Below are 144,179 nucleotides of genomic sequence, written 5' to 3' on the forward strand. Positions count from 1 at the left end.
TATGGTGCTGTCTCCTCTTGAATGATTAGTATTTTATTTTGAGTTATTTTACATAATCATAACCTGAGCAGTGTTGGTTTGGTATCAATCTAGTCTCACAAAATAATTTAGCGACTGTTACAGGTATTTGCGTGAGTAAAGCAGGTATCATGTTCTGTAGATTTTGTACCTGGCAACAACTGACGCACTAATCTGAGCTAAAGCTTTGATCCAACACAAAAGAGAGCACAATAGAGTGAAACCAACCCAACCCTTTTGTAGGTATCAGACCGACCTGATCTGATCTGATCACATGTTACCTAAGAGGAAATCTGAGGCGTTGGAGGATCTGCCTCACCTGTGTCCACAGAATGACATGTTGAGGAAAGTAAGGCAATAGTGACTTCAATTATTTTGGACAAACCAAAAAATATGAATTTATATTGTGGGATTGTTAGAAAAGGCCACACTGGAGTCATTATAGTGAAGAATCCCGAAGCAGAAGGTTATAAATATAAAACCAAAGCAAAAGACAACAGCTGTTTCCTTTTAATCTTTTTTTATTTTTAAATTATACTGCTATAAAGCATTGAAAGTATGGGGCTTTTTTCCCTATCTTTATTCAAGAGTGTGGTCTTTCAATTTGAGACCATGGTTTTTTTGATTTCACGTTCAGATTTTGTAATTCTTTCCCTCAAACTGCACAGGATGCTCTTAAGAAGTAAAGCGGCGTATGTGCCCGCAAGGAGGAGGGGATCGTTTCATTGGTCAACTCTACACCTGGCATTTTATTGGTCGGGGCATTTTGACAGGGTTATTGCACAAAAAAAATCCAAGAGCAGAGCAGAAATCTGTGAGCAGACATTTCACAAGCACACAGAAGCAGCCTGAGGAGGTGCGAGGAGAAGGGCTGAAGCTTGAGCGCAGGAAATCAAGTAACAATGTGTCTGAGTACAAGCGTACAGATTGAGCAGAAGCAGAGCAAATCTAAGCGTAAACGGGGACTATTTGAGTGGGTTTTGAGGGGGAAGAATGACAAAATCTGAAAGTGAAATCAGTAAATTATGCTCTCAAATCGAAAGCCCACGCTCTTGAGTAAAGATATGGGGGAAAAAAAGCCCCATAAGAAAAGGTGTTGTTTGTCTTTTCTTCCCTCCGCTGTTGCTGATAGTGGGATAAAACCTACTGTGAATCACACCAGAGCAGAGCATTATTCAGTTTAAGAATGACTTAGCTCCCCCTGGGACGCCTCCAGCATGCCAGTCAGACTTCTAATCTGGACAAGAAGTGAGTTTTCCGCCATATGGCAACACATTACAAAACCACTTGCAGATTCTATCAGTTTTAAGGAAAAGATATTCTGTTGCCAGTTCTGAAGAAATGTGTGTGCCAAATGCCCCCTTGATCTCGCATTGCAACTTAAAGTTTTGGGATTTTGCCTGCATGCACACATGAATGTCTATTTATGTTTTGTCTATTTAGTTCTCTGTATTGTTTCGTTTTTCAAAGTGCTGACCAGGAGCATATGGCGTGTTTATATGGTCTCACAAACATGTTACGGATTAACATTCCATACGCTGGTTGTAACACACAAGAAAATACCACATTGTCAGCAGGTAGACAAAACCTCAATCCGTGGAACCAGGCTTCGGTTTCAGAGGCGTGCAGTGGCCCAGTTAAGGCACCTTTTGAATGTTGATTGTATGTTATTTTGTTGGCTACAGTCCCCTTAGCTGACTGTGGTGACTATGGAGAGCAAATGTTTTCTCTCTCTCCTGTTTGCGTACTCATAAATCTCGACAAAGGCTAGGCCCTCGTCTTCACTGTCTATCCACATGCTTCTACATTCCTGTCTATGTTGGCCCAGTGCACTGCTGTTTCACACTAAAGGAGATTACAGATGTCTCCAAGAACTCACTGCCACCGCCTCCTCCTCCTCTCAAAGAACCACAGATTTTGTGGCATTAGAAAAAAGGTGGTAAGAGAGGAGGCAGCTGATATCACAAAGACTAGCACCATGACTGTCCTATGTCATTTTTATATTCTGTTCCGTTCACGTAACTTACTTTAAGTGAACATTCCCAGATAGCGAAATTGCTGTTGCCCACACCCGACACTTTTGGCACCTTCGTACAGCCCACATACCGCGTGGAATGATGGCACTTGGGCGGTCCGCTCCTGTTTCCCAGATCTGAGCCACAAGCAAGCCATAGCAATGCCGTATGTCAACCAAGAAAAACCAGATAGACCAAAACTGGTCCACATCCAGAATACACATAGCCAAGAGCACAGTATCTTTGCCAAAAAAGGCCCACATTCTATTTGGGATATTTTGGCCATATTTGCTATTTTTCAGGCTCACATCCATTTTGTCTGGGACAGAAGAAGGCCAGCAGTGCCACATCATTGCCTGGCGCAGCCCACTTCCGTATGCTATCTGGGTTAGAGGCACCTTTCAGTGCAGTCTGCCACAACACCACCATCGAGTGTGACCTCATTTAAAGTAGAGTTTGGTTATGGCTGGTGATTTTCTGTATTTTTCCTGTTGTCAAAGAATCTCATACGCAGAGCAAACCAACAATTATGATTATTATAATTATTGTTATTAGTCTTTGTTGCCATTTCTAAAAAAAACTACCATCTTTGTCGTGAAGGAACTTGTCACCCAATGCAACGGTGTAGCTCATTGACATGTTTTTAATTGTTTTTGGACAACAACGGAGGTCTATGGCACAGAGGAATAAGATATATCAGGCTCTGCACATGAGATTTGTTGACAATATAGCCATATCCATAACGTCTCTCTGCCAATGTATCAACAGAAACTGGACATTATGCTTTACAAGGGTTCTGTAAGTCAGTATATCATGGATAGCTACCTAGCCTAGCAGACCTCCTATGTTTAAACTAGTCATAATTCAGCCTCCTCACCTATATCAATGAAAACACTTCATTGGCACCGGCTCTGGCCAAAAAGAGAGGGGTTGTCATCATGTACGCACTGTGTTAGCCAATCAAACCTTTGATTGACTGTTTGATTTTACTGTTTGCCTCGCAATCGTTGAGACAGGAGATAAAACAATCGTCACTAGGAGAACATGAGACTTGTAAAATTCTATCTCCTAATTTGATAATTTGAAGGTGACGTGAAGTGTTTTCACATCTGATAAGCCTTCAACTTCTTTACTCAAGCTTGATTTCCTGGATTGTCTCACAGATAGCAACACTAATGCAGCCCTTTGCATTTTTTTAAAAAGCTACTCTAATGAATGTTTTATACTAAAAATGAATGTCTGCTCGTAGGATCCAGCATTTTTTCTTGGTCTATAAAAGTAAGAATATCTTCGCTTCTGCTGTCACAGTGTTGACCATTTTCTAAAAATATGCCTCTTGCAATGTTCCCAACTTCGTGGAAGTGCAATGCTAAATGGCTGGAGTGCCCCATTAATTGGAAAACTTGGAAAGTACAATGCATTTGTCTGTATATTTGTTACTATAACCCTGTGATACACTGGCAACCTGTCCAGTATTTACATACCTCTCACTCAAGCTGAGTATCACAACCCTGAAAAGGATAAGCTTTTTTAGAAAATGGGTAGATGGATTGCTAGTAAGTTAGCCTGTTGATGCTCCAAGTGCTGGCATGGAAAATAGAAGTTATTGCCATCTGCATTTGTTTATGTTTGGTTCTATTCATTCTTTGGCATCGGGTTCACCAGTTAGCTCACAGATAAATTGTTTTCTTGGCTCTTTCTATTGGGAAAATGAGATTTTTACCTCCAGTGCAGCTAAAATAAAGCTAAGCTAGCCCATACTTATTCTGTCTCTGTCTTGCTAGTAAGATGAAAGATTGTAATTGTCTCATTAGTTTCTTAATCTTTTCACTCCCACAACAAGAATTAAGCTTTAACTGTTAGAAAGACTCTGGGTGACTGCCAACTGTAGCTGCAAGTCTTGGTAACGCTAACATGATGCTTGGGGTTGGCATGGAGACATCATCCCTCTCTGGTCTTTTTATTGTGTCATGATGTTGTTGTGTGTGCATTGCCAAGCAATCTTTAAGGTTGAGACAATGGAAAATCCTAAGTAAAATTCTGATCATCCAAACCTCTTTTTTTTTTTCTCAAAGGAACATCTGTTGCATAACCCCCCCCCAAAAAAAGTCTGATGTTGCAAAATGATTTACCATCACACTCACAACCAGAGTCAGATTTCAGGACATCCCAGCTTATAAAAGAAATTAAGAGAAATTAAATTTGACTACACAAAGGAATTATGATGTCACAGTGAATGTTGACACAGGTCATTTGTTTTATGTGATTTTTGATGACAACTGATTATTATTATTATTTTTTTTCAACGTTTGAACTTTGTGAGGTCGTTGGCTGACTTTGAAAAGCCTATGTTAAAACTTGTAATAAAGCCAGTCATTTTGTTCCAAATGGCAGCTGAAAATCCCAAATATTTTTTCTCAATGGGGAGTTCAGCTCATGATTTCAAACTGACAAAAAAACCTTTGTTTTCATTCAAATGTAGGAAACCTGAGCGGAAAAGTGGATGATGTAAATCCTTCTGCAGATGAATATTGTGAGATAAACATGAGGCTGTTATCAGTGGTAATGAATTACACTTCCCTTCAAGTTCAGTGCTCAGCATATCCTACAAAAAAACAGACATGTCTTGATAGCAGCATGTCTGACACAAGCGTTGATATATAACACCATCTGCGGAAACGTGAAATATAAAACAGTTTTAGATCAGATTCTCCCTACATGTAAAATAAAGAACATCTGCCCAACATCTCTTCGCATAGCTTCAGTTAAGAGCTTCGATGTGAGCTTTGGAGCAGGCAGTTATTGTAAGCGTCATGTCTTATTTCTGTGCATAATAGTTCATTAAAGTCATGGCAAAGTAGTGGATGTGTGCAAAGTAGGATAGAGAGTGCAGAGGAAGTTGCTGGGTCACAGGTTAAGTATTTTTGGTAACTAGTTCTCCGTGCATGCTAGAGAGGGTGGTTCTGTTTTGAATATTCTTCATTTCTTAAGTAATGAAAAAACAAAAAAAATGGAAATATTTGGTTTAGTTTACAATAATCAATCTTCAGAGTAAAAATATTGCCAGAAAATAAATGGACAAAGGATATTTGAGATGTCTAAAATTGGTTGTGAGCACATTCCAGCTCAGGACAGTTCTCTTTTTATCTGTATATCTGATTGGCTGCTGTAAACACTATTACTGTTAGCTTACTCAGCAGTGGGGTTTTTTTCATGTTTGTGTATCCTCAAGGCTTTTAGACCCACTTTAAACACTGGCAGAGTCCTCTTGACCCTGTCATGCATTCTTGAAGCCATGTCTCAGTTCCTCTTCTCTTCTCTTCTCTCCTCTCCTCTCCTGTCCTCTCCTCTAGCTTTCCTTTCTTCTACTGTCAGCTCTTTTGCACACTGTTGTTTATGTCTTTCCCTTCCTTTTCTTTTCCTTTCCTCCACTCCATCAAGCTTGACCCGTCAAACCAACATTTAAAAAGGGGAAATTTTGTAAAATGAATCACTTTCAAAGAAATCGCAGCCGTCAGCTGATTCATTTTGATACATGAGCTCGCCTTTGAGAGAACGGAGAACCAGAGAGTCCGAAAGCAAGGATGTTATCGAAGCTAATTAGCTGTGTTGCTCCATCCACTTATATTTAACCCCTTCCTTGTCAGAGTATAAACTGCTTCATACACGAGGAATGGTTTGCAGAGTAATTAGACATGAGTCAATGGTACAAGTACATCTTTTTAATAAAATGTGTGAGCTTATTATAGAGACCGAGCTAACTAGTGATGATATTCAGTTAGCAAGCCAGCTAGCTCAGAGAGGATGAATGATTGTACAGTCGCTGCCAGCGGGGAGTAAATAGCACAGTAGAGTGAAAATAGAAAGAAGCTTGGAAAGCTACTGTGACTGACTAGCGCTAGCATGTTCCTGGCTTGTTTGTGTGGTAGCTGTTAGCTCACTAGCTACAGTGGTTCAACTAACCCAGCAGGTAGTTCCCATGGATGTATTATAGGAGATGGATACTGGACTCTGCTTATTCACTTGAATGAATATTGCTCGCTCAGTGCATAAGCCAAAAAACTTTTCTAGCTTTTGGGTTTGCTTCATGTTGTGTGGCTCACTGCACACGCGTATTATAGTGTTTCTCCTGCTGGTCCCATTGACTTTACATAGGGATGTCATCACACAATTCAAAACCACTATCCTAGGCATAAATATATATATATATGGCTCCTGGGATAAATAGGCAACAAGGCTGAATGGTGCCCATAGACTGTATATAAAGATGGGCATAGTGAAGTGTGACATCACCCATTGTTTGCACTGGAGCCGGTTTGAAGCCCAGAGTTGCTGCTTATAGTCAGTGCCATACTACCTCAGACCAAAGCGAATGATAGCCTCCTGGATTGCACACTTGGGCTAATGTTAGCTACTTTAGCTCAATTGTGCTAACAGATGCAGGTATCATGATTAACTAATGGCAGAAGTGGGCATGTAAAAAAAAAATGATTTAGTACTTCTAGAGAGTAGTTGAGCCTTTTTGAATGGGAGTCAAATGGAGCCAGCATCTAGCAGCCGTCGGTAGCATTTCACTTCAAGGTACTTCCGCATTGGCTTCAAGCTGTGGTAGTTGTATCCAGCCGTCTTAATATTCCCTGTGTTCCCACACTTCTAGGCATGCACATATTTATTTTGCTGTTACACTTTCTGGCATGACAGGGGGACTCGCCTAAGAGAGTACACATCTTCTAATGAGCCTTTTCCTTTGCTATTTAAAATCACATTTTTTTTACAGATCACCAGAGAACAAATATCTCTTCAGTTCACTGTGGTGCTTGATACAGACGTCAGCCCCTCTGCAAGCACACTCACGCACAAACACACACATCAGAGCCTTCTACTAATGGCCACTGTTTTGTGGTGACAATCCTCATTTGTCCTCAGTTGAAAAATGTTACTGTTTACTCGTCTGCAGATCTAATGTAGGATCTACTAATCCGTCATGTTAGTTCTTTGTGCGTTTTAAGTCTTTGAAGCAAATTAAGAGATTTGCTTATTTTACAGTTCACTCAGGAATCTTTTTCGTGTTTTTCAAATTTGAAATTGAACACTACACCACCTTTTCTAATCTGTTTTTTGACATGAAAACAGTTTTTTTAGACTTACAGTATCTTAACATCTTCTTCTTCTTCTATACATGAGTAATGGCTGTTTTTGTCAGTTAGTTTACCAAACCACGGCACATTATCTTGGATTTGAACTTGTAATGCCATCATCTGCCAAATATTTTCCTTTTTACTTATGAAAGAGAGAAATTTTGCCAAGTCTTAAAGGAAAAATGGGTGGTGTTGTGTGTTTTGTGGTTTGCACTGAAGCAGTGAAGTCATTACATACTAGTGGCTCTGCTTTCACATATTAGCCCTGTACTGTTTCACTCCCACACACATGCACTCATTGACAGGATTGTGAAGCAATAAACGATTTTCTTTCTTAATTGGAGATTTCATTCAATTTAACCTCAAAAGAGGAAGCGAAAAGTATAACTTTTTGAAGAAAGCATATCTTGATTTTGTGCTGGTCATCTCAGTCCATCCCTAATAGTTTCTTCATGTCTGTGTTTTGGAAATATAAATATGATAGCAAGTATGAATTGAAAGGGCTTATTTTTTTGTAAGAAAAATGAACTGTAAAACGGTGTGATTTGTCATATAAAAAGACATTTTGACTATTTTTTCAGCTTATTAGTAGTCCTGATGAATTGAGTGATTCTACATATGTCTTCCTATAGACAGTCCTTACAGTGCATGCCAAACTGTTGAGTGTCAACCCATGTTACGTTATTTTGATAGACTGTACACAGATTGTAGTGGTCAGCAGATTTACATAAATTGGCCTCGACAGAAGAGGCTCCACTCCACTTTAACCACACTTACACTTAAAGAGAAGGTGAAGCATCATTAAACGGGAAGATAAATTTAAAGAGCTGCCACTGGAACCATGGTCCCCGATGAAAAATAAAATTCGACATATTTGTCCTCAAAAATGCTGTGTGCTAATGTATGTATGTGTGGATCTTGCATGGTCATTGCAAGCCATAAGGAATAGAGAAAGGCCATTAACACTATTACATAAATATAACATTATGACATACATAAGCACCCAAGCAACCCATACTGTAAACACATCCTACTATCTTAAAGAGGCACTTCAAATGTAATGTTTGCTTCAGATGGCCAGAAGATATAGAGAAGAATTTCAACACTTCCTGATTTAGTCCTGCAGTGACCTCAGGACCCCCCTACCCGGGGGGGGGGGGGGGGGGGGGGGGGGGGGGGGGGCTGTGGGAATAGGGAATTTAGCAGATGCCTGAGTTCAGTCGCCCAGAGGATTGTGGTCATAGTTAATCTCGACCGTCCTCATTCTTTTACCGTCTGTCTCATACTCACACATACTGGACTGTAAAGCCTTCACTTTCTCTTTGTTGTTAGCTCTCCTGCACACTGTTGTCCTTTTTTTTTCCCTTTCCTTTCCTCTCCTCTCCTCCCACTATCACCGCCCACGCCTTCTTAATCCCCCACGGAGTACTAATATCCACCCAGCACAGACCCATGAAGCTGTCACATGTGAAATAGTTAAATTCTTTCTTTGGCCCCAGCCATGAAACATGCGGTAGCCAGTCTGGTTGGGTAAGATAAACAAATCTGGTAACTTTCCAGACCACTGGCTATGTATCATAGAGCATTTGTTAACCAGGGAAAAAGAGGCAGAAAGCCTATAGTGAGAAGGAGGGAGGTGGTTTGTTGAATAATGGTTAAACTACACATCTTTGCTTTTTATTCTGTCACAACTGTTCTTTTTGTTGCTTGTATTTTGCAGCTTTAATGGTATAGTTTTGTGTCAAGTTAGAGGGGAGATGTCGCTGCAAGAAAGAGCACATCAACCTTTCTGCTGATTGGAAAATGTTGAGAGAGGAGTTGGATTTTAGAATAGAAGGAAACCTAAGCAGCTTTGGTTTTTTATTCTGTCACATTTTTACTTTGTGTAACTTGTATTTTGCAGCTTTAATAGTGTAGTTTTGCATCAAGTCAGATAGCAGATTTCACTGCAAGGAAGAGGACATCATGCTTTCTTTATGATGAGATTTTGTGTCGGTTCATCCAAAAAAATGTGGAATCCGCCCCCATTCTTCCCCCTCTCAAAGTACACACACACACACACACACACACAACCACAACCCTCTTTCCTTTATGTCCTACAGACATGCTATCTGGTGATGCACATTCTCCTCTCATGTGGAAAACAGAATACATGAATGTAGGTCAGAGCCACAGACTTCGGTCTACACGCCTCTTCACTGGAACAGACTGGAAGTGCTGTTCATGCTTTCCCAGACTTCTGCCAGGAATTCCATACGAAATCCAGGACGGCATGAACTCACAGATACATTTAACGGATAAGACCTGTACACTGCAGCAGCAACATTAAAAGGCAGGGCAACTAGCTTGTCCGAACTAGTCTGGTGAGATAGATTATCTACACAATGTCCGACTAAAATCTGTCTGCAGACTGGTTTCAGGTTTTATGTGATTGAGACAGACTTACTAATCTGATGGGAAATGCAGTGTGGCGACATGCCATTGGGCTGCTACAGTATGTTCTGCCGATTGGAAAGTGACGTCATGGCAGTCTGGGTAAATGTGGTTACAACTTGTCCTCATCACACTGAAACTAGACGTTTGGTATGCAATGAAACAAAAAGTAATTGTGTGGTGTGTTCCCTGCTAAGGCGTACAGCTTTACAGTAGTTAACTCCTGGGAGGAAAATTACGATGTTGGCCTTTACTGCTTAGCTGTTTTTTCATATAGCACAACATACAGTAATATAGACCCACACAAAGAGCTATAAAGATGTATCTGACTACAATTACCTTAAGTTTTGGGGTTTTATTATGAACTTTTTTATCACAAGCACATATTACAGCTTTCCAATTACTCTATACATCAACTTGTTGTCATTAACATCAAATTGGGAGGTACTTTGCGAGTTTTTACATTGGTTTAAAATAGTATATGTTGAGCTGATGTAGTAAAATTAAAGGGTTAGTTCACCCAAATTCCAAAAAAAACCTCATTTTCTCACTTATCTCTAGATAGTTTTGATGCTTAAAATATTCAACATCCAGTATGAGTGTCGCCCATTACTCATGATAATCCCCAGAACACACTCTCAATGTTTTTCATAGGGACTATTTTTTGGTAGAGAGTAGTTCCAATGGAAGCAATTAATGGTGAGTTCTGCGGACACTGTTTTAGGGAAGACATGTTGCTGTTCAATTTTTTTAATGTAATTTTTTAATGTATTGACCACAAATAAAAATTCCCTCCTGTTTTATCTACTGGGGTGGACGCAAAAATCTGAAGATACGGACAAGGAAATAAAACCGAAACTATGCACTCTGGATTGTTTTGAGACAAAGGTGGACAAGGTTGGAGAACGTGCTAGTGCAGTGTATACGGTCTGTGTGTGCACCTTTGGAGTGTCAAATCATGATTTGACAGATAAAAGTGCCCATAGGGATTTAAATTTTATACCAGGATGGAACAAAAAGATGAAAAATAAAGGTTGACGGTGATGGTGATTGTGATGGTGTTGATAATATAGGCCTGGGGCAATATGCTTATCTCCCAGTTCGATACTATCACGATTCTTTGGTGCCGATTCCATTCAGAATTAATTCTCGATTGAATAAATAGAAAAGGGAGCACTATTTTCAGTCTCTTGCTCCAGTATACTGTGTGCCAAACCATTCACTGGTGTCCTTAGTCCACTGAAATACAATATGAAACAGAGCTGACAGATAAGATAAATGGTGCGCAGCCTCTTTATTTTAAAACAGTTAATTTGTTTGAAAGCATTTTACAGTCTCCTGCCTGTATGACAATAACAAAATGAGGGAGAGGCGGAGTGCTCCGCTGTGTTCTTATTAACGTCATGTCTCCAGCAGTGGAGATCAGCCTCTCTGCTGTGCTGTTAGCTCCAGGGAAAGCCATTGCAGTCCAACATGCTTTCTTCACCTCAGAGTTGGTTTGTTTAATGCTGCAGCGTGTGTTGGTCTCATCTGTTACTGCTGGAGTTTGCTACTCCGCTCTGCTAACAATAGTCTCTGAGTGACAGCGTAGAAATTTCGTCTCGCAAAGGTTATTATTTAGTCATTAAATCAAAGCATGCTCACAATTGCTGCATTTTTTGAGCATGAACTACAAGATAACTCTTGCATGTGCGCGCTGTATACTGTCCGGATGCTGCGCTGCCCTCGCAGTTCAGTTCCGCCTTTTTCGTTCCGTCAACACCACGTTTTGTTTGCATTGTACAGCACCTTGTAACTGGTTTTGAAAGGTGCTTTATAAATAAAGTTTGCTTACTTACTTACTTACTTGCATGCCGGAATTTTCCACAAAGGCGGTGGCCAGTCATACAAAGGCAGCTCACCTTTGAGTGACATAGACAGGTAAAACCCTGGCAAGGCTACATTCCAAGTGGTACGTGTTACGCCCTGCTCTAGGGGAGTGAGGGTGCAACTTAAGGACAAGAAGCAGAGAGCAAGATGCAAAAAGTGAGCAATTTATTGCTACATACAGTGAGTAGTATTTACATTCAGTGGGAAAGACCATGATTTCTCAGTAACTCATTTAACCCTTGGTCAATGACGCTGGATTTCAGGGTAAACCAGAGGCCAAAACATTTAACAAAACCAAACTATCTTACCAAAGCAAGGTCTGACTAATCCCTAAACAAATACAAGGGAATAAACAAACGACATTTACTAAACCTAACGCCCTAAACTATACAAAAAGATGAACAAGGAGGGACGGGGCTCCGCTGCCAACACCAACCCCTGGCGTCACCTCAAACCCGGACGTTAAATAGACCGGCATCTTGAACCAGCCAATCCACAGTGGTTGCGGCACTGGAGTACAGCCAATCCGTGCTGGAACCGGCACCTGTCAATAAGCACACAGATCCTCACAAGAAAAGAGAGCTCTCACTCTCTTAAAAACAATATTACTCAATACTCAGGGTTACACAATACACAGAAACAACATAACTAAGGCTGGGGCCATACGTACAGAAAATACTGTATGTTTTTGTTGTATTTGGGTGGAGGCAGAAACCACATTAGAGCCCAACCAATACTGGATTTTTGGTGCCAATGCCGATATTAGCTAGCAAATAAAAATTCCAATATTGATATATTGGCCAATCTTATATATATATACAGAATATATACATAAGCACACATTTTTTGCAATGATTCCTCAAATTTGGTTATCAAACACTTGTGACAATATGTGACATTTGTATGTATATATGTGACATACGTTTGTATATATTAAACTTGAATCAAGAAAAAGGATAAAATATTATTATGATATTTATTATACATATTATAAATATTATAATTATTATTATATAAAAAAAACATTGGCACATGTCAGACAACATATACGTCGATACTGATATATCTGTGATAGGCCAAGATCAGCCTTTAATGGCTGACTGACGATATATCGGTCGGGCTGTAAACCACATACTGCACCACAGAGGTAAATGTTTTAGGTCATTTGAGTGAACTGACCTCTAAACTGTCAGTGTAGCTTCCAACCTGATTACTGTTGCAATAAATTGTGCAATGACACAATTTACCAAAAGAGTGGCATTTTGTGTTTAGAATATCACTTTGTTTTTAGAGTAATTACACTTTTTTTTTCTGAACCCAGGTGCCTTTGCCAAGGTGAAGGAGAGCCAGCGGATGACTGACGAAGGGAAGATGGACCAGGACGAGGCTGACGGCATTAGGAAACGCTGCAGGACGGTCGGGTTTGCCCTCCAGGCAGAGATGAGCCACTTCCATCAGCAGCGAGAGGTGGACTTCAGAGACATGATGCAGGCCTACCTCAGGGAGCAGATAGCCTTTTACCAGCGTGTTGTCCAGCAACTGGAGCGCACCCTGCGCATGTACGACTGTCTGTAAAGACATCAAACCGCTACCTGGTGCAAGATGCCAAAAAACACACACACAAGACAAAGGAAGGAAGGTCAACGGCTTGACTCTTTTTATCAAGGCCTTTTGTATTGGTCCTGTTGGGTTCAGTTTGAAAAGACTTGCATAGAAATGAAGCAGTAGTTACTGGAAAGACATTCAAAGCCAGTCATTCTTTCACTTTGATGGATTCAAAGACACGTTTCTTGTTATTTTAAAGACCTACTGTACCTTTTTATTTCTAAAATACACATCACGTCATAGGCAGTGTCACAGCATATTGTTTATTTTACATAATTTAAGGCGTTTGTAACGTTAAAATAAGAGTATAGGTTTCAAATTCATAGCGGTTTCTATAGTTGATTGTTCTATAGTGTAACACATTAAAGCCATGAAACGGGTTCTGTTTTGAAATTGTCCCCTTCTCTCCAACATCATGCACTTTGGCTCCTCCAGGGACTGATTCAACTTACTTCCAAAATGTAAAAACAAATCAGAATATTCTGGTTTATTTAACAACGTCAAAGAAACATTCCATAACTTTTTTAAAGATTTTTTTTTTAATTAAAGTCACTGATTTTTTTTGTGAAACGTGAAAAGGTTGTGTCCAAAAAAAAGTGCAGCATATACAGCATAGTAAAGAGAACCGTCACCATCGCCTCTTCTGGTTCATGTCGAGGGCTCGATCTGCTCAGGTGAAACACTGACTTAACTTTGCACCATGTGGAGGACTCACTGATACTGAATGTCATTCAGTTTCATTTCCTTACTTTTTGTCATGAAGTAAGTGCCTTAAAGGATCCGAGGCATTCTGAAGATTGAAATGGACCGTTTGTCTGTAGCGTGGCTTGTTTTACCGAGCGAATTGTTGGAATGAGTTGTGTTTAAGAGACAAGTTTGCACACGTTTTTATATACTAGTGGGTCATAGAGTGTATGTGGTTGTGTTGATGTGTGGGTGAGCGAGTGAAATGAGTCAACTACTGTGCTGATCAATTCCCTTTCCTATGGTGGAAAAACAAAAAAATTTGCATCTTTATATGTAGCAGCAGATTCATCTATTATGAAAAGTAGGGTTTGTGTGAGGCAGAACATCGACTTGGCATTTCGTTGTTTATATTACATCACTTATTTGACTTCCTAATACCAGAGTTTTTGTTTTCATGTAGTCTGGGTCAAAAAGAACAGAATGTTTTGATGTTAATTATCAAGTATTTTTAAACCACATAGTCATGCACAAAGAAAACTACTTTATATCAATCAGATTGTTTCTACTCTGTAGCTGTAATAACTTCATAATCCGTAATCCATACTCCTTTCTTTGTGTACTCATTTCTCCACACTGAATGAGATTGAATTGAGGATTCAAATCACTCTTGTCAGCGTTTATTACCAAATGAGTTGTTCCAGTAACATTACTCATCCTGTTTAACAAGAGAACAATTTCATGGCAGCGGTTTGACGAGACTATCTTTAGCGTCGTGTCGACCTTAGAGATTTATGTGGAGCCTGCGCTGCGTTTATAAGCATTACCTCAAGAAGTGTAGGGAATGTTTTTTTGTGAGTTCGACACGCTTTTTTTTTTTTCTTCAAGCCATTCCTAGGTGCGAGACACTGATTCTTCACTGGGATGGAAGAGGGTTTGATCTCTCAGTGGTGTATCTGGGTGTGGATGAAAATTGACAAGAAAATTAGTTTTTGTGAAATCTCTGCCTGGTCCTGTGAATTTCAGTCTGTTTTAAGTCAGAGCCTTATTATGGTTCTCTCATAACAAAGGAGTGCTGATTCAGAGTCCACGTTTCTCAGTAAACAAATGGTCTGTGTGTGTGTGACTCAGATGAGTGTTGTCTCAGTTACTGGTACTGTTCATTCCACATCTGCAGCCTTTTAACTCTTTGCTGTCTATATGTGGTGGTGTTTTTTGTTTGTTTACTTTTGAACAAACCTTTGCTTTTCATACGTAAGCTTTTTTTTTTTTTCTGTCAGCATTTGCACTTGCAGTTTCTCCAAGACCAAAGAAGTCAGACATTTTCTACTGGGCTTCCTATTTTTTTTTTTTTTTTTTACTCGGTTCGGTTGTAGTGAATTAAATTTGCTCTCTGGTTTTGTAATTGAATCTGTTCTACTCTGAGGAAAATGTGCAGACAGCATTTGGAAAGACTTAAAAAAAAAAACATTCCACAAAGAAACTATAAAGGACACCAAAGGCAAAGGCAGATTCTGGGCAAAATGAAAAGTGCAAAAGGAAGAGTAAAAATCCATTCAAAGTGCTTGCTGCTCCAAACAGGTTTCGTAATGACACTTTACTCTCATGTTCCAAAGCTGCATGATGAGTTAAATGTAAGGCATTTCACACAGGTGACTGTTTTTAACATGGATGTGTGACCTGGAGAGTTGCAGGGACTTTATAATTTAGTTTCAGTCTCTGAAATAACAGATGGTGATTGTCAGTGAGTAATTTGTCACTTGATTTAAGGGAAGGGGACATAAAAAATTGAATAAAAATGATGGTGATCGCTGTCTGACTTTGTCATCTTTGTGGATTCATGTGTCTGAAATATCAACCAGCAATCAAGTTTTCACACACACATAATATCTGAACTATTTAGGTATTCTGTTTCATAGTTGGAACATGTGTTATTTTATTTACAATAACCCACATCTCAGATTTCGGAAAACACAAACACTCACGTAAATCCGGGACGCCGAATGAACATTTATTCATCACGTCAGGATATTTGTGAACAGGATGTGATGACACATACAAACAGTTTGTGTTGAATATATCCAATACAAGGATAGCTGGGAGCTGTTTAACAAATTCCTGTGTGCATGTAAACACATTGACTCGGTGACACCAACAAAATAAATTAATCACAAAGAAATACGTGCACATCTGATCGGAAGCCTGAATAAAGACAGCAGTTTTCGACAGACACTCACAAGATGAATCATACTTACATGTTTCCTCCAGCACAGCCATTTTCGATTTGAATTGTTTTTCCATGAAATTTGCTTCAGATATTCAAGGATAAAGTAATCATTCTGTGTACCCTTAATTTTTTGTCTAACACCATCATCAGGTCAAAAACTACCAAATACCTGCAAAATTAATGATATTCCCACCATCCTCCTCTTTACTTTGTGTTTAGTGCTAAATACCGAATGTTAGCATGCTAACAGGCTAAACTAAGATGGAAACCATAGTAAACATTACACCTGCTAAACTTAAGCATGCTAAATTTGTTATTGCAATCATGTTAGCATGCTAAAGTTAGCATTTAGCTCAAAGCACCGCTGTGCGTAAGTACAGCCTCACAGCGCCAGTAGCATGGCTGTAAAACTCTACTCTTAAAATATTTGTTCTCTTTCCAGTATGCCAATAAGCAAAAATTAGACTTGACACTGATTTTGGTGGATGCAGAGAAAGCCTTCGACCGACTAGAATGGACTTATCTTTTTAAGGTATTAGAAATGTTGAATTCCCAGAAGTGTTATTACCATAATTAAGATGATTTTTAAGTCATCAACAGCACAGGTTTATGTAAACGGAACATTATCTGAATTATTAAGACTAAAATGAGGCACTAGCTAAAGTTGCCCGACATCTCCCTCTTTATTTGTGTTAGTAATCAAACCTTTGATTCAGAAAATTAGACAGTCGAAGTGAGTTGCATAAATGTAGATAAAGAAGAACTCTTTAAACCTAGGAGACATTATATGTTTGTCACTTTTGTCTAAAAGCCACGACACATGTTCTTTAGCTGTAAGGATCTGGAGGAAAACCCTCCAGTTGACGATCACTACACAGAGAGCTTTTTGATTAAGTTTACACTCATACTTATAGAACATTTTATTGAAAGTTTCCCAATGTGAATGAGGCTCTATTGCAGCAGGTTTGATTCTTGGAGACAACTGATGAATACCAAACTGGAGCCTAGTGCAATATGCTGAGGTGAAATCCAGGCTTTTCCCTTAAATTGGTTCCAGATGTTTCGGAAGCAAACATTTCGTTTGGACAGCCCAGATCAGCAGCTCTGTTAAAGTGAATGAGGTGTTGGCATAGACCTTAATATATGGAGTTCCCTCTTCTGTTTCACCTTGACAACAGGTGACTTAAGGATACTATTTAGCACCTATATACTAATAATTCCTTTGTGGTGACACATTGTGATTAAATGCTAAAGAAGAATCACTATTGCTCATTGGTCTGACAAGGACTAAACATATCAGTGTACGTTACAGATACATTCAATGACTTGCAATCTTTTTAACTTAAAAGCCAGATGTTTCTATTTGAGCCCAGTGCCTGGGTCTGATGTTAATGTTTCAGACTCGCAGGTTTTGGAATGCAACTCGAGCGGTGGCATGATGTCATTTTTGTGATATGTGCCAGGAGGAGATGTCATCAAGTTTATTTAGAAACCCAAGATTGACAGAAGAATGAAAATCTAAATTGGAAGTATAAAACACTGAACTAATTAAAGTGGTGAAAGCTAATTCACAGAAAGTATTTTCACCAATTAAGTTTGTCTGCCACACGCTCCTAGTATTAGTGAAGCAAAAAGACCTCAATGGCTGTAAAATGACACCTTGGAAAAGTTCTAAAACCTTGAGGTATTGCCAAAGTAATGCTAACAGTGCAGTTCTCCAAAGCAACCCACTTTGTATGAGCAAGGAAGTGGGGGAGATGAAAACCAGTCAACTTTGCCTTCTTTTAGAATTTTTCCATCAGACACAGCTGAAGCCTGGATGAGCTAACTACCTCTTTTCCAGGATAAGGGAACAGTTGTTGAAACGGCTCCAGTGTGGTGCAAAAATGGAAGTTGTATAATAAAAACAAAAAAAAAAATATCTTGAAGCAGATCAACCTCAGTTATCACTGGATAACAGACCTGTTGCTACTGGTCTCGTCATGCCTGGGTGTCATGTTGCAAACCAATCACATTTACATTACTTAGCACATTCTTAACGTCTCTGATTTCTCTTAACTCACAAAGAAAATCACTTGGCTCATCTAATGGGAAAAGTGTGGATTTCTTTCAGGTCTGCAGTGCTGCTGCAGGGGCACATGGTAAAAGCGTTATGGCCCAAAGTGCCAGCAGATGTCTATTAAAAAAAAAAACACACACACAAAAAAAAACAAGATGCTGAGTGAAGGAAAGGAGCAGTTTCATGTCTGCATAGTCTGGGGAGGAAAAGTGCACCTCCAGCCCCTCTACAGGATACCTCAGAGGACACGACGTACCCAGAGTCCTCATTTGTTTCCCTTAATGAAAAATCAGTCTGACCTCCAAAGTACTGCAACAAATGTGTTTTGATCCCGGCAGCAGTACAGCTGTCTGCATCAACTGGTAGACTGCAGACATGAATCACACATGACTTCTTCAAACATGTCACGATTCCAAGTTTTTAATCTCAAATTTCCCACTCATTTGTGAGTAACTTCTCTTTGATGTATATGGGCTGCATGTACTGTACAGTGTACTGCAGAGTGCTACTGTAATCAAATTAAGATTTTGTTCTTGCTATCACTTGTGTGGGTGACCAGACAGGATTGTTGTCTCGCTCCTAAACTAACTGGAGTGACATGGACTTGACCTCCACGGTGCAGAGGATTACAGCGTCGTCCTCGTCGAGCATCTGAAGGAAACAAAGGCAACAGATGGTCAAATCAACACACACACACATGGTAGGTCTGGTAATCCCTCCTCCTGCTCCTCCTTCTTGCTGCTGGGGCCAACATCACAGCAGAGCCAAAAGCCAACATTCAAACCAGATTTGTGGCTTCATTGAGTAAGTTTGGGAGGGGAATCATGGCACTGGATGTCATTGGGGGCTAGTTATTGTCTCTTCACTGAACTACCAAGAAGAAGAAGAAGAATCTATAAGGTCAAGACTTTTTGCACATGCGGTTTATGCGGAAATAGGAATAGAAATGTGGTTCCTGACTTTTCTGGCTTGTGGCCTTTTCAAATGAAAAAATATTTACTTGTGACCTTGTGACTTGTTAAACACAAATCAAAATAGATCAAAGGTCAGAAAAACACAATTTTGTGCAAAAGAAAAGTTTTATTTCCTGTTTTATCCCTCATGTTGTGCCCTCTTAGATCTATCCTGGGACCTCTTGGTGGATACTGACCCCCAAGTTGGGAGCTACTGCCCAACAGCTACTTTGGATTTAAGTATACATGTGAAGTGCCTCTAATAATCTAATCTGTCACTTTGAGAAGCCAATTTTAATCTGCTTGAGAAAATGTAAACATTTATTTATAAACTGCTCTAAAATGGTGCATGTGTGCAGGAACCGAATCTCGCAACAGACGACTGAGTCATTTTTTTTTTAGCATGAACATTTATTCTTCATCCCGGATCAAATCCCTGAAAAACAAAGAGTACACAGTGTACAGAAGTAGACAATATAACTCCTAAACAACCTAAATTTAGCCAGTGTTTGACATGACAGCTACTAGTTTAATTTATAGATGACAACAAGAAGTATACAGGGGCAAAATGGATCTGAAGCTGATGAAAACACAGCCACTGTAGAGCTGAGATGTGTTTTTAAGACATAGTTTATTTTTGAAACTCTGTGCAGCCTTGATACACACAGTAGGAATCATACCAATTACCCATATGCTGTATCCTAAATGTAAACACTAACCATAACTAACACTAATGTAAACTATTCTGTCTCTCTCTGTCTGATTTCCTTCACATCCCGGTCTCATTGCCCTCCACTCACACTTTGATAAGGAGGGGTGACCCAGACTTGAGCCCGACTGGTTCCAGATGTTTCTTACTGGCCAGATGCACCAGAAAAGTACATTTTAGATGGCTAACTATACAATGAGGTAGACACTTTCATCTGAACTGTACTATGGTAAATGTTAAAACATGCTTGGTCATGGTGAAACGTTAGACTGTATATGAAGATGGACATAGTGAGGTGTGATGTCACCCATTGGTTTGCGTTGGAGCTGGTTTGACGCCCAGAGTTGCAGCTTATGGTCTGTGCTGTCTTTTCTGTTTGGAGCCAGGACCTCCCAAATAAGTAGTGCGGGGTGTTGCCTTTCACGCTCTGGAAACACACCCTGCTACCGAAGCAAATGATAGCTTACTGGGAACACCGGGCGGTGCACTCCTGGGCTACCATTAGCTACTTTAGCTACTTTAGGTATCTTAATCAGGTAACATTAAACTTACTGAAATATAATATCAACGCCCACATTGCAAACATCAAAGCCTACTATAAGTCTTCAAATCTTATAATAATGACTTGTTGAAAAAAACGTTTGACTTAGTATTTTTAGAGAGAAATTTACACTTTTTGAATGGGAGTCAATAGGAGCCAGGAATTTTTTGGAGCCTGATCTAGCAGCCGCCGGTAGCATTGCACTTGAAAGAACTTCCGCATTGGCTTCAGCTTCAAGCTGTGGTAGTTGCTGCTTGGGTGAAACCAAATGGGACTTTAACCTTGGCAATGTCAGTGTAATTTAGCTGCAAAGAACTGTGACTGTTTGATTCTGCTTTAGATAAATGTTTGTATGATTAAAACTCCAGTCCACGTACACTTCACTTCCATTTGTTCTGCGTAGATCAAAGGCGCCAACATTCTGAGGTTAAAGGTCACATCTCCACTGGATACACAATCAGAATGTTTTCTCTGATGCTCCTGAAAGTCAGTTTTGATAAAAGCATCCATCAGCGGACATGTGTTACCATTTCTTATCTTATACAGAACCAGCGCATGCAATTTATGCCATATTCCAACCCTGAACCAGGCTGGTCTAACACTTTGCCTGGCTATGAGAAAGGACATTCCAGTGGGTTGGACCCAAAAAGCTTCTACATTTTTCCAGAAAGTCCTAACAAAATGATTTTGCTGGTGGAATTTTTGCTAATAGGCCTTCTGACAACTTAATCAGGTCTCAACTACCTCAATATGGTTGTCCCAGCTGGATGACATCAGTAGTGTCCAGAGGGAACAGGATGTATTGTGAATATCTATTTTCTGTTCTCTCTGCCGCACGCTAGACCCAGGCATTTGAACACTGACTCATCAATTTGTTCGGTAGACCACACAGCATTTCACAACATGAACAATTCTTTGGCAAAATGAAAAACCAGAGAGCAAAGACAACCTGGAGTGGTTCCACAGACAACAGATAGGAAACGTATTTCATGGACTTATCTATCAAATACATGAGCCATTATCAGGTTTTATTTGTGCTAATGGTCAAAGATCAAACCCTTTGAAGCAGTATGTCAATGTGACATCAGAATACAGGGTGTGACAAACTCCTCCAACTGGTTTTTGGTTTTGGAAGACAAATAATCATTACATCAGGTGTCCTGGTCTTGACAAATTAGAGTACATTTCAAGTGCTGAGAACATACTTTGTACATAATGTAATCCTTGTGCTTTTGTTTAACTCTTATGACACATTAATCCTGGTAATTTTACACATTTCTAATTTAGCTGTGAATGCATACATGTGTCTGTACTGGTGCTTTAAAATGATCAAATCTTTTCCTTGCCACAGGTCTAGACAGGCAATACAAGTGTTGCGTGTGAATAGTTTCTCTGCTGAGTGTTTTCAGGACGTCACATGGCAAAGACTTGTTTATCCAGAAGTGAAGCGATTGTGAAAATCCTTGTGAAATCCATTATATAGGGAGCGAGTCAGACATGAGGTAGCAGTGGAAATTTCAGGGGCTGCTAGAAAAATAAAGAGGACAGCTCAGGGTTATATCAGAGAAAATACGAGGCCTGTAAACAATTCTGCTGGGACACAAAATGCTGCTGTTACGTCCGGACCACATTCTCTAACAGAGACTGCTGTGTCATCACATTCAAGCTGCAGTGGTGGTAATACATCTGAGCACATCTGTATCTTTATAAACCTTTCATCTGTGTTGCTTCACATTACCCAGTTTCAAGTTCAGCTGCTTTTTTCCAGACGTGTGTGTAGCTGTAGTTGAAAATGAAATTGATATTGAAAATTCATGTATGTTAACTGTTTCTGATGTAGTTCATCTAATGAAGTGTTGAAGTAACAAAGCATTGCAACAACTGCCAACTTGAGTTTAACATGATGTTCCATCCAAAATCCATTCTTTTAATGTAAACCGACCCCCCTCCACCCCCCACTAAACCAAACACAAAGTACATCTGAGCCTGCCAAGAGTATTGTTAAGCAGATCTTGGGTTCTAAATGAAAGTATTAGACAAATTAAACTTTTGACTCGATGATGGTGCTAAGGGACATGAATGTCTGTATCAAATTATATCACATCCATCCAGCAGTTGTTGAGACATTTCACTCCCAGTAAAACCCCAAATGTCAACATCATAGAGACACTAGAGGAAAAGTCAGAGGATCAACAAAGTAATTAGGAGTCATGGTCGGGAAACCATAAATATCTGTGACAAATTTCATAGCAAACCATCCAATAGTTGTTGAGATATTTCAGTCTGGACCAAATTAAGTGGTGGACCGACCGGCAGAGAGAATGACATTGCCATCCCCAGAGACATGCCACTAGTTTCATAAAAACTTCTCAAACCAGTCATAATTCACCCCTCTACTGTCCATTCATACGTTTTCTATGTTCCAAACACAATTTTTACTAATATGTGGTTGACGTCCTCAGTATTTGGTCCAGAGTCATCACAATATTCTTTTGTTCTTGCTTGATCAAGTATGAACTAAATGGTGGAAAAATGAGCATGAAAAAACAAAAGATATATGAGTGTTTTGTCTAGAGCAAAGTAGGGTGAGTACAAGAGGGAAATTTGGGATAAAGGATGATGAGATGTTATTGGGAGTGACTGTCATGTTCAGACTGGAGATGAGGGGTCACTTCGCTAAGAGGTATCTTAATGATATCCTGTCTTTTAACTTGTACTTTTGGAATGATATTTGTCTATGCTTGAAAAGATCATGTCAAGATTGCTAAAAGTATATTTCAGTGGGAACTGAGATATAAAAGGCACAATAAAACCACCCAAACATTAAATCTGGAATAAATGAAAGCTTGTTTAAAATAGACCTCAATGAAGGGCCTGAAACCATAAAGAGTTTGGAGTTTTGGGCAGTGTTTGTACTTTTCTGTGCCCACTGAGTTAAATTCAGATCAGAAGAAAATGAAGCATCCTCATAGTCTCTCAAGTCGTTAACTACCCATTAGCTTTGATTTTCTGACCACCTGTTCGTCTCTGCACTCCAACGAGAATGATATGAACGACCAAGCCAGTTAACCAGCATCAATCACAACCATCCATCCTTGAGGATCCGCAGCAGGAGGTTGACGACTGTTGAAATGAGAACCACTTGTTTCCATCACAGAAGCTGGCAAAGCCATCCCACAGTTGGTCATGGGTGGATCTAAGTAGGCTGGACAACAAATGATTGACAGTTCTCTTCTTCACTAACACATCAACGTGAACCCATCCTTAACCTCACTGGATGATTGGACCACTCACTGGGCTGTCATTGTGCATTGTTTACGATTTTCAAGCTGGTAAAAACATGTGGATGCTAACAATAAATTTCTCTTCAGCTATCCACCAAATCGTTTTCTCAATAAATCTGAGGCAAGATGTCAGTAATAAAGTGACAGACTTATTCCCATTTTATTCTAACTCTTGTTAGTGATTTTTGCAAGATCCCAAAGGCAAGTCATGTTATCATTTAAACACTCACTATTGTTAGGTAATTGGTCTGGTTTTCATCAGACTGTGCTCAAATAATTCTCAGAGGATGTTTCTCAGACATAAATATTGTAATGAAAACTGAACTTGTATTCTGGGTGTGTGAGACTATAAACATGTATATTATCATCACATCACCTTTCACACTGAAAAAAATATTTTACTCATCCTACACATAAGGTTCGTCCCTGTCAACCTTTCTCCTCTGTGACTGCAGCCAGGCTGTAGAAGTTCCCTCTGGAGACAACCATTTCCTCTGAACACAGTCTGCATTCCTGAGACGCTGTCCAATCTCTGTAAACAACATTCCTGCTTTGGGAAACAAAAGCCACAGAAAACCATTATCTCACTTTCCGATCCAAAAGCTACCTCTCTGCCATCTTTCTCTGTGCACATAATATCTTTTTCTCTCTCTTATGCTATTTTATTGGAAACTGTCAGGAAACTTTCAAACTGAGTCTGACCGAAGATCATATATAAGAACACATAGCTTTATCTTCTTCAGTGCATGTTGACCTAGAAAGACCCCAACTCTCAGGCCCTTGACCTTCCCAGAGGCTGTAATTTGTACAACAATGAATTACATTTTCACAGTAAAGACAATTTAAATTCCAATATAATTCAATTGAGGTGTTAATCTAAGATTTTTGTCCATTATGACTGATGGTCATGAAAACATTGTTTTTGTTGGAGAGATTTGGGAAAAACTGGCGAGATTCCCGTTGATCAGGGCAAGAAATGTGACCATCTATAGCTTTCTGAAAAACTTAAATCCTACATAAACTGGAGTATCTTATAATGGCAGTCCACTGAATTTTTACAATTCAAAAAACTTGACAGACATGAACAGTCCACTTGCATTTATGCATGAAAGTTAAATGGAAAGTGAGCCAGAGTCTCACATTAACAGTGGTTGGATGCAAACAGAGGTGAATTTGTGTCACAAATTGAGATTAGTTTAAAAAAAAAAGCTGCAGCTTTATGACTCTTCATAAGGTGCTGAGGTACTAGCAGAGAGAACTGGAGCTGGAGTCCCTGGTAAGTTTTCATATCACATGCAGTCAGTGCGCATGTTGCTAGCTAGCCACGGCTAACGTTTGTACAGCTGGTAAATTTTGTGGTGAATAAAATGGACTGCACAACCTTTATGCAAATAAAGCCAGCTGAAAATGTGCTTCCTCTTAACTCTGAACATACCTTACAGAAACAAACATGTGCTCATAAATAATTCAGGTAAGTCAGGCAGCAAGTTGACCAGGAAATGGACCTGTTATGCAGTGCAGTTAACTACGCTACAATATGCAGAGCTACAAAAGCTTCAGTGACCTGAAATGATCTTAAACATCAGTGCAAAGATTCAACAGAAAATTGTTCTCAGGAGGTCTCATATCGCAACTCAAAATAATGTGCAACTAACATATTTGCTTTTTTGCTCATACCTTCATAACTTTAATGTTTTGCATCAGATTTCTTGCTCGTAACATTGTGTTCAGTCAGTGGTGTTAAAAATGCGAGCAGCACAAGTGAGAAGAATGTTTTGTTTTTAAACAGGGTACAAGCCAAATAAAACAGAAGAAGAGTTTTCAAATCCAAAAATCCAAGCAACTGGCCAAAAATAAGTAAATAAATAATAATAGTAATAAAAAAATCAGGTCACTGATACTGATCAACAAACCCCCGCTGATATGTTATGGTTACACAGGCCAATAGAAATCCTGACATTCACTTTCAATTTACTGTAAGAGGAGGGGACAAATGCCTGTGTGTTACATTAAACAGACACAAGAATGACTGATGATTTTGAAAGTCTCAACCTTCCACACAATGTGGTCAGACTGTATCATACCAAACTGCTCCCACCATCATCTCCCCCGGGACAGTATAATCTGTCCGTGAAATGTTCAAAGCAAACAACAATATTGGAAAACTAACATCAGACACTAGAAAGTATACAGCCAAGTGTGATTAAAACATTTTTATTCCAACAGCACTTACATCCATGCATAATGATTCCCTGCTCCCTGATGTACAGTATGCATTGCTTCCTATTTCCAAAGAATAGATGAGTTCATACAGTATCACTCATGTTCAGTTAATTGATTTTACTCTCACGTTCACAATGTTTTGGTAAGAGTGTGACTCAGTTTTCAAATGTGGATATCTAATGTTCTGACGGAATTCTGGAATTCCCTCATTGTCAAAACATCCATCAATAAACAAAAAGTCTGGGAAAAACAGTGCCAGTCAGCTGACTTCAGGCTGCTTCAAGACTTTGGCATTAACATTGCACAAGAAATTTCTCCTGTTGCATTATTATTGATGATGAAAGAAAGCCCTGATTGATCTGAGAGGGATTTTTTTTCAGGCAATGCATTGATTTTGAGGTCAACTTCTTATAAGATCTTGACATCAAATATTCCATTAGTAAAATTACTTCACCAGATAGGATTTACACCCAGACACCAATTTTGGAAACACTACTTGATGAGAGGAAAATCAAAAGAGCTAAAGCCAAACCAAAAAAACCCCAAGGGTTACACAATAAATTATCCAGCAACCCAGCCTGAAACTGTAATGCCTCTTTATCATTTCAGTGAAGCGAACAGAGTTTAATACGTTGGAAAATAAAACTTCAAATGTGAAATTTAAGGTCATAAAAAAAAACGTCCCACATAGTGTTATCAATGCACAAATAAGAATGTGACATACAATGCAGGCGTGTACGCCCTGACACGCTTTATCTGCTCACATCACACCCTGTGCAAATGTCAGAGCTCAAACACAGAGCAAGGGGAAAAAGATAAGAAAAGTAGTATGCCTGTGGAGGCATACTAAGATTTTTCCCCTCTCGTCTGCAGCTCTGTGATTTCTCTGTGGTTCCAAGCATTCTTGGATGGCTGGAAGTCTAAACTGTGAACAGATATTAACAGTAATTATTCAGATCCCAGTGAATCTTTCACACAAATAGAGAAAATATCTGTAAACACTTTGTGTTCTGCTCTGCTCTGATGGAATACTGTATATTCCAATGAATAGGGTTTCTCTGGAAATATTAATGAGGTGAAACAGCTGCAGCAGTTACATCATATTAGAAATGAAGATGGCTGTTTGATAGACACCACAGAAGTTGAATGTGAGTACTTTCTGGATCTGAAGAACATATGATAACACTTAGCTAGTGACCTTGTTCCAGTAAATCAACCTACAGAAGATAATTCTCACCAATCAGTGAAAAACTTTAAACATTAGTGACACTTTTACTCCATTATTTTGGCGTGCTGTCCACCTACCTTTTGTGCAGTTTTTAGAATAGCTAATGTTCTTGACATTTTGCAATATTAACATCTTTTCCTCTCAATAAAGTGAAAAAACACGTGACAACTGCAACATGACTCAAAGGACTGGGTAGATGAGATCATTCACATGTTTTTTGTCACTTTAAAATGGATATTTGTACACATTTCATTTCACTTATACAGTGTTATATGCATACTGTTTATACTGTAGTATCTAAAGCTACACTCGTTGCTGCACTACTTCTCATTAACCTTATTTCCAGCTGCAGCGGGCAATGAGCTATTGAACATAGTGGAGCATTTAGCACCAGCTAAAGAGCCAAATATTTCACACAGGTGTTGGTGGAAACCAAAAACAGAGTGAGAAGGGAGTGCGATTGTTGTACATTGCCAATACAAGTTTATAAGTTAGTACTTAGAGTGCTTAGTAAAGTAATCCAGTGATTAAAAAAACAATTAAAATAGTCAAACTCATTGTAAATTGCCATAATTCAAACTGGTAGTCTTTCATCAGCCCCTCCCCTCCTGGTTTACACCTACAGCATGTCTACCATTCCAGATGTTTAATAATATTTGTTTAAAATGTGTAGTTTCCAAGCCCAAGCCAAGAGTAATTATCTCAGACTTGATGTTATACAACTGTTTTTCACAGTACTACTTAATAAATTCAATCAATCAAACAAACTTTATTTACATAGCACAAGCCATACATCAACTGCAACTCCAAGTGCTGAACATAAAAAGGGTTAAAAAAGGACATTTTTGATAGTTTTGTGAGGAAGCCTGACCAGAGTGGCTAGGAAGGTGGTAAGAGGCAGATTCAGACTCTTGTTGAATGAGTAAAAACTGATTTATTCAGTCCAGTGTAACAAAAAAAAGGTGTCCCAAAAACTGAAATGAATACAAGCAAATCAAATTTAATTGGCTCAACTCATAATCATGTGCATTCAGCTAAACTGTCATCCTCTAATTTCTGCTCCCCCCTAAACTTACATCTCTCCCCTTAAACAGGCCCACGAATCTACTAGGCAGAACCAAATTTACTGCAAGGGTGTCCTTTCCCTTATACCAACTGGCATATAACAATGCTACTTGTATCAGTCAACATTGTTAACACAAAACACATCCACAGCATAAACCTCAACATGAGTCAAAACAAGCACAAATCATATAGATGCTAAACCAAACATTTAACTAAGTAAAATAAATCTCCCTATACTTGGTCTAACCCAGTGACATCACTGATGATGTCACCCAGTGTATAAATACAGGAAGTGGTTTGGTGCCTCCTCTTTTTGTCTCTGGTAAGTAAGAAAGAAAGAAAATGATTAACTTATGGAACGAAGAACTAAACCAATAAACAATCACTGAACTTAATACTTGTCTGTGTTTTACTTTAACTAAACATCTTGCTGATATGTAAACTGTAGCCAAACATTAAGTTTTCTTTTAAAGATATCCAACTTGACTTTGACTTGTAATTTTGGTGGAGCATCTCTACACAGTTCTTACATTAAGTACTTGCATATTACTTGTCAACCCACAGTGAACTTTAATTGGTAAACTGAGGTTGTACACATAGTAAAGTATAATTAAACATCTTCTGAAGAACCCAGTGTTTTTCCGTCCACTGTATGACTTCACATTGTTATGTGATGGCCTGCAGAGCAACGACAGTGATGAAAAGCAGTGGAGGCAGACAGCTCTGAGTGAATTTCCAGAAGGGCTCTCCCTTAAAATAACTTCCCAGCCGGGTCCTGCATACCACGTCTCTGTGTGTGCCGAACCCTCAGCCCGCCCCGATCTGACCACCACCTCACCCTAGCTCCTATACCTTCAGGACCACCTCTGACACTTCCTCTGGTCATATTACAGTTTTGTGCCTTCATTTTGCCAACATCAACATGGAGAACTTGCACAACCTTTTGCCTTAATGACAAACCGGCCTTTGAAAAATGATGAGGAATTAAACTTTGGTGAGTTGTATAAACAAATGCCTGTCAGTGTACGGAACTTCATCAGTGTGTGGAACATTTTTCATAGTCTCCAATGAGGAAAAGAAACCAAAACTTGTTTTGCATTTTTCATTCATGTGTGCATTCAGACTGATGCAATTTGTTTCCCTGCTTCATGTAATGACACAATAAACCTTGGAGGGAAGGATCCACCCAATCAGCTGGACAGAGCAACGACACTGCACAGATCTGAAGTCATGACCCCACAGTTTTTAGGGAGGGGTGATGGGGTTCCACCCTGGTGATTTCCTGCCTAATCCAGACTCTTGGCCTCTCTTCATGCTTTTGGAGGGCATAAGGATAGATGGAGAAGGGGTGTAGCGAAGAGGGGATTGTGACGGAGGAGAGAGAGATGAGGTGCAACCGAGGAAGGGATGAAAGGAGGGTGGGAGGCAATATTAGACCAGTGCTGTGTTGTTCTTGGCTCTCTCTGTAGTCTATCCCACCCCACTGCAGGGTATTAAACACACGCACATACACATGCAAAACAAAATAGAGATTTCCATGACAATAGTGTTCCAGCCTGTGGGAGTAACAAAGCAGGGCGACCACAGTGCATTCTCACAGAGGAGGAGAGGGTGAAAGTCTCACTCAGAGCTGTACCCGGGTTATCATCTGCTCCGCTGGCCAGGCCACAAAACCAAATAAGCTGTGCGATGACTTCAGAGGCAAGCTGGCGTCTAGGCAGCCCTCAGGGGAAATTGCTCACTAGTGGGGGTCTGTGGAGGAGCCGAGGAATGGATTGTGTTCGTTTAATTAACTTTCATTCATTAGAAATAACTAGGAATCAGCTGCTGTAGTGTTGGGTGTTGGCAAAAGCTCTGTTGATAGTTACATAATCGTGTTGTTAACAACAGAAAGCTTCCTGAAAGAAGATGACTGAAACTGCAGTTAATGATTGTCCCTTTCTGACATGGTATCGTTAATGTCAGAAAGTTTAGGAGCTACTATTTAAACCCATATGTAACATTAAGGGAGTATTCCAGTTTATTACCACTTGATTCTTATTTTGTAGTTTTGTCTATTGTTTCTATTGGCAATTATAATAGATATATATATATGTATATACCATACTCGCCAAGTTATTTGCTGTGAACTGCTGCATCAGCTACATCACTAAAAAGTCAAATGGGGCAAGAAACATGAGCAACCAAACTTAAATGGAGGAGAAAATGAAGGCAAATGGTAAAATGATTACCTAAACTGTCCATTGTACACATCCACCACAGTTAACAGGTAAATCTTGATGACTTACAGTAGGAGACGTAGTTGTTTGTGCAGTTTTCCTGTAAAATGAGGGTGCAATAGAGACAGATTTCCTGTCTGTCCAGTCTTGAAATCACTGTGTCTGCCTAAGAAGTACTTCCAGCATGTAAACTCCCTGTAAAACCGCAACTTGTTATTTTTACCTTTCTGCTTGTGTACAGAATAAACAAAGAAGACACAGCATGTTAATTTATGAGATTTATGGTGCTAGTTACAGGATTTGTTTGGACAGAGTCAAGCTTTGCTAAGTGCTAATCGCCTGCTGGCTGTAGCTGCATGTTTAGCATTCAGACATGAAAGTGGCCTTTATCTTTTTATGTAACTCTCAGCAAGAACGCAAACAACTGTATATTTTTCAAAAATGTCTAACTATTCCTTTAATGAATCCAAAATAAATAGTTTTCCAGCAGAAAACAGTTGAGGGAAGTAGAAAGACTAATTAGTACACATTTAAGGAAGTCAAGATAACCCTGAATTACGACAGAAATGATCTTTAGTTGAGATGTGACATCATTAGGCGCTGCCCTGCCAATGTTTTCTCCAACAACAGCTAGTAAACATGTTTCCTAGATGGTCAGGTTGGTGTGTAAGAGCCTTCCTGCGCAGATTTAATGTAAATCTAATTACATGGTGTAAGTAGCCCACTGTGAATGGAATGTAGCTTGGAGATGTTGTGGGGAATAGTTAAAGGGGAAGCACACATTACAGTGTTTACAGTTGTCATAGCACCAAATAACATGTTGCCTTCAAGGGCGCATTAGCTTTGTCATAGTCTATATTATCCTCTCTTTCCCTCCTTTCTTCTTTCTCTACATGCTGTGTTATTAAAGTTGATGAACTTAAAAGATGACAACATCCTGGCAAACTAGAATTAAAAAACAAATGATCAATGGCTGAGGGGTTAAGGAGCCACAAAGTTCCCAGTTCTAATTCGGCCAGGAACCTTTAACGCATGTCATTCCCTATCCTCATCAACTGACATGATTCAGATCTTCCAGTTCCACGATGCAACACTGACCTTTTCTGTTTGTAGTATCAAATACTCACTTCCTGCAGGCTTGAGAGGCTTTAAGTTTAAGGTCATAATTTTGTTTCTTACACAGAACAACAGCTGTGCTCAGCTTGAATGCATGTCAGACATATGGATTGCAATGGTGACAAGTTTTCACAGCTGAAAAAAAAAAGAAGGAAAACATCCACAGAAACTTCTCAAATGACTCCAGAAGCATAAACCACTTCTCTGCTGTCCATCTGTATGTATCACTGTCCTGTCATGACCAGCTCATAGGCCATGGCAAAAAAAAAAAATGTGGGCGACACAAACGATACAATGCTTAAATGAATTTAAAAAAAACAAACAAACAGACTGAAATGTAAAAAGAGATGGGATGTGGAATCAATCAGGTGTTATGTAGATGAGTGAGCATGTGTATTTTGGCGAGCACAAATAATAAAGAAGCCAAACACAACACATGGACAAAGCCTCTCTGAGGGGACTGAGGTGGCAGCACTTATTGTGCACAAAGGGATTTGGACCCAGGTGCACCCCATTGCACTAATTAACATCCTCACTTAGCAATTGCCTTCAAGACAACATGAATAAACTGGCAAATGTAGCCCAGCAGTTTCCAAATCATGTTTGTTGATCATTTTAATATTTATATATAATTTTAATACTTCCATGAGCTCAAATCATTACTGCAGAAGCTGTGGTTTGATAGATTTAGATTGGTCTTAGTTTTTCTGCCTTTAAGTCATCTTTAAACCTGCAATAATATTTTTTGGCCACTTGCATGCACCAGAAACAAGCTGTAAAAACAACATTTACATATTATCACCTTATAAAGTTGATATGGTGAATGTTTCAGCAAACAGTTGCCTGTTCATACATATAATAACATAATAACAACATTAGCATTCATTTGGAGTCATATCTCTGATGAATGTTAGTGCAGTCGTCTTGAAACGATGCCGATGAGAGTGGTGAGAGGTAAAGTAGCGGGTTGAAAAACCAAAACAGTGAGCTGAAAGATGCTAAAACACTTTATAGAGCTGAGAGGAACTGCAGAGTCAGGTGATAATTCTCTGTGGATTCATTACAACAAGCGAGCCCTTTCACATACAAGTAATCATGTTATCCATTGTTAATATAAAATGGTGATTAGATCATTGTTTCACTGCCTTCTCTGGGTGAAAGTTTCCAGCTTGTTGCATATCCGACCACACACCCAGCGTCCCAGATGATTGTGGCTCCAGTCAAAGGGTGCACGGTGCTGCACCTACATTCCCAACAATGATGTCACAGTGTAGTCACAGTCTGGAGGGCATTTTTAACAAATTCACTGCAGCAAGATGAGAGTTTAAACCACTAAAAGCAAGATTTTCAGCAGTTGTCTGGTGCCATAGGATGTGACGTTTTGTATAGTTCTTACTGGCAATTTGATTTATAATTTTACAATCACTTTTTTATTGTATGTTTTCTGAAAGCAATCACACTATTGTTATCCAAAGCTTTAATATTCTTTTTCTTCTGTATGTTTTTTCGTGTACGTGACAAATTAAAGGAAGAACCGGTACGGGCCTGAATGCTTGACCCATACAGTGATTGGATCTGGTGGCTGTCTTACGCTTTGGGGGGAATTTTGCTGGCATGGTTTGGGTCCACTTGTCCCCTTAGAGGGAAGGATCACTGCTAATCAATACAATGTTGTTCTGAGTTATCACCTTCATCCTATGATTTCTATCCTGATGGGAGTGGTCTCTTCCAGGATGACAATGCCCTAATTTACAGGGCATGTTCATTTTCTAGTTTGCGTTACAGTCCTAATTTCTAATTATTCCAGTTAACAAGGACTTCACAATGAAATGCTTAAATGACTTTTAAAATACAAAATGTAACTATTTATCTGACATACCAACACAATAGCTGCTTTCTGGTGAGTCAGGTGATTGAGGCCTCTTTAGTCCTAGATGTGCACCAAACACATGAATATGAACTTTTGATTAATTTACGGCCAAGTAAAAATGTAACATGGGCAGGGTTTGAAGTAGAGCTACAATGGCAGGTGTGTAGATGGGCAAATCAAGCACAGGAACATAGCAGGGAACACAGCAAAAAATCCACAACCTATAAAACCCCAAACTCTTTGTAATAAACGGACCTGCATAGAACAGAATAAATATAAATATAACAAATACCCAAGCAACACTACAATCTCTCATCTGCAACAAACAAAACCAAAAAAGTCCAGAAATCCCAAAACACAAAAAGTCCAAAAACACAGAGTCCATGACAGAAAGTCTATGGGAAGATTGTTTGCAAGGTGGTATCTCAATGGACAATCTCTTGGAAAGGTGTCCCATGTGGAAATGTTTAACATCCTAAGACATGGGATCAATAGCACCACCATGTGGTCAGTTATTGCATGTTTTAAATAATTCACGAACCATGAGGTGTATCAAAATAATATTTGCGTAGTGTGTTCCTTGGTGGAAATATTTTCCACCATTTAGGATTTTTTTGCTACTGTTGGCACATATTTCATCTACTCTTCACCAAACTTGGCAAATGCCATATTTAGACCCAGACAAAACTTATGAGTTCATTTCTGGGTATCACTTACCGTTTGTCTGTAATTGGTTGCCAAACTTTTGAAGGTGTGGATGACACCCTTAACGGACCAGAACTCTTCAATGCTAAATTGGATTGCAACCCAATTTGGGAATGTTGTACATAAAGCCACACTGCACAAGTGTGTAACATTTGATATAGTTCTACCCACAGTAAAGTAACATTATAACATGATATTTCTGCAATTCTGCTGTCTTTAATAAAATGAAACTTGGTACACAAGTTCTCCATGAGAATCTGCATGACATACTGAATCATGGCACCGATAGCCCCACCCTATGGTCATGAGTAAAACAACACCATATTACTTAATAACTGCCATATGTCTTAAATATAAAATTCCATGGTAACCAAAGTTGTACAGATGGGAATGCTGAACAAGTATATTGTATTTGCAGCAATGCTTTGCAAGTTATTTCAGCTGGCAGCGTTCACACACATTTTCCACAGGAAATGCATTTCTAGTTTAATTGTGATTTTGTGACTAATTTTGTGTCATGATGTTAGTCTTTCATTCATTGTCATATATACTTTCTTGCCCAGGACACTGAAAAACCCCCAAACTTTTTTTTGTGTGTAAATGATGCAAAAGAAGATAGAAGTTATTGTTCTCTTTTGTGATCATGTGCACACACACACACGGAAACGCACCCACACCCTGTACAGTGGGCAACAGCCTACAAAACACTATCAGTTATCTCTCTTCCAGCTGTCTCTGTGTGTGAGTGTCTGCTTGACTGAAAGGCCTTTCTTTTCTCCAGGACCGACCGCAGCAGCAGGGCTGTGTTTGACTCTCACCCTGGCCTTGGCCCAGCACATTACACTGCTCTCATGACCCCGACATATGGCCAAGGGGACCCACCTCCAATCCTTTCTGACAGCTGCCTTGAGCTCAGACAGAGTGTTACATGTGTTCAGTGTAGGGGATACTTTTACAGTGCATGCAGAAAATCTCAGTTTTTAACTTGGTTACTAAAATAGCCTAGTTTTAGTTTGGTGCATTTTATTTCATAGCTTGGTTTAAGTTCATTGTAATTTTTACTGGTTATTGTAGCTTGCAAACATTTTATTCCTCTCACTTAGTGCCATTTACTCAAACTAAGACTCCACACAATAAGTACATACCGGATATCTCAAAATAATACATTTATGGGTAACATAACAAAAATAGTGGAAATTCAGCCTCTCTCTAATTTGAGTAAAGAGCTAAATACAGCCATTGAATTAGTGAACCGAGCACAGGTGCCAGCTTTGTGGCTGCTCTTGGGCTTGAGCACTATGATATTTTTGCTGTAATTCCACGTACCAAAATAATAAATCTAAATTTTTTTTTTTTTTTTTCAATAAATCTCACAAGGGAAGAAATTTGAGAAAAATAACAGAACCTCAGCTGCTCTCCCTACAATGTTTTGACTACACTCATTTCAGCAAAAGGAAAAAATGCACTTATTCTTACAGACACACAACTTTTCCCTTTTAAAACACTGTTTGGAATAGTCTCTTGAATGCTTATTCATAAGGCATGCAGTATTCAACTACACAACATTTGAAGTTGGTTTAAAAGTTTATCCAGGTCACTCAGTGCAAGTTGATGTAACCAGTGAGTGCTTAAAAGCACAAAAGCTTGCAGCTCTGCTTTCTCTTTCCTGGGAAAAATCCTGCAGTACACACCAAATTGACTTGTTTGATACTTTTGACAAGAGCGGTTTGTTTGGAATAAATACATAAACTCTGTCGACAGAAATTAATCCGCTGAAAATGTGAAGAATAAGACATCATAGTACCGCCTACGCTGCTGCTTGATTGAGAAGTGATCTGTGAGAAGTGCAGTACAGCAACTCCACAGTTTAACACCAACTTTGTTGCCAAAATGAGAACAAACAGGAACTTGCGGATAACCGCATCAATTAGAGAAAAGTTGAGTCAGTGGAGGTCTAAATTCAAGAGAAGCAATGCACCAATCAGGCCGAGACGTTTTATTTTCAGGTCTTGACTTCTGCACTGATGTGAGAGATTTCTAAGGAAGGAGGGAACAGCGTGCACAGAAACACATCCAGGTTTGGAGGTTTGTCCTGTTACATGCCACTTACTGCATGTGGAGAGCTGATTGAGTCTGTAGATAATGTAGCAGAGTAAAGTCCAAAGCAAACAGACATGTCTCTTCTACTAAAGGCTGACTCAGAGCCTTTCTGCAAGACCTAATGCCAATGTCAACACAACCCTGCTCAGCCTTACATTGAAGGTTAACAAGCACACAAATGTTCTTAAACTTAAAGAGGCTGGAAATAATGCTGACTTAATTGCTTGTTACTTTGCTTGTAAAGACATTCAGGTTACCTAGAAGAGTTTTTGTCAGACAAGGACAAAAACAAGTATCTACTAGTACAAGTATATTGCACCATCCCTTGTGATTCTGGCACTCTTTGTTCACTTTACATCTTCAACTGAAAATCTGTAAACCTCTAACACAACTGTACTTGAATGAGTGTGTTCACTGACATGCCAAGAACTCCAGAAAACTTTGACAACAGCTAAAGAACCAACCAAAAACCATAAAATCTGACACATTCTTTCTCTAGTCCTTTAATTTCGCAATTGAAGAGTACAAGCATTTATCATCATGGCATCTCAAGAATTGTTCCCTCCTCCTTGCCTTATGTGTTTTCATTCCCATCGGTCTTTTGAGTGAAAGGAATTAGTTTCTTCCAAATTTACACTGGATAATATCCGCCAATCAGCTCAGCTTCTCTGACCAGGTCAAAGACATAAAAGAGAATAAATGAAGCCTGCTTCAAGAAACACTCTCCCGTCCAAATCCTGAATCTGGTGAGAGGCCTGTGGCTACAAAGCAACATCCAGCTTCAATATACAGGCACATCTGTGTGAGTAGACAGTGGGAAGTGTCTACTCAGTAATAGGAAAAAGAAATGATTCCTTTCTTAAACACATACACTGTGTCACTACATGGTTTGCATTTTTGTTAGCAGAGTTGAGTCCCACCAAAACACAAACAACCCAGCGTCAGAACATGAAGTCCTCCTCCTTGTTGGCTCTTCTTAATACATGTTTATAAAGGCTTGACAAAAACAAAAATTATAGTGCGGTGTGTCAGAGTTCTGTTTAATGCTTGACCTTCAGGGCAGGGATTCAGATTAGCAGTGACTTCATATGTTTCATAATAGACAATAACTCTCCTCAAATTGTCTCCTTTTCACAATCTTCTGTCTGTATCTTTTATCTTGATATTTCTGATGAAGTCAAGGAAAACAACATTGTATTTGAGCTTCTACATACCCCAAGTTACTCTGAAACCTTTAGTATGTCCTTGGTGAAGTATATAAGCACTGTTGCTTAATTTTGTAAGTTGATTTCAATTCCAGTTTCAATTTTGCTAGTTTGTGTCATTTCGATTTCTTTAAATGTGCAGCTTTAGTTTCAGTTAAAGTTTAGGTTTTCAACTGGATGTGCACACAGTGTGCCAATACTGAATTAACGGCTGATCAAGGCTCACCTTTCACTGACTTTTTAAAAAATCTTCAATAACCCCTGAAGGAGGCAAATGGACTTAATTACACATGTAAGAAAACAAAAACAAAGAGAGGACAATCAACATAGTTGTGAGTTACATCCATTGCACAATGACTGCTGAGAGATCATGACATAAGCAGACACAAGCTGCTTATGAAACCTGCAGGATGAGTGCCGGGAGCCGAGCAGAGGCACACCAACTGCAGGCAAGTGGCACCGGGAGAAGACAAGAGAGCAGGGAAATGTAAAAAACTTAGAGAAACACTCAGAGTAAAGGCCATTCACTGGAAAGAATGACAGCTGGAGAAAGCCTTGTTAAATGCTGACAAATGGCTGCAGGAACAGTTCTGGTTACTCGAGGGTCTGTTTGAACACTAACGCCACCTGGTGGTGTAAAGCACACATAGCATCTTTAAAAAGCAGATGATAAAAGGTTGACGTAAAACATTTTCCTGGGAAAGACACAGCACATCATAAAAAATGAAATCAAAGACACAGCTGTGTCTTTTTCCAAGAAACTGTTTTAATACAGTTCCTTTATTGAAAGGCTCAGTTCGTTGTCGCTGTTTTCCTGTCTCTGATAAAATTCACCCCAGGCCATCACTGTAAATAACAATATTTGTTTACTGCATTTCCACAGTTAATAATAAAAAAAGAAACAGATTTAAAAACTGAATACTTTAGTCATTGCTTAATAATGTGGCATGTTAATTGCACTGGAGTGGGATTATACATGCAAAATTTGCATTTGATTAGACATGTCATGTTTAAACTTCTTTATTCATTAGGAACATGTATGTTGTGATTATGCTGTGCTGAAACACAGACATGCATTGAAAATAACATGCTAGCAAATAGCACCCACCTTGCACAACTTATAAATGAACTCTTTTTGTAATTAAATAAAATATACAGCGCAACTATGAGCACGCTATAATATTGACCACTGCAGCAACCACAATACTAAAAATGAAACACCAGAAAAGTGAATGCAAAAAAGAAAAAAAAAAAAGATTTTTCATTTTAGGGCTAAAAGTAAGCACAATAAGTGATGATTACTTATTTATTCAATACTTTTCAAAGCATAACAATAAAAACATTTAGCACAAAAAACAGGCAGAACAGAAACATGCACGAGAGCAACACAAAACAATAAAGACATAATTAACATAAAATTTAAAAAGCATAATTATTAGTTAAGAAAAGCAACGGAATACAAATTAGTCTTAGGATATTTTTTAATGTCAAATGAATTCAAAGATATAATAGTGAGAGGTAAACCATTCCAAAGTTTAGGAGCAAAAACAGTATTTTAAGCCAGGCTCTTCTAGTAAACACTGGTTGGCCAACATGAGAGACGTTTAAACTCCTATATGAACAGAACAACTCAGAAATGTAATCAGCGACTGCACATTGTTATGTCTGATGAGCAATAACTAAAATTTTACATTTAATTCTAAACTTCACTGGTGGCCTGTAGAGAGAGGTGGAGGTGAAGTTCTTTGTGTGCTTTGTCCTTGTAGAAGACGGGCTGCAGCATTTAAAACCATCTGAAAACAAGCCACAGTTCCTTGGCAGAGGCAAGAGTATCATGAATTACAGTAATGTCTTAGAAGTATTTCTCATTTGGGCAAAAAAGCCAATTAAGAAATGGTTAAATGATGAAAGTTGCTTTGTTATGTTATAATACATCATACTAGTATGAAGTCAAAAACAACAGAAGAACATTAAAGTCACTGGAAAAAAAAAGAACAACAGGTTTTGTTGCATGAACGTTTTTATTTCCATTAGTGCCGAGAAAAAGCTCAGAGGTGTACTGTAGCTTTGATGGACATTTCTCTTGCTCCAGAAACTAAACATCACTTTCAATTACTGTTATTTTAAAAGGCACCTGTCGTTTACAGATTACAGTTCAATCTCTGACAAAGCACATAACTTGAGTATGACTTGATGTACGGGGAGTGACAGAAATAATAAATAACGAATGAAAAAAAGACAGGTGGAGATCTCTGCAATGAACTCGAATCATCAGTAAGCAGAAAATGAAAGAGTGACACACGCACATGCACACACACACACACACGAACACACACACACACACACACACACACACACACACACACACACACACACACACACACACACACACACACACACACACACACACACACACACACACACACAAGACAGGCATACGCATGCACACACATTGTAATTGATCATTCTCATTAAATGCAGTTACTTGTATTTATACCTTCAACACAAAACATGATATATATATATATATTTCGAGATGTTATTTAGGCCCCAAAATCTTACTCACAAACAGAATATTTACACATAAAACTGGTAATACGTGAATGTGATATCCTGAAGGAGTAACCTGTCTTTTTATTTCAGCTAAAAGTTAATGTCACTGGAAATACACAGTCTCCTTAAACACATCACTTCCTGAGCTCTGTGCTGTCTATAAGATCTATATGTCCTGCTCTCAAAACACTACAAAAATAGAAGATCAATAGAAGATAAAAAAACTGCGAAGAAACAATTGTATATTCAGTACATGACTAAACGAGAATAAGGTCTCATTGGTATACAGTATGAGAAAGGAAATGTACAGCAAATGGTCAAACGCTTTGCAGAAAGATCAGTTGTTTGCATCTTTCTTTTTGTTTAGTGGATAAAAACAAGCTTTTTGAATGTCTCATTATACGTCTTCACCTTAAACCTCCATTCAACATTCAACAATCAGACAACTTAACCATCACAGGTCTGAGTGACAAAAAAAAAGACATCTAAAGATGAACAAGAGAGTTCTGATTTACAGCAATATTTGTAGTAGTTTCAACGTACAAAACAAGTTTAAAGAGTTTTAAAAATCTAATCTCTCTTCAATATATGACTGTCTCTATATTCAGCTTACATATGGAATGCTTAAAATCAAAAATAGCTCTGAAGACATGAAACAAAACTGAAACTGCATCAAGTCAGTGTCTTCATTTTGACCTCACCAGTGGAGCATTTTAATCATTATCCCCACCCCGGCACCAAGCAGCTTTTATGAACCCCAGATTGAGATGACCTCATCCCTGCCTGTCAGCCCATAAGGATGTGTTAAAGACCGATGCTACCGAATAACGTCCTTTCCTGTGGTCTACAAATTGTGCACTGTGTATTTTAGCGGTCAGTGCTGTGCCAGTCCAGTGAATATTCACAAGCACTTTGGAAGCATGCAGAAATAATAACATATGACAGATGATGACATTACTCTGAGCTAAATTCAATCAAACCTGTGCATGTTTTTTGCGACAGGTTTTTTCATTTTTAAAGGTTAGTTTTCAGTATCAATCCATCCGCTTTCCACACAAAACTCAAACTACTGAAATATTTAGTGTGATGACATCAAACTGAATTTAGCCCTGAGAAACAAAACACAACGGTACCTTAAAAACACTGAAAAATAAACAGAAAACACAAAGAGGCAGTTTGTCATCTTCTCGATAATACAGCATATATTTACTTCTTCATTTATATACACGCTTATCAGCTTTCCTGATGAACCAAAAACTAAAATCAAACTACTACCAAAACTTTAAATTACCTATCCACTCAAATGAATAATATTGGCCTATGATATCATATGCAATATAATGACAGAGCACAACCAAAATACTTTCTTTTTGCAAACACAAGGCATGTTTATGTCTTCATTTGTGCCCTTTGACAAAGAGGAATGATAAAACTAAAATAAATAGACATGACATGAGCCTCCTAAGATAAGAAACTGCCTCTTTCTTTGCCAATAAGTATTCAGTGTTTTGTTGCCTGAGAACCTGTCCACAGTTATGTTGAGATAAGAAAATAACCAATGGCATCAAAAAATAATTTTCAATTAAACTGCTGTGGCAAGAGGTCTTTAATACTGAGAGGAATGATTTGAGGAGGCTGTGTTGCAAACTCTTGAGGATCCACCTCTCTCTGTGTCCCGTGTCAAAGTGTCTCAAACCCAGTACTGGTTCTTTTTCAAGGCCGGGTTTGTTGTCCGACAGTGCTGCAACAACTCCGGGTCTGCGTCTTTGGAATCCATGTTGGACATGGGGATGTTATTAGCTGGGTCAGTCTTCCGAAAGGTTTCTGCGCTGGCCACCTCTCCGTTTTTGGGCTTGGACGCTGCTGTCTGGACTTCGTGCTTACCTGTCTTGTTTTTACGGATCAGGTAGTAAGCCAAAACTCCTGCCAGGAGCAAGAGGAGAAGGATCACCAGGATGGGGATGAGAATGGACCAGAAGTTGCTGCGCCGTGACACTGCAGGTTTCCTGTGAGAGCCAGTGTCAGAAGAGGCTGTAGTGGGGGCATCTCCATGGGGCCAGTCCATCTTACTTTCCCAGCCGGGACCAGCTGGAGTGGCACGAGGGAACCCACCCACACCAGGGAGGTCATTACCGTCCTTCGATGGGGCTTCTGAAGGTAACCTCAATAGAGTGGCAGGGTAGACTCCAGAGGCGTTATAGGGGCCGGTCTTAAAGGAAAGCACACATTCTGCAGGAGGGACTCCGTGGGCTTTGAGCAGGAAGCGGGCCTCATCCTGAGTGACACCACCTCTGGATCTGGAGGAGCTATTTAGGATTTCCATAGCTACACGACCCTCATCCAGGTCCTGCTGGCTGAATGTGTCCACTGGCTGACCTGCACCAGAACCTCTGGACCTCACAAAACGAGCCCCTTGAGGCTGCTTGGTAACAGTGAACGTGGGGGAGGTCCTAGTCTTGTTTGCCAGGGGAGTTGCATCCAGAAGCTGCCTGTCAAGTTGGACAAGAGTACCTTGGGGTAAGAGAGGATCTTGAGCGATGTTGGCCAGAGGCTGGACTGTGATGTTGAGGACAGAGGACACATTAGCAGCCCGGCTGCGAGCTACAAATGCAACACTGTCTCGAGGTGAAGTCGACTTTACAAAGCGGACACTGACTCTGCCTTCTTTGATCTGTTTCTGGGTGAAGGCGGACGTGGCCTGACGGTCTACCATGACAGCTGCATACTTTGGAGTACTTGTGATCTTATAAAGGACATCTTCCTCAACAGGTCCACCAGTAGTGGCTCTCAACATCTCTTCAGTCACCAGAGTCTCATCATCTCCTTGCTTCACCTTGATCTCAGTGGCTTTGTCGAGAAACAGGGTGCGAGCTAGAATGCCGATGTGGAGTGTGTATGGCTCTGTTTGATGTTCTCCATCTGACAAAATGAATTCCACAAAGCCGTTGGCAAGGCTGCCATCACTCTTAAAGCCCACCTGCCCACGATTGACCATATCTTGTGTGAACTCAGAAATGGGGCCCATTGTGAGTGAGTCAAACAGATGACCGTTTCTGGGGGCTTTGGTTACTTTGAAGTGCACCTCATCTGGCGGACTGTCCTCGTCTTGAGTGTTAAGATGCCTCTGGGTCAAGATGATTTGTGAGCCTTGAAGAACCTCCAACAGCATGTCTATAGTGACCAGCTCGGGAGGATCAGAGCCCCGCCGTTTGATGGAGATGTTAAAGTTCTCCTCCAGGACCACAGACTCAGCAGGGGAGGCCACACCATCACCCTGAGGCTTCAGACGGGCCCTGAAAGAAAAGCTGTCAGAGGAGGCCCCTGAATCATCATGGAGATACTCCACCTCTCCCTGAGTTACATCTTCCTGCAAGAAGAATGGAGCATCACGGGGCAGGTCCTGACCCCTGAGAGTGATACGTCCATGATCAGGGAAACGTTTCATCTCAAAAACCACATCCACTTCACCTCGCTCAGACTCAGGCAGGCTGGCCAGAAGGTTGGAAGCATCAAGAATTGAATCATCAACGGCTTTCCTCTGACCTTGCACAATTTCCAGACCTGAGTAGAAACAATGAACACAAACGAATTTTAAATGTCATTAAATTCAGTTTTCAGAGATACTTTATATTCAGTTTTGGCTGTCCCCTGTCGCTGTTTAATTATGCAGCACAGCAAATTTAGGCTGTTGGCACATTAGGAGAGACAGATGGAGCAGGGTGCTTGTTGTTTTGGCAGTGTTAGAAGCAGGGGTGATAAATCCCTTTATGAATTTGGACTGTTCAGGCGATGAAGAATTACAGTACATAATATGAAAACTATTCTAAAACTCTTCTCAGCAAGGAAAATTTATTAGGAATGTAAGTCAATGTGATTTTGTCCAGAATGGCAACTTTTTTACTATGGAATGAATTGTGCATATTTTAATAAGATTCAATAATTATTCAATTCAAACTCTCACTTGCTTCAGAACGTTTGTATTGAAAGCATACATGATACATTTAAAAAATTATGTTTACAGTTGATGACGCAATGTGATTCTACAGTCACCAATCAGTGTTTTCCACTGAAACGGAGGCACCACATTAAAATGATATTACACCTAAATTCTACTTTATGTTTTGAGTATGAAACACTCACAATAAGCTCACTACAGACTCTGTTCTCCTTGAAGAAACAGACAACAAACTTTTTATAGCTACGTGTCAAGCCTACAGTATTCAGTATTCAATAACAGACTCTGACTCAGCTTTAGAATTACGACACCCCAAAATAAATGCCTTATTAACGACTGTATATGTTTGGTGTTTCTATAAAAGAGCATGTATTCTTAGCCAACCTCCTCTGTATAAATAAAGGAAAAACATAAACTGCTGCAGCTGTTGAAAACAATATTTCCGCAATGACACCCTAGCGCTATTATAATTGGGCTTTACAGACTCATAGCCACTTATCGCTGCACCGCAACATCTGCTGACATTTGTACAGTAATTACAATTATATTAAATTAGTTATAGAGTGGTCATTTATTTAGATACTAATCTATTAGAGTGGTCATTTTGGAAAGCCATCTCACATGAAAATGTTGTGTTCCTTCCTCATCTCATCACTTACCTTTGTTCTTCCACAGCTGCGAGGAGATGTTGCTGTGAGCGGCATAGTAAGAGACAGTGATGGGCAGGATGTGACGGACATCTGGGGCTGGTTGGGATGACAGAATGAGCTCTATGGAGTCCCTCACAACCCAAAAAGGCTTCTCTGGTATCTGGTGCTCATAGAAGACCATGCCTGACTCCAGCTGTGTATCGAGGGAAACAAAATCAGAAAATGGTGAGCCTCAAGATTTCCATACTAAAATTACACACTGGCAGCCAGGTTAAAGCTATTATATCCTCCCATGTGTTGACATAGCTAATTTGAGTATTTTGTTAAAACATGACAGCAACAATAAGATACTTCAATTATGTATATTGTTTCATTCCAACTAACTTTTGTAGATTTGGGCAAGAAAATAAACAATACTACACTAATATAAGCTTCATTTTGATTGATTTGTACACATTCTCAGTCACTTTTTACTTTTCTTGAGTAATCTTGTAAACTATAACTGACATTTTAGTTTGCTCAAATATTTCATCGCTCTTTTCCCCTCTGATGTTTATAAGCACCACAGTAAAATGGGAGCTTAAATGGCTGCAGCAGTGGTTTTGGCTCAGATGAACTGGGATACGGGTTTGAGCATTGGAATGTGACTGTCTTTGTTCGCTCTCTGAGGTCACTGTGTCCTAAACTCAACTCTTCTCTTGCTCTCTCTCTGTCTCTCTTACACACAAACACAAACACACACACACACACACACACACATACACACACACACACACACACACACACACACACACACACACACACACACACACACACGTACACGAATAAATTCATGCATGCGTGCACAAAGACACACTGCTGAATAACTCAAACCATCAAATCATGTTTTCAGCTCAACGTAGTGTTAGATTTTCTGTCACACTCTCAACGGAGCCGTTTGCAGGGAAAGAATTTGTTCTCATACTCATCCAAGCACGGTCAAATGTCAGGAATGGAAATGAGCAGATTGTCTTGAATCAGATGGAGACAAGGAGGAGCAGACTGGGAGACACACTGGGCTTATGGTGCTTGCTCAGTGGGAATATTTACCAGTAGTCTTGCTATTATTTTGCACTACATGATGAAGTTTTCTACTCCATAATCCCCCACCAAACTCATTAAATGCTAAAATATAATCAGTAGTGTTACAGCTATAATAACATGCAATATTTACGTATTTACTTAGGTTAATCATGTCACCTACTGTAGGTAAAGAGAGAAGAACAGGAGTGTGTGCAGCTTTATGGACAATATGTTACACTAAACAAACTAAGGAGGTCTTTGGAGTCAAGAGCCACACCCTGACTTTTTAAATTTTTTTTACATTGTAGCCCGCAAAATCTGGCTTTCTTTTAATTAAACTAAGGACTCCGTGTGGCTGGAATTTTATTTCTTGTTTGCAAGACCTCTGCTGAGTTACTTTTACAACTGTACAATAAACATTAAAATGGTTGTAATTAAATCCCCTAAAGTCATTCATATGTATTATTCTCTGATCTTGGCCCCCAGTGTATATTTAAACTTCTCAAACCCATCCAGTCCTTGACATACAGTATGTAGCTTTGAGATATAGATAGAAAGATTTATTTGACTATAATAAAAGTAAATGCAAGGCTGCAATCACCCAGCCCTGACATACAATTAAAATGGTCAAAAAACAAAAAGCTAAACTTTTATTAGCATGAGACATGCTAATGGTGAGCCTGAACAACACAGTGGTACAATGATGTATTCAATGAGACCCCCTGCTGGTGAAGAAGAGGAACATGTTGAGGCCTCATATGAGTTTGAAAGATCACTAAACCTTATCATTCATACACAAAACAGGCTATATCACACAATTACAGTAAACTAATAAGAAAACTTTATTTAGGCAACCCAGTGCTCATAATTAGGTGATGAAGCAGGTCAGTTTTTACTTTAATGTGATTCTCAGTATCACATTAAATGTGGGCTACATATATTCAGAGTTGAGGTTACAGTAGTTGTAGCAATAGGATTAATTATAAGGTCAGAATTGAAACAACAGTGTGTAGATATGCAGTAAATAGCTAAGTACTGACAATTGATAGTTTGTTGAGTGTTAATATTGTCAGATTCAATAGATTTCTGCCAATTAAAACATATATTTTATCCCATTTCACAAAAAGATCCCCCTTGTAAATGTTATAATTCAGCTTCTCATGTTTAAACAACAAAACAGGCTGTTTGTCAATGCCTTCCAAAATACCCCATACAGTGGTGACTAGAGGGATTCATATCAGTGTTTTCTCATCTGTCACCTCTAAGGTTTGTTTAAATTTAGATAACTCAAACTACTTGTTTAAGGACAGTGAGGCAGACAGTAGGCAATCATTTAAGGAAACCAATGTTGATGGTGTAAGACCACAGGTGACTTCTTTTACTAATGTCATTGTGTGTTTTACTTTACAATATGTTTTATCTGTTCTATCACTCTTTTCATCTTATTCATATTATTTTATTGTTGGGTATTTTATTATATGCCATTTTCTGTACTTTTAGTGGCCTGATTTTATTTAATTGTATTGTGCTGATTTGTTTTATCTTGATTACTCCATGAAAAACACTTTGTCACTTTGATTTGAAAAGTGCTTTATAAATAAAGTTTATTATTATATATTATTATCATAGTGGGAGATTAGATAGGAATCGCAGTCTATGGTTTCAAAGTCAAACATATTCCACCACAACAAGTTAGTTAGAGAGATGAAATGAGACCATAAAGTAGTTAATTTCCAAGTGTATGAACAAACATCTAACGTTGTTTTTATGATGAGGCTGCAGTCATCAGTTTTCTGTCTTGTCAACAAAAACTAAGTAATGGCTGCTTGAAGGTGCAGTGTGTAGGATTTAGTGGCATCTAGTGGTGAGGTTGCAGATTGCAACAAACTGAATACCACTTACCCTCCCCTTCCAAGCATGTAGGAGGACATACGGTGGCTGTGAAACTCGTGACATACATGAAAGGCCCTCTCTAGAGCCAGTGTTTGGTTTGTTTGTTCTGGGCTACTGTAGAAACATAGTGGTGCAAGAGGACCCGCTCCATATGTAGATATAAAGGGCTCATTCTAAGGTAACAAAAACACATTGATTCTTATTTTTAGGTGATTATACACTGATTAAAACTTAATATTTAATGCTTATGAATATTATATTCCATTTCTGCCAAGTCCGTTCTGATAGATGCCGCTAAATTCTACACACTGCCCCTTTAAGTCTAGACTGAACAAGCTTTACTATTGACAGAGTTCACTGCATTGACTTTGGTGACAAAAAATAAAAGTAAGTGTGGAAAATACATGAAATAAAATAATTCAGAGCAGACTTTTAATAGTATTCAGAGTTGTTCTAATTACTTAATTTCCACATTTGGAAGAGCAGTGTGTTCTGCAGCACCGGTTTGTGATGAAAGGAGGATTAGCTTCATTTTTATGCATTAAACTGGCATTATGTCTTCTTATATGTCTGTCTGGTATATGCAGCAGACAACTGGAGTGCCTTCAGCAGCTACGACTGCTCTGTAATGCAAACCTGCTATTAATAGGAATGTTGAGGCTGAAAGTGAAGCAGATTTATTTGAAAAAAGAAAATGAATAATAGTTGAACTTACAATGCCCCTTTAATGCAAGTCATTATTGAAGTAAATCCCATCAAAAGGTGTTTTTTCTTTTAGTTTCCCTTGAAAGTTTTAATCCACAAGTTATTTATCATTTAAGTTGTACTGTTTAACAGCCTTTAATATTTACTTTTTACCATAACAAATCATTTATTGTTATTATGATTAAAGAGAAACACATAATTCATTTTATGAGGAGATGAAGGGAAATAAGTTAAATGTCTCCTAAATGAAGCACATTACACAAACACACATTTACCATCACAAACACACAGGAAAAAAAAGTAATTACCTGTGTTTGAGAGAAGCTGTTAATTTCCTCATACTGGTTCTTGTCATGGGCCAGAATCAGTCTTCCCAGACGTGGTGGGCGGATAAGTGAGTAACTTATCTCATTTCCATCCTCATTGGTTACAGCACCCAGATTGGCACTCGTGATGGGCTGCCGTGTTCCTGTGAAGACACACACACACACACACACACACACACACACACACACACACACACACACACACACACATTTAATTTAACTACACTTCTGAATGACTGAAAACAGACAAAGTGCCACCATCTTCTTTTTTTTTGACAGAAAAAGCACCAAAATTGCAGTAACTAAAAGTATAATAGTCTGATTTGATAGTTTGCATCCCCTACACTGTGGAAATGTCTCACTACATTGAGATAACACAAAAAGACACCTGCACATGATGCTATAAACACATCCTACGACTGCTGTCTGGCAACTCTGAGTCCCGTGATTATTCTGTGGAAAACGGCCTCTTGGCAGTGTAGATGAGTTTGTAAAATGAAGCAGTCTAGAGTCGTCTCAAACCTCAACGGTTACGGTAACTCCTGCGCATTACTGTGCAGAGGAGTTTCCTGATGGGAGAAATTTCATTCCAAAATTTTATCCAAGCTTTTAAAAAATGTCCCCAATGTCGTGCATAGAAGCGAGGTTTATTATGAATGAAGCTGAGGTTATTTCCTGTGCTGATTCATCTGGAGAAAGTTTTTTGAACCTCTAGATATAAAGTGCCGTTTTATTTCCAAAGTACACAGATGGATCTGAACCCTCTCCATCACTGGACCCACTCTCTCCCCATGGACATTAAACACTTGATGACCCTCCCCAGTTTAAAAAAAAAAAAGCTCTCAAAACTCATCTTTTTAAAGCCAATTTTAAATAATGCTCAGCTCTTCCGATACTTTTAAATGAATACTGTATGTTTCTTTTTGTCTTTTACTCTCCTTTACTGAATTTATTTTCTCCTTTTGTGTATTTCCTGCTCTGTTGTCATTGTGTGTAACTTATTTTTTGCCAATTTGTTTTTCTATGTAAAGTGTCTTTGAGTACCTTTTAAAAGCACTGTATAAATAAAAATGGTTATTATTATTATTATTATTAATAAACTTGAAATGTAACAAATGTGTACAGTATTGACACCCCGGTTTTGGGGCACTCAAACCATGACATCTACCTCTTATGAATGACAAGTTCAATTAATAAAGAATAAAACGCACCCTTTTTTAATTCAATACACTCTGGGTTTAGGTTTAGTTGGACATATGTATTTTTTGGCCACCTTTTGTCTGACATATAGATACAAAACAAAAAAATACAACGGTTAAAAAATAAAAGCACTGTAACGACTTGGTTGAACATGTCATCGCACGCCGCTCACTGTGATTATCCTTCCATCTCTGCATCTTACCTGGAAACACCATGAGCTCCTCCTGCGTTACCATGGTGATAGTGAGAGGCCTGGCTGTGATGACAAATCGGAAGAGAGGAGATGTGTGCTCTCCGTCTGTCACGGTGAAACTGAAACCGCCAGACTCCTCACCTGGAGGAAGAGAAGAGTTGTGACCTGACTTACTGGTCATTGAGTTGGCTTTAAGTTCATTTGTTGTATTTCTCTCCTTCTTATACTTTCACTTATATAATTTTCTACACATAACCTGAATAGAAAACCTTTATTTGGTACAATAAAGTGGCAAATAAAAGCTACTTTCAAGTTTTTTTTTTACTACCAAATGACACAAAATAGCCACAATATATTTTTACTTGTAAACAGTCTCATAAGCTTGTTTAGAAGGTGGTAACTTTAAGTCACAGATTAATATAGAATACACTTCAAACATAAGATTGAGGACTTCTTTCACTCTCAACCTCGTGGCCTCACCCTCGTGAATGAAGATGACTTCCCCTCTGTCTATGTGAGCCTGAGTGAAATTTAGGATGCTCTCCTCAGGCGCCTCTTTCAACGCCACTATCCCATTGGTTGGCACCTCAACGTTGTACACCAGTTCCTCTGCAGGGGTATCAGCATCCTCAGCGCTCAGCATGCTGGGGGTAATATCAGCTTCCTCGCCAGCAAGAACCTGTGAAATATCAAAGACGGTAGGAGAGAGAAGGAGAGAAACAAAGATGAAAAGACACTTCAGATCACTCAGTCTGTTTGGAGGAATATAGTTCAAACCAAGGGTCAGTAGTTTATTTGAAAATTATGTGAGGCTGCTCGATGTACAGTGTACAAATACAATATGATGCTGTTTATTAGTGCATGTCTGCAGTAATTTAAAGAAATTACACATTATCTTTACACAAATAAAGTTAGTGGGACAACAGAAATAAACAAATGAAGGAACTCTGAAAAAAAATTAAGTGCAAAAACAAGACCAAACCAATCCTACAAACAGCCACCCCCAAAAGTAACAATTTAAAAGGTTAATTATTTCACTGTGGCAGTCTAGACGCTCCTGTTATCAGAAGATGGAGCACAGCAGTGCAGGCTGAATGACTCTCCTCGGGTGGAGTGGCTTTAATGGACTTCTAATGGTTGGCTGCCTGAAAGGAGCATTAATTGAAAGAAATGGGCCAGATCCCCAGAAAGTCATTCTTAAATAGCTAGAATCAGTTGGGAAAGTGAGCTGCGGGTGCCCTGCAGTAAGAGGTATGTATCGATCTTGAAAGCCATTCGCCCTCTGAAACCTCTCTTGCTGCCTCCGCTCTCAGGATAAAGAGCAAGAAGCCTCCGGCAGAAGGAAGAGGAGAGAAGAAGCCTCAGTCACGGATATTACTGCTTCAGGTGTCACTCACTGAGATTCTGTTATATTTAGCAGTTAATTTATGCTATATGGCACGTACAACCGTGTATCGTTCATGTATAACACATATGTTGAGTTACTGAAGCACTAAAGGTGTAATTAACTTTTTTATGACCCAGGTTTTACTGAAGATACTTATATCTACATATATATCCATTACTAATCCCCTTAACTACTTTTGAAGGGCACATATGCATGACTATTTAATATGGAGTGTGGCATATATTGCATTGCTAAATACCTTAAAGGGGACATATTATGCACATTTCCAGGACTTTATTTATATGCTGTGCCTCTGCTGTTATATCTTTGCATGATTTACAGTTAAAAAAAACTCCTTATAAGCTGCATCTCGGCAGACTTCAGCCAGCTCTAGAGGCTATGAAAACAAACAATAGTTGTAGGACTTCACTTCTCTTTCTCGTGGTTTACTCAAAATTGAAACTTCTCAAATACGTCTGTACATGTTCAAGCCTGAATCCGATCTGAAATATGTGAGTGGACAAGAACTGATATCTCCCCTTTAATAACTTTCACTGAACCTGAGAGAGTGGGCATGAACCTGTATGATATTCATCTGTAGCTTTTATTTGTTAGTTAAGACTGAAATAACATAGACAAAGAATTAGAGCAAGAGGTTTTCCAGTTGATAAATAGAAAATCCAAACTTTCAGTAAAACTCAGCTGACTTCTGCACAGATGAACACTGGTGCAAGAATGAAGATGCATTTTAAAAATCAATGACTAATCAATGAATCGACTAACCTTGCAGCTCTAGAAAGAGGACTTATTTTGTTCTATTTGAATAACCTCCAGAGGTTGGAGGAGGTAAAATACAGAAAAAATGCAAAAATTAGAAGAAAGCTTTAAAAAAAGAAAATGCTTAAATTCTCTTGTTCCAGCTTCTCAAATATGAATATTTTCTGGTTTCTTTAGTCCTTTACAATAGTAACTGTTGATCTGGACAAAACAAGACATTTTAGGTTGCATCTTTTTTTTGTTATATGGTGATTGACATTTTAAACAACTAATTGAGAAACAATCAACAGATTCATCCATAATAAATAAATAATTATTTGCAGCCCTAAAAACAATATAGTGCCAAGACAGCAAGTGCAGAGTCACTAATATGTAAACCAATGTTAGCTCCGTTTCCGTTTTTTATTTTTTTTAAACTTTGCACAGTTCATCTCTCTTCCCGCCTTCTGTGTCATTCCTGGTATTTCAGACTCATCTAGACTGGTTCAATATAACAAATGTGTTGTGAAGTGTATAATTTAGTTGCCTTACAGTCCACTGCTCATAACATCACATTCAGTTTGACACTCCATCAAGGCTCTATCACCACGACACACAGTATCAACAGTTCAAAGCCATCATCCATCATTACATTCTTTGTGCTTTTTCTGCTGGTAGATTGTGACTTTCTTCCTCCCAAATGATAACTTTTAGAAACACTGATGAGTACACAGCCAAGTAATTTGAGTTGAAGTGAAATCAACATTACTGTTCATGCTCCTAGAATAAATTCTGCAGCTATACATTTTATTTCATCAGTATCATTACAGAGTAGGCTCTTATATTCTATCATATCATGTGTTTATGTATCTTTGTTATTGTGATAAATGTAAGAAACTTTGTCTTTAACTTTCAAATGAGTCTTCACAAACTCAGAAATTGCATTTGTGTGCATAAACAATATGCAAACCAATTAAAACAATAGCCAAACATTATGACATTAAACACATGAGATAATTACTGAGAAGATTCTCAAAGAAGACTTAATTTTACACATTGTGGCCTCTGATTGGTTTTGGATTTGCAGAAAATCTGCTGTACTGTTTTGTAGAGAAGAAAGAGGATGATGATTGTGTAATCTGGCTGTTAACCATCTCATCTCTGCATCAGTGAATATTCATGCTCAGTCAAACAGGATGAGTACTAATTTGGTGATTTGGAGGTCAAACAATATCTAGACATCTAGGGTAAAATCAAGCTAAATTTGGAAAATATTTTTAGACATTTCAATTAAATTTCACTGTTTTTTTCCAGCAGCATTCATTGTTTTTAAATGTGCACTTAGCCCTGTTTCACACTGCAATGCAGTCATTTAAATGCTTACTGGGCTGTCTTGGATGGCAGGGTGTGGAGAGTGGAGGTGCCAATGTTGGCAGCCCAGCTTGAAGCCTGGTTCGGCAGTGAGCAGAGAACTAAATCTGGGATTATCCCTGGACTATTTAGCGTCAAGGGGAGTGAGGCCTGCTGCTTGAACTTTCAAACAGCAGGAACCCTGGTGAGCACACCTCAAGTACAGCATCTGCACCTGAGGGGTTCAGCTAGGAACACCTGCGGTTCCACCAGGACTGCTGCAAATGAGTTACCTGCAGAGACTGTTTGCCAGATTGCAATTGGGCCAAATAGTACCTGATGACCATTTAAGGCCCAGTGAGGGACCTGGGCTATTGGAGAAGCCCTGTCTGACAGAACACCTCTGAAGAAGGCAATCTCATGCAATCAGATACATCCCTACAAGATGGAGGTAACCTGACTGCAAGAGCTTGGCAGGATGTGTGTCACCTTCACTGTCACAGGGTGGATCTGTTTGCACTACAACACAACACCCATTATCATCCATACACCATGGACACTGTAAGACAGCTGGTCCATGCTTTCCCTCTCCTCTATTTTATCCCTCTCCTTGTAGAATAACAAATTAAAGTGCTTCTGGTGGCCTGGACATTGTATGCAGAGATGACTCAGCTGATAATAGCACTACCCACATCACCAATTTCTCAGCATTAAGGACCATTGTTGCAGGTAAAAACTAGTATTACAATACCTCACTATTATTCTTCCACCATCACTAACAGAGCTGAGGCTGACAACTTTTTAATTCCAAGAAGGGTAGGAACAAGCTCTATTGAGAAAAATTTCAATGTCACTACCAAACTCTTCAGAGTTTGACTGTGGTTTCAGTTGTAACGTTACCAAATTAACTGCCAACTGTAGCTTCCTTAAAAGATTAACAAAGTAAATCAAGCGCTCTATCAGATTCCCTAAAAGGCCCACCACAACCAAGTTTTAATCTTCAGGCTATGCTGCAATTCGTTCCAGGTATGTGAAGCATAAAATCAAAAAGCAAGTGTTTCCCAGGTCAGCGCTAATCCAAGGAAACTGAAGCACCAACCAGCATTGAGCGAGTACATACACAAAAAAAATCCAAGTTTCCAGTCAGTAAGACACGTGAGATAAAAGTAGTAATTTCTAAAGAAGCACCTCGTAATTCTCCTCATAATCATTCCTCTCTCCTCTCTGGATATAAAGGGACGGTCTGTCTGCTAGAGTTTTTTTTAAAGAGCCACGTTTATAACCATCATCAACTGCAGTTAACGATCTCATTTGCTGATTACTGCACAATAGCCTAAATCAGAGAGACATATTTTTAGAATCTTCTTCTAGGACACACGGTAAATTAAATTTATTTCTATTTTGAATAACACATCATTTTTTGATTATGTTTAAGAATCATTTGGACTAATTTACATGCAAGCTGATGGCAAAAAAAGCTTAATACCCACTTAGGTAGACAGTAAGTTTAATCACAGAACAGATAGACATGTTTCAATGCCTGATGAATTAATTGGCTGTTAATTTATTTTCTTGTAGCTTGTTGCCATTGTTTTCTATGTGAAGCTGATGTGAAACATTAATGCTTTCTCATAGTTCTTTTTGACACAAATGATTACACTGGCCTGTGATGGCCATGATGAGGTTGATAATGATCACTGTGTATGCAGCACTGATTACCTATTGTGCTAAAATGCAACTTTGAATACACTGGTTCACTGGTGGGAATATAAAAAAAGCACCACAACAGAAAACAGAGCTTACACTGTAGCAAACAGTTTTCTTGAATAATAAAAAAGGTGTCAATATTTAAAACTAGGTCACATCAACATGGTTCAAGGTACTGTCAGTACTAGTTCAGATGGACATTCAATCCACAATCCCAACACTAGAGGGCCACATCAACTCACTCTACACCGCAGCAAGGCACCAGGCAATCTAGGGCAGGTAATCTGAAAATGGCTCTGCAAATTGATGGTTTATATAACAATCAATGCATTTAGCACTGAAGAGAGTGGGCTATAAATACAATTTGATCGGACACAATGGCTGATATTTCATTAGGAGGCAGTAATGAAGGAGCTGCCATAGGCAAATGACTTAGTTTGCTGTCAACTCAACAGGATACCACAGTCTCTTAAATGATTGAGATTCTGAGGGGCGCCAGATGTCTGAAGCTGTATCCCACACTTCCTGGGCATCCAAAATGCTGGCTGGTCTAAGTATAGGGTACACCAGTGTGTTCCCAACTCTATATGGGGAAGTAGGGGGGTAAAGTTGGACAAAATATATTAAAATAATAACAAAAAAAGATGATAGTGTGTTGGCAATGCAGCAGTTATAGTCTATGGCCATGGAGGAAACCAGACAGTTTTTTGGTGTTTTGTTTTAATTTCAGCTCACCATCCGCAGCAATGATATTTTTCTCACCTACCTACCCAAATATCTGATGCATTCTCTCTTTTGTTTTATGTTTTTATGAAGGATAAAATGAAATTAAACGAAATTGTATTTCATCTCTATTTTACCAGTCATTTGTATGAATTGCAAGGGGGTTATCCTGGCATTCAAAGCTAAATATGATCCTGCAAATACGTTAAAGACTGTAGTGAGAGAAGGCATCAGTAGAAAGGCTGATAGAAAATCATAGATAGATAGATAGTGAGATAGATAGATATAAAAATAACAAGCTAGACTGTCAAAAAGTCAGACTGACCCTGAGGGACAACTTTTCTGAAATACAACAAAGTCAAGTAGAGCCAGACAGAAACAAAGAGAGACAGAGTGTAAACCCTAATAGAGACCAGCTGTATCCTATAGACGTCTGCCAAATGGGATCAATGGTGAGCTTGAACAGAGCCTGATCATGGCCATGTTAGTCATCATATCTGATCATCTGCTGCAGAGGTCACTACACATATACTTCCTGCTTTAAATCAATCCAAGTGCGGCTGGGCCAGCCCTGGCTCTATGCGGGGAGACATCCACATATTATTATGTTACATTCTGCAGCCGCAGCACAAGAGGCGCAGAGATGGGATGTTGCCCTCACTCTGCCAGAAAGCCGCGGTCTCGTCGACCATCTTGGTTTTCCAAAAATACGGGTTGCCAGGGAGACGCGGAGCCGCAGGCAGAGCAGGGAGGGCTGAATGACACAGTTGTTTTCCAGTTCTGTGAGCTGATTACTGCTGGCTTTTTCCAACCGCCTGCCTACTCTTACAGTAGAATCTATTTCATTGATCCTTCAAAACTTTTCTTTCATGTCTGACGGAAATCAGCTTGAAAGCAAACAGTAAATAACTTTCTATTTACAACAAAAGGGAGGCTAATAATTTGGTGGAATCATCTTGAGGAAAAATACAGATGTGATCTATCCTGAATGTAAGAAATGTAACAGTACAGTGGTACACAGGATAACTCTACCACTACTTGAAAAAACTTATCAGAATTAAATGAAAAAAGCAAATCTATAATTTCAGCATAATTATGAATCATTCTGTTGTAGTTTTATTTGCAAATCAATGACAACTTACCCTTCATTAGTATGATGGCACATAATCCAAACACATAATGTGATGACTAAAAAGCTTGAGTTTCAATGATTTCAATGATCAAATGTGTTCCTTTACATGACTGTATTAGTGGACAATACTTTAAACAGATAAATACTCTCAAGCTAGAGTGATAAACAATAGACATATGTACACTACCAGTCAAAAGTTTGGACACACTTTCTCATTCAGGGGAAAGGGAAAGTGAGTCCAAACTTTCACTGGTACTGTACACAAGACGGAGATAATGAGAGAATGTCAACTTAAGTCAATTATAGAATTTAATAAGTTTCCTTTCATATTTCATATTTCAGAATGACACTGTTTTATCAAACATGACCATTTAATATGGGGTGTGGCATATACTGCATTACTAAATACCTTAAAGGGGACATATGCACATTTCCAGGTCTTTATTTATATTCTGGGGTTTTACTGGATGCATGATTTACTGTTCAAAAAATTCCTCACTTATCTTATAGCCTCAGTTCAGCCTCTGTCTGAAACAGGCTGTTTTAGCTCATGTCCATTTAAGCCCCCCCTGTTCTGATTTCACTTGTTTTTCTCATTCTTTACTTGAAACGGACACTTTTGAAATACATGTTCGAGCCCAAATCTGATCAAAATAATGCGAGTGGACAATCTGTGGTATAACCTTAGCAACAACCTTAACAACAAAAGAAACAGAACAGACAACTGTTTGTGGGCGCCAAAAATCTGACATCATCATGAGGGGGAAATGAAGATTACACTGAAAATGAAACGGTCAGAGCAGGCTGAAGCCTGAACTTTTGACTTGCAGAGAGCATTTTTACATACCTCAAGTTTTGGACCCTTTCAACCCTTGATGATTAACATCTGACATCATAACAATATTAAAATAACAGAAAATCGCAAAAAGCATTTCCTCCTTAAGGTACGTTGATTATAATACACATAATACATCCTCATTGCATCTTCTAGTGCAAGATGAGATCAGCTGATTTGGAGCTCCATTAAAATACATACAGATACCTGAAGTTTTGCTCGACACTGAAGGGAGTGCATGCAGAAGTGAATCACTGCTCTCCTATTGTTATGTGACTGACATGATTCACATTCCACATTTTGGAACAGTCAAGCTGATAATATGCTAATTCACCTCTTTTTTATGGCTTTTTATAAAAACAAATATCCTGTGGAGGCCACTGCTGCACTGCCCCAGCGTGCGTCATCATCTGAGGTCAGTACCCTTCGGTGTCTAAGTAAAGATTCTCTACATTTACTGTGCTTGCTGCATGACTGAATTGGATTTTTAGTTCATACACGATTCATGACAGCGGCCTGTAACTACAGATGAAAATATCCAGTATAGATATAAGAAAGCAGTGACTACAGAGTTCATTCTGAGTTCAGAGTTCATTCATTCTTAAAACTATAACTTTATATCAACTCAGATTTGTATCATTATGGCACATTTTTACCCTTAAACCTCTAATGTAAGATATTCCATACAACACACGATCAGATGTTTGTTTACATCTCATGGGACCTCCAAGTCAGCAGATTCACACTTATTATATTCATGCACTGTTTTGTCAGAAAATCAAACTAAATCAAGATTAAAGACTGAAGCACAAGGAGGTATTTTTTTATAAATTGACTTCCTTTCAACATGTCAGAATCTCATCACCTCTTATAGAGTCATTTATGTGCCTTGCTTTTATAATTTGTGTGACTTGGACATCAGACCAATCATGCAAATTCGGGTGCATGTGGGAAAGCGTACAGCCTGTCAATCACACACGCACAAACCAGACTACTTCTCAGTTCTTGAATATAATGGGAGAGAAAGCAAATATGTCCACAAACATATCATGAAATAAAGTGAACACTGGAACTAACATTTTCTCCACAGTTTCATCTTTTCCGTATAAAATACTATATCATATTTTGAAATAAAACGTTAGTGTCTTCCTCCTTCACACAGAATGCCGGCTGTGGTCAACTTGAATTCTCATCAGTTCGGATGTACTATAGGAAAGAAGTATCCAACTAACTGAAAGTTTGCATTTTATAGGCTTAAAAGATTTTCCTACAAAAGCATTTCTAATCCATTTACCATTGAGTATGTTGAAGAAAAGCTCAAAGTAACAGCAAATGTACTTTCAAAAGAGCAAAACATTACCTCCAGTCCCGTGTTTCGTGTCAGTTTTGGCGGCTCATCGTTGACTGGTATGACTGTCACTGAGATGGTGACAGGGAGGCTCCGGCGCTCAATCTCATAAATTGAGGCAGAGAGTGTAAAACTGTCCTCTGTGCTCTCGGTGCTGTCATGCATGTAGTAGATCTGTCCAAGTTTCATCTGGAGAAGACAAAAAGGATCCAGTTGTCACTCAATTCTGAATCAGACCTGACTGGTAGGAAACATGAAAAAATAGGGGGAGGCTGGGTGAGTGTAAAAGATGGAATGAAATTTTACAGTTTGCACACCAATATTCAAATAACACTCTGCTTTTGAGAAACCATGAAGTTATCAGATCCTGGTTAACCTGGAGAAACTTGGTTACATGATTTTTACATAGTTTCCCTCATCTCCAAGTCTTCAAGAGCTTGAAGGGGGCCTATTATGCTCATTTTCCATATATTTTTATTTTTGGATTCAACTAGAGTAGCTTTACATGATTCACAGTTGAAAAAACATCTTAACAGGCAGTCTTAGCTCCTGTCTCTTTAAGGCCCTCCTCCCAATGAGCCCACTCTGTTCTGATTGGCCAGCTGTCAGGGAGCCTGCCAAGGGGCAGCGATATCAGAATCCTGTTAAGTTACTGCCGATGCAAACCCAACATTTCCTGCTTTATTGTGTCAAATTAAAAGCTTTCAAATGACTAGATAACAGGAGATTTTTATTGTTAAGAATTTACAGGAAATTAAATATGTTCCTCACTGAATTAATGGAGCTTTGTTAGCGGTGCTAATAACCTGTCAAAAAAACAAGATTTCGAGATATTTGGAGCTGTTTCTTGTGTTAGAAATAATGCAGGGAGGAATAGTACAAGCAGAAACAACACAGTGATGATGATGTTTGATGAAGATATGCAGATGACCAGCACAGCTCCAACAGGTAAACAACTTATTTTACTTTGCAGTGCTGTAAAATGGAAAACACTCACCATGCCAGCTGGACTCGAGCCATGGCTTGGTGTGACTACTCCCAAAACAATGGAAAAATGCCATAATGTTAGCGGTGCGGAGCAATGAACTCATGCGCTGTGCATTGAGTAGATGACCATATAAAGAAACCTGTCATGAACTGATGTCAGTTTGGGCTGAATGTACAAAAAAACGTTGGGAACTGAGCATTCAGAGCAGTCTGAAGCTGGTGCTTTTTGCTCACAGGGATTACTTCTACATACGTTTACCTCATTATTTGACACTTTGGCCATGTTTAATATGAACATCCAACATTGTACCATTATATATATGATTGAATATAAGGAAAAGCATAATAGGTCCCTTATAATTTCTTTATATGATTAAAATATTTTGGTGCTCAGTATGATTTTTTTCAAACATTTGTTCATGCCCAGATAAGGGGAACTCCAATAATTGTACACGAGGGTCAGTCTGTTGTTGTGTAATGTCCTCTGTGGCTCTGGAGGACCTTTGTCAAGTCTGAGAAAAGTACCCCAGCTATGGATTGGAGACAGATTTCTAATAGACAAGCTGTGTTACAAATTTGAGTTTAAAAGACGTGGGTGATTACTAGGTTGCATAATGGGAAATTGAGGATCCACTCTGTTTGAAGCTTGACCCATACTGGGGACTAAATGTCAGGATATCTTGGCCTCTCCTACTTTTATTTTGATGATTAAAAAAAGCCCTTGTGAGCCCCCCAACTTTATATAATGCAGTAATAAATTGCTGCAGTACCCCTTACTCTATGTATATTCTCTTCTCTTCCATATCATCTCCATATACAGTACATGGACATTAGCTGTTTGAAACTGAGATATAAGCATGCATAAACATTTACTCCAGAAGAACAGTTACCACACTACCCTGTCTCCCAGAAACTACTTTGATATACGACAAAATTGCGGCAAAAACATGCAGTAAATATGTTTTGCTAGAAATGTGTTGCTGGCTGAATTACTTTTTCTCACAACATAATGAGAAATTGTTGTTAATTAATGTATTTGGCAAGTTGCAAAAATGTTGATACTGAACATGTGAGTGAAATCCATCCACTTTTTAAAAAATCTTTCTTATCCTCTAGAGGGTCGCAGGGGAGCTGGAGCCAATCTCAGCTGACATTGGGCGAGTGGTGGGGTACACCTTGGACAGGTCGCCAGTCAATCACAGGGCTAACATACCGTATAGAGACAGACAACCATTCACACTCACATTCACATCTATAGGTAATTTAGAGTCACCAGAACATGCAAGCTCCTCGCAGAAGGGCCCTAGCTGGCCAGTGGGTTTAAACCCAGAACCCTCTTGCTTTGAGGCTACAGTGCTAACCACTGTACTAGCACTAGCACTAGCACTAGCACTATCACTAGCGCTAGCACTAGTACTAGCACTAGCACTAGCACTAGCACTAACACTAGCACTTGGTTAGGATTAGGGAAAGATGGTTTAGGTTCAATACAGAAAAAGTCTGCTTAAAAAAAAAAAAGTTGACTGTAAACATAACCAGCCAGTGTTTACGTTTGTCAACACAATGTAATTAGGGAAACAATTTAGTCGTATATGAATGTAATTTCTAGTAGAAAGAGTTGCACTATATCACCCAATATGCAAACAGTGTGCATGTTTCAGTAAATGTAGTCTAATTACACAACAATTTCTGTCACACTTTGTAACTTTAGTTTTGAAAAGTGGTCTGTAAATGAGGCTTATTATTAAGATCAATGTGTCCAGAAGAAGAAAACTATAAACTACACAGTATCTTTGTATAGTACACACTGTATATTTTGTTGTTCTAAGCAAATAATATATCTTTTCAAACTTTTGAGACAAAGGCTATAATCAGATCTTAAAGTCTGGCAACAGCAGGGACAAGGAGAATCTCCCTGGTGGGATGAAACCTTGAGGGAAACCAGATGCACAAAGGAATCAGTCATCCAATGTCAAGTGAGCTAGATGGAAAACAGCACCTGTGGCTAGGCCAAGCCAACTCTGTTGATGTTCTGCATACAGAAGAGGAATCTCAGTAGCCAGAATCTTGTGTTCTTGTTTCTAAATCCTGTAGTCCTCTCTGTATCAAATAATCTTCCTACGTAACCTTTTCCTCTAATACTTTTTGTCACATTTACAGAGCTTCTGAGTCTTTCTCTCTAAGGACAACAGTTGGAACTTTGTCTAGATAAAAGTTGGTGAGCTGCTGTGATGAGAGGACCAGCTTCAGAGAGCAGGAAGTGCCAAATGGATCCCATATGACTGGCATCCTTCTGGAATAACAACCCCAATCATTACTGATCGGGGAAAGTCAGTGAGACAATCAGCCTGCTTGCTGGGACAATAAACAGTGGGTGGTTGTTGGCCATGTGGCCATCACATTTGTTCAGAGAAAGTATGATCTGTGTGTCAACATTTGACGCTAACTGCATAATTTATTTTACTTTGATATTTGATTGATGTACAATCTCAGCCTCAGTATACCTTCTATATTTCGGAAAATTTGTAACATAAACTGTAGAAGCTTGCGCACTTTGTTCTGATATGAAAAATAAAGATGCCTGTTTGGACCTTAATAGGTTTCCACATATGGAAGACCTAATGGAGACCTGATGGAGAGCTGAATCTGATTAAAGTAAAGGTATATTAGAACAAAGTGTTTCGGATTTCCTATATATCCTGAAGTTTGATCCCACTCAGCATAGCATATGTTGCTGAATGTGTACATGACTTTATTGTTTAGAGAGGGAGTAATTCATAGTCAGCGCTGTGGTTAGCAAAATGCCATACATTGTCTGACACAGGTTCTACACTTATGTGACACATCTGGGCCACATGGCACATAAAGTTACTCTACATTCTTGTGGTTACTGTTCATGTTGATGTCCATGTGAGTCACTCTCAGTTTTTCTCACTTCACCCCCTGTGTTGCTGTATGCTTACATAACCTCAGTGAACTACCCCAACTAACAGCTTTATTGCTAAATTGCTAGACACACCAGTAAGTCCAGTGTCAATTCACAGGGACAGAAGGGCCCAGTAGAACTTGAAACAAAATTGAAAAAAAACCCCCAAAAAACATTGCAATTCCGAAAAGTACACGCACATCCGACTTTAATTTTGGAACAATTATGGTGTGGTTTAAATGCTGCGCCGACTAAAGCTTGGACATTATTCTTCAATGTGGTACTCATTTTGGAGAACTGACTGTGTTTCATTCTGTGAGTATAACAGTAAAAGAAAACAGAAAAAGTACACACAGTGCACACAAAAAAGTCTCCAGGAAGCAGTATAAAGAAGTCAAAGCTTTGTCTTTTTCTTTGTGACATTTCTATAGTGGCAGATGATGATATCTATGTTCATTTTTGCCTCCCCACCATGAATGCAATCGCTGCTGTGCACTAGACCTATCTGAGTTGCACACTGGGATCTTTGAGAGACAGTATGAGTGAGTCTGGCTGTAGCAAAGCATGGGACGTTTGTGTGCACTCACACATTATTATAGGAATATACCGGGCCAGTTTATTTTGGCTTCAGGCGGTCCAAAGGCATCGTCAGTTTTTCCACAATGGTTCAGCGAAGAGAGAGGAGTAGAGGCAGACCAGGGATAGATATAGGAGCTACAAGAAATGTATCTAACTAGCTCAAACTAAACTATGTGGTCCATTCAGAATGCATGAGGTTTTTCCACCGGTAACTACTCATGCATTTTTAATATTTTCCTAAAGCTGGGGCCTCTGAGCCGCATGGAGAGAGACCAGATAACTGTGCAGCAGTGGCCAGATTCTCCCTCTCTCTATCTGGTACAACACAACAAATCCAAAACAGCACTGAATAGTAACTGGGGAAAGTTCCATGGTGACGCCTTGCTGTGGTAATCCTTTTGAATAACCACTATGATGATCTAGTCGTGAGAGGGAGATGTTACTCTCCCTTGAGTCATTAAGATGGGATAAAATATGGATTATTTGGTTTCTGGGCGTCTTCTGGTGATGTTTTTGGTCCAAGAGTGACAAAAATATATGAATCTTTGTCCAGGTGAAAATCAGGTGCTGGGTATGGACAAACTGACTTAAAGAAATGATTAGTATTAGTATTTGACATTACATGTGGTACACACATGGTAACCATTTGGTGGAAACAACTGTTGGGTAAATAAAAAGTCTCAAGTTTTATTTTACAAGATGTGTTTTCGACAATAAGCGAGGCAAAAATAAACATCAGAACTTTGAGTGGATCTTTGAAAACAGTGAGGGAAACCAAAAGGGAATGGAAATGATTCTTAAGGATTTAGGATGCTCATATTTCAGGACCTTCTCTATTATAGTACTAGTTTCTGACAATGCTGGTGGGTCAGCAAATATACAAATTTAGTGGAAGCATAGGAACTGGCATATTCATGCACTGGAAATCATGCATATCAAAATAATGTATATACAGGAGTAGAGCTGGTTCATTGGACACCAGGAAATCAGCCAATGAACTTGCTCATTATAGCCAGCGGCTAATTAGCCGATAGCATACAATAGTACACCATAGTGTACTACTGCACACTTGATTGACTTGATTGTTGAGTGAAAAGTCTTTGAGAGTTAGTGAGGGGATCATAAAAAAAAAACTTTTAAACCAATGGTGGTGCAGTGAAGAAAAGGCTGTATTAGTTGAATGGGGAGGCAGGGAGATAAGATTGTTTAGAGTCTTGTGTAAGTAAATTTATAATGTATGTATGTCTTCCATAATGGCACTACATACCTCATCCCATGTAAAGTAAGTCAATTCATCTCCATCCAGGTATCGGAGGTCCCCATGCTGTGGCGCCTCTTCTACAACAAAGTCGATGTTTGCTGAACTGTAGAAGGGATGTGAAATGTTGACAATCTCTTGATTAATTTGCCTGCTGAGGCCTTCCTTCACGGTAAAGTTGAAGGCCTGAATAGGGATGATCCGGGGCACAATGTTCACAGAAATATGCAGGTCCTCCACTGTGGTAAAACCATTGCTGACATCCACTGTGAAGACATCATTGCCCTGTAAGAAATAGATGTTCTAATAAGTTACTGATATACTAAAAATAAACCTGAGGGGCTGAAGTTTTCTTTTGTCTGATTCCTTTCAGTGTGAATATGAAAGAGAATAAGCTGCCATGTCTGATTTATTGTTAATACAACAAAATAAATTAAATGACAGTAAACCTGGACGGATGCAGACACGTAGAGAATGCGCCCCTGATCGATGTCCTCCTGGGTGAAGGAGTGAATGTAGTCGAGGACAGGGGAGGCCGTGCTGTCTGAGCTGTTTGTCAGCTTTACCACATGACCAAGACGAGGGGGCTCTTTAATGGTGAACACCATTTCTGTGGGCAGAATATCAGCTTGCTCCACCTAAAAGGTAAAATGGTACAGGCAAAAGGTACTGTTAATTTGGTATTCAACATTTCAATATATCCTTACTTCTTTGTAGAATGTCAAACTTGCAAAAAATTATAAAGTTGGCTTGACAAGAACACTGTACACAGTGCAAAAAAATCTAAATATGTTCTGTGACAGTTTTTTGACTTATATTTATTAAATATATCTCAAAATGCCAGCATACAACTTGACAAATTGACTGAACTTTGAAATATTGTGTAGACTGAAAATTATTGTCCCACAATGCAACACAAAATGGAAATTGAGGAACTATTCTCAGCTGACAAAAACAGCAGAAAGTTGTGCAACTGCCCAGCAACAGTTCACATAACAAAGCATATAAACAAATCAAACTCTCGAAATCTCTGGAAAGCAGTTTTCACTTGACATTGGCAGTGGTATTTGCAGTTAGATTGACATCAGGAGTTAGGCACTTTTTAAAAATCATTTGCTGTTAGTGCAAAGGCAGTATAGTTAATTCATGTTAGTACTCTTTATAATATCTTGTATACTAATTACCAAAAAGGTGAACTGTCAACTGTAGTATAAGTTGTTTTCTTACTGGTACTAGCACGATGTATAGTAAGAATTGGGGACATACATTGGGGTACAGTGTTAGACTGCACGGTCAGCAGAAATTTAAAAAAGCCATTGTGACATTGGGCACCCTTTAAAGCTATGTTACAGATTTACACACAAACAGATTTATGGTCATCCTGCTTTGAAGAGTTTTAATCAACTCTCTGGAGCCTGAAGCCTCAGAGTGTTTAGCAGTCATGCTTGCATTTGACAACATTTCATAACATCATACTACTTTCTATTCATAGTAGGACACACATTGGATATGCTCCCAGAAGCCAAGTCAATATTTTACCTCTTGTAAAGGCCATTCTGTCAAGGCTTTGTTCAATACATATTTCAGTAGTATGTGCACTGGGTGTCTAGGTTCAGTCCAGTCAATACTGCAGATATAAAAAGTGTACTCCATTGTGAAGTTAAAATTTAAACGAAAGAATATTTTACCTTCAGAAATGTTCCTCATTGTTCTAAAAGTCAAGATATATGTACAGGGAATGTGTTAGGAATGAACTGACAATTTAGACCCCATTAATTGCTTTCAAGATGAAGTAAGGGGAGGCTCATCTTATAAATTACAGTGGGCTTCAGGAACTTCCTCAGGGGATACTTAGTGCTCTGTTTTCCACACTTAATAGACTGTAATTTAGTACATAAACTAGATTAAAAGCAGCAACTGTACAGCAATATTTAGCCCTGCTTTCATGTGGTTACAATGTAGATTAGAGACAAGGTTACAAAACATGGCAGTATGCTTGAATGAGTCAAGTGAAAGATCTGTCCACAAAGAGAAAATAAACTTGAAAAAGACAAAGATAATGCTCTGCCACATACAGTAAGTGCTTCCAAATTGAATACATATTAAATGCTGTCTTGTTGAATAAAAACAAATAGTGCTGCATGGATTAAATGCCAGCAAAGCAAATTAATTTAAACTGATTTGTTGACTGTAACGCTAGATCTCATCATACTGTAATTACAGAGTCAGTAAACATTACCTTGAGATTGTCCCGATTGATTATGGTGTGTTCTCCCTCATAGGAAATGATGACCTCATTGGTTAACACCCCAGGCTCAGAGAGGTAACCTTGCTTGAATATTTTAATCCTGAATGTGCCCTCCTCAGAATGTCCTCTTGCTTGGACTGTGAAGGTGAAGGAGTCCTTGGACCTCAAGCTCTCATAATTATGCTCATATGACACAACACCCTTTTTCAGGTCCTCCTGGGTGAAAGCTGAAGCCTCAATTCCACTCACAATAATCCTGCCATCGCTAGGGGGTGATGTCACCTGAAACTTAATTTCACTGTCATCTCTGATGTCCATGTTGGAGTCAGCACTCAGCAGAGTGGTGTTAAGGGTCTTGGTGCCTCCATGGTCAATGACAATGATTGTGTTGTTCCCCACTCGCAAGTAGGGCTCACTTGCTTGAATCTGGAGTAGCGCAGTGGTCTTGTGGAAGCCATCTGACACCTGTAGTGAGAATCGTTCCCTGTCTGCTCCATGGTGAATGAAGAGGATGTTCTTATCTCGCAGGTCGGCTTGTGTGAAACGGAAAAGGGACAGTGAGGGATTTGATGTTGAGACGATATTGCCTGAGAGGATTCCCTCACGAGCGTAGACAATTTGGGTGTCATTGAAACCTGAGTCATCATCCTTGAACTGGATAACATCAGTTGTTATCAGACGTTGACCGTGGCGGACCACGTTGAAGACTTTATCCACAACCCGCACTGGAGCATGCTCGTTCTTGGATTGGATAGATATTCTGAAAACACCAATCACTGGTTCCTGACTGTTCTCTGCTCCCTGATCTGTCACTGAGAAATGGAACTCATCACTGCTTGTCTTGGAGCCGTCATGCTTGTAAATAAGCCTGCCAAGCTGGAGATCTTCATTGCTAAATACTCTAATTGCACCCTCAAATCGAGGCTGCCCAGGTGGGGAGTCCCTTATGATTCGCCCATATTTTGGTACTTCTGTGATCTGGTATACAAAATCTGTAGAGCTTGGTGATTGCACCCAAAGAAAATCTTTGCTCAGAGTATGCTCACCACCCTGCAAGACAAAAAGCCTTTCATTGGTCAAAACAGGGGCATCTGAATTCACGAGGATGTTTATTGGGTAGGTGTACAGGGGTGAGTAGCGATCCTCGGAAAAGACTCTGAACTGGAACAGGTCTATACTATCCACAGCTCTTTGCACCCTAACCCTGTAGCTAATAGAGCTGTCCAAAATATCTTTCTGGGTGAAGATGTCACCTTCGGCCAACTCTTTGTCTAACAACTGGAGAATACCCAGTGTTGGAGGCTTGACGAGGATGTATTTTAAAGTTTGTGGATCTGGGTTTTCCCCTTTCACTTCAGCCTGAAGCTCGGTGTGTCTGATAGTTATCTCTTCACCAGCTTGCATCTCCAGTGGACTCAGGGTAGAAAGTTTCACTGGAGATGGCATGATCTTGACTAAAAAGGTATTGTTCCTAAGGGAGAACTGCCCCAGATAGGTGTCAAACTGAATTCGCTCGACCACAAAATCTTCCTGGTTACTTGCGTCTGTGCTGAAGTATCTGAGGCGGTTTTGATCCAGATCGGATTGATGGAATGTTGTAACTTGCTTGTACATCCCATCACTTATCATAATCTGCAGTTCCCCAAAGATCAGAGGTTGTGTGATGTTATATATAATATCTCCATTACGAGGATGAGCAAGGGCAGCCAAATTTTGAATACTAATGGAAGCATTGCTGCCTTGAGTCAAGAGAAGGCCAGTGTTGGTAACAAGTGTCATATGTGGCTGTGTCACAGAGAACTTAAATGTAGTTGAGTGGCTTACTGACTGTCCATCAGATACTTCCAAGGTAATTTCAGCAGCACTACCCCCTCTGTGCACAAAATAGATATTTCCCTCTTTCAACTCTCTGCAAGTGAACTCTGTGATGCTTCGTCCTGGCTGCTGACCCTTTTCTAAGTAACCAACATCCATGGAAGGCTCTGAGGTTACAGTTACTATTATGTCATCACAGCGGGTGTCAGAATCCATGATTTTGATGAGGCTGGGGCTCAAACGAGTTCTGCCATTTTCTGTTATGGTAATTTCTCCTCCACCAAGTTGTGGTATATCATTAACAGGAATGATTTCAACGGGCAGGATGTAATCGCGAGGAGTTTTTAGACATTCTGGAAGGTAGTCATTACTGTGAGCAGCAACCTCTAGCTGGATTTGATCTGCATACCTTTCATTTCCATCATGCATATACTTAATTTTCTTATTAACCACATCGAGCAGAGTAAACTTTTGTATGCGTTTTGTGCTGATGTTCATGTCAACCAGGCCATACCAGGGATCATTCTTGAGAGTAAAGATTATCTGAGACTGACGCATTCCTGCAGCACTGAGGTCAAATGTAGGGCTTAGGTTGTCAACATCAAGAGAAACTTCCCCGCCTTCAGGCACAAGCAATGGGGTGACATCGAGAAGTTTTGTTACGTTTCTGAATATCTCTGGCATGTCGTCTGTTGGGTAGCAATGCTGCTCATCAAAGTCCATATCAACATATCGGATGCGAACAGGTGGAGAAGTTGTAGTTGCTTCTGAGTCATAATAACTTGAGTAGTCATAGTCCTCTCCTTCACATTTAACATGAACATCTTTGGTCACCAAAGCATCCTGCAGACTTCTATCCTTCTGATTTACTTTGATTTCCCCCAAGCACCCAATGAAGGATTCAGCAGTGATTACCTCCTCTGCACGATTTAAGGACCCACTCTCACGAAACACATCTTTCATTTTGTCTTGGATTCCTCCTAAATACAGATTTCCAACCAAGTCCAATTTTTGTGAGGAGTCGAGAGGGAGGGAGGCAGACTGGCTATCTACATTGATTTCAAACGAATCCTGACTGACCTGAACCTTAACTCTATGCCACTGATCATCATCCAGCTGCACCTGGGTGTTGTCCAGCACCTCCATGCCACTGCCGTAGTCCAGCACACCTTTGAGATGGCCTTTCATAATACCAATAGCAATGAAGTCAGACTCTCGGCCAGGGTGAAAAATAAGTAGCGCATCCTCAATGGTGGTTTTCATTAGGAATTCTAAGACCCTTGGAGCACCACTAGCCCCACTCCAGGTGGGGAAGGACACAAAGGAATCAGGAGTACTGAAACTAGTTGCCTCCCCATCACCAGCCTCAAACTCACTGCTGCAGGATTCCTTTGTGTCTTGGCATTGTTGAAACGCTGTGCTGAGAATATCAAACTGATGGGACTCAAATTTGACCTCAGTCATGCAGCCGCGGAAAGGGGGAATGGCATTGCTGAGGTAGGGAGCCTCTAGGTCTCCTGTTCCTCCCAGCCAAATGCCCAGATCAATGTTGAGCTGTTCCCCATCATTGTCCACAGGGACGTATGTTGAGAAGAGCTCATCAATTGTCATGACGAGTTTGCCGTCTTGCAGTGTTAGTGAGACTTTGTGGTCCAGAAGGTTGTTCAGCTGTACCCCTTGAGTTGAGGACAGTGTCACCTCACCAGCTCCCAGATTCATTCGTGCCTAAGGGAAAACAAAAACATTTTATTTAATTCTAATCTTAAATTAAACGTCATCTTTGTAAATGTATGTTGTGGTATAATTGTTTATAATTCTTATGTATTTGATTGGTATTATCTACATTTAGGTAGCACTTGGATTGGATCCAGGGCAAATGTTATATATCTTCCCTAAAATTAAGTGAATTCTGTAGAGATACAGGTCTAGATGGGACCTTAACCCAACCCAAATACTTGTGACCATGTCTGCATCTTCTCACTTATCATATAATATTGGAATAATAACATTTAGGATCCAGACAGTATAGCCACAACCTGGAAAATAACTCAAGTATGCTCATAGTGTTGACCAAGCTATATTTCAAAATGAACTCTTTCAAATAAGTTTCACTGATAACATCAGAGATCCAAGTTTTGCTTAAATCAAATTTAACAACATAATTCTTACACATGTATGAAAGATAAGGCAATTTAATTTTTGTAAAGCCTTGAGTATATTTGCTCAGTGCTTCTCATATCACTAGAGCCCTTTTCACAAATGCACTGCAACCCTGAAGTTATCCAGACATTACTCGGAGGAGCTGTATGTGTAAAAGCAAATGTCCAAATCAGTCGGACCAGACATTTAACGAACTTTACACTGCAAGCTCCCTACAAAGTCCATGTAATGTCCGATTGAGCCCATGTGTGAATAACAGTGAATTCTCAGGATGAAAAAGACAGCGAAAGGTAGTACTTCTTTTTTATTACACATACCCTGAGATTTTATCTCTTTGAAAATGCAGACATATTGTTCTTTCTGGGAAAAATCTATATGAATCTCTGAGATGGCACACCTGGCACTAATTCTGCTTCTTTTTGGAACTGTCATGCAATTAATTATAGATGTAAAATGTCAAGGTTTTCATTCCAGTGAGAATATTGGAGAAGACAGCAGGGAAATCTAATCAATTTAGTTTTCACAGTGACATGATATAAAATGTGTCATATACATGTCATGAAGTTGAATGACTCTACATTTAAGGTCACACTCTTCCACAACCTATTATACATCTTTGTAATGCATTCACAATTTTGTGGGATATTTTGCAGCAAAGATCCCCCAAATCTTTCTTAATAGAACTCATTTCATATGTGATGTCTTTGAGATTATAGCAGAGAATAAATCAATAGGTTATTATACACCTGAAAAAATAACACTGGTGTCTTTTGTATGTATAAAGCATTTTCAGAGCTTTCAGTTATACTCCACCAAAACAACACAGAACAAGATGCTATACATCTATTGCATTTGTAAGTATAAAATAATGGAGATGGCTTGCTTTGAAATTTAATTTACATACTGTACATATTTAGAACTCTATTTAAAGATGTAATGTGTATAGCTACATCTATATGTACGCTAACACTATATGTGCTAATTATGCTAATTTTGTGTTTTTCCTCATACCTCTTCTGAGGTGGAAACATCTACTCCAACATCTACTCACTTTCCCCCCCTAAAATTTACATTGTATCTGTTAATTCTTACATCCAATATGTTTGAGATATGCAAGTTTGGAAGGAGTTGTTTTAGCACAAAAAACAGACATTTTTGACTTGCCTCCTCAAATGAGTAAATTTAGCGATCATGTTTAGATTCTATTTTACTTTTATTCAAGTAAATTTAAGTTTTGTTTTTTTATTTTTGGGGACTGACCAACCTATCAACTCAGTGACCTACCTACAGTATCTTACAGTCTCTAAAAATACTTCATTCCAATTTCACCTCCTCCGCACTTTACCTACTTACCTGTATTTTCCCGTTTTGAAGCTCAAGGAACAGGTAGTCCTCCATTCCTGCAGCCAGGAGCAGCAGCCCACTTCTCCGACTCGTCTTGATCTGTAGTGACAAGTGGAAGGTGGAAACATCTTGGAAGACCTGTAAACTGCAGGAGCTGTCCCCAAAGTAGGATACTGTAAAGAATGAAAAGAGGTTATAGCATATAAAGATAAGAAAGAAGCATTATTTTAGCTGAGAAGGGAGAAGAACAATCAGTGATTTTCCCTATATGCCACAACACAGACACACACAGACGCACAGACACACAGACGCACAGACAGACACACACACACACACACACACACACACACACACATTTCATTTAACACCACTTTTGAATTACTAAATACAGATGAAATGCCACCATCTTCTTTTTTAGACAGAAAAAGCACCAAGATTTCAGTAACTAAAAGTAACATTTGATAATTTGCATTCCCTACACTATGTGGAAACTACATTCAGATAACACAGAAAGACAGCTGCATAATGCTATAAACTCTTCCTACAACTGCTGACTGGCAACTCTGTGAATTCTTATGTGAAAGTGGGGAGAAACCAATTAGATGGGCATTTTTCTGAGTCTCATGTTACAGTGCAACTTGTTTGGGGCTGATTTCTATATTATCAGGTGTCCTCCAGCTGCTTCTGGCTGAAGAGGAGCTCCTCTCGCCTCAAAGGGATTTTCTCACTGAGACATCAGTCATTACCCCTGTGGAGGTTTTCCGGGCATATAGAGTCTTGGGGTGCAGGATTTCCCAGGCTTGAGCTGTCTTGTCTCCAATGATATGCAAATTCAGCCACCTGCCTCGGACTGTGCTCTCCAGGGCCCTCGAGAAAATGTAGACCATGGAGGAAGTCAATTATTTCTCAGTGCACATGCTCTGAAATTAAACTGGACCACCTCCAAGACCCTTTTTTCCTTAGCATGAGTTTTCCATGGCCTTAGCCAAGAGATATAGAAAGGGGGCTTTCCATTAGTCACTCACTCGTCCTTTTAGGGGTGACAGTTCAAGACACAGAAACTTACTGGATCACAGTGAAGAAGGCAGTCACAAAATGCTAATGCTCTGGAATATTTGGAATAGTGAAGCAAAGAGAGGCAGTGCTGTCTCAAAGTTAGAACATTCCTACCAGATCATGAGGGCCAGAACATTCCCTCAAAAATCAACAACAGCATTCAGTAGCCTAGCAGGACGGTGGGCTTGAAGCCACGGTGCAAAATCTCCAAACAATCTCTCAGACATGACTGAGTCAGAAAATACAAGAGTAGAAAAGAAGATACTGAACAGTCACATTCATAGCTATACATGGAAAAAGTATTTTCTCAAGACTGTGTTTGAAGTTGACCACGTGAGAGCAAGTATACGTGTGTGTATGTGCTTTAAAGGGGCGCCTGTGTCTGTGTTGCGTCTACATTCATGTCATGCTGCCAACTTCAAAACACTGAAGGGTAAATTTGCCCTTTTGGTTTCTCATCCTTTAAATGAACCCTTCCATCCGAGATCTGCAACAAACACTGGAAATGTGAACAAAGACAATCATTTTGATGTCAGCAAGGACGAAAGCAAAGCTTTTATCATTGCGCCCATGCTTTTGTGATTTCACTAAGAGGCATTTGCTTTTGGTTCCAAGGCTGCTCTGTCATGAAGAAAGTCAGTGATGAACAGTCTCAGCTCAGAGCTTAATACACACAGCAACTTTTGATTATACACTGCTGCACAGCACGGATCTCCTTCAGCCAAAGAAATGCCACGTTGGTGGCTGACTGAAATAAATATCACAGGAAACTTTTTTGATATTATCACATGTTGAACTCTGTAATCGATATTGTGTGAATATTCATTAATGAGCTGAAAGAAATTTAACTTAACTAAAGCAATGAGATCATTCCTGGTAATTCAAAACAAGAATTAGAGTCAAACATGCAAGTATTTGTATAGTATTTGTATTTCTGAATCGAATGAAATGATCACTGTTACAAATCATTCATTTCAAAATGTCACTTTACTTTTTTAGGGGCTATTGTCGTTACTGGCTGTGCCTGAAGCTATTATGGTACAGTTCTGAGAGTTTCTGGGTAAGGCTAAGGTATTCCAATGAAAGACTTGTGCTAATTGCACAGGAGCCTTCAGGCTGAAACTGAAAAATGGGGGAACAGAATCTTTTCTTACAGGCAATTGCATTAACAAAGAAAATCGCAATGAGCTCCATGGTTCTTAAACCCGAGCTTTTGTTGGATTGTTCACTGAGCATGGGGATAAAACGCTAAAGGAGAGAATGATGCCAAGACAATTCTGCCTGGGGATTTTCTGGTTCAAATTCAGCTTGCTGCTGTTGCCTTCAGGAAAAAGAGCATATTTTCTAATGATACACACAATAGCTTTACTTTCTGCTGTGTACCTGGACCTGGAATTCATTAGTTCCCCGGCTAAGCTGTCTACAGCTTTGTATGGAATAGGCTTCATGTAGGAAAAGCACATTTTCAAAATGCTATCTGTAAAAATGTCCTGATCTGTGACACATCCTTTGTCTCTGTGTCCTTTCTTAAATGTTTTCTGTGTTCACATTGTCTAACAGGTATGCAAAGGAGAAATCTACAGGATGAAAGAAAAACATAAAGGCTTTTGAGAATGTTAATGTGCAGCACAAGCCTCCTGTTTTCCACTGCAACATAACACCCAGCTCTTCTCCATCTTCCAGGGACTTGGGGATGTGGGTAGATGGGATCTAGCTGAGGTGATTTTGCTGACAAGGCATCATTATCTGTAAAGGATCATCTCTGCGCCTTAAGAGTGTAAGCTTGAGCTGTGAAGCCACTGCTACACTTGGTGTCAGTCTGCACGTGGAGGTTCAAACACCTAAGAGGCTGATTTAGGGATAGTCTCTGATCCTCTTTAACTACCACACCCCTGCTCACACTACTTTATTGTGCGTCAAGTAGAATCCTGGTCTCAGGCCAATGCAGATGGCTATAATTTGATGACTGACTGCACTTGTATTCATAATGCTTGGAGGAAACTGAGTCTTCCTCTCTTTAACGGACGACCGAATGAATTACCCTGTTGTCTCTCTTTCTCTTTCTTCCTCCTCCTCTTCTCCATCCTCTTTTGGTCTCAATCTAGTGACACATGTCCGGAAAAGCTATGGGGAAGAGAGATGGACTGACCACAAGTGCAGGAAGATTGGAGACATTCAGTCGACTTTGTGTCCTGTGACTTGTCTGTGCCGATGAGTCACTCGCCTTCCAGTCATATTTTAAGTGCTTGTAAAGAAGACAAGATTTCAATCTTGAGGATGCTGATTTTTGCTGTCCCTTAAATCACACGCACAATATCCTGAAGCCTAAATTCCTATAAAGTTGTTCAATCTAGATTAACTTGACTAATGTTAGTTTTAACTGAAATAGAACACACAAAGCTATTATCTTAGAAACAGGACAGTCCAGATTTCTTTTAAATAATATATTTTGCTTATATAAAATGTTATGCAGAGGCAAGAATACCCACTGTGTGTTCCTCTACTACAATTTCGCCATGGTAACACTGCCTGGAATCCAAACAAACCACCTACTTAACGTAGCCCATGGTTAAACCATGGTTAGCTTGACTATAAATAGTGGTTATGTTGGTCATTTGTTTCCTTTGCTGGGCTGTACCTACTACAACAGGGTATAATGGCTTCTGGATATAATTATATAAAGGATAGGGTGTTGTTAACCATAGATAGAATTGGGAAGCTCTTAAGGGAATACCATATGGCAACTCGATCATCTCCATGATAAACAATTATATCTCTCACAAGGCTCAATAGCACTTCTGCTTGTAATAAATGAAGTTTTTCCAGTTATGTCTGCAAATTGCAACACTCATTGATTGATCATCTCACATTTTTTGACTTGAATAATTGTCATTTATTGATATTGTTTCAACTTCTAAGATGGTTTAATTTTTTTTTTGCCAATTATATGACTGCAAAATGTAATTGGCAAAACAAGTTAGTATTATATACATGTTATGTTTACCAGAGCATTCCTGTGGCCAGTGGCTACTATAGGTCAATGTGTCAATCAAAGATTCAGTGATAATTATTGGAGAACCATTTTGTAATAAATACTTGCCACTTCAGTTTTTGTTTGGTAATCACCTGTGTTTTAATTCAGAAAAATGCAACTGACATGTCTGCTATATTAGGATAATACTGGATATCCAGGAAGAACCCCATTTTTTAAAAATATTCCAACATAATCAGGCACAAGCTGCTCTTAAAGGGAACTGATAATTTTAGTGCAACATGTTCACAGACCTAACACTGAGCACAGCGGTCTGTAAAGGAAAGTACTGCTAACTCCAGCACTGTTAAACAGCAGAGAGCAGAGCCACAACTCTACATACCTTGACAGTGTGGCTTTATAAGGGCCCCCCCTTTCCCCACCGACTTTTCAGAAGTCACCAGGGACACACTTTTACAGGCTTTATGGAGCCATTTCTCAGACCAGACTATGTCAGTGTGAAAGCAAACACAACAAATTTTAGCCCCCTTTCAACTTCCCATCTACATCTGCACCCATGTGAGACACTGCAATGCCAGCCGGAGATTGAGGAGGCACAATACATAAAAAAACAGGCTTGTGGAGCCACAGCGGGTGGCCTCCTCCCTGGCAATAATTAAAACTTTTCAGCTCTCTGTCTGTAAAACTTGCACTTACACAACAGAAAAGGAGTGGCAGCAGAAACAAAAAATTATGACCTTTCCCTTTGAAAGGAGAATGGCAGTGCAATGTAATTTCAGCTTAGGAAAGTGGACCTGTGAGAAAAGGGAGGGAAAGCATGGAAAGGAGGATGTGAAAGACTCAGTGTTGTCTGGGTTTGTGCTGTTAATGCAAGAGGGGTCTGAAAGGCTGGGTTTCTATACAAAAATGAATAGGAAAAGCCCACTTTCTTTGGAGATATACAGTAAAAGGTGGGGACTTTTTCTTTGTGGACTTGTTTTGTTGAGGAATAATGACATTTGTGAAAAAAGTGACAGACCTGCTTGCATCTGCTGCCATTTTCTTGCTTCATCACTAGATTGAGATCTGTGTGGTTGAGCGGGGAATCAGGATGGATCAGAGAAGTGAAAGGTTATAGGTGAGAAGTTTAAGACCACACAACATCCAACAGAGTGCTACTCATTAGAAAAAAGAAGGGACAGCCTTGTTTTATACTTCGGAAACCCACCATTAACTCTTCTTTAGTAAGACGGTCTGCATGCACTCTTGCAAGGCTGCCAAAAAAAATATTTCTGTCAAATGTTGGCTGCATTTCAGTTTCATGTCAACCTTGCTATATTTTATTTCAAGAAGACAGCAAACAAAGAAATATTGTGCTCGTTCAGATGTACACAATGGGACATTCTCAAATTTTCAAGGCAGGCTTAGGCTACAAAGTAAACATCTTTTCTCAAACCCGTTTCCAGACGAATAAGGCGTGTAACGAATTCACAGTTTGTTGGCTCATCACACTCAACTAAAAGACTCGTTGGTCATAATGACTTTGGACTGATGATCTCACTCACCTAACAACATTGTAAGACAAACACAACCATGAACAGAGCATTGTAGTGACTCAAGGCTCTGCTGTGGTTTATGACTGGCTAATACAAAGCGTGCCTCTGTAAGCTCAGCCGAGCTACGGAAGCCATCAACTGCCAAGGTCCCAGTGGGTGGGTCTTGTTAAAATAATCCCCCCGTGACATCAGAGGACTGACCCGCCTCTTACTATAATTCAACCTATGCTTCTTCAACTGACCCCCTCTACATCCTCACACACACACTTTCTTTTGCCAAATACTCATTTAAAGCAAGAAACGTTCTAACAAGTGATTGTTTATACATATAGCTGTGACTTTCTCTGTTTTACCTCAGCTAGAGAAAGACTGTTTATAGACTGACCTGAAGGACATTTTAACACACCGGTAATGAATTCCAGTGTGAAACCTCACCATGTGAAAAGTGGGTAGAAAAGGGTGTCAAGGTAGAGGACAGGAAGGAACAAAGTAGAGCCCAAATAGCGATGAAAATCATGTATATAGACCATTAAACTTAAGACTTTTACAATGATACATTTCTTATCTTGCAGAATAGAAAGTGTCCTGCACCTTTACACCTGACATACCCTTATAAATTTAATTAAAGGTCAATAAAGGATTTTAATTATACTATAGTACTTTATTAAAAAAAAAAGCTTAAAGAACAAACTAAGAACACAGCATGTAATGCATGACTGACTAGACTGCTCTGGCTTTGCTCCACAGCACTGATGGTTCAAGGTAATAGCAGGAGGAAATTAGCTAGCAGTTAAATCCAGCCACTTGAGTTTCTGATATTTACAATGTCAACACAAAATGGGGGAGCAAATAGGCTCTGTGTTCTGTTGCTACATCACTGATTAGTACGGATAATTAAACTAAATTATTTTAATGTCAGTTATTTTAGGCCACCAGTTTGAAGAGAGATAGCCTAATGCGTCATGCCACAGTGTTAAACTCTGGTTTTAATGAATGAATATTATCATCGCCTAATTTTCCTATGATGTGGTTTGATTTAAGGGCTTTCTCCATTTCTCCATGATATGCACTGTATCCTCTGTAAATATGCTTTACTATTCTGTCAGTGTCCTTGCAACAGTTTTCTTTTTTTTTACTGGCAGGTGAACATTTACAACAACAGTGCTATAAGTGGAAATGAGTCACTGATTTAAGGAATAATCCACTGAAAAGCTGTCTGTAGGCTAGGCTTACAATGGCTTCCAACAGTGGCATATTGGAAGCTATTGTAACAAACTCCAGTTCGTTAGCTATCCGAGCTATCTACAGCTGCTGTTTGCCACGAAGGAGCAAGCTGCAAACTTCTTAAGAAATAGTTCAAAATTTGGGAAATTTTATTTTAGGGTTATTTGTTGATATCACTCTCAATGTTTGTGGAGCAATTAGCTCTGCTAAGCACAGGGGAAAGAGCTAGCCTGGCTCTGTCTAAATATGTACACAAACAGAAATGTAAAAACAACAATGGGTTTTACTGGGTTTACATGTTCTAACTATTTCAAACAGTGGCTGTGCAGAGTAAACTAACCTAATCGCCTCCTCTCCAGCTAACGCACAGAAATGAGAGTGGTATTGATCTTCTAATCTAACTGGAAGAAAGCTAATAAGTCATATTTCCCAAAATGTTGAACTTTTCCTTTGAGAGCATTGAAGAGGGCATAAATATTTGATAGCAAAGAGATTTTTCTTGATGTAGCCTGTGTCCGAATGTTGTGACTCAAACACCCCTTGACTGATTTCTGGAACTTCACTTACTGTTAGCAAACTGCACTCTTGTGGTTCTTTACCTCAGTTATTCTGTGGGTTTTAGTGTTTCCATCATACATACCATTAGTTTTCTGTTGCACACTATTGAAAGTGTCTGAGGCATTATTGGAACTGTCACAAATTCAAGTATGAATGAGCAGAGAGCAGTACTATGGTTTCAGCTCATAATTTCCACCATAATGCTTTTTGGGATATTGAAAAGGTAATGACGGCATTTTTGCTCTAATTCTGATTCTTTCTAGACATACCTCATTCACTGTTATTTCTGACATATCAATAGCTCCATTCAGCTTTCACTCAGTGCCCGAGTGCAGGGTTTGAATGTAGGCATCAGTCACTCCACCGCTAATTATCAGCATGACATTGGCTTTTCAGTGGGCTGGAAAACACTTTGCTGAGTAGCAGTTCACTGTCATAAATCATTCCACTTAAATGTCAGCAGAGGGAGAAGAGATTTAAGACCTGGACCCTGAGAAACTTCGCTCAGCTGGGGTCCTGCGCAGGGGAACACTTGATAGAAATGGGGTTGAAGTTGGGCTTGGCTGCTGTACGGTCTCCAAATATTTCCCAGACAGATCTCATAAATTAAGCAACTCTCTCTTGCTTTGCATTCCCTGACTTTAGTATTTATTTCTCATTATGGTCTCTGTAGATTTTAGGCCTTGGTATTGTTTAAATTGTTTCAATACTAGTGCTGATACCTGAGTTTTGGTACAAATGCCAAAGTAATACTTTATTCAGTGCTCTGAGGAATGTATTTATTTTTTTATTTACTTTGATTCAGATAGAGCTGGTTGGTGGTTGGCTCCTCTTGTCTTATCCAGATGTCAAAGTGCCCTTGAGCAAGGCACTAAACCCAAAGTTGCTCCCAATGACCAGGCCAGTGCCCTTACATGGCAGCTCTGCCACCATTGATGTGTGTGTGAATGGGTGAATGAAAGGGAAATTGTAAATGATTTGTCCACCAAGGTAGAAAATAGCTATATAACTCTGGTAAAAAGCCCAGAAAATGGACTGAATTAAGATTTCAATCAGAAAGTGTTTGATAAGTACGTATAGAAGAGTATGATGACTAAGCATTTGATACTAACTTTCAATACTCTGTGCTACTGAAATATTTCAGTCGATTCGACAAAAGTAGTGGGGTTCTTTACGTAGCCCTATAGTTTTAACTATAACTTCAGTGTCTAATTATGCATAAATAAGCGAACAAAGTTTAAAAATAAAAAAGTTACATGTCTTATATTTCTCATCTTACAGGCAGGACCCTTTACCACATAATTTTTAAGCTTTCACACCTCCACACTTTTCCATGACTAAATCCGATAGTGAGGCCTTTCTGTAAATGAGGCCCCCAGTCTCGCAATGCTCCGAGGAGGGAAACTGTGATACAGAAGCTGCAGTGAAGGGGCCTCCCAAAACCTATATCCGGCTTTAACCTGGGTCTGCAAAGTCAGTGTGTGTTTGAGATCACAGCGTCACATTAGCCCCATAATGAGAACCAGCTGAAGGCACACACCACCAGACTGACCCTCTCCAGCTCAGACTGATCCTCCCCTCACCACCTCACCCTTCCCCTTCCCTAAACCCTGGAGACACCTCTTAGTTGCTTAACCCACTGAATTTAGGCCCAGATAAATGCTTTATCCAGATGCTTGCTCTCAAACCCTTCCATCCAAAACCGGCGTTACTCTAAACCATTCCAGTGCACACACCCAAAGACAGAAGTACATGGTGCAAACATAAACACCCACACTCACTCCTGCACATATTAGTGGCCATGAACACACATACACACACACAGTCTCTCACTCTGTCCTCCATTAGTTAGACGTCTCACAATCTGACAGCCGTTTCTCCTAAGTCTGCTGGCTGAGTCAGCCCACCATCTCCCGCCATTCACACAACTGTTTTCCACCACGTTACCGTTGAGGAGGCCCGCCCTGCTCCACCACATCCAGCTACTATTTTCTTTCCCCAACACCAGCTCAACTCTCATTTGGGAGAAGTTAGGAGTACCCGCCAACCCCCCACCTCTCTTTCCCGTCCGTCTACCCTGCTCTCACTTTTCCTCTACCCGCCTTTTTTAGCCCAAAATAAACTGCGTATAACATGGAAAGCCCGGGAACTCTGTGAAACAACTTAAACAGCACTCTAATGTTCCAGCTCCAACTTATTCATCCATACCATTTTTGTGCGCAATTTGCATGGTTTGGTTTCATGACTGAAGTACTGACTTTCTGGTTTCACTGGAAAATATTGGTTGGTAGTGGACATGGGGAGAACATAGGACATGCTCCTTTTTTCTCTTTTGCTCTTTTTGAGCTGTTATCACAACCTAATGTATTCATGTGCTGTTAAAAGCAGGTTTAATTTGTAACATAAAAATAAGCGAGAAACCTTTAATCCTCAGTTTTATTAATTATTATGTGATTTTGTGTCTCATATTAGTTTATTTATTGATGCCAGTGAGATGTGAATTATTATATACTAATGTAAAGTGTGACTCAAACCAAAATAATCAAAACAGTGATGATTATTTGAAAAGGCACTAAGTGGCACAAGTGGGGATTTGGCCCAATGTGAAAATCTGTACCTTGTTTATCTAACCTTTCTTTAAACATAGTGGATTCACTGAGCGTGAATGGGTTTTTCCAGGAACGCCCTGCTCCAGACAGTTGCATACACACACCGATGCAATGGGGGGTAAGTTCCTTGCTCAAGAGTTCCTTGGCTTTGGCACGTCATTTCCACATCTCAACATGTAATTTTTCACAATACAAAAAAGAATTGTGCCGTCAGCCTTGTGGAGTCATTCCTGTCTACATATGGCATAAGAGGCTTCAGCATAGAATACACATTTAACACAAACGCTGGTTTTGTTGGTCTTAAATGCTTGTGCCACATCTGTGGTAATGGTTTAAACATGTGGTGACAAATTGCCCTAGGGGGACACAAATTCTGCGTCCCTGCCAAATCATTCACTGACAGGGACCACTCTGCACACTGCAGAGGGACTGGAGATACATTGTGGCAACATGCATCCTCTAACACAAACCACTGTTTACTGTACATCACTCACGCCCTTTGGCAGCTGTACTGTGTACAGATGTAGCAACAGACAAAGTCCAACACTATAATCTATGATGGCTGTGGCCTTCACCTTGCTGGTAAAAAAAATGAAACTCTTTCTTAACAGCCATCTGTCATAGTTTTTTAAGACAAAGGCTTTGCGGAGTCAAAAACAACACACAGATCCACTGTATTTACTGATTTCTATTGAGATGGCCAAGTTCTGTGTTTAGATCAGCTGCTCAAAGCCTCTTACACCCAAGGTCTAAGCAACTTCAATATGGCTGCCAGCCATAGCTTCACCTGGAAGCACTTTATATACTTCTACTTTGCAACAATTGAGACTTGAGACTTGCCTGTCTTGGCCACTGCGGTACTAATGCAAGATAAGAGCAGGGTGGAAAAGTTAACTTTGGCTGCCGCTGCGTCCTCTCTGAGATCCAGAGTGTTTTTTGAGACAGGGAGGTGTACTGTATAACAAGCACCTTATCACAGATGTGGTAAATAGCTAAACATTATCTTAATAGCAGTTCTTATTTAGACAATAAGTGTTGTCAAGTAAAATGGAAAAGACAGTGGGAGGGAGTAAAGTAGACCTTTCATTCTCAACTGTTCTCTCAAGTTGCTTTGTATTTCCAACTATCCACCCCAACCTAAGAGCTTTTTAGGTGGCAGAAGCACAAGAGATCACTTGTCAGAAAATGTGAACATATTGTTGGTCATCCTAATCATCTTAACAAACAACCAATGCTGTTGAATTTCTGGCGAGGACAGTCTCCGTGGTTTTATGTGGAAAGAAACTTGTGACAAGGGTCATGAGTCAGATTTGAAGCCACAGTGCCACGAGTTCATGTGCTTCATAGCTCGCTGAACCTCAGGGATGCCTCAAAGACAGAAAGCACAAAAAAACTTAAAAAAAAGCAATATAATGAAAAAGACACAGAGAAACTGTGAAACATGCTTCTGGGGGGCTGAAAAAAAATCTTGAGAAATAAAAAGAGTGAGCACAAAAAGATTGAGAGCTACATCAGAAAGTCTTTTTCTTTTTGCTAGTTCTGTAAGTTGGCACAGAGCTTCAGCAGACAGACACACAAGGTCCTTATTACATCCAATTTGCATTTAGATGATAAGAGTATGGAGTTTGAATGGGCTGTTGTTCCAACAACTTCTCCGTGTATCCAAAAGATGTAATTACAAGTAATGCACCTCATTGCCTCTGACTGATTACAGCGTTATTTCTTCATTTCATCTGAGGGAATTTGCTCATAATTTTCCTTTGTGTAACCCCCGAATGTGCTCGGCCGATTCAACTAAATGATCATCACTGTGTTTGAAACAACCATATGCATTGCAGACGACTGCAGCAAACTCAAATTCCCTCCCTTACAGTACCACCCAACCCGAGGATGACAGCAGATAAAGGCTGCTATTGTTGGAGGTTGACTGCCTCTCAACCACTTAACTGATCTATGGAGATGTGTGCCCTGAAAGGGAACTTATTGTAACATGGTCAAAGATCTGTCTACATTTCCAGAACACTGGATACAAGGACTAATAGTCTGTGACAGCTGAATGCAGCCTTCAGGTGAATAAGCTATAAAGTGTGTATTCATGATCTTAAAAGGTTAAAAGTTATAATGCACAGTAGATAAGAAGTTGCAAACATCTTGCACCTTTTGTAATGTAAAGACATTGATTAAGCAATAGATTAACAAAGAGGGAAGGTTTCTGGAAGTAAAAGTCATGTTAATGTTCTATATAGACAACATTAGGTGGAGCGCTTCCAATGCGTGGATGGACATAAAACTCTAGTGTAGGAATGAAAGGTGAGTGATTGCATTAGAAAATATCAGATATTTTATTAAGAAATTAAAGCTACAAGCTTGAGAGCATAAAGTCAAGACAATTATTACGTTCAAGGAACATTCCTGTAAGAAATATCCAATCAATGAACTGAAAATTATGTTGCTGAGGTGAAGAAATACATTTTTTTAGAAACCTGATTGGGACCACTTTCTACGAAGGCACCCTTTATAAAGGGTTTTAATTAGTCATTAATGAGTACAATATTTGCCAGGTTGGTTGCCAGGTAGTGAGCAGTCATTTTGGCTGATGTTTATGCTTTCTTTTTGGTAATAATGCAGTTATAAATGTTGATAATCCATTAATAAACTTTTTTAAAATAATTTGTTTATTTGATCCAGATCTTCTGCAGCCTTTTCCAGAGACTAAGTGTTGATACAGTCTAATCGGTCAGGGGGCTTTTTCACAATCTGCCCGCCCAAAAGTTATTCCCTTTTATGGGCATGACTTATCTATGAAGCATTAGTAAATTATTTAATAAACATTAATAAAGGCATTTGTTACAGCTTTTAAAGCCTTTATGAATGATCTGTTATTGGAAAGTGATATACCTGGTAAAACATTCAGCAGTTTAAATCAATTCTCCTACAGATTAATGAATTCAACTGCGCTGTGTTGCAACAGCAAAGCATTCTGGATGCTAATAATAATAACAACTAATAATTATAACCAAGATAAACAGACAATAATTTTGTTAGCATTCAGCAACAACATAGTCCATGAATTTTAGCCAATAGTAGGTTTAAAGGGTTAGTGCTAACAATATAATCATTTTATCTTTAAAGAAAATGATGAGATGTTCACATTTTACTACCCGGTGCAGTAGCAGATTCCATTTAGCATATAATACAGGCAGAAAAACAGGAACATATTTCCACCTTTTGGAAAGACAGCTGAAGAAAACCCTCTTTGTGGCTGATATACAGAAGCAAGTTGAACAACTTTGAACTTTTGGCCTCTGCTTTCAGTGGACGAAATACTAAAGAGGTCAAAACTCCAGCAACACTTGTAGTATATAGAATGACTTTATTGTTAGACCAACGCGTTTATAGCCATCAGGGTCATCATGTGGCCTTCATCAGGATGACCCTGATGAAGGCCACAAGCTAAGATGCGTTGGCCTAACATAAAGTTGTTCTATATATTACAAGTGTTGCTGGAGTTTTGTCCTCTTTAGACTTTTTTTTCTTTCTCCATTCACCTTAGAAGTAGGTGAAGTTGTGCCAGAAACCCCTACTCTGCTTCTACAGTGGACGAAATACTAGAAACTGTCATTGTGCACAATACATGTCTCATCTCTCTAGTGTCTTATAGCTTCCTCCTATATTTATGTACACTCACCTTCTTGACTGAACAAGATTTAGTAGGTGTAATCAATAAGATATCATGGCATCCATTAAGATTTACCCTCAGAGATTTACCCCTCTTTAAACCTGTGTAAACTATGTAAAAATGCATCTGCTAATCCAAATCTGGTTTATCTTGTGAGCCTTTCATCCATCATCGGGTAGACCAATCTTTTATCTTGCCACCGCACAATTACGTGTACTGATGAAAGTGCCACACATGGGTGAGTAATTTGATGGTATATGACATGCCATATGCACAGATGGCATGTGCAGATTTTGTGCGTAATACCCTCATAGCTAAACATAGTTTTACATACAATGGTGACAGCTCCTCGGCTATATTTAGATTTATGAGCGCATTTGTTCATCACATCGAGGTGCTAGATGGCTTTTTGCCCACTTTAGGTGGTGAATATTGACAAAGCTGTCAGAATTTGATGAATCCAGGGTTGGAGGAGTGCAATGTTAAAACACGGTGTCAGTGAGGGAGAGAGAGAGATCCTCAACAGGGGCGAGTAACGGAGCACCGGCGAAAAGGAAAGTGAGGAATGCCTTTTTTATTCACTGCTGGAGGCGAGAACTTCATTGAGACAGAGTCACTGTCTTGACTAAAGACTAAAACAAAGCCCATGACTAAAATCAATGCTCGCCTTCACAAAACCCTGCAGCCGAGAACAGAACCTGATAGAGACGAGCATTGTAAACTTTGACGTGGTGAAGAAAAAAACAACAGCAACAAAAAAACAAACCCTTGAAGGTTTAAAAGTATCCAGACAGCTGATAATTCCAAGTATTGATAGTATGAAAGGTTTTTACTTTCGTCCTTAATGTTGCCTCTTAACTCAGATATATTTTTAGTTTTTTAAACAGTCTCGACCACAATAACAGTTTTATTTCACATACCTATGCGCACACTTAGCCTACAATTTGCACTGCTGATTTATCACGAGAATATCTGAATTATCTAAGATTTCAGTGATTCTGTTTTTCAGCTAAACAGCTGTTGGATCATTCCTTTCTGGCGGAAAACAGTCAACTGCAGTAAAGAAAATATGCAGTAAAACGTAGAGCTACTTCCAATTTAACTACTGCGTATAAAAAGGAATAAAGTGCAAAACCTTTAAAAACATACCTTGTGAAATGTTATTTCAACATACTGTGAAATGTCATCACCTGTTCAGTTTGTTAGTTTGTTTCATGCACACAGAGTCATAAAAAAACAGTACATTAGTACCCAACATTTCAACGCTAAGAATATATTGTGTAAAATATGTAAATTAATTTCATTAAAGAGTCTACTTCTCTGCCCCTGCTCCCTTTGGATGAGTGAAAGTATGTCATAATGGTGCTATTACAGATAATGGTCCCTTCTGGAGCAAATGTTCTGTCCTTCACCTTCTTTCTTCTCCATTTCCCTTCTAATGTTTTATGGACATGTGCTCAACACGCTGTCATTTGGCAGACACTGGCATCCGGACAACATGTTTAACAGCCCTGCAGGTCAATTATACAGTGCTGTTTTTGCACCGGATCACCTTTTAGTGGTGAAAAGTAGACTTTTACTATCTGATGGAACATTTCTGCTTCATATTTAAAGCAAGACTAGACTTTGCACATTGCCAAGTAGATAAAAGTGGTAGCAAGGGCTGCTTTAAACTCTAAAAACTCTAAAAATCAGTAAGCTCCACATGGCATTCATCTTTATAAACCAGCCTGTGATCACTTTATATCAAAGGTGGTTGTATGTATTTAATTTCAACTCATTAACTATTTCTGGACTCTTTGTATTTTTCTCTTGAGTTTCAATGAAGTGACAACCACCATAAGTGAATGTTAAAGCCAAAGTGACAGCATCTTAAGATGAGGAAAATGAATTGAGACTCTTCTGTAGAAATACAGAGTCGATACATGTTGACGCAAAAAGTTCTGGCCTCGGTTGCTAATCTTATGCCTGCTAGAATGTGTCAAGATGTTGATTTTGACATATTGTTTAATTAAGAATATATATTTTGATGTAAAGAGGGTATGGAGGTTTGTTGACTTCATTGACAGGTCTCAGATTCAGCAAGGAGTTATGGTGGTTGTGGCTTATTTGCCCAAACACTTAAGATATCAGTATGCTATAAATAACGTACAATGTCCGTACATGTTGTTGCTCACATTCCGCTGTCATATAGGTGTGATCGGGGGGGGGGGGGGGGGGGGGGGTCTCAGATGGTGTTAGACATTCTTACAAACACATGGTTTGAAGCGTCACTGTGCCTGATTCCCAAATTTAAACATGGTTCTAAGAAACAGACAAAAAAACTGAGAAGTGAAAACTTGAAAAAGTCCCTTTAGTAAACATGTGGCATCACAGACACTATAGTACATCTAGTGCCAAAAGTGCCACACACCAAATATCAGGATGTCACATCTGCAAATATGGAGAACAACTGTGATACCTCTCTGTCAGAGCCCCACTTTAGTCACGTTAGTTCAAAGAGAAACTAATATTTTAATATAACACCATGCCTAATGTAGCTTCAAACAATACACAGATTTCACAGTGATTCTCTTTTATCAGCGACTACTGATGTAGGACTGTTTTTTAACTTAACCGGCTCATTCATAACCACAATGTGTGTAATAAGGAATGTACAGAATAAATTAATGTTAAAATAAACAAAACTAAAATACCTTTAAATTCCTTTTTCCCAGTAGACACAGAGAAGAACTTTAATCTCTAAAAAGAAAACATTGATCTAAATCATGAGGATAAACATCCAAAAGAGAGGAAAATGGTGATAATCCCTTTTTAAGGTTAGATTTTTTTGGGCTTACAAGGCTTCAGGCAGGCTTTCTCTGTTATACTAGCTCTTTGTTTGACCTCCTGCAGAAATCCCTCCTGCACACCTACATTTTGGATGTTCATTGTGATTCATTAGTTGTTGCTTGAATGTTGGCTGTAGAAAACTATCTGAACTTTTTCCAAAAAGGGAATTATCATACATTATGTTCCATCTGGCTCTTCTTGGGGAAGAGGAAGAGTTTTTTAAAATGAAACTTTTCCGTTCTCCCTTTGCCTCATTAAAGTAAAAATGATATACTTTCACCTGTAAAACACAGGGAAAATGAGACAGGAGGCCTCCAAACCCAAACCTAAACCATCTGCAGATGCGTTCACTGGTGCTTTCCCGCTAAATAAGCAAACCTTGCAGTATGTCAATATGTGTGAGAACTGATGCGCCACATCGTCTGAACATGCATATATTACATCTTGTACCTCACAGGGAGATCAAATTCTATGCCAGCGGATATGATAATCATAAATCTGAGGATTAGCTTTGTGAGCATTTCACAGATCTGGATGATCTGTCAAGCTGGCAACATGCTTCCTGTAAAAAGTCACAAGTCTCTCAAAGCTTCTGTTTCAAACATCAGACAAACAAATGATAAAAATGCTCAGTTACTTCATCGTATAAAACACAACAGTCACAAAATTAATAGCTTTGCTGTGGATGTTTTCACAGATTGTTTTTTTTTCTTTGTTTTATTTCAGTGAGTGAAATTTAAATATTTCACTTATTTCACAAAGAGACCTCTGTCAAACACTGCCTTGGGAAACAGAACAAACAGTTGGCCCAATCAACTTATCAGTCAATCAACTGATCGTCAGCAGCGGCAGACACTGATTCCACTGACTTGAATCTGAGCCCGAGACGACTGAAATCTGAAACAGATGTCAATCTTTGTGCAATGGAGACTGGGTTCAAGCACTGAAAGCCCCTTGACTGACTAATATAATATCTTGGATGTTTTTTTTTTTTGACATCACCTGTGATCTTATTGTCTACTTGTTTATTCCTATTTGAGTCTGGGGATGAAATGAAAACAGCTTACAAAACCATTAATTTACAATCCAAACAACACAAGCTAACCCAGTTGAAAGCTTTCTGAGTGTAATTAAAATTCCTCAGGATTTAAATACATTCTCGAGTGCGCATGTTAACGGCCCTTTTGGGAGCTTCTTGGACTAATCGGAGAGACTGAGAAGTGTGTTACTTTTGCTAATGGGTGAACACATGATTTCACAGCTCCCAATGCGATTATACTCTTATTAGGGTCAGACATTCATAAAGACTCATTAGCAATTTTTCCCATCATGTGTGTGGGTGATATCATTTCTATCTCTTTTGGTGTGTGCAGTCTTTTTGCTTTGATTCCAGTGACTCAATCCCTTTGAACCACTTTGTAAGCCACTGAGTGCTTGCACCCAAACTTAACCAAGACCTAATAACAAGCAAAAGTCTAACCAAAAAAGTCAAAACGGGTAAGAGCCTCTCTTGGCTGGTTTGATGTTGCAAAATGTTCAGATGGTTTAGTTTTAACAGACTTTGAGGGATCATGAAATGGTTAGTTTTCTGACGAATTAAAAAGCCTTGATTTGGACAGGCAGCTTGTGCACACTGCTGTTTTGGACCAAGAACATCTTAAGCAACTCATTTTGAGGACAGGAATTAGGAAAAGGTTGAAAAAAGCCAAGTCACACCCCCTCAGTCTGCGAAAAATGATAGTTATTTGTGACAACAACAACAACATCTCCTTCCATCTAAAGGTAATTCACTGCTGCTTTGTGCTCTCCTTCAAATGAAACTGCTAATAATAAAGAGCCTCACACACTTCTGAATATTGGCAGCCCACCTGCGGAGCTGGTTTACACTCAAGTTAATTGAATAATGTGCAAGTAGTAAGTGATGGCAGTGTAATTAACAGTTAACGAGCCATTGCTACAAATAGTTGGCTTGTGTATGTGGCTGAATTTCTCAGACATACAAGACTCGGAATTTTAAGCACATGTAATGCAGTTAGATTCGCAGTTTTCAAAAAGTTGCATGACATTTTCTTTCCTTCCTGTGAGTCATATGAAGGGTGTGGTGCTGGATTGGGCACAGATAAATATCAGTAAGTTCTTTATTTTTCTATGTTTATTTATTAATTTTGCGTGAAGTCAGTGTAACTTCTAATGTCAACTGCATATTAACATTCTTCACACATTACCTGATATATTGCTGCAGTGGTTTTTGTGGCTTTTAGCAGTTTATGATCTGATGATTATGGTTTGATTTGGTGCAGAGAGCATGACTGCTTTCACCAAGTACATAATGATCGTCAATATTGTGAGAAATCCACATTAAACTTATTCCCAAACCATATTTTTGGCAAACAGATTTGTCAAAAAAAGTTTTTCACAGAGCAACAAAGGACATAAAAGCAGATAAAAATAAAACAACGGAACTGAATGTATTGGCAGCAACACAAGTGAGGAGCTTAAAATGTATGACTCATCCATCTGTCTTCATGCTTGAGATGGCCACACACATGAAAAATCACATATACACACATAACCACACAAGAATCCACGTTTCCTGCTCTCATGGAATCAGCCTGATGAGCCATAGACACGCTCAATTTTATCCACTCAGGCAAAAAACAGACACAAACACACAGCCTTCGATGAAGATAAAGGACTTCCTGATTAGGTGAAGGCATATGCATGTGCTGGTGGCATGAAGGTTGTAGAGAAGGGCTTATGACTACAGGGATGTCAGCTTGAATCCCCAAATGAGCTCAGGGTTGAGTAATGCCGTTTCCTCCCACTAAAAAGGTCCAATGAGGTGCCCTTGAGCAACACATGCCAGCTGCAGTTAACACTGGTGGCTCCCCAATGTGAATACACTTATGACATGAATGTGAAGCTGAATGTTGCTAAATGTTGAAATATTCCTCATCTCTGAAGCACTCATCATCCTCTACACCTGCCATATGGAGAGTATATCCATATTCTTGGTGATCTGCCACAAGCAAAACAAACTGTTGTGAACATGAAGCTCATAAATCTACACAAATTCCCTAAATCATCACACCACTTAGCAGCTGAATGCAAAGTGACAACAAGTGACTGTGTAGCCTCATGCACAACCAGCACTGCTTTGTGAGGCTGATGACATGGAATGTGTTTGTTACGTTTTACTGCGTTCGTCCTTTAACTCTGCCAAGCTTTGGGGTGGTTTTGGATCCAGGAGAAGAAGGCTCTTTTTTAAACATTTATAAGCTACCGGGCGACTGCGTTGCAAAAGGGAGGGGCAATCTAAACCAGCCTGTGGAGGAAACCGCCTCCCCAAAAAAAGCAAACCAAACAAATGGCACAAAAAGTTATTTTTCAGATGGCTACTGTAAAAGGAGTCTTTGTGTCCTCAAAAATCTGTTCCAACCGACACTTGACTAAGTACTGCAAAGGAAAGGACAAATGGAAAGAAAGACTCAAAGAGAAAGTACGCAATGTACCCAGTGGGAGGAGGGGATTTTCTGGTGAGCAGCAAAAAATGTATTTTGGAGCTCCTTCTGGAGGCTTCTGATCTGCTGTTTCACCAGAAGGCCTTGGCGTACTGTCAGGGCGTTGGTCTTGTTTCCAGTAGCGTCACTCTCTCTGCGACAGCAGCTTCATAAGACCTTAATAATGTGTTTCATTTTTAACCGCTTCGGTTATCTGATGTGGCACTGCTAACTGCAACAGTCATGTTCAATGAAAAGCTATAGATAAAGTCAGGCGCACACAAACCACGGTAGTGAATTTAGCTTGACAGACAACTCAGTGGAGAAATGTGCTGCACTGTTCGTCCATGGGGAAGAGGCACATGTGTACTGAACACCTCTCTGTTAGCTGCACAGTTGAACAACTGACACTGATGCTCGTGGCTGTTGCCATGCGACTACAGAAAACCCACTTAAAGCATTTCAGCCAGCAACAAAATTATATACATGTAACTTGAAGCCCTTTGTGTTCTCACCACTTAACAACATGTTACACTCCCAGAGCTGTCAAGAACATACAATAAGGCATGATTCCAACTGCAACTGCCTGCTGTGAAGAAAGGCTGAACTACACAATATATCCCAGATCAACTGTGTATAAAATGAAAAAAATGAAGAAAAAAAAAACTTCTATACCTTCATTCAAAACTTATCAAAGCCGCCTCTGCATAATATGTCTCTAGTGTTAGCGTCTTACTGTAGATATTATAATATGATTGAAGCATGTATGTAACACAGCATATGTGGAACCTTTTCAGAATTCATGACATTGGTCCTGTGAATCAGATGTAAATGAATTCTGGCCTTTAGTTATGAATATATTTACAGTTGTTTATTAGAATTTAAATGAGGTTGAGATATCAGATTCTACAGGCCAAATGAAGCAGCCCATATATTTCTGACTCCTAATGAATGCTGCACCGAAATGCACTGATTCTCGATAATCCCGCCAAAGGCATCCAATACCATCCAGCTGGCATTCAGATGTTCTACAGATGCGCTTGATTCACCAAGAAAAAAAAAAAAAAAGGCCCATGGAAATAAACGCATGAGGAACACTGCACTGCAAAGTGTGGAATGTGTGAATGATGCATTTTCATAAACACGCTTAACTGTGTGTCTTTCAATCCAACGGTTTGGATGAGTAACAGTGTGGAGATACAGTACAATAGTCCATTTATTGTTCGTTGTGGTTCATGCTATGTACTCATAAAGTCAAATAAGGTGACCAGTGTTTTGATTTATGTCCACATATTTGTTATTGTTGTCCACTGTGTATACTATAGCGGAAACTACAGAAAACCATATTTGATCACCTGCATATGTGATCTTTCCAGAAAACATCAAACATACACATGCAAACATATACTATACATGCTCTGCTATAGTCTCATAAGGATTTGGAGCTGTACACTGACTTAACTGTACACAAAGAAATGTATTCATAAGCAACCCTGTCTCCTAAAATTTATATACGACTAAAAGTGTTTCCCACTTACGTTGCATTGGCAAATGTAATCCCTGCCTGGATTATGTTCACAGGCAACGTTTTTTTCCAAAATCGTTGAAATTGGAGTGAGGTGGTTGGGGTGCGGTTAGGTGCAGGCAGCAAAAGCACTTTGGTTAAGGTTAGTGAAAGATTGTTGCTTCATTTGAATGATAATAAACATGTTGTGCCTCAAGTCACTGTTGACTTTTTTCTTTATTAAACCAAGACCATCTTTCCCTAACCTTAACCAAATGCTGCCAGTGCCTAAACATAACCATAAAAAGTTTAAAATAGCTGTTATTACTACTAGCAGATATTGTGCTGCAAGACTGGATATTTTTGGTGGAGAGAAAAAAAGAACTATGTTGTTACTGATCATTTCACTCTACTTTCAGTATCAACACTTTCGCAACTTGCCGAAAACCTTGGCAACCTTTTCTCATTATGTTGACAGAAAACATAATTCAGGTAGCATTACGTACTTGCTGTTGCAATTTAGTCTTATATGAGCATCATTTCTAAGGGTTGTCATAAGTGTGTTTTACAAGTTATGTAAACACTTCTGGGACAGAGACAGAAATAATTTCTGTTAGTTGAGTGGAATATCACTGGATGAGTTCACAGAACCATAAAATCTGGGCTAAGTAAGATAGACTGAAATGTAGCAAAGAATCTAAGAGCAGAGAGACGAGGTAGCTGTTATTATGAAGTCTGCCTCTCTTGCTTTTAATTGAAAATCTTCCATAGTAGTGGTGAATTAAAATACATACATTCATATTTTCTTTTTACATATTTTTGGACCAGATTGTCTCCTTACATTGCCTCTGTTAGCTAAAATCTGTGGCTCTATCTACCCTTTAAGATTAATCTCAACAAATTCACCTGTGACAAATGGCAAAATAAGTAAATGCTGAAGAATCGTGTGTGAAGGAGACGGAGGAGAGCTGAGGGCGCGGCAGGGTGGAGCCGTGCAGCACATAGTCGGTCTTGTTGAATTTGGCAATAAAATGCCCAGTTCTGCATCACCACAGCATCATTCTCACACATCGTGTGTTTCATGTTTTTGAAAGCGGTTCACTAAAATCGTACAGTGTGTGCATAAGAGACCCTGACACTCCAGGGGTTCAGTGGTTTAACATTATTTATCTATATTTCACTCAACAACGCCAGTGGGCCCCTTTTTTTTCTAAACAATATGTTTCTGAAGCTCAGGACTCACAGGAAGGAAATATATTATATCTACAACACAGGACACCTGCTTACAGTTAAAGCCTCATTCATAAATCCGCAGCAGATTTTTTTTAATGTATAACAACGAGTTACATACAATCCAGGCTGCTTCGGGGCTACTAAGTTTGTTTCCAAATGACCTCACTCTGGAGCGATGTGATTCAAGAGTCAGCAGTGTGAGTTCAGACGGAGACCACCATCAATAGTTTATGATCTGCATTTAAAGGAGGCCTGAGCAGGTCTGTTCTGGTCAAGGTCAAACCATTATCGTCTGTGAATGGCGTACATCTGATGGAGAGTGGAGAGTTCACATAATCCACCACACAGGACTGAAACACATGCTTTGGAAAAACAGCTGTCTGATAATGAGGAGGTCACAGTGCATTAGATCAGTATGTGAGGGGCTCGAATGGAACGTTTGACAACATGTACGCACTGCAGTATCGCCCTTTAATGCCCCTTAGTAACAAGACAAAAAGTCGGAAACCCTGCTAAAAGCCCCTATATTGTTTGTGCTATTGTTCACTTATTACACTCCAAAACATTGTAAAGATATTGTATTCTTAGCCTTTCCAATAGTGTGGTTCAAAATGTAATGTTTGACTTGCAATGGTGCTACAAGAAGGCCTGGGTATCGTTTAAAAAATGACGATACAAGTACCAATACCAGTACCCTTAAAGTGATACTGATACCAATCTTTTTTTTTACTTCATTTGGTACCCATCATGTGAATGGGAGCCTTCAGATGCGTAAAATGCCACCACTCCTCCCCATCCAAATAATTTTTACTCAAATACATTTTGAAAGTGTTCAAATTATTAAAATATTTATTTTTGTGGCATCTCAGCATGCTGAACTAGACCGTGCTTGACTTCACCATCAGAGACTGTATGGGTTGTAGCTGCTGTGGTAGTGGGCCAATCACATATTGCATTAAATTGAGGAAAACTTGCAGTGATTGACTGCGAGAAAAACCGAATAAATTTTTCATTTTTTTTCTAGATCTGGGTACAAAAAGAATTAAATCCAGGTATAGTTTGACTTGAGAAGTTTTGATACTATTTGGTACTTGGCTATTTCAGTTGATACCTTAAAGGTATCAAGTACTGATACCCAGCCCTATCCACTTGTGTGCATGAATGACAATTTGTTAGATTTTGATAATCCTTGTATACAAGTAGACATTGTACTCTGATGGTGACGCTAGTTAAAAGGTCATGGATGTCACTGAGATCCACATCCACGTCAAATTTCATGGAAATTCAGCTATTAGTTCTGCAAATGTCATGGACAAAAGCATCAGTCTGGTGGAAATTTTAACCTGAAGATGGCACTAAAAAGGTCAGAGATCCACAGAAATTGTTAAAAAGCTCTCTTCAGACCCTGACTATCCCTTTAAAAGTTAATGGTGATCTGACCAATAGTCATCAACATCTCTTCCTGTGAAACGTCAAATGTCAAACATGCTGATCTCAACATCCCTTTATATTTTTAGATGTTCTGGCAGAGCAGAAGTTATTAACATTTTTGTTGTAGCTCTAAATAACACAATAATGTTTGGCCAACACATGTTTTAATAGTTTTGTATTTGTCCATTTCCATATCAGGAAAAGCAGCCGTGTTATGTGTTAAACTCTTCAGCCAAGCCAGAATCCTGCACACACTGATGCTTCTGTGCAGCTGTTTTGCATTTCATTTCCATTTAAAGGTTTTGAAAAGCTAATTCCCTGCATAAACTCCTAAACTGTATCCCATCAGGCCAACGACAGGCTCAGGAATCCTGACCTGCATACACAAAGACAGATGTCAGGTAATGTCTGTACATTCCCTGGAAGAAACGTGCTATTTCAAATTTCCAGCGAACACCGGATCATGTCTTTGTAAGAATGTGGACTGGATTTCACCTTTCGGCACAGCACTATAGGTGTCATGTTGAAAGCAGCCTCTTCTGCAGTGTTATTTGGAGGTGAATGTTCCCAGTGAAACATCGTGAAGACATTTTTGGCGAGGGAGAGTTGGCTGCTCAGCAGTTATGTTCAGAAAGTCAGTCAGTTATGAGAGAGACTGAAGTTTTTCCATTAGAGGAGCAAGGAAGGTTACAGCAATGCCAACATGTATTTAATAAGCATATACTGTAATCTGTTATAGGCTGCAAGCAGAAATAGTCAAATGGGCCTGTTTATGTTTAAATTGCACTGCCACTAATAAGGATGGTCATGATTAGGCCTAATCAATGATCTATTATTCAGGCATATTCTTGATTATGTGCAATTTTAATCAGTGTTATCAAACTGATTAATTTTACTGGCATTAGTTGTTTACCGACATAATTGCAATATCTGCTGTTTACTCATCATGTGAATGTGGCAGGAAAGCAGAATGCACCCTTTAAGATAACACAACAGTCTTCGCTACCTCCAACAAACATGTTCAATTATGTTGAGAAATGAAATCCACAATTTGGCATGGCGGTGAACCCAGTTTATTCCACTTTCAGTTGCCAGGAAAATATTTGTGCTCTCAAGTAGCTGCATGTTGGATGACACTATGATTTCTCTGCAACAACAGCTGCTGAGTGAGTTAGTGTCGAGGCTTCTACCAGAATACAACAAGCCGTATGACTTACATACATTACAGGAGGGAAATCTTTACTTTGGCGGATATCGGAAAACGTCTCAGTGTATTTTTTTTGGAACTCAACAGTTTTCATATTTCTCTAACTACAATACTGATTGATAGAATCCAATTCCATTTCTGTTCTATCAGTTCTGTGAACCCATCGCCCTTCAACAATCTCATGTGGTATCTGGTTTGATAATATCTGGTAGCAAAGTGGAAAACATTAATTTTGTTTAGAGAAAGTTTGCAGGGGCTGTAAAACTGTGTCTTGGTTGAGACTGAAATCTAATCATGTGGAGATACTTCTATTTTAGACCTAATTTGAACCACGCTTTCCAGGGATCAGATATTTCTATTTTAAACTGCTGACCTCTCTTTCACTGTCTGCTAAAGTAGAGTACAGGCCTGGGAGTGTAAAACTTCAGACCCACCCTCCTAAAACTTGCTTCACCATTTATGATGTCTCAATTGATTCGCAGCTCAAAGGGGACATTTTAATCCACATTTATAGGTCTATATTTCAATCTGGGGCTCTACTGGAATATCTTTGCATGTTTTACAGTTAAATCTTGCAAATGAAATGTTCAGAACATGTTGAAGCCTGGGCTTTTGACTTGCAGGGAGCATTTCTATTTATGTTAACCTCAAGTTTTGGGACTTTGAACATGTTTAGGGTAGATATCTGACATTATAATAGTATATAGATAACAGAAAATCACATAAAGCGTTATATCTATCCTTTAAACATGAATAAAAGTGTCCCCTCCTCTTCACCTACATGTGAGAGACTGAACTGAGGTTTATTAGTCTACTCAATAGAGGATACCAGCTTTCACCTGAGCAGATGATTCTGATATTTTAAGTACACAGAGTTTCACCAATGGAAACCAAGTTGGTGTCAGTTAAAGTGTCAACTAAGGAAAAAACACCCACCCAAGGGATCTAAACCATTTCAAGGTGCTTAGGACTTAAATGCCACAGACCAGATTTTCCCTCAGTCATCTAGCTACACAACTGTTCTGTTTTTACTTGACCATTTCCTCCTTCCATACATCTACAAGATTGGTTTACGTATTTAATAGAAAAAGGGCAAATACAGACTGGGAGCTTGCTCATTTTTCTAATAAATTAATGTGTATTAGAGAGTCAGGTAGCAAGGAAATGCAAGTTCAGATTTCAGATTTTTTCCCCTCAGACTGCCCTTAAGCTAATTGCCATCCGATGGTTATTGCTGCTCTTCTTTATAAAATGCTCTCTCAAACTGCAAATTAGCTATATAGCCTGTGGAGGTTATTAAACAAGGATTGGACCACATTGCTGTTAGATTGGAATACCTGAACAGGCCATGTGTATCATTGGTGTGGTGCAAATGGAAGCTTTCTTGTTATAGTACCTTGTCCATGGTGTTTTAATCTACTGCAGTATCAGATCTTCATTTACACATATCAAGCAGCAGATTAGTGTATGATTAGGAGGGTCTGTTAACTCAAGGGGCTGCTTCTGTGATGCACTAAAAGATTACTTTTCCTTTGGAGGATCAGAGGAGCAAAATCACAGCAGAGCATTGCAATCAAAGTCACTAAATATAAACTGAATTTGACAATGTTTAAAACATACACGTGTCTCCTGTGTGGTCACTTACACAATGGAGATACGTCTTGAGGATAAGCTTGGGAATGCTTTTTTGGCTGTATAGTGACAGGATGCTCCAGGGTCATGCATGGTCAGATTCTCCTACTCCGTATCGTTTCATTCTCCAGTGGCCTATTCCCATGACCTGGTCTAGCACAATACGGTACAACAGATTGCATAGTTGGCCACAAAAACACCGGTTGTTCTAAGTGTGCAGTGATCTCTTCTGTCATCTGCATTTCTGCTGGTTTGGCAGATCATTTGTTGACTTCAGTGTGCTCAGCTGCTGTTGCCATTTACTCAAAGATTCTCATTCTTTCCCTCCTTTATCACAATTTCCGCTTTTTCACTTGATGAAGTGGCAACGTTTTAAATAAAATGTTTATTTTCCTGTTTGTTAAATCAAGCATGTAATTATTTTGAGCTTGTTTTCCCCAAATATGTGCTCCCCAAATATGTGCTCAGAGGCAAGGTACAAAAAATGAGACAAAAATGTTTTCACAGCAAGTAAGATTGTATGAGGGAAACATAACAGATACTGTTGAGGTCTGATGATGAGTAGCAGGTGGAAATTTGTTATGTTGTGATGAGAGCGGCGGATTCATGCATATGTTTTACTGTAAATGTTAAAGGAAGGAGGGGGAAGCAGCATGCTGATAATTCTACCCTATTTTTATTGAAAGTAAAAATATTTCACTGGAATATGAGTGTGTGAAATAGTTCAACGTTTTGAGAAATACACATATTCACTTTCTTGCCAAGAGTTAGATGAGGAGATCTCTCACTTTCATGTCTGTCTGTTAAATATGGAGCTCCCGCCAGCAGCTGGGTAGCTTAGTTTAGCACACAGGCTGGAGATGAGGGGACACAGCTAACTTGGCACAAAATGTTACTTTTACACAGGGTTTAAAAATGGGATGTCATTTATAAAATACTGTAGTGAGCTTTAGAAGTGCTGGTAGGCTGATTTTGTTACCGAGGCTAGCTGTGTCTCCCTTTTTCCAGTCACTGTACTAAGCTAAGCTATCCAGCTACTAGCTGTAGCTTCATATTTATCATACAGACCTGAAAGTGATATCAACCTTCTCATCTAACTCTTGGCAAGAAAGTGAAAGTGTATTTCCTAAAATGTCAAACTAATCCTTTAATGTCTACCTGTGAGCCAGCACATCACAAGAATAGGTGTGCAGTTTTACTTTATCTTACATTCACCTTCACCTCATACTTATTCAATTCCCAACCTGTGAAGAAACTGGCCATTATGTCCATACCATAAATTAGGCCATTTAACCCCAACTCCAGTTAGGTTAAAACCTAATATTTAACCACGATCAGTGCTTTATTTTTACTTGAACAAAACCTTTAGATTCCTGCCTCAACCACATCTATTCTACTTTCCTAAACCAACATATGAACTAAAAAATGATGTGGCAAAGAAAATGGAATCATGCTTTAACATGTAATCTGAGTTTGTGCTCACTTCAGAATATTTTCTGAAACTATGTGGAACTTTTTAGTTTTGGTTTTGCCACAACTGTGTAAAAGATTCAACACATGATTGCACAAGGAGCTTAGTTGTCTGGCTTGGCAAACCAGTGACGTGTGCTTCAGCTCCACTGTGCAGCTGTTCGCTGCTTCATGCTACTGCAGGCGGGTGTACAGTCAGTCAAACCAAACTTCATGGGACACATCATTTCCTTTGGTTATTTTAAGCCTTCATAACTGACAGGATGACGACATTTGCTATGGCCTCCTAACACTGGGATCTGTGTGAACCACAACACATAAAGAAAATACACCCTCATGCATGCACACACACACACACATAAAAACAAACACATGTGCAACCCCAACCCATTCCTCCCCCCTTCTCTCTTTCGTCAAACCCATGTGAAGCAACATATTCTTGTTGGTTCTCCCGTCTAGCTATATTTATCTGGTGCAAGCTATTCCAGACTGTGATCTGCCAGATCCCAGGCTTGGTGCTATCCCCAGCCCCCTTGATTCTGTCTGAACCGTGCCCGTAATGAAGCCGTCTGGCTTCAAATTACTCAGAACACTTCATGGTCCCTTGGCGGTGCTGATGAAGATTTTCAGCAGGATGGGAGCTGGCGCTGATATGCCTCCATGTCAGCATGCTGTGAAAAGTGGCCCTCCTAACTGCAGTTTCCCGTTGACATGTTGTGAGAAAGACAGAGAGGGAGACTCACTATTTGGATGAAAAAGGGGATGTTCATGTTTTACATATTTTAAAAGCACCCTTATAGAAAATAAAAGAAATTATGTTACAGTCTTGCTGAAGTAATCATCAGCCAGAATCTTAAAACTTTGTCAAAGTGTCAAAACTTTGTCTGTAATGTAATGCTCAGAGTAGAAACACTTCATTCTTCTCATCTGATACACATACCATTGTACCTTCTGGCTAAAGCTGAAGACCATCATATGCGAGCATAAGCTAATAACGTCTCAGAGTCGAGAACTAATTAGAAGCACAAAAAACTATTAGTTTGGAGTCGGGTGTCTCATGATTAACCACTGTGCCCTTGTGCTTATGAGTCATACACCCTCTGGGGTGGAGGGAGTCCCCGTGCTGGCAGTGGAATTCTCTATATTTAAAATAGTGAGTCATTCATGTGTGAGCTACCACACTGTCCCTGCTGGACCTGTAAAAATAGCAGACTTGAGCCTCTAAGGGCTAGCGCTATGTAAAACTATACATAACATATGTGAAATGCAACATACAACACATGAATATTATATAACTTTTCCAACTTTGCTCTCCTTTTTTCATTTGATCTATTTAATATTTGAGTTACAGTGTGTGGTTTATATAGACTGTGCCCTAAATGGTTTAAGTTCCCAGGAGTCGGAGAGTTGGTGTGAGAACAAACATGAAAGACATCTGATAAAAAAACAGTCTCTCCATTCTTGTTTCAAGACTTACTTTAGATCTAACACTAGACATACTTCATGAGTTGGCTAATTGCGGCACACTTACATTCTTTCATTGCGTTGTTTTGTCTATATTAGGTAAGAGAAGCACAGGGACAATTTGATTAAAGCCTTCAGCTCTGGCTTGCTACTAACTGACCAAGCCAGCTCCAGATGTTGGAGTGGAAACCTCAGGATGAATCAGCCCTATACTGGGAACATTTCCCATGATTCATGCAGCTTTTCCAGCGCCTTAGTAACTTTTTGTTACCCCATTGGCCACATCAGTCTGATTCCAGTGATCAGAGCATGTGAATTACACGCAATGCAGTGTTTATGAAAGCCATTATTGTTCTGAAATTTTATTTAGCCATTAATTTGAATCATAAGATGATGTAAAATAACAATAATAATCTAACTATATTAGCAGTTGAGAACATTCGTGATAAAGAATTAGATCTTGAGTATTGATGTTGGGGGGTCAACTGAATAATTTCATGAACACTCTTTGGGGTAAGAAGACATTTTACTTTTCCCTTTTCCTTTTCATTTATTTCCAATGGATAAGAGAGACAATGGCAGTCAAAATAGAACTGAATTGTCTTATTCAACCAGAAAATCATAATACAGACTATTCTTTAGAAAAAACAGAATAGAAAAAAGGAAAAACCCATAGAGGCCACTCGTATCGAGACATCTGGTCATGCATAATTCTTGCTTATTGAAAACTTGGCAGTTCTGTGATGATGAGAATTTTCTCTAGAGTTTTCATTTTGGGCACTTCCCAACAGCTCTTATCAGAAATGAACATGCAGAGTTCAGTCTCTGCAGTGGGAGGAAGAATACAGTATAAATCCTCCCTTTCTAAGTGGCCGTAACACACATACTTTGGCACCGTTGTGGTCCTACAGGTGAACCAAAGTGCATGACTTTATCAGTGTAGCATCTATAGCAAGGTTTGTCTTTTTTGCTTTTTTGCAGCGTGTTAGTTTGGTTATCTCTTTTTTTTAAATTTATGTTTTTAAAAATTATATTCCGTAATAAATATTTTTCTTATCCTGCTGTCTTTAAATCTGACTGTCTACTGCTGAATAATCCTTACAAGTATCATGAATAAAATCTAATCTAGTACATCAGATTTACGACAACTGTATGTCAAGCTTTGAGCCAAGGAAAACAAATTTAGTCCAAAACATTTTTCCTGTGTCTACTGTTGGATTTTAGCCATGGCATGGTTCTATGAATGGAAGCTCGTCTGCTGAATGGTCCACCACTATGGCTCTGACTGAAATATCTCAAAAGTGGCACTGTGCATTAGTATAGCCTTACAAAGCCACTAGCTCAGCTGCTTAGTCTTTGTCTTTTGGTAGTGAGTAGGCCGACAAAATAAATCTAGTATCTAAGTGAGACCTATGATGGGCGTAGATATTTTTGTAACATGTCCTCACTTTGTAGCTTCTAGTGAATGAAAATTACAGCTGTTAAACTTTATCATGTTCCATGAGCCAACACATAAAACTCTGCCCTGTAGCCCTGTAGCTGTAAAACTCTTTGGTTCATAAGTATAAACAAACGTGAAGAGAATGATAAACTGTCCAAACTCCTTTAATGGCAGGTTTGGTGTGCTCTTAAGCAAGGCATACTGTGTAACTTCTTTTACAGCTGTGGTCCCCTGGAGTAAGTATTGAATGATTTTCCTCCTACACCCAAATAGCTAGAGCCCCACGCTGCTGTTGCTGCTGCTGCTGTAGGTAAAACTGTGCCCTTAGAATTGCCTAAAATTGCATGGCGACAAGGTAATCACAGTTAAACAACAATTTGAAATCCCAAATTGCCACTTACAGATCTGAAATCTGGGTGTAGACCAACCGTTACTAAACTGCTGCAAAAAAGCCCCTTCCACCAACCTATCTGATTGACGTGGAAGGGGTTAAAACAACACAGGAGTCAACCATGAGATGGCCTTTGACCTTCCACCTAGGGGCAGAATCTGGGCTTGTGTTTATGTACAGAAACTCTTTTGTGTACACACCCAGGGTTAAATGAGGTCTGTGTGTGGGCTGTCTGCCTGCTCTAAGCAGATCATGGCCCTAAAATATAATCGGAGCAGCCTGCCGTTGACAGCCAGCAACCTCAAAGAGAGCAATGTGGGAAAGATCATCTGCCAAGAGAGTATAGAGTCCTCAAGGCGAGGGACATGTCTTTTTTTTCAGTGTTCTTGCATCAGAATGAGAATAAACTCAACTATGATATGTGCTTTTGAAGTCTCTGAGTCCACTGCTTTAAGTGTAACAACAATGCCAGTGATATATTCAGGGGGAAGTCAGAATTTCTCTCTTGTTTTGAATGGGGTAGTGCAACTGGCACATCTGTAGCCTTGTGAAGGGCGATGTAGCTTGATCGCTTCACACGTGTTTATCCTGATGGACAGGATAATTCTGATTTATAACAGCTTTGGTTTTATCTTAATATAGTCTTGGCCATAATTCCTGTCAGTAATTATAACCTACTCACCGAGTTAATAACTGAGATCTGGAACAGGGTGACATCGCTAAAAAGAAGTCCTATGGGGGAAGAAATGTGAGCAATCAGATGATCAGACAGGCTTTAAAGAAATACCCAGGCAGGGCTGGATTAACCCACTATGGGGCCCTGGGGTAAAAATGATTCTGATGCCCCTGTTTATTCCAATATCTTTGCATGTATGTATTTATGTATTAGTTTGTGCATCATATAAGCACAGTATAAACTGAAATAATTAACGCAGAGGATTCTACAAGACCAGGTTTTGAGATTAGGTTATAATACAGGCATCATATTGTGTTTAAGTCGTGCATACAGTATTACCATATCTATTTGCAATCAATCAAATTACCACAATGTAATCACCACACAGTGAACCTGGAGTGTTCAGGCAGTTGTCTGCTTTGCCTGGTTGGTAATCCAGCCTTGCCTCCAGGTTAGCCAAACTTATTTAGAAGAGAAAACAAATATAAAGGGTAAAATGAATGAATGCTGTCAGTTTCAAACATCCTTCACAGTTTATAGAACAAATAGGTTCTACTTTGACCCAACATAATTGCCTCCATACAGTTTTCCTGTGAAACGAGTAATTATAACTTTATCATTTTTGGTGTTTTCAACCTCCTAATAAAGTGTTTTAAATAAATCTCGCTAAACTGTTGGCTCGTTTGCAACCTTGCTGATCATCTGACTGCTCATGTCTTTTGTCATGTTGAGCTTGCAGCGATGTCACTGTGTTCCCAGATCTCAGTAGTTACTTTGGTGACTAAAATGTCATCATCACAAATAGAAACAATGGCCCAAACCATGAAAATAAGACCCGTGTTGTAATGAACAAGAATTATTATTTATGCATGAATCTGTAGTTCAGCTAAATACAACGGTACACACTGGCTTTTCCGAGGGACTCTTTAAATTTACATTTCTGGCATTTAGCTGGCATACACGTCAAACTACAGCAACTAACTGTGAATGAGCAGCAGTAGCTCATGTCTTGTTCAAGGACACCTTGACAACAGTTATTGCTGTTACAGGAATCAAACATCTAACATGTCCATTATGGGACAGACACTGTAATTACTGGGCAGACATGCTGTCCCCTCTGTTGCTGCAGGTCAAATGAAAAAATTCTACCTGTAGTAACAAGATGAAGTTATACACAGGAAAGGAGCGGGGTAAGGCGGGTTACTAATACAGCTAACTTTAGATTCTTGCAATGATGTTAGCCTCAGGCCAAAATCCCAAAAAATACTCAATAAACCATGACTCACTGAAACTTTTTCTCTGAAAGTGCCAGGATAAAACATCAGGCAGACAGATGTGAGTGAGGTTATATCATATGAGAAACATGATCAGTATTGATTGCCTCCAATACCCTGTGATATTATGAGGGTCTCATTTTCATGCAGCCTAAAGGACGAGCTTATCAATGAGCAGAATATCTTCTGAAGTACAAGAGTGAGTTATGTACAACACAGGTTTTAGAGGATATGTCTTGTTTTCATTCTCTCCTAAAGATGACATGTTAAGATGAAAAAGTGAATTACATCTGTGCATATTTTGTCCAATAAAACAGTCCTTTATACTGAAAATGTAAAAGCTCACTCCTCAGACATGTCTCACAAAGTTAGTGAACACCACATCACACATTTTTGGGACGTTTAGTCCTTCAGTCACATGTGGAGGGATTTCCATAGAGAGCAGGCGCAGGGCTGTGTATTCTGCTCTGGATTTATAAACACTTTTTTCTCATATTTTCTTCTTTGGATTTACTCCAAAAACCACATTTCTATTTTGTCCTAACATTACCTTGTGTTTAAAGGTGCAGTGTGTGGAATTTAGTGTCATCTAGCAGAATGGACTTGGCAGAAATAGAGTATAATATTCATAAGTATATTTTAATTATTGTACAATCACCTGAAAATAAGATATGTCGTGTTTTTGTTACCTTAGAATGAGCACTTTATATTTACATAGTGAGCAGGTCCTCTTCCACGGAGCCCGCCATGTTGTACTGCCATGTTTCTACAGTAGCCCAGAATGGTCAAATGAAACACTGGCTCTAGAGAGGGCCTTTCATGTTTTTTGCAAGTTTTGCAACCACTGTAGGTTCTCCTACACGCTTGAAAGGGGAAGGTAAGGGGAGGTGTATGCAGTTGGTTGCAATTTGCAACCTCACCGCTAGCGCTAGATACTACTAAATCCTACACACTGCACCTTTAAACTAAGAGGTAAGGGGAGGGTCACAAAGTGTGTCTGTGGGACCAGCATGACCAGCAGAAGACTAATCTCATCAATTTCCCAATGCAAATATTGGTTTTATTAATCGTCTGTGCAGACACTTGTAGTCACACCATTCTCCCCGCCAACTCTCAAGGAACACATGGAGGCCTTGTATACAGACACTTCACAAAGCCCAGGCAAATTCCATATTTATTTCTTCTTGTTACCATAGTGACATTATACTCTTGGGGAGATAGCAGGCTCATATGCAGTCTCTGGATGCAAATCCCCTTGTTAAGCTTCACAATTGAAAATGCAAACTCATTCAGGAGCAAGACATCTCTAAAACACTCAAAATTGTGCATAAACCATCAGATCGTGTTTGTACTTGATGTTGTTGTCTTATTATATGTAATTTAAGCAATTTAAGAAAAGAATCCACAATGGTATGAGGTAATTCTATCAATTCTCTTGCAATGTTAGTTCTGCCAATAAAATTGGACAGGAATTTTGTTTTTCCCCATTTCGCCCCTTATCTGCCTGTTCATTTATCTATTTGTATTTCAGAAAATGCCAAAAAAGTTATAAATGGATTTTAAGATGACAAAACAAATGATAAGCACCATACAGAAGCAAAATATTTCATAGAAAGGTTGGTAATAGGACAAGAAAGAAGTCGTTAACTATTCACAACAGAGGGGAGTGGCCGTGGACGTGGCTTCCTTAGGAAAGCATAATTTCCAAACAGATTTGCATAACAACATCAAACATTTTGTGACTATCAATAGACAGAAAAACAGGGGAAAAACTTTATTACCCTGCCAACCAAACAACATTTGAGCTCTGGAGAGCAATTTATGGTTTGGACATAACTGCCCTGCCTATTTCCCAAACCTTAGTACTGTGGTGGTTAAAGGACAGCCTTAATAGCCACTGACGAGATACAGAGCTGTAGGGTGTTTTAAAGATTCTGAACAGGGATATGTCATGTCCAATTTCAGATATAGTCACGGTAAACTGTGCATCCCTTGATTTAAAAAAACAGTCTGTCCTATGGCTGCTGAATACAGAAGCATACTGGCAGTTTTGCTTCCAATGCTAAAAGAGATGTGTCTCCATTCAATTCAATGGTGAAATAATATAAAGGATCTGAAGGGGTTAGCAAGTATTTAGTAAGCTTTATGAGTGAAAGCTGGTGTTATCAACAGGTGAAATTTTAAATTGGATGATATCACAAGAAGGTGAAACAAGAACAAATATATTGACTCTGAAACACTTAATCTCACATCTTAGTTTTCTTACATTTTCTGCATGAATTCTGCAAGCAGAGCAAATTATAGAATTGATCTGTTGAGCTTATGCTCACACTCCACACACACTCTGTTCCTGTGGCTGCTATGTGGGCGAAGCACAATGGTGTAAGACTATGGGAAAATGGTAGGTTGCTCCACTGCAGAAAAACTCATGGAAAATGTTATTATACATAGGGGGAGGCTCACTGTGCTTTGTTCATGATTTGTCAATGCACAAATCACTTCTGCTACCGAGTAAGAAGCTCCTATAAAAATACAGCGTGGGTGCAGGTAAACCACTTCCATACTTCAAGAAAGCCTGTAGTGCTTCTTTAAGGAAAGGTGCCAATGACTACAGGAATGCCCAGGCATCTGGACGTCATGTGGCGCATGGCCTGTGACATTTGAAGGTGTAAACACAGGGAAGAAACAAAACCTTCTGTAAGCCTTCTAGGTAGTTGGTAGAAGAGTCCCCCGACAGCTTGTGGCAGGCATTTTGTGAAGCGAAGGGGGGCCAGAATCTAATCAGTGACTCTGTACATCTGGTCAACATTAGCATTCAGTTCTCCAGGGTCAGTGGGTGAGTACTGTTCACACTGAGGCAGTGAGGATAGTGCCAGCAGATAATTAGATGAGGAGAAATTGTTCCCTCATACAGTTTTTCCTGTTTTATTCTGCCATCATTTTGATTAGGGAAACATTTGGTCTTGGACAAGTAGAAAATTATATCCATTGCACCATTTAACCAGTCATTGCTAACTGTAATGCTAACTATGTATATCTGTATGAGGATACTGCACACTGATAATGATTTTCTGCCAGTATTCATGCAAAAGGTGCAAAGTTTCTGCAAAGTGCCAACAAATGCAATGTCAACAGTCACTGTTCGCTAAATTCATCAGTGGAGGTGTTGCCATTACGCCAGTCAGCGGGTTTTATCTATAAATGAGCAAACAGAAGGGCAGATGACTCTTTTCATGCTTGTGGTGAGCAGATCACAGTGCAGAAGAACTGAATCCAGCTCTCCAGCTGAGCTTTGATTCACTGCCATTGAAACAAAGCGATACTCCTCCGTTCAGATCAAGAGCCACTTTTTCACTTTAGCTGCCAATGAGACACTCACAGAGAGGTTTGCCCGGACTTAATTGGAGTGGAATTTGCAGTGAGAGTTTGAAGATCTGACAGCCGGCAGAAGACAATGGGCTCAACAGCTGCTCTAAGTCCAAGGCTGATCCTGCCAACTCACCATATGTACAATTTTGCACTGAGGTGAGTTGGTTAAGCTGTTTAAAGACACTATTTCAAGTTTCCATCCACATACCGGATTTGCCTCACCCAAACACTGTACATCCCACACAAACCGTACTTGAACTCAAGAAGAATAAGAAGAGCTGCTGCATCATATCACATTGAGAAAGGTACACCTGTAGCTGACTTTGCCCGTGCACTATGGGACCATTGTATGGGCCTTGGCCTTCCAGCACCCCCCTCCCCAACAAGCTCACACTACCTCTCTCACTCCCTTACAAGTCCCTCTCTCTCTCTCTTGCTTTCATCTCTCCTCTCTGGGTGGATAAGGAGCAGCTCTGCCTGCCACTGTGCACTTCCTTCTGAAAGATCCATTCATTGCTGCCGGCAGAGGGACCTCATCTCACCTCCTAACCACAGCGGGCTTCAGCTTCACTACCTCCTGCCTTTTGGCAACACGCTTTGAATGCAAACATTCTCAAGGTAAATGCGCTCACACACAGGCACAGAAAAAAATGCATTAGAAGAGAAACCGACAGATGTTGTCTCAGACCTTGGACCAGGGTCAAACCCTTGGTACATCTTTTCCCTCATGTATTGAGTTTCATCCAAGGAAAGGAAGGTTTCACTGCTGAGCAATGAATGGCATGAGGACTGGGAGAGGAGACAGCAACAAAAAAGAAAAGAAAGGAAAATAAAATAAAAACCTGATGTGGAGTTCACTTAGAAACTTCTGGCTAAGTGCAATATTGGTGCAGTTTCAGTTTAGAGTTTAGTTTAAGTTTGAGAATTCATCAGCTTGTCATACGTTGATTTATGCATCTGGGAAGCCTCAGACAGTGATCTGATCTCCCTCAGTGCATCTCTGACAGAGGGGAGCAGAAGGAGGGAACGGGACACTGACAGAATGATTTGCAGTGGTACTTACCTCCATGACCGGGGCTGGGGAGGCAGAGCAGGGTCAGGAAGGCACCGATCAGGATCGAATGCAGGGCTTTCATATTTTCGTGCTGAAAGTTAAGTCCTCCACTCTCACGTTAAAGACACTCCATTCAGAAGGGACTGAATGAGTTTCCAGTTTTGGGACCTGCTACAGGATACTCCTCTATGTGAAGGGGCAGGGCTGGGGAGGGACCATGGGAGAGACGCCCTCTTTCAACCCCCCCCCCCCCCCCTCCAGCACGCTCACACACATGTTCAAAGATTGGATAATCATATCCTGCCTCTCTCTTCTGCCCCTGCACTCAATCATTCATAAGTGCAAGACAAGTACGTGCAAAAAATCACACATACAAACACATAAACACACACACACACACACACAGACATACAGTGTATACATTCACATATGTAAGTTTACCAACATACTTCTTGTAACACTCTCAAATCAAACATCCCCATAGCAACACCTCTCTTCCTCTCTCTCAGTCTAGCAGTCTGGCCATTCCTGGATTTGTAAGACTCCCTCCTTTTGTCTCACTCAGTAATTGGAGTGGCCTTTGGAGACCAGTGGCTGCCTTCTGCAAGGATAAACCTTTTATTTTTAATTAAAGACAAATCAGGTTGGCCAACTCTCTTGGCGCTTTATCTTACTAGCCTTTCCCTTGATCAATGTCTTGTTCTTTATTTTTTTTGTTTAAGAAACCTGCTCCCGAAGCTAATTAAGCTCACATTTAAGTGTGCAGGAGAGGCAGGTTGTGTTGGATTTGAATTCACTATCTCTCCTCTATTGATAGGGCAGGTACAATGACAAAGTTTGACTGCTCAAGTTATCTAAAGCACTCAGAGAGAGACTTTAATCGTGGTGAGTACTGTCACTGATTGTTCCCCACTTGGCTTTTACTTTTTTTTTTTCTTTGGTAATGAACATGCACACTCTCCTCACAAGGATTAGTATTTTCAGGTTGGATGCTGAGATTAAACCTCAAGTTCACTTTCAAAGCCTGAACGTTCAATTTCACCTGTCTCACAGTCAGCTGGTTGGCAAATTATTCCTCGTTCTCTCTGACAGCTGAAATGGGAATACAATTAGAATTTCTAAACTCTTCTTCTCAGGTGTGGAATAACTTTACAACATTGATTTACTGTTGACTGCTGCCCATGCAGTTCAATTAGACTTTTATTGTTAAACTGGACAAACAATTCCTCAGAAATTATCTTCGAATTAGCTGGGACATGAAATATGATTCCACAACATGAGAATGAGAGGGGCATTTTACATAAATGGTGATGAAGTTTTTATTCTGCAATTTGTGTGTGAATGTTTGTTATAACAGAGAGCTTCAACATGTCAAGATGAAATAATCCATACATCCATACAGGAATATGGCTGCAGGATTCCTCTGATTAGTTCAAAAGAGAACAAGTTCTCCCTTAAACAAAATCTCAATTTCTTTTCTTTGGTTCAACAGCACCTCCAGTGGCAAACAACAGCTCCACAATGAGGTGGCATTAATTTATTGTGAAAACAACAGACACAATGAAGATGAAGTGGACCTCTCATCTCTTTACAGAAGGGCGTGAGAGATTGTGGCCGTAAGAAAACCTGCTAAATAACACATGGCACCTGTAACACCACACTATTTATTGCAGTCAACCTTTTCTGACACCACAGCCTCCCTGATTATTTCAGCATGACATGAGATACAATTAAAATGCTCCCTCTGAGCCTCAGCCAACCGTTTGCACCGATGACATGCTCTCGCCTCCCTAGGGATGCATAATTTGCCCTGGAGGGATGTCACCCACTGATATGAGTGGGCTCCTGCAGTATGCGAGAGCACAGGCAGTCTTATGTAATCCGCAACACCAGTGGCCCCCTTAGCATAAGCACTTCAGATGATGCAAGGAGATGTGTGTGAACCCGCCTTTATCAAAGTCAGTTGATGCAATTCAAGGGATTTAATTAAAGTTACGGATATGGCTTAATAATGCATGGGTGTGTTGGTGTCCTGTGGAGTCTTTATTGTAAACAAACAGGGTTTTGTTTATGTTCAGCTATTCACACCAAAATATATTATACGTATCCTCGAGGCCTAAAAACATGTTGAATGCATTTCCCACCTCATAAAAGCCTTTTTTCATGTTTTAAAACCTGTGTTGTTTATGTTGACATGTGCTCTTCTTCTTCTTCTTCTCATCTTTTATAGCTGTACTGCTGCATTTTACAATGAAATTTTCTATCACGTTAGCCTCCTGTTCATGTTGTGCATGTGAATCCTTGTGGTGGTGGAACACAAGATAAAAACAATATAAAACCCTCTCATGGAAACATTTCACTAGAGCACCACTAGTGGTCACTGGGTGCCTTTAAAGCTACATTAATTCATTTTTTGGGCCACTTTGGAACAGCAGTGCTAGTTGAAAACACATCTGACGTGTAAAGTTGTTGTGGCAAACCTGTTAGGAAACTGTTGACTACAGTATTCACAGAAGCTACATCCAGCACACATGGAGAAACATAAGCATTGATTTGGAATCACATTTCTGGGCACCTGACGCATGTACAGTTACTTCTACTTTCTTAGCTCTATTTTGGTCTCCAACTTCTGAGGGAAAAATCTGCTCAACTGTGTTCACTAGTTGCTAACTGCCCATCTGTTGTTTGGTGCTTGGTGAGTAGTGAACCCAATTGCCAGAACAAAACGTTGACATTGAACGTTTCTGCAAACCACAGAAACGTTGAATATATATGTTTCAACATGTGTAATACGTATCATATCAACATTTTTACAAACGTAGCATATTAACATTTCTATCCGTTGAATAATGATGTTTTATGGTGTGACAGCGCTGTGGTTAAGATCTGGTTAGGTTTAGGCACAAAGACCACTTGGTTAGGGTTAGAGAAAGATCATGGTTTGGGTTAAAATAAAATTAAAAATGGCTGCAAATGTCCCGATGTCTCACTAAAAACACTCATCCGCTTTTGTCAGTTGAAACTGGAAGCGGGTATTGGTTTCTAGGTGGTCTCAAACCGTGCTCTGGTGATTTCCAACTTGCTGCCAAGAAACTTACTAATGATCCACCGACCCCTCTTCCTCCTAATAGGAAAGTCAGCTCATATAGATCGTATGTGAACTACGCCGCTTTAGAAATATTGATATGATATGTTTTGTTGAAATATTAATATGCTACGTTTTGTAGAAATGTTAATATGCTATGTATTACATGTGTTGAAACATAGATATTCAATGTTTCTGTGGTTTGAAGAAACGTACAATGTCAATGTTTTATTCTGGCGACCAGGCTGATTTATCAGCGCTTTTTGCTGCAATGAACTGCCTTTTGTTTTTGGAAATAAGGTTGATGAAAACTGAGTCTGCAGGACAGAAAAATTAAACAATGAGCTAAAAGAGGCTAAAGAGTAATTGGATGCTGTTATTATTTCTCCTCTTCTTGTTGGCAATGAAGTGATCCATTTCTAGTAAATCCAGTGTAAGGGATACAGGGCACATTTCTCAGTCTTCATGCAAAAACGGCTTCTAAAGTTCAGCTGCAGCTAGAACACAAGGCTTCTTTAGCCTCAGTCAGATAAATCACAGCGGTATCCTCCAAAATTTCAGTCATTTAGTAAGACATTCCCTCTTTGTCTTACTATCCCTCCCCCACAGCTCTAAACACTTTCTAGGGAATCCCAAAGTGGGAATTTCATACAAACACCCACTTGGCTAACTCGGACTGCAGATGCATATCATCTTAGACGGGGCTTTTGGATGTTTTTTTTTGCAGTTTGAGGACAGTAGATTTAGACTTTTACTGTTAAACTGGACAAATAATTCCTCAGAAATTATCTTTAATTAGCTGGGATATGAAATATGATTCTAAAACATGAGAATGAGAGGGGCATTTTATGTAAATGGTGATGAAGTTTTTATTCTCAAATTTGTGTGTGAGCTTCAAAATGTCAAGATGAAATAATCCATACATCCATACAGGAATATGGCTGCAAGATTCCTCTGATTAGTGCAAAAGAGAACAAGTTCTCCCTTAAACAAAATCTCAATTTCTTTTCTTTGGTTCAACACCACCTCCAAAATTTCAGTCATTTAGTAAGACATTCCCTCTAACCCTGACCCTAACCCTAACCCTCTTATCATCCCTCCCCCACAAGTCTATAAGGAAACACTTTCTAGGGAAACCCAAAGTGGGAATTTCATATAAACACCCACTAGGACTGCAGCTGCATATTATCTTAGGCAGGACTTTTGGATGTTTTTTTTGCAGCTTGAGGACAGTAGATTTAGTCCCCCATCACTTGCATTGTCATGTTAGGAAGGGATCACTTCACAGGCATCAAAGTAGCCAATAATTGTTTCAGTATACATATGAGCATGTGAGTATTGATCTATCCTTAAAACAGCAAATATCTGTGCACTTCTGCAACAGTATGCTATATTTGATTCTACTATCTCACCATATTACCTTCCTGTTATTTTTCAGTAACTTTCCTGAGCTCGGAGTCCGTTTAGCAAGTTTTATCAGATCTCATTTCTTTCCCAGCGAGTGTAATCCTCAGACAGAGCAGTTAAATTGGGACATTTTGCCAAAATATTACCTCTCAATTCATCCTGGGCAGAGGGAAGAAGCTCAGCTTTCACCACTTGGGCTCAAATATCATCTTCGTGTGTTGCTGCAGCCGTCTGGCCAGACCACCGCTATGCTCTCAAAGCTGCAGACTTGATTAAACCGCAGCAAGTATTTCCATGTTATTCTAAACCTTTTTTTTCCACTGTCAGGATAAGGAGTTGAGCCAAATGCCAGATAATCACAGCGGTCTGTTTTGATCACCATGATTTACTGCTTTTAAAATGCACTGTAATAATCAAGTGGCCAATGAACAAAGAGACTTAGTGGCATTGGCAACTGCAAGGACCCTACTGTGGGAAAAGAACTGTTTCATAATAAGAAATCCCTAATATTGTCCAGAAGATACCATTTTTGTGAACCTTTTCATCTAATGCGAGCCCACTTATAATAGCTCACTGTCCATTAGCTAATTAATCATTAATTGTTTGACTAATGTTCGCTTTTCCTTTCATCTGTCTTTCTGCTATTGTTGTAGCTTTGAGGGCCATTCAAAGAGGAATTAAATGAAAAATAATCCAAACTGTAGGTTCATAATTTTATTCATAACTCCTAAGTATATTTTTCCTTCCATGTCCACCAAAAATTGAGAATAAACTGAAACCACCTGCATAACATCACTGCTCCCCATGCGGTATGCCTCAAGCATGTTGGATAGAATTTTATGAGAGGAAAAGTTTTGCGGGGGTTGAAGGTTGCAACCCCTGTCAGCTCCGCAGTACAGGTAATCACTTTGATGAGTAGCTGTGAGAGAAAGCAGCACACGCAGAGGAGAAGCTTATGGTGACCTTAATTCTATACAGGGAAAAGAAGGTCACTTTCAAAAGAAATGTAATTGGTTATAGACGAATGATTATTACAGAATACGCTTAAGAGAGGTTTTTACTGGTATCTACAGGAGAGTAGTTATGTCCTTTTCTGTTTTCCAAATTACCACTACTGAGTTAAAAGTTTATGTAGAAGCATTGGGTCTCCTGCAAAAATTATTTTTTAAGGTTTTATAATGAAAAAATGAGAAGTTACAGGTTATCAAGATTGATTCCTCTTGTCTCAAGATGTCATAAATAGGAATGATGGAGCATTTCAAAATTGTAAAACTGAAATAATTTAACTTCTACAACATTTAGAGATTTGGAGGAAATTCTCCTTAAGAAGGAGGCATTCTTGATTTCTAACCTCAGAGGGTTAAATGAGATACTACACTTGAAGCTGTTTTCTAGATTTTACTGGGTCATATTTGTTTTCAACTGAAAAAATGTTTCTTGGGAACAATTAGAGATTTTGTCCACAGATGGATGAATTAACTTCAGTGTGCAGATGAACTTTTGAACTTCACTGTGCTTCAAATTAGAAATTAGAAAGGGAAGATGAACATTTAACTTTTTTATTGATTGATGGGTTGAGGTGGAGAATCTCAATAATAGGATCATTTCAAAGAAGAAAAATTATTATGATGTTTGGTATATATGCTATTTATTTAGTTGGTCACATGATGAATCGGTGAAATGTACAGTATATACGTAAGGGAAATGGAAGCGGCCTCGGGCATCACTCTGATGAAGGCAAGATAGCTGAAAATGTTTGATGAATAAAGCATCTGCTGAGGAAGAGTTGTGTGATGTGTTAACAATGATTATTTAAAACTCTTTTTTCTAGAACACAAAGATTTTAAAATGTTGTATAATATAATATTATATCATATTGCAACATATGTATATCTGCACACTACTTTTGTTATTATGGCTCTTACAAACAGGCTTGTCACATTACAAAATGTGCTGAATAAATAAATAAATAAATTATAATAAATAAATAAAATGAATAAATGACTTTATCGTGACTAAATCATTATGCTTGATTCTGAATCTATTCACTAACTCTCACCACTTGTGGCTGATGCATGGCAGATATTTTTTAATAAGGTTTATGTTAAGTTACACAGTAAGCTCTATGGATATACATTTTTAAATCAAAACAACTAGCTCACCTCTCCTAGTTCTGACTATACGTCTATGTCTTTGTCCATGTCTATGTCTGTGTCATAGTGTGGAGTATAATGGAAATATGTCTGTGATCATCACATTCTTTTGAACATTTATAACAGAGATTTAAGATAGGAGAAATACTGGCTGTGAGAGCTAAATAAGCTGAATGAGCTTGGTCTGCTACGCCTAGTGGACCCAAGGGAGACCATGGCCTTGCCTGGAGCTGCACCAGAGAGAAAACAGAGTGAAAGTGGTACGATAGGACCAAGAAGCGGGGCAAGCGTGGAGGAGTGCAAGCTAGACTAACTGCTAACCCATACAAACCAGCAGTTCCAACAATCAAGCTGCCTGATGTTTGTTCTCTGGATAGCAAACTGGATTATATAACCCCCCTACTGGTCACTGCTGGTCACTCATTGACATGTACCAGTTGTTAAAATCAAACTGAAACATGCATTTCTCTCTGAATGCACTTTAATGCACTGTGGTGCTCTTTTAAGGGATTTTTTAGATATATATCTTTATCCTTTCTGTTGCACTGTTGCAGGCTGGGAGTGTCTGCAAGTACACAAGAAAATGACGATGAACTAAATCTTGAATCTTGAATCCAGGACCAAGTGAGGCCCCAAAAAGGAATTTGTCATATATGGTATTAAGATAAGATTAGCATTCCAGCGTCTGTACATAATTCTGCATGTTGGCTCTCTGGAAAGTAGCTAAATATACCCTGTACTGGAGATGGATAGAGAGTGAGTATGGATAACTCATTGGAATTAAATGGAATATTAATTAAAATACATCTATTTTAGGCTGTGAGACGAAAATCTACTGTATGTCTGCCTTACCCTCAAAGGTAGAGGTGTTATTGTGTGATTAACACGCCTAACGCTGCGAGAGAGGTGTTGATTGAACTCAGATTTTGAGGTTGCAGCCTGATGTTTACGTCAAGCTGGCAAAATGAAGCTCTAAGAATTACTGAAGGGATTTTAATCAATAAATAATCCAGGCTGAACATTCTGTATCCGCAGTGAATTTCTATTTTCTGACTGACAGTCACTGATAAAGTCAGTTCACTCACAGGACACGTTTTCAACTTTCAAAGGACTCCAAACCACCAACAGCCAACATTTTCAGATTATAAAAAAGCATGGCAAATATAATTTTTCAGGCTTCTATTTTGTGCTGGAACATTAGCAGACACTAGTTGTCAGAGTTACTTTCTTCCAGCTGTAAGCCTATTACACTCCCTTTTTTTGACAATCCATCAGCAGTGTCAACTTAATTTGCTTTTCTCACCTCAGCTAACGCATGACACCACTGGAAAATGGTTGACTCATTTGCAGCATATACACATGTAATGTTGTATCTCCCACATTTATTAACCTTAATCCTACTGACTGGGGTACCCACAGACCCCAGAGGTATAGTTTTTTGTCATATCTCACAGGTGCTTTATTTTATCATTCCAATTTTTCATGACTTTGTCAATCATTTGTAATATCATTGTTTTCTATTTCTGTTTTTGCATTTTTAAAATACCAATGTATTGTTGTATGTATAGCCTATGCTGTTTTAATAGAACTATTTATTGAGTTCATGTTTGCCATGGGTCCTAACTTAAAGTATCACATACTATCAGGGGGGATAGGGGCACTCTGTCAGTCAATTGAAGGCTTTGTAGAAAGATGTATTTGGGATAAAATCTGAAATTTGTATTAAAGAAAAGTATATATCTTCATTTTACACATTATGCAAATTAACTGTAACTTTCCTAACATAATAATCTGTTTTTTTGTTTTGTTTTATTTTTCAGATGACATTGATTACATAACTAATAATGTTTTGAGAAGAAATAAGTTTTGCTATGAAGGTTGTTTATTCTTGGAGTCCTCAGAGACCCCAGTCAGTAGTCCTTGATGTTAAATATGTTGGTAGGATGAGGGTTAATGATGCCAATTCCTATGACAATATTTGCATCACCTCCAATTTCAACAACCACTTTGAGGAGAGGATTTAGCTTGCCAATCAAATCATTTTGCAGTTTGTAAAGTAATATAACTTTGGACAATAAGTGATTGCAGCCTAAACTGTGTTTTGGCATGTGCTGTAAACTTAATTTGAGTACATGCTAATCTCTATTAGCATGTACTTTTCAAAGGCACCGGGCTCCCTGGCTAAATCCTCACCACATCCAGTTTGTTTATCTTTTCCCTAACAGCCTTCACAGCTACCTGCCAAGTGCCAAACGCGGGTAGATTTTCCATTTGGCGAGTAAATCTCGGAAGGCTATGTGCCACACTGGCGGGTAAATGTTTGTACCAAAATAGTCATGTAATAAAATATTTGGCTTGATGGCTCGGAGGAAATTACTCATGTTTGTCCCTATGCGGTGTAGACACGCGCACACCATATGTGTTTTTTAAAGCTGGGCTCAGACTACAAGAGTTCTGGGATGATTTATCCCTGATTCACCTCTCCCAACAATCAGAGAAATCTGGTCTGGGACCTTGGTCGTTACTGATGTTCAGCCCAGATTATCTAGTAATGTGAGGGGTTTAGAGATCCATTCTTAAACCTCCAGAACTGCTTGCAGACTCATCGGGGCCACCCTGATAATTTCAAACACGTTTGATATTTAGGATTTAAAATCTGGATGATTACGTCACTACTTTCTAAGTGGGACCACAATAGCCAATGAGAGAGACAAGTCTACAAGGTGATAGAAGTGAATGAGAGGACTTCTGAAATGGCGACCGCGAAGAAACAACAACAAGCTGTTGTACATGTGCCTCGGACAGCTGAGATGAAAGAAAGGCTTGTCGATCTGTGGCAAGAACACAACTGCCTATAAAACATGTCTTCCAAGACGTATCATAACTGTACGGTTAAAGGAAAGAGCTTTACTAAAGCAAGTTGTTGCATTGCTCTATTTTGTTTACATCTACTTCCTCATGAGATCATGTGAAATCATATGAAGTGGTGCATTGCTCCCTCTGGCACAATCATCTTAATAATATCCTGCGGTCTGTGATGCACCATTATTTTCAAAGCTTGTAGTGTGAGCATATTTGAGATTAGAGAGAGGAACATCTGTGAAGCTTCTCCCTACGTGCGTGATGCATCTTGATTTCAAAATCAGTTTTTGATCAGATTTTAAAACTCCTGTAGTCTGAGCCCGGCTTTAACAGTGCTGTGAAACTGTAGGAGTGCTTGAGATGGTCTGGGGCGAAGGAGCGCCAGCCGTAGATCATCTCAAGCTCCTAGTTTTACAGCACTGTTAAACGTACTACGGCACATCAGCTACTCAACATCGCAGCTGTCTGCTAAACTGTCACTTGCTGCAGTATATGTGACACAAATAAGGCAATTTAATATTTTAGCTGGTAAAAAATATGGTTGGCTGGTGGATTTTTTCATCTACCTGTCCCCTTGGCGGATGAGACAAAATGTTAATTTCAGACACTGTTTGTGACTTTGAATCTCCATCCTTAATGCAATGCTCTGGGGCACATTGTCCGCAGATAGATGAGGATCCTCAGGTATTAAATGATGCTTCTGGAGAAAAAAAACACCCAAAAACATTTAATTATATAAAACCAAAAGATGCATGAAAAATGGAGGATAAATAACTAAGCAGAAGTGTAAATGAAAGCAGATACGGAAGACTTCCTCCATTTCAGTAAAATAATAGCTGATTAGCCTCACACTTCAAACGGTACTAATTTGTTCAAATTTCAAGGTTAAATTCTAACAAATACGCTTACTTTTGTACAAAGAACTTTCTCCAAATCTTATTTCTTGATACACGTGTAATAGGCTACTGTGAGGCATAACATCACAGCTGATCGTCTAAAACTGGATTTTCCCACCATCAAAGCCAACAGATCATCAGTGTGACAGAGTGGGACAGAAATCTTTCTAACAATCAATTGGGTGCAGGAGTCAGCATGTACACAAAACTAAATCCAGAATTTCATGCGCTGCTTCACTTGATAAAGAGAGGAATGTCAGCCGTTCAACTGCTCACATGAACTTGCTAAATGGGAAGACGGGAGGGTGACAAAGATTGTAACACTGAGTCCCCCTGGTGTGCTCTGAGCATCACAGTGCTTTAAAGCAGCAAACATGCAACATAATGTAGACTGAACATGATTTTCTTAGCAGAGAAAACATGGCGGTAATTAAACAAGAGGTGTCACTGCACATTAGTCTGCAGGGCTTTTTTTTATTTGAAGTAAAACAGCTTTTGTTTTCTCACCTGAAATCAATAAGTAATGCGTTGCAGCATATTTATGATACTGCATAAACAGGAGAGGACTGCAAGCTGCACATGAAACCTTTGTTTCTAAAAACTGAATGCACACAATATACGGATACAGTGCAGTACAGATACAGTGTGACTAATTTCTTTATATTAATAAATTTATCTCACAAGGGTTTTTCTTACAAGGTTGTGAGGGATTGGTGGGATAAATTAATGTGAGTACGGGCTAATGTACTAAATAAGTCATGGAAATTTAATTCATTAATAATCAACAGGTGTGGACATTCCACATGAGTGGGAATACAAAAACAGCAAAGTCAAGGTTAGTGTCAGAAGCAAACAAGACTTCATTTTGTCAGTATGCAATGCAGCTTAACAAGTAAACAAGTCATAAACAAAAGAAAAATGAAGTCATGTGTTCTACTGTGGTTTACTTTTACCAATTCCCTCCTATATTTCAATAACCAATGTTAAAATGAGGTACAAAGATGGATGTTCAGTGGTATCCATGATCATGTAGTCTGCTGATGCGCACATCATGCTCTTGGCAAGAAATCAAACTTTATATAAATGGACATATTTGCCCTCCAAAGCATAGTCACGTCTTCTCAATGCTATCCTTTCATCCTTGTGAAACATGTGTCTCTCACATTGACCATTGTTGTTACAGCATTTAGACAGGGACAACATTAATGTTATAGAAGGATGTTCTTTTTTATTTCTTCACCAGAAAGACTCAACAAAACTTGCAAACTAGTCAGTACAGCAGCACTGGGCACACACTCATCAGTGCTCAAACTATCAACTGAAACTAGTCTTCTTCTATATAGCCTGCACTAATGTACCAGAAACAGCTTATTCTGCTACCTGCTGACAAATGCAGTACATGAAACCTAACTTTAAACAAGAAATGAACATTTTGTTAAATAAAAAGGTTTCAGGCAGGTATCATGAAATAATATCTCCTTAAAGGTGCCACAAAGACATCATTCCAACTTCACAGAGTGTCATTTTATTAGCTACTGAATTGGAATATATTTATATCACATAATGTGAAATGATGGCATTGTTTGAATGCCAAAGAGTGGGCGGTGAAACGCTCGTCTTTGCGGAGGTCAGTATTCAGCCTTGGCGGTGGTGAGTTCTGGTGAATACACAGGCGGAACAAGAAGACTTGGCTCATGGTTATACTGTAATATTTAAAAAGAAAGTATTGACAAATGTGTTATTTTTCAATAATGTAAAGTGCTAAAGTAGAACAAACAATGCATTTATGGAAAAGGCTGCAGGGTAAGGAGATATATTTAACTTTTATGATTTTCTAATACTGTCAGTAACACTACTACAGCACCTCGTAACAGGAGCCTTGTAATATCTTGAGCTTGTCATTGGTCCAGGCTTTTCTGTCAAGAGCAGAAATTAGCTTGATAGTTCACATAGGAGACTTAAAGTACTTAATTAGCTTCTATTCTGTAGCCTTGATTGAGGACGCCATGTGGAGACTGAGTATCACTCTTTTTCTTAACATTTAAAGAAACCTGCTGGGAGCCTAAAATGTTTGACTGCCTTTTGTGTTTGCACTGGGCTTGTTCAGACACAAAAGACACAGTCAGATACAAAGCTAAGCACAGTGCGACGAGGCGATTATTTAAAAAAAAAAAGCTCTCTTTCAACATGCTTAAAGATTCTGTGCATCTTCTGTTCTTGTACTCTTCTTCTGAGAGCTGTTGGAACAGATCCAAAGCACCTCCCATCTATACTTTGTGAAAAAAGGAATGCCGTGTAGAGTCAAAGAAAGAAAAGTTTTATCCCACACCGTCTGAAAGTTAAAGCTGTACCATGCCTACTAAACAGTACCATACGCCGCAGGAATACAGAAAATACCATCAATCTACTCGACAGCATCAACATCTAAAGCAATTAGTTGCTGTTTTTTCAGTTGATCTTATCAAAATGTGCTCAGTAAAGATAAACACAGCTCTGAGGTACAGTAGTAGGTGGGATGAGATGCAGCCACTGCACCACCAGGGAATCTAGCAGAGCTCTGAGGTCAAGAGAGCACTTAGCACTGCCCTCTGGTGGAGGATCAAATGAGCTTTGATGACCACCCATAAAGCCCTTGCCTGTATCAAGCCCTTATATTCTCTGTACACAATTGAATGGGCAATTAAAATGATTGCAATGAATAGACTGCTGCAAAGGGCATAGGGATTTCCTTTAAAAGAGTCTGATAGATGCATTACTCATAACAATCTATTCTGTGGGAACATTTTTCATATTAAATGCTTCTGGTTTATGAGTTTTTAGTGTACGGAACTCAAACTACCAACCATGTAAACAATCATTGCTGTAAATAAACAGTCATTTCCGTTGTGCTGGTATATTCAAGTACAGGTCAAACTGTGATGGTAAGAAATGCAGGGTCAGCCTCGGGGTCCCTGGGAACAAGGCAGTGCAGGATGCTTTCAAAATTAATTCATGCATGTGAATGTAATTTCATTAGTTGGCTGCGGTCAGAGGTTGTCATCACTAAATGGCAACTGAATGAATCAGAGAAAATGATAATGTCTCTCATGAGCAGTACAAGTGCTGTCTTTGAAACTGTATGTTCCCATGCTAAATTAAATGTTTTTAGTTAATGTTGATTTCTCAGTATTTGCAAAGGATAGCTGGTTTCATCCTTAAAATACTGTTCTTTTATTAATAAGAATCTTACCACAGCTAATTATTTCATTGACATTTAACAGTGAATTGTATTTTCATGCCAGCAATCAATCTGCAAAAGGTGTCCAATTTTTCAAAAGCTGCCTTTCTTATTTTATGAGCTGCATAAAACCATGTGGCAGTCCATTGGCATTTCAACAAGGCAACATCTCAGACTGATAACAGGAAGTTCTGGTAAGTACCATAGCAAGATTATGCATAATGCAGCATGAATGGTTTCTAAATCACTGTTTTAAAATGAACAAGATGGCCTACTGTGGGCTTCTGTCAGACCCTGATGCCTTGAATGATATCGATGCTGAAGTTTGAAAGGCTGTTTTGTTCACAAGAATGCTCCCCTGTGTCATCCAGATACAAATGCATCGGTGTGATGCAGACGCACTATGTGGAGAAGTGTATATATGTTTGTAGGCGTCGTGCGAAATCAACACCCACTCCTGTGCCCCGCCAGCCTTGTAACTCAGCTCTATGAATACACCAATGTTGAGCCAATTTTTTATGTGTTTGTGAGTTACGGTGTTTTTTTCCCCAGTGGACCATAGCTGTCTCTGTCTCTATCTCAATCGCTACATCTCTCTCTTTCCTTTCTCCCTCTCTGTGTCTTCCTCTCATTCTTTCTCTGCCTCTTCCGCTCTTTCTCCTCAGTGCACCAGGGCCATTATAAAACACTGGCCCGAGTCCCAAACCCTCAGGAGGCTCAGGGGCTCAGGGTTGACTGATCGCTGGATTTCACCACAGGCTCCCAGAACGGGGATTGTTCAAGAAGCTTTTCCTTCCCACTGAGACCCCTGTGGATTAAGGATTCCTGGCTTCTGTTGCAATAATAAGGCCTCACACACTGCCAAAAGAAAATACTGCAGTAAAGCTCTGCAGTGCTTCAACTGTAGATGCTGTGTATCACCACATTTTGCACTCATATATTTAGTTTGCTCGTTTTTTCAGCAAGCTAAGGTGCAACACAAGACATGCCTCCATGCTCATAAGAGAAGACATCAGCTAGAGAGCTGGTCATTCAAAGTCTGTATCTCATGTTGTGTTTTGTTGTGGCTGTAGTCTGGCTGTAAGTCAAGTGTCACTGTCAGCCTATGACAGAACTTAAATAAGTTTAAAATTAATTAAGAGGATTGGCTGCATGCAAAGAATTTCTCAGTTTAAGTCAATAAAAAAAGAGCACAAAAAAGCTAAATAAAACCCTCACAGCACTGACTGGTATTTGCACAGAGGGGGTGTTGTCATAGAAGAAAAAAAAACCTTTAATATAGTTTACAGAACAGATCGGTATGCTGCAGCAGAAAAAAAACATGCAATTCGATTTCAGTTTTACTTCATTTCAACGTCAATACTAAGAGTTAGAGTTGGAGTTTAGTAGGAAGTCAGGAACAAAGATGTGACACAGGGAAAGAGATGGAGCAACCAAGACTGAGATGGGGACCGAGTCACTGCCAGGTCTTCTGCATCCTGCCAGCCGCCCCCACACGATGGACTCCTTATGTGACGTTGATTGGCTTAGGTACAGTAGCAGTATTCATTCCTAATGGCATATCCAGGCGGCTGCCATTGGGCTGTGGTTCCAGATGGCTCTCTGTGGTGTTTTTGACGCCACAGCCTTCTCGATGCAAATTAGTGGCTGAGGCTGACCAACATTAGCTCTTTATGGAAGTCAGATTCCATTAACGCCATTGATTACGTTATTGTAGAGTGCCTCAAACACCCATTGCCCCCTCATCATCATGCTGTCCTTCTAGCCTCACAGTAAATCTGAAAAGATTATCTGTGTTTTGGGCACAGTTGTGAATGGTCAAATGGAGCCAGCATTTTGAGTCTGAAATAACCAGTTAATACAGGAAGGTGTAATTTAATATGGAAGAAGAATAAACTAAGTGGACAGTAATGAAAAAGTTGGACTTGGACACTAGTTCAATAGCACAACTGACATGACCAGATACTAAACCCTTCAGACACTTGGGAATTGACATGCTGCCAGTTAATTAAATGTAGTCTTCGATGACTAAATAACACCAATAAAGCGACTGAGATTCTCTATTCTGAGGCTTTCAGGATGGATTGATCTTACTGGCCTCTATCAACATGAGCAGTGAATTCAAATGTAAGCTGTCGCGAATATAACGAGACACCACTTCCATCGCACAATAACAAGGATTACAGAAGCCTACTTTCCTGATCTCCCTAAGGTCAGAGGAAAAGTAATTGCTGGACTTTTGCACTTGATAAAACCAAGCCAGAGACAAATGGACAGCCTCCGTGGTTTTGCCTCAAAGTAAAACTAGTCAATAATTCCTCTGTTAATCCTTTCTCCTTGCTTTGAGATCTCTAAAGAAGGACTTGAAAGACATTTAAGGGGAGGTGGAGAGGGAAAGAGGCGGATCGTTATTTTTCTGTCGAGAACAGACAGAAAGAAAATGGATCCGTAATTGCTTTGTGTGTGTGTGTGTTTTTTTTTTTTTTATTATTTGGATGATGATTTATTAGGCATTCTGCTTTCTACTGTAGACATGTCAAATATTAAACAGCCCTACACAAGTCTACTATTTCAATACCTATCCAGAGTCTATGAGCTACTGTGGAGAACTTGTTTTACTTTCTAATGACTCCAAAGTAGTATTGATTGTTCAGTTTTTCTCTAAGCACTGCCATATTGACTAGACTAATTTAACCATCCCTCAAAAGAAGATCTTGTTTGCAGATATAGATAAAATAGCTGCAGATGTGAATATTTGGTGTGTCTGTGCAGGCGTATGTGGCTCATACACACACAAACAGGCAGGCAGATGAACAGTTTTTTTTTTTTTACAGATACTAATGTGTAAAACAAATGCACTTAAGTAATAACAATAAAAATGAAAGAAAACAAAATTAGCAGTTATAAAAGGGATTGCTTGTGACAAACCCACAGATAACTAAAACTTTTCCTCTGCTCTACAGAGGAAATGTACTGTTTTGATTTACTCTCACCGATTGACATTGTGGGTGCATGTGATGTGCTGTTGTATGTAGCTTTGTAAATTGTATTTTGTATGGTGTGTTCTGTGTGTTTTTTTGCTTTGTACTGTTTGTTGTTGTGCTGTTGAATGTTTTGATTGTGGGGGACTGCAGATGCAAATTAGCTTTGAGCTAACTCCGGTGCAGTGCATCTTTAATGTTTAAAAACTGCACACTGTCCCAATCAATAAATCAAATCAAATCACTCTCGTCGGTATTGTGTGTTTTCAGCAAAAAACCTCTAAAAACCTGCTGTATGCTCACTGCCAGGCACCAATTGGCAGACAAGCAAAGTTAGTGACTAGCTGGTGACCATAGTGGAGCATTTAGCAGCTAAAGAGCCAGTTATGTCCCTCAGGAGTTAGTGGAGACCAAAACAGACCTAAAGGAGAGTGGATATCAGACTTACATTCATCAGGAGGAGACAAACACAACTATAAAAGAATTCTTATGCTGCTCTGTGTCTGCTGGATGTGTAAACAAGCAACTGTTTGCTAAAAAGTACACCATATTAACTTAGATAATATGTCAATGTTGTGTTCACAGCATATTTCTACTGCCCCCCCCCCACCACCAAAAAAAACCCACATACTGTATATTCCTTTAAGTACTCAGTTTTGCTCATTTTGAAATCAGTTTTTTCTAGAACAGAAAGCAAACAGTAATCTCAGTGATATACAGTAACCTGAAAGTTTAAGGTACTTAAAATAGTCTGGCATCTGATTTTGACAAAAATATCAGCTTCAGGTAACAGGTTTTCAGACTAGAGGGGGCATCTTAAGTTGACTTGGAATTGATTGATGATAACTGATAACTGCCCTACAACTTTTTTAAGCTTAAAGGGGACATATCATGCACCTTTCTAGGTCTATACTTTTATTCTTGGGCTCTACTGGAATATCTTTGCATGATTTACAGTTTATGTAAATCATGTTAAACTCATCCACCCCAATGAGGCTACTCTGTTCTGACCTGCTCAGGAGGCTACGTAAACAAACTCTAAAAGTAGGATTTCACTTCTTTTTCTCGTTCTTAACTTGAAATGTCAACTTTTCAAATACGTCCGTACATGTTTTAGCCCAAATGCGATCCAAAATATGCGAGTGGACAATGCAAACAACACTATGGAACAACCTTAGCAACAAAGGCTATTGAACAGACAGACATTAACAGACACAAACAAAGCATTCAGACCAGGCGAAAGCTTGGGCTTTTGTCTTGCAGAGAACATTTTTACATTTTTATGTTCATCTCAAGTTTTGGAACTTTGACTATGTTTAGCATAGACATCCAACATGATAACAGCATGTGAAAAACAGAAAGTCACCAAAAGCATAATATATTCCCTTGAACACCAACCCTAACTGACTAACTTTGACTTTTTTGTTGGCTACACCTGCTCATATTTCTGTAAACGGAGTGTTAGTGGACTCCACTGGTCTTAGAAACTGAGAACCTCAATCTGTACTGAGCAGCATCTCATGTTCTTCATACCAAACGCACCTCACCTCCTCCAAATGAAACACACATAGAAAAAAACACAGCCAAACAAAAGAATATTCTGAGATCCTCTTTCTGAGTCATCTCATCAAATATCTATGAATGAAACAAGGGTGTGGGACCATCACAGGAGGGTAAAGCAAAGGCCCTGTTTCAACTTGCCTAAGGCTCTCCCGAACAAGGATTTTGCACTCAGTGACCAGCATTGACTCTGCCCGTGAGCCAACACCTGCAACATGAGCAAGCAAACAGCATACTGTAGTGGTCCTAGGTGGGGTGGCATTAGCAATGCATCTCAGTGCTACCAGTTAAGTTACTGTAAGTGTTCTTGTGCCTACTGCACCAGTTGCATGTTAATGTGTTGTAAAGGGTGTTTAGCCAATACCACAATGGTTTGTTTTCTATTTGGTATTCCTCAGTTGATGTAAGAGTCAGCAGAGATGTCAAACCATGCCCCAATAATGGCATTCCCCTCCCTCTTAGACAGAAAGTGTTGCAAAACTGTTGTGCTATGCTGCTGCTGTAGCGACAAACAAAGATGGCTGTGAAGGAAAGAAGTTTGCCTCGCTGGTTCTTGTGCTAACATGACCAGGCTTGTCACAATACTGACTATTCAGAGGTGTCTCCGAATATAAAATGGACAGCTGGTAACTGGTTGCATCATCAGAGAACTGTGTGGGAAAAATAAATAATTAGACGATGCCATGGCACTGTCCAATGAGCTTTGAAGACAGTAATTAGTCATTTTAAGTATGTGGGCAAAGATTAGTTAGAATTCTTGCTCTCTAGTTGTGGACAGTTACTAAGTACATTTACTAAAGCAGAGTGTAATAGATTTGGCTGGTGATCTTCTATATTTTATTTTTTTTGCTATCAACAAATCTCATGTACACAGCCAAACCAAAAATGAATTGATCTACTTACAAGTATTATATGTGTAACCAAAGCCTGATATATCTTTTTCCATTGCTTTTGTCCAAAAACTATTAAAAACACATCAGTAAGCCACACCGTTGCACTGGGCGAAATGATCCTTCAACCCGAAGATTACGGTCGCGGTAGTTTGTGTAGAAACGGCTCCAAAGACTAATAACAGCGTTCACATTTTCAGTCTCCAGAGAGTAGTTCCGTGTAAGGCAGACGCCACTGCACATGGGCGGGAATGAGATTCCTTTCACAGAGCTTTGATAGCTCGTTGTGCTACATATCACAACCTCTTGACTTTGTACTGCATTGTAAAATTCTCAAAGAAATTCTGTTCAGAATTTCAGACAACAACAAAGGTCTGTAGCACAGAGGAATACAATATATCAGGCTTTGGATACACACACAATACTAGCATCAATTCATTGTTGGTTTGGCTTTCAACATGAGTTTTGTTGACAATAAGAGAAACATAGTTTTGAGGTACTTTAATTTACTTGTATTTCCACTTTGTTACTTTATATTTTTACCCAAGGGAAATGTAAGTACTTTTTAATCTATTACATTTATTTGACAACTACAGTTACCAGTCATTATGATTTATTGTCATAAATCAAATATTAAACTAACAGTAATGTATCAGTGTCTGTATCTATATGGAAAACTTAAAATCTAAAAGCTTTAAGTACATGTTACTGATACTACTTTAAGTAAAATTTTGAATGCAGGACTTTTACTAGTAATGTAAGAACACATTTCACATTGTTGTATTTCCTAAAGGCTCTACATCCTCCACCACTGCCTTCTTCTCTGACACACATTCATGCAAACTCATGCACACATCATCTTCATCTTTACCTCCACCCCTCCTGTGCCCTTATACTTAGGACTGTTATGCTCTACAGCATCTTGGTACGACCCCACTGTGGTGCTTTGCCTCTAGCAGTGACAGCAGCAAGTGAGCTGACCTGAAGGTACAGCATCAGCAGCTTATTATTCTTGCAAGAGGTAAAAGTGAGGGTACATCTTTCATAGGTAGTGTATCTATAGAATAGGCCTCTATGACAGATAAATCCTTTTGTGTTACAGTGGTGCCAGGAGTGAATAAATACCAATGCCTCATAAGTGTATTTTGACATTTTGACGAGATACTGATATTCAGGGTCAAGGTGCCTACGTTTCAATCTTGTATGAAAAGCAAAAGGACCAACTCACAGAGATGGGAGAATTATTATGTTGGAGCAGTGTTCAGAGAGACACAAAACATTCTCCGCCTCAAGCTGGAGCGAGCGAGAGAGACAGGGAGAGACACATAAAGAGACAGACAGAAGAAGAGGACATATGAGTGGAGGCAGCGTGGGAGACTAAGCATAACAAGTATCTCAAGAGGAGAGGCTCATGTCTCTGAACTGCTCTGATATTAGTAACAAAAATGCTGGTTTGATATTTACAGCTGTTGGGATATAAAATCCATTTGGGTCTTCCTTAGCTCATCAAGGAAGAAAACAACGACAGTCTCAGTTAATATTGAATATTAAACGTACTCTATATTTCATATGTATAGTCTAAAATATATAAACTGAATTATCCTGAGAAGCCTTGCCAACCTTTCATTCGCTTATGTTTAGTAATTTATTGTATTTCAATGTTAAAGTGATTCCATTTCTGCTTCAAATACCTCTGAAATGCTCTAATAATTTATTGCACATGCTATGAAGTTAACACATGAAAGGGAAACATATATATAATAGATAAGAAAGGCACAGAGAAAGTTTTATTTCCAAGAACATCAAAATGACATCTGTAGTTTTCATATAACAGAAAGACAACATTAAAACTGAATGACCCTCTTCTATTCTCAGACAGTTTGCAAAACATCTCCGTAAAAGTTTGGGAAAAAAACATGGTCCACGTCAAAGCACATATCCCATTTCACTCAAATGCATCTGAACTTTAGAATACCAAATTGCAATTTAAAAACCACATGTCAAACCAGTCTTACCGAAAGAATGTAATTCCAAAATGAGGTAGTAATCATAAAAATGCAACTTTCTTCAACACTTTTTAAAGATTTATTTAGATATTTATATGTATGTATTAATGTATTCATTACTTATTATTGCATTGTATTGTGTATTTGTTGACTTAGGTGGCGAGCTGCTGCATATAATTGAATATATCTGTATTGAATTTAATTCTCTTTAAAAATATTTAATATGGGATGTAGTTCTGTAGTTTACAAGTTCCAGATTTAAGGGAATGACACAACTAGATTTACTAGTTTGGGCTCTAAGTTAGGAAACCTAAACACATAAAAACTCACATGAATTCTAAAATCACATGAATTTGAACATAAATATAGTAAAAAAAACCAACAACAACAAAAAAACCCCATTAAAAAAACAAACAAAAAATGGCCCACAACAAGCAAAAGACCACAGACTCAGCCTTCCATCTGTCTAACCCAGTGTGGTCAATATAAAGATGTATGCGTTCAACTCTCCTCAGCTGTCTGCTTATGTTTCAGGATGGAGAGAAGAAAGTGGAGACAGTCCAAATTCCCCCTCAGGGCACATCTGGACTGTGGAGTTCAATAGACGTAACACTAATTGGCCTTACTTCCTCCTACATTCTTTGTGACACAAATTTCGGAGCTGGCCATGCTCTAAAGGGGGAGCTGTTGCTTAAAGCTCAACATCTGCCGACCTCGTGATCAGCAGATCACCAGGCAGCAGTGTAGGCCAGTTATAGTCTGCTGAGAAACAGCTTGTCACACCACAGCTCATGGGAGCTTGCAGACCTCCTTTGCAATCAGACTGTCAGGAGTTTAAGCACTTAACCTGATGGAGATTGCTCAACAGCGTGACTACGGCTTCCGTTTTTTCCTCTCCTTTCCTAACCTCTTTTCCTGTCGCCTCTTCAAAGCTGCAGGCTCACCAATTTCATTTGTAGCTGTCTCTCACAATAATAGTAATTGTTTTAATCTCCAGGGCTCACTGTTTCCACTAGTTATCATCATTTGCATGATAATGAAACAGACAGGCATTCAGCCAAATCATCCAATTTTTCTGAAATGATTTTTTTATTATGAAAAGGTTGGGGAGTGTCATTTTAATGGAGTCTACATACAGCACAAGATCCACGCCCTCTGTGAGACCTCATGGCATTTCAGAATGTACATTCAATGCCTTGTCGCTTCCACAAATGCTAAACTGGTCGTCTGACAACTGTGACATTTTCCAAACTTTCAGAAAAAACATGTATCTCATTGCGTAAAGGAAAACTGTTGATGTAAGGCAAGGCCCCAGGAAGAGCAGTGGGCTGTACGCTGATTTTGACATAGTGGCCTCAGTCTGAATTGCAGCTTGAGCCAAAAATACTTACCCCCCATATAGCTGTAAAACAATGAAAAAAAGAAATGTACTGACCATCACACTTTGAAATTATTATTTGTCTTATCACAATTGATATGCTCTGAGAAAAACTAAAAACAACATGAAAAGAAGTACTCTAATGTGAATGTGCTATGGGCCTGAAGCTGGTGCTTTCTGCACACAGGGATTACTTCTACATATGTTCACCTCATTATTTGACACTTTGGCCACATTTAATATGAACATCTGACAGTATAACATTATATATATCACAGTGTCCTAAGAGCAAGTGAGGGTCTGACTATCTCGTCCCATTGCGTCACATCAGATGTTCTCTTCCCACACTGAATTCATTAAATATGCACTTCTGTTATGTCATGTAAACAAACCAGGTACCTATCAGCTGTGCACTCAAGATCAGACCGGAGACGAAAGCACTCCAGTAAAAGATGAGTACTGGCTATTCTATGTTTGTACTTTATAAACAGAAAATACATATTATATTGTGATATTTAGTCAACAGCAACCTAACCAGAAACTTCCAGCTCCCTGGCGATGTACCTCCAGCCAGCTGCTACCTTATTTAGGTTTTTGTAGTGAAATGAGGAGGTGTCGTGGAGGTAACTCCTCATTTCGACTAAATGAATTGGCTATTCCCCGTCCACTGATGTGCATTCAACGTGAGCAACAAGAAGTAAATAGAAACGGGCATCCGACAATAGTTCAGTTCAAAACGACACGCCACATTGTGCTGCTCAGCGCTGCGTTGCTTGCGCCCAGTTAGGACATTCCAACAGAAAACAAAGCAATCAAACTGATTTTGTTGCTGACACTGGCTCAGTTAGGACATGGTATATGACTGAAAATAAGGAAAAGCATAATAGGTCCCCTTTTAATAAATCCATGATGTCAGATGAGCTGCATGAATTCATTTTGGCCACTAAGTGGCAGAATAGCTTTTCGCTGCGAATCTTAACAGACATAGGGGGCAGAATAACTCCATAAGGAGCTGACAGACACATAGCCCTGATACTGTGTGTGACTGCACCTGTAAAGTTAGCGGCTAATGTGTTAGCAAAAAACTGGCAATCTATATACGGTCAATATTCAATGGCCTTTTACCTCTGGTTTGCTCTCCACCAACTCCTGAGAAAAATATGTGGATCTTTAGCTTCTTCACCATCTAGTTGCTTGCTGTGTCTGGTTGCCATTGGATTCTGAGCAGGTAGAGAACAGTGGGTGTATCAGAACTCGCTTATTTAAAAACAGCTGCCTATTGTTGCAGGAAACAGGGTTGATGAAAGCAGTCAGAGTGAACCATACAGTAAAGCTCCATAGAGTTGCTGAGGCGGGTAATAATCCTCTGTGGACCTGTTACACCTTTTACATCACAAATAGTCATTTAATTCAGTGCTTATACAGTATGTAACATATTATTCATTATAACACATATAAGTGTACCATATTGGAAGAAAATACTGTACACACCTGCTCTTAATTCTGTGATCACAGCAGGTTGAAGCTTGAGTGACAGCACGCATCTGCCCTGCTGAAGTGTGCTTGAACTCCCCAGGGGCTGCCTCTGACCTCCATGAGGAAGTTGAATATTTCTAAAGGAGGCGAATAAATGAATGAATAAATTAACAAACATTTAAACCAATAAACAAGAAAAACACATACACATTGCTGCTGAATTGAACCAATGATGGAACCGATTTTGTGAAGGACCTTTTTCCAACAGCCAGTGACATTCACATTTAACAATGTATGCAGAGACACCAGAGACACTTCAGCCTAACAAAATCACACTGAAACAGATCTACTGTGACATGCAAATGATTATGTAAATGACAAATTTTCGAACCTCACATCCACTCAGCTGAATTAAATATCTGGTTCAAAAGCATGACGAGTGACTTTTCCTACATGGACCTGGGTCTTTCTCTGAAGAAATGCTACACAGAGAACAGATGTCTGTGATATCTTTTGTTTTCTTACATTTAGTTTATTGGTTTAGGAAGCACACTTGGTTCAGTAGTTGTTGATGGAATTATTTTCTAAGGAATACACCGAATCATACTGTTGTAAGATGTCAGCATGAAGTGTTTGAAGAAGGAAGCTGTCAAAGTTGGAATTGATTTTAAAAATAAATTCATATGAGGGTGTGTTATGTGCAGCCCGTCCTCAAAAGAAAAACGACAGTATAGGTCGAAACTTCAGCTGGCAAGTATGACATATAGTTACATCTGATTGACAGATGCCATCTAGTGGCCGTAGTAATTATAACCTGGGGAAGTGACGCAGTTTAGATGGCGATATAAGGTGACAAATTTCCGTAATTGGAGGTGGCGGGTTGGGTGGATGGCTAGATAGATTGGATGGATGGTTAGCTAGATAAGCTGCAAAAAGTGGACTTAGCTGCAGGAGACCGCTGTTTGCTTCCCATTTCCAACCCAGCGTTGGGATAGTTTTTTATAAACCATAACTATGATTGTCATGGTGTTTACTGTTGCCACGACAACGAAGGTTGCCTAACTTTAAGGAAGTAGTAAGTTTAACCCACACCATGTTTCAAGTGATCATTTTAACCCAAACCATGATCTTTCCCTGACCCTAACCACATGGTTTTTGTGCGTAAACCTAACCAGAACTTAACCACAGCGTTGTCACGTCATAAAACATAATTATTTTTTAACAGTGATTTGTAACAGTTTCGGAAAGCACCAATAGGGGTGGCATATTAGAAAATGCTCCTGTGGGTCATTCTGGAGTGCATAGTACAATCGACCTATGTGGCCATTTAATTATGAGGATATGTGTGTTATGTGCATGAGAATGAAGCAAGAAGCCACAGGTTTGTTGTTTTACTGACATGACAGGTGATTTCATTTAACAAACCATAAGGCATCTCATTCCTGCAGCTCATGTAAATGTTATTGAGTTGTGTCATGGCAGGAAGATCAGTTTTAGAGTATTAAATTACCATCTTTATGTACTGCAATAGACAAAAAGTTCTGTCCCAAAACACACCTGGGCTGACTCAGAATGGTTTCTTTTTCTACGTTTAAAGATGCCACAAGACATTTTGTAGGAAGGGCTCCTGTAAAATGACACCACTTGCACTTCAGTGTTGCCGGTTTGTTGTGAGTCAGCCGGTAATCACTGAAACAGATTGCACTTTTCTTTCACAGCTCAAAGAGGCTGAGAAAATGAGTGAAAGAAAAACTGGAGCTGTTGTCTGTTAGTCTCAAGGAGATTGTCCTTCTGAGTGAAACCCTGATTCTAGTCAGAAAACAAGTGAACGAACAACAATGACATGCTGCATCTCCATATTCATCTTCGCATAAAACAGAAATAAACAATTTGAGACACATTACCATCATATCACTTCTCCATGATAGGAATTGGATGTGCAGGGGTTAACTTAAAACGGTCTTGGAACCTCACTTGGGAAATATCATGAATGAATGAATGAAAGTGAAACAACGATGAGCAATAAAGATTTGAATGTCTGAATGACAAAGTAATAATTATATTTCTGCTGGGGCTTGATAGGATTCTTGATTTTAAAACTCATTATCAGACCTTTACTTACACATATGACAATGCAGTAATTTGCATTACATTATATTTTTCCACTAAATAATTATGTTGTATTCCTGCTCCAATAAGATAGCATTTTTATTACATTGTCACATTATAATCAATAACAATTGCCACCACATGGTTGGAGAATTTTTCACCAACAGATGGTCATAAAAGGATCACGTAAACGACCTAAAGGGTCATTCAGATTTATTACAATGTGTGTCTTAATTTTGTCGTTTTTGGCCATCATTTATTGTAGTTATAGCATCACTACAACAAAGTCCAAAGAAACATGAGCATTCACACAGCACGATTGTTGTAAAGTTGTAAATATGCCAGGTTCAGCCAGATTAACTACTTTGTTTGGCGATAAAACCAAAAGTGAGTTCACACAAAGTGTCAGTAATAATCCCTCATTGCACAAGAAAACTAGAACAAGTATGTTAGATCAATGGTGCCGTTTTCCTCATCCAAATAAATATGCTTTATCCTTAAATGCTGTTTTTAATGGTAACTATAAAGAGCTCGAACACCTTCTTGACTGTGAATGGGATTGAATGGGATCAAGAACCTAAAAACTGTGAGATTATCGTCCAACCTGCAGTATTTTGCCAATATGAATGAAATCTAACATGGAAGCCTGGCACTATATTATCAGCGTTAAAGCCAGAAGAAGATCCTCACACACACACACACACAGTCTTGGAGCATGTGACTTAATTGACCATAATGTGAACGTGATCATGGATAATCCAATTTTATATGCAGGGTTTTAATGTGAGATGGTTGTTTTGGATGTTGCAGACTATGCTGTCATATGTATATGGCTGACAGCCCTGCTGGAGACCTCGCTATCATATACACCCGCTGTCATTTCAGTGTCTTTTTAACAGGGGGAAATGGTCGTAAAATACCGCCATATGAGTAATTTTGCTTAATGTCTGTATTTACTGTGTGACACAAATTACAACCCTTACTCTTGTATCTATTGATGCTACAGACTACACTCTGTTCAGTTTTGCCTCCATTATGGGCTGTCTTTTGGCTTTTTCTTATATATGTAGAACATTTTATCAATTACAATTCAATACATACATCATTAGTAGAGTGCGATACTCTTCTTCATTACTTGATGGTATTTGATTCTAATACATCCTCAACAACTGTAGAGAGACTTTTCATCTACATCATCAACACTAATGTGTCAACTGCGTACTGTAGCTGCCGCATTCAAACAAACCATGATCAAATAGATTTCTGAAAGGTACACAGAGAATATTCCTGATGGATGATTAAAAGCATACTTTATTATATATTACAATGAATCTCAAACCAACTATGAATTGATCCTACTGTGTGCAGCCTTATCTATATTATTTCTCTGTGCCATAGACCTCGTTTGTTGTTAGTAGGAGTTTTTAGTAGTAGTTATACTTGTTACTAAGATCAATTCATTGTTGATTTGGCTCTGAACATGAGATTTGTTGACAATATTAAAAATAAAGAAATTTTCAGCCATATTCTTTAAACTTTCACCATTTTTAAGTACACATTCTGTTGTGAGAAAAAAAAAAAATCAGGCTATTATTGCAAACCATGCCAGGTACTTTGGGGGATTCTTGTGGTGTTATATGTCGGGCTGCTTTTCTGTCCCAGTCCATCCCTGGATATACCTAATCGTCTGTCGGCTAGGCTACAATAAATAATTCCTTCTGTGATTGCTGCCACTATGATCTTCTTTGCAGTGTCTAAGAATATTATGAGTCTATTCTCACCAATGTTAGAAAACCTTAGTTAAATGAAATATGTAAAAACAGGGTACATAAAACATATCTGCAATTATTAAGATTATAAATCCATCAAACTTTAGGAAGCAGTTCATTTTTAATCTTACAATAAGACCTGCAAAATTAAACACAGCCAAAAAAAAAAATAAGACAGTGGCAAGACAGAACAACATCCTTTAAAAAAATGCAGGGAAATAACAATGTTTAACATTTATTTGCAAATGAAATACATAAGAAACAGTTGTTGCTGTTATTTTGCACACATATTGTTCTGCTCAGTAGGTTCAGGTTTTAATAATGTCATATGCTGTATTTGAATAGTCATTATTATGCATCGTTTCCACTCTTATTCTGTTTCTCTTTATATATCCTTTTACAACAGTGTTACTATTACCATTACTATGATACTAGGTTTGTGTGAGGCTGCCCCTGCCCTCATTATCCCTGGTGTTGTCTGCATATATTCATCTGGATGTAGCAGAGCTTGTTTTCTCCCCCTCAGATGAAGCCAATTGCTGCCATTCGTTTCCATACAGTATGGACAACATCCACTAGAGTGAGATATTCCATCATAGCAAACACCAAACCTAAATTTGGGTTTGTCGCTGTTCGCTTGTGTTATTTTATTGTGCTTGAGTGTTTTTACATCAGCACACGCATTACGTTACGCTCTACTTCCTGTCAATCACCTGATACCCACAGGAAGAAGTAGAAGTCTCTGCAAACATGTGGTCTTAACATATTTTATTGACACATTTTCTTATGTGGGACACAGTCATTAGCTGTGGCAGTAGTTAATTTTAAACTAGGTTTAATAGCGTAAAGTTTGTGGTTTATCAGTTACACAAATAAAACATGTTAAAAATAGATATATATGATTTCATTTAGCATGCATCACAAAATGAAGTTATGGGTTACAAGTATACAAATAAAACTGATGAATAAAATAATTTAACTGTGTCTGGTTATAATTTGAGGCCTGTTTGACACACGAGAACTGAAGCAAACACTCGCAAAGGCACATGGTAAGTATATGCTGGGCTGTGAATGTGCATGAGTGATGAAAAAAATTCCATAGGTGGATCCCTTAGGGTGCCACCAGTGACAGGGAATGTGGAAACTAAAATGAAGAAAGAGAAGTGTATGTTAACCTTAATGTAACTCAGGTTATTACTGTATGGCTAAGCCTGATGTAGTTATTTCTGCAAAGCCTGCAGCTGCTCCTCTGACAATGAAGAGCAGACTGGCTTTTGGGACACACAGAGGGTTTATTTGAGGTTTTTTACACTTGAATGAGCTTTATTTCCTTGTTCCACACTGTATGTCATGCCATGCTGCCTCAGTACACACAGTGGTGGCATAGCGGTGTGCACTGCCTATTGTGTGTCATATGTTGTCCTCTAGAACAGCACATGGGGCTCGGCTTTTACATATTTATATGTAAAATATGACAATATTTCTTATTTACTAAGGGAATGCAATAAGCCATATGCATGTACATCTTCTATATGTGGACAGTGAAGTATATTCTGATTCTCATTTCTTTTTAATAAAATATATCCATGTAGTCAGAAAATTATACAAGAAGGTGTCACATGGTGTCATGTTTTCTATCCAAACACAAGTGAACACTGACATAACAGACGTGTCAAAATGATAAAATCTTATTGCAGAAAAGCAGAAACTATAATCATACTGCATGTCTATTTGGTAGCGGCATCAAACTGAAGAGGGTGCCATAAGAAAAGAGAACTTTTCTCCCTTCGTTGTTGCAACGCTGTTCAACAAGGAAGTTCACTGTTAAGTTTTAACAGAGTCAATACAGGACTTCATTGGGGCATCAACAGAGGTGATCAAACCAGGTGTCAAAATAAGATATGTCGTTTAATCGGTTGTGGCAGAATGAGGACTGATCAATGTAAGTGGTACCTGACTCCACTTTAATCAGAGTCATTGTGGAGGGAGGGCGAGCCAGCGAGATGTAAGACCGAGCAGGAAGGTACTGTAAGGGAGAACGGAGCGGGAGAGATGTGTCTGATGCCTCTGGAGAGAGACAGATAGAGAGATGGTCAGAATGTTGGAGAGAGACTGAGAAAGCAGAGTAGACACGGAGCCAGAGGAAACCAATTAGGACAGTGATGGGCACTTAAATCAGGCTGTTATTCAATACTGCACAGTCTGTGTGGGAGTATTACAATTCCCTGAAGCTTGATGGAGTATTTCTTGTCTGTAGTTGACAACAGCTTAAAAGGGGGATAATACTGATTTTTAGCTTTGTGTGTTGCTCTTATGCTCCAAGAAAACTGTCTGTATTAGTGAACATATTCTGCAGCCTCTTACAGCCAGAAACAAGAACAAAGCTAGTCCTGGCTTGTAAGCTGTAATGTGACACCTTCTGTATATCTCCTCTCTGTACAACACATTTTTAGAAGATTAGCTCTACAATAATTTTTTTTTTCTGAATTGTAAACTGCTTCTATTTAGCACTATTTAGCCATGAAATACAACAATAGTGGTTTGAGCGCATGCTGGTGCTGTATTTATCCCAGCAGGCATTTTCAGCAAGCCCTCAAGTATTTAAAGCTGCATTCATTTATTGTTTGGCTACTCCGGGGCAGAAGGACAAACTGAAATCACAACTTGTGACACATTATCACCTTATAAAATTAGTATGTCAGCAAACGACTGACAATGAGCTAAATGAGTCTAAAAGGCTCTGTAAATCTGAGGGGAATGGCAGAGTTAACTCTGTTAAGAGTTTATCAAATTACAATGTGTAACGAGGCGTCACTCGTAGTGATGAACCTACAGAGAATTATCACCTGACTCTGCAGCTCCTCTCACCGTTACGGAACTGTATAGCGAGTTTTAGCTCATTGGTAGGCAGCTGTTTTCAGATGAAGAGCTCTAAAACCTACTGTTCACTATCTGCTCAACACCAAACGTCAAACAGACTCAGATAGCGACTAGCTGGTGAAGACGGTGGAACATTTTAGCAGCTAAAGAGCCAGATATTTCCCTCAGGGCACTAGAGACTAAAAACAGAGCTAAAGAGTGAATATTGGACTTAAATTCACCAGGAGGACAGAAACACGACTCCAAGAAATCACATGATGCACATTTAAAGCATTCTCAGAATTGCACACTACACAGAACCTTTTACATTTTTCACTAGTTGGGACGACTCCCAACTCCCTAAAAACTCATATTAATTTTGAATCCAGACTTAATTTGAATTCAAACCATAATAAGAAAAAAAAAACCTGATTCAAGAGATGGCTGCATTAGCATTTCTGTGCATTACAGTTTGATACCTTTTGTAGTAAACTATCTTTTCAGTTAGATTTAAAAAAAAAAAGAATGAATTCCCTCAGATTTGATGATGAGATTAAATATTTACTTTATTGCTCCCTGTGCAGAAATTTCCTGTCATATCATAGCTTAAAGTAAAAACACCCACATATACCAAGAACACTACACCAAATATGATCTAACTACTAGCTAAAAAATTAACTGCCTGCACTTGTTATCAATTTATTATACAAAGGATGTCAGTTGAGGAGTTTTAGTCTGTAAACTGATGCAGTGCAATGTAAGACCGGGGCCTTTTCTATTTAAAGAAAGGTGTTTGTTCATCCTTACAAAAACTGATTAGATTGTCCGATGCAAACAACAACTTAGATTAATTTAGGAACAGAAGTGCTTCCTCCTTTTAATAGGTGTATTTGGCATAATAATTGAACACTATTTATTGTAACTGAGACAGAGGCAAACAATCAAATGCTATAAAAGAACTGCTAACTTCGCCAGAATAAACTCTGTGATATGTTGCAGTTGTAATTACCTCAAACACTGACTTACCCATTGATTACTGCACTGCAGCCTTTGTGATAATATGTCTAATCCAAACTCATACTAATATCAGCTTTAATATTTACTGCCATTAAAGCTGATGCACCTAATTAAACGTGTGCAGCGTTCTGTCTTTGTTCCACTGGCACTTAAATCCCCACACGCAAACACACCCTCAAACACACACAGCAACCCTCCCTTCCTCCTGCCTCTAGAGATCTAATAGAATTACTGAGTGTAAATAACAAGGTATAAAGAGGGAAGGGTTTATGTCCAATCACCTAAGATCTGTGAGGGAGGGTGCTATAAAATGGACAAATCCCTGGGATGGAACACAGCCAGCGTAACTTTTTATGCTTAAGTGACTTGGGCTTGTGGATCTGCCTCGCATACAACCCCTTAAGATTGATCTGTTAGCAGAGCCAAAACAGGAAGGAACTGGGGCCTGTTGCCCTATTTCAAAACGACATCTCCATTGACAAAAGCTCTCTGTATCTCCTGTCATGCATTCTTAGTCTTGTCCTCAACAAACCCATATTTGTGCACCGGGCTCTTTACTGCATGCTTAGCGTGCACTTCTCACTAATCAGCAGTCGGGAAACCGTAGAAACTGAAGCAGGAATTTCATCCATCTTGCCACTCAGATGCGCAGTAGTTGCTATGTTAGCAGATGGCTCTTCACAGACACTCACATACAAACAAATCATCAGCTTTGGTTTCCATAATCCAAGTCAAAAATAGCCTGTTGCTAAGTGAACAAGTAGCATGAGCTGAGCCAAAGCATAAAGACATAAAACATACAGTTAAAGAAATGCACAAAATATTCTGTGCTGCTTGCTGTATTCTCTCTCCTGCCATATTCAATTGATCATACCTGTCGTGGAGGGAAGATTTATTCAAAATTATCATTCAGTGTTGCGCAGACCTCCAGGCTAAATTGGCCAGGATAGTTCAAATCGAAGGCTACAGTGATTCACCTGAAGGCACCATGATGCTTGAGATCAGCCTGCTGATGCTTTTCATCTCCAACTACAAGACATGAAAATAATCATTTCAGCCGGAAAAACAAAACAAACAAACAAAGTTTTCACAAAAAAGGTTGCCCCTATTTAAATATTTTTTCTATAGCTAATAATCTAGTTTACAGTAAATCAAACATGGCTGTGATATGTATAAAGCAACTTGACACTATAAATGGTTGCACAGTAATGCTGTGTATTGGGCTGTAATATGGTTTCAGATATTCCTCTGAACCTCGTGTTAGCATGGTTAGCCATTGTTGAAACTGAATATCACACTCTTTAAACTATGTTTACGAGGTAATCAATCTCGGGTTGCTGTAGCGTTATGATCACACTGTAATAGGGTTTATGATTCCAGCCTCTGATGACTCCGACAGTGTTGCACAGACAGATCAGACATGGTAATCCCGCTGGGCAAAGCCGTCATTATTTCCGTTTTAATAGCCATTATTGTCATTGTCAAGGTTACAGCTGCAGCTATGCTTGCTGACATTTTGTGTTTGCGAGGTGTAGATGATGCATATTCTCCCTTCACTGCACACGGTTATTGGATTCCCCCACCATATTTATGTTTTTAATCCCCTGCGACAAAAGTCACCAGAAGGAACACGCGCATATAACCAGCCATATCTGCTGCTAACAACCGAGTCCAGTGAGAATCTGTATCATTTTACCCTCAGATATATAGAGCATTATGGCTGGAGGCCAGAGATAAATAGCTAGGAGTTTGTTTTGACTTTCTGAAACGAAGATACACTCTCTGTTAATCCCAAATGGCCCTGAGTATGATTGTTACGCTTCACAGGAAATACTGTCACTATCTTTAACTCTTAACTGTGCACGACACTGACAAACTTTCAGATATGAAGATTTTTAATAATCATTCATCTGGAAATTGAAGATCGAAAGTCTACAGTTTTTCTCCTCAGGGCCTTGCCTTTCATGATGTGTTGATAAATTCAGTGTAGTTCAGAAAACACATCTACAGTATAAATGACTGATA

At 39.2% G+C, this 144,179-nt stretch overlaps 2 protein-coding genes and 1 long non-coding RNA gene across 4 annotated transcripts in view; 1 reads left to right on the forward strand and 2 right to left on the reverse strand.

The window, feature by feature from the left end:
* Positions 1–15,576, forward strand: part of snx33 (sorting nexin 33) — a 22,075-nt gene extending 6,499 nt beyond the window's left edge. The window contains exon 2 of one of the 2 annotated variants that reach the window (XM_042411231.1): positions 1,151–1,235. In XM_042411231.1, coding sequence (XP_042267165.1) covers positions 1,151–1,158 — 8 coding nt within the window. In that variant the 3' untranslated portion in view covers positions 1,159–1,235. Of the gene's footprint in view, positions 1–1,150; positions 1,236–12,794 lie in introns of those variants that run through there. The other variant, XM_042411229.1, reaches the window with a different exon arrangement.
* A 5,707-nt stretch (positions 15,577–21,283) lies between these two features.
* LOC121897912 lies at positions 21,284–25,056 on the reverse strand. The gene is made up of 3 exons (XR_006096309.1): positions 24,971–25,056; positions 23,947–24,085; positions 21,284–21,775 (listed from the first exon to the last, which is right to left on the reverse strand). It is a non-coding gene; the product is annotated as an uncharacterized LOC121897912 (long non-coding RNA).
* A 14,601-nt stretch (positions 25,057–39,657) lies between these two features.
* On the reverse strand, positions 39,658–110,628 carry cspg4 (chondroitin sulfate proteoglycan 4). The gene is made up of 11 exons (XM_042410624.1): positions 110,499–110,628; positions 72,368–72,531; positions 67,031–70,579; positions 65,241–65,429; positions 64,801–65,076; positions 59,054–59,230; positions 50,284–50,482; positions 49,813–49,944; positions 48,393–48,553; positions 44,434–44,617; positions 39,658–43,380 (listed from the first exon to the last, which is right to left on the reverse strand). Exons 1-11 carry the CDS (start codon positions 110,569–110,571, stop codon positions 41,510–41,512), a joined length of 6,975 nt encoding a protein of 2,324 aa, XP_042266558.1. The 5' UTR covers positions 110,572–110,628; the 3' UTR covers positions 39,658–41,509.
* Between the last annotated feature and the right edge of the window lie 33,551 nt (positions 110,629–144,179).

The sequence above is a fragment of the Thunnus maccoyii genome, chromosome 5 (genome assembly GCF_910596095.1).
Source record: "Thunnus maccoyii chromosome 5, fThuMac1.1, whole genome shotgun sequence".
Taxonomy (NCBI): Eukaryota; Metazoa; Chordata; class Actinopteri; order Scombriformes; family Scombridae; genus Thunnus; species Thunnus maccoyii.

Coding starts and splice junctions, on each gene's coding strand:
- cspg4 (XM_042410624.1), bottom strand. CDS start 110,571: ATGAAAGCCCTGCATTCGATCCTGATCGGTGCCTTCCTGACCCTGCTC. Junction 70,580..72,367: donor TTCAAAACGGGAAAATACAG/GTAAGTAGGTAA, acceptor GTTTTCCCTTAG/GCACGAATGAATCTGGGAGC. Junction 65,077..65,240: donor ACGTGTCTGCATCCGTCCAG/GTTTACTGTCAT, acceptor TATTTCTTACAG/GGCAATGATGTCTTCACAGT.